The sequence below is a fragment of the Biomphalaria glabrata genome, chromosome 2 (assembly GCF_947242115.1).
Source record: "Biomphalaria glabrata chromosome 2, xgBioGlab47.1, whole genome shotgun sequence".
Lineage (NCBI taxonomy): Eukaryota > Metazoa > Mollusca > Gastropoda > Planorbidae > Biomphalaria > Biomphalaria glabrata.
In genome coordinates, this window is record NC_074712.1 from 48,645,095 (window position 1) to 48,789,273 (window position 144,179).

Consider the following 144,179-nt stretch of genomic DNA (forward strand, 5'->3'; position numbering starts at 1 on the left):
AAAGATATTTCTCGAAAACAGATTTGTGTTGGTTTTGCGTCCTCTTGCACAATAGATTGTTTTAGAAATAATTGAAGTTTTAGCTACAGAAACTAATTCCATTAAGTTCTTACACAATAGAACGTTTTAGAAATAATGGAAGTTTTAGCTACAGGAACTAATTCCATTAAGTTCTTACACAGTAGAACGTTTTAGAAATAATTGAAGTTTTAGCTACAGGAACTAATTCCATTAAGTTCTTACACAGTAGAACGTTTTAGAAATAATTGAAGTTTTAGCTACAGGAACTAATTCCATTAAGTTCTTACACAGTAGAACGTTTTAGAAATAATTGAAGTTTTAGCTACAGGAACTAATTCCATTAAGTTCTTACACAGTAGAACGTTTTAGAAATAATTGAAGTTTTAGCTACAGGAACTAATTCCATTAAGTTCTTACACAATAGAACGTTTTAGAAATAATTGAAGTTTTAACTAGAAGAACTATTTCCATTAAGTTTTTATTGCTTTGAAGAAGAGAGAGAATAGATCTATATATGACAGAATTTCTGCACCATTCATCATAAGCTGTGGCTTGAAAGAAATTTAAATTTAAATGTTTTCGAAAAGTTCTGTTCATTTTGACCACAAAGTATATTTATTTGTAGACTTATTTGAATCTAATTAGACCCAGGGCACCATCTTTACATTTTTGTAACCTTTATGCACTTAATTCATATTTCAAACTTATTTCTGAAAATGTTTCATTGCCTTATATCAGACTCTCTACCTTTTAACTTTTACACAAAGGTTCTCATGTTTTTAGTACGTAAAATAGATTTCTATATTAAACGAAAAGGTTACTACTCTTCCAAAGAATAATAGCAACATTCTGTGCATGTATTTTGTTTTTAAACAAGAAGGTTGGGGCTCATAGGAAGAGATCACAGTAAAACAAAAAAAAAGGAATACAAGTGAATGATTGTGAAACAAACTTTCCCAATGATTTGAGTTTTTTATTGGTGAAGAAATACACCCTTGTATTTATATATTTAGTAGTACTTTTTAGTTCCCCTTACTGACCTTGTGGTCATCTGTTTTTTGTGGCCAACGGTTAACGAGGGTGTCATGTGGCCAACACAACGAACAAACGCCTTTACTTCACATTCTTGTGTGACATGCGCAGTTGTAAGCCATGTTTCTATTATGCTAATAAAGCTTTGTGACATTTTTATCTGCTCAAAATTAACTCCAAGGAAAAGAAAATTCAAGAAAAATTGAGTACCGTGTAAAATTGTGTAGATTTACAACGTTTTGAATATTTGTGACTTCCATTACAAAAATGCATTTTTTTTCTTAGAAAAAAACAACAACAAACTACTAAAAATGGAATGAAAAGAAAGGAAACTATTTAATTCGAGCTTTCAATGAACTTAGACAGTGTTTCTGAAACTGTGTTCAGGGGAACCATAGTGTTCCGCGAGGCTTGAATAAGTGTTCCACGAGCTACAATAATAATTAACTAGAGTAGGCCACCACGCGAATCAATCTCTGTAATAAAAAATAAGCGTTTCGCTAATTACCCTGATTGTGCGAAGTGTTCCATGAAGGAAAAAGTTTGGGAAACACTGAACTATATTAACTATTTAAAGTCTTTATAATTGACATACTGGAACTATGTGACGTCTGAACACGTCAACGTGTGTGTATGTGTGTGTGGGGGGAATTTCACCAGCCTTATGCCGAGGCAAAACGTAGATTCTATGACAAAGTCGCTAAATAATAGAAACTTGTAGCATAACATACCAGAAGCTAAAAGGTTTTTTTTTTAGCTTCCTTCATGGTGTGTAAGTGAAACACACAGTAATAGAATTATAAAGTAAATATTGAAATAGATATTGCAATATGTAGGCCAAGTCTTTTTATATTTGTCCACTAGTTGGCACCAGACATCGATCTCAGTACATCACGATTGAAAATGTTATTATACGTGAACTGGAAATAAACACTACATCTATAGAACAAGTGAAGGCATATAAATATCTAGGCGTTATCATCAACAACAAGCATTCATGGGAAGACCACCTTGGAACTCTTGACAAAGAAAACAGCCCAGCGACTATTTTTTACTATACAAACTCAATAGCTTTAAACTAAACACTCAATCTCGGATCAAATTGAAATTTTGCACAATTATTTCTTGTACCTGACAAAACAAAAATCAATTTAAAAAAAAATTAGTAAATTAACTATTTGTAATTCATTACTTTATTTTGTATCGAACAAGAAAAACTACGTCATACTTGACAGATGTAGTGATATAAGTTGAATTAGTTCCCTTGCGGAGGCTTAAGACCCGTGTGAACACGTTTGGAAAAGCGATCAGGGTGACATTTACTCAGATAATCACGTGACTGATCCAAACTAATTGACACAACTACACTTTATATAATTTAGTGTGTGTGTAATGTTTTGTATGTCTTTCTAGTTATTTAATAAGACTAAAAAAGTGTACAAATAAAATATATGAATTGTATATGGTAAACAAAAGTGAGGAGCGCAGAGCTCGGAATTGAATGTTTTGAAAATAGCAATAATGAGATCAACCCTAAAAGGTATACAATCCTCTTGATTTACGTAAGTCTCTACCTATTGAGATATATTGAACCTATTAGGCCTACATTGTTTGATGCATCCCCTTTGTATTCTGGATCTTCGCATTAAAAGTTGATCACACTTACCTGCTCTTAGTTCATACTTTGAGTTCTACATTCTCGTTGAAGTTCTTTAAGCAAATAACATTTAGTAAGAGATAAAACAAAATAGGAGAAAGCGCTCTGAAGAAATATGGTGGCGATACTCTGGACTCTGAAGAAATATGGTGGCGATACTCTGGACTCTGAAGAAATATGGTGGCGATACTCTGGATTCTGAAGAAATATGGTGGCGATACTCTGGACTCTGAAGAAATATGGTGGCGATACTCTGGATTCTGAAGAAATATGGTGGCGATACTCTGGACTCTGAAGAAATATGGTGGCGATACTCTGGACTCTGAATGGACATGTAAGAACAAGGAAAGACGACGTTTGATAGAGATTAAGAAATAATTAGAAATAATAAACAATGTCCTATTGAAAGATTCTAGTTGCCCCCCCCCCCCCAAAAAAAAAAAAATTACCCTTTGGCTACAAGAATTAAGCTTCTAAATGATTCTACAATGCTCTTTCTTCCCTAACGCTACTCCAGTGTGGAATGGGTTGCCTGAGTCACCCAGGAAAACCAATGACCTGGCAGAGTTTAAGTCATTGATTAATATGGATTGACCTAGGGACAAGTGTAGGACGTAATCATCTTCTTTTCTGAAGTAACGTCTGTATTTGATAAGATATGATAAATAGGGAATTTTTTTAAATTGATTAAAATACTTCGCCTTTCAATACTTCCGTATTCTCAACACCGGAGACACCAAAGAGCTTTCTATTTATAGATTTGTCTCCTTTTAAGAAATTATCCATTTACTGTATCAAAATTTTGAACTTTAATTCCAACGTTCAATCTTCAAATGTAGACACTCTTTAAAGCTTGTTTCACTTTAAACAGGATGTTAAAAGAAGAGTTCATCTATTTGATGACATCAGCAGACGTGAAGCAGACAATATAGATTGTAAAAGGAATTTCCGGAAAACATGCCGGGTTTTTTGAAGGGAATTTTCTGTTGCCTAATAGTAAAACATAAACACGAAAATGTAGGCCTAAGTAGGGGAACGTATAGGGGAGGGTGTTAGGGACACTTGGTAATCTACATTAGAGAGGCCATGAAAATAGAAATTGTAAAAATAAAATTTAAAAAAAATTCTTTTAAAAAATAAGGCAAGATCTCCTTTTAGGCCTAAAAAAAAAAACAAAAAAAAAAGCCTATTACTTTGCTCTTAATAACTAATAAATGTTAGATTTCACAAATTGGGATATATTTTAGTCCTCTATCCAAATTAAAATTATTTTTTTCTAACTATGAAACATGATAGTAGCGAATCTAGAGTTTCCAAGTGTGGCCAGTTATCTAGTAATTATTTTCCCAACGGTATTTATCAACTGTTAAATTTCTAGAAGCAGCAGCTTGCATTTGTCTAGTTGTCTTGTTTCTTTCACATTTTGATAGACAATTCTTTTACGTCTGGCAATACTGTCATTGGTGAGACATGTCCGCTTGGAGCGTGATCGCCTAATATTTAAATACAACTCAGGATTATTTTCAAGACACTATGAAAAACAAAATGTTTGATTTAAAAAAGTTCATTTTGGAAAAATAAAGTTCTTACTAAAAAAAGGTTTATATTTTTAAAAATTCATATATAAAATATAGTAAGCTACTATATATAAGTATTATTATTAAACGGGGGACTTTTAGGAACGGTTTCAAACAAGTGTACGGAGCCTTCCCAAAAATCTTGCTCCGGGACCTCCACTTTCTTGCATCCGACCCTGGGACAAAATTAAAAATTTTGTTAAAGATAAATAATTTCAATCAATAGTTTATTGGATTGATATTGTTGAAATCTGCAACTCATATGTTTGATGAGAAAAGGTTATGGTTAGGGTTTCAATATTTTAAGCACGGATTTCAGAACTATATGTACAAACTTTCAACAAATTACAATCATACTGCTACCGTACAAAGTAGACTGTGCGGGACAAAAGTGTTACATCTGTTATTGTATGTTTGGCCAGCTGATGTTGCTATTTTTAGATTGACATTGTTAATATTCAAAAGTATCCAACGAACAGATTGTAATGAAGATAGGGTCCACTAAGAGCTTGGTCAAATTGGTTTCATTAAATAATCAACTTATCGTTGGTTGACCTATAGGAGAATGGGTTGGTTAATTGCCAATCTCTCTCATTTCCAAACCAACGAGCAGACATATAACAAAAAACAACTAATAGAACAAACAGATCACATAGAAAAGAAAAGATAAATAAAACAACTAATAGCGACTTTTCCTCTTTTGGGGATGCTAACAAAAACCTTAAAGATGGTAGTTAAAATGAATTGAAACATCCCTTAGCATGAGGAAACAGTAAGCAATAAAAACAATCAATCAAAACATTGACCTAAACCTAGCTTTTAACATTTTAACGCTAACTTTTATTCATATTTATTGCAATAACTCTGATTTTACCTTTTTAGAGCTCATATGTATGTAGATTTTCCAACACTCCAAAATGAAACAGTATAACCCCAAGCTTTGCTGTGACTTCATGTCATTAAGATTACATGGATATGTTTTTAAGCAGTCCGTTGTTATACTTTATGACCTGACGTTGCTACAGTTTATGACCCAACATTGTTATAGTTTATGATCTGATGTGAGTCTTAAATACTGTGAATTCTTTTTTTAAGTCTTGTAGTTTAGATACTAGTGCTATTAGAGCATGGAATGGGTTGCCTGAGCCAGCCAGGAAAACCAGTGTATGGCAGAATTTAAGTCATTGGTTAACATGCATATCTGAATGCATGACGCGTAGGACGTAATCATCTTCTTTTTTGACGTGACGTCTGTATTATATAAGATGGCATGACTAGCAATCTCGCCATTTCTTTCTGCTTTAGTCTTCAAGGAATTTCTCTTTTGTTTTTTCCGTGCAGTTTTCTATGTATCTGTCTCTGTCTCTCTCTCTCTATCTCTCAGTTTTCTAGGTATCTGTCTCTGTCTCTCTCTCTATCTCTCAGTTTTCTAGGTATCTGTCTCTGTCTATCTGTATCTCTCAGTTTTCTAGGTATCTGTCTCTGTCTATCTCTATCTCTCAGTTTTCTATGTATCTGTCTCTGTCTCTCTCTATCTCTCAGTTTTCTATGTATCTGTCTCTGTCTCTCTATCTCTCAGTTTTCTATGTATCTGTCTCTGTCTCTCTCTATCTCTCAGTTTTCTATGTATCTGTCTCTGTCTCTCTCTATCTCTCAGTTTTCTAGGTATCTGTCTCTGTCTCTCTCTATCTCTCAGTTTTCTATGTATCTGTCTCTGTCTCTCTCTATCTCTCAGTTTTCTAGGTATCTGTCTCTGTCTCTCTCTCTCAGTTTTCTAGGTATATGTCTTTCTCTATCTCCCAGTTTTCTAGGTATCTGTCTCTGTCTCTCTCTCTATCTCTCAGTTTTCTAGGTATCTGTCTCTGTCTCTCTCTCTATCTCTCAGTTTTCTAGGTATCTGTCTCTGTCTCTCTCTATCTCTCAGTTTTCAAGGTATCTGTCTCTGTCTCTCTCTCTATGTCTCAGTTTTCTAGGTATATGTCTCTGTCTCTCTCTATCTCTCAGTTTTCTAGGTATCTGTCTCTGTCTCTATCTCTCAGTTTTCTAGGTATCTGTCTCTGTCTATCTCTCAGTTTTCTATGTATCTGTCTCACTCTATCTCTCAGTTTTCTAGGTATCTGTCTCTGTCTCTCTCTCTATCTCTCAGTTTTCTAGGTATCTGTCTCTGTCTCTCTCTCTATATCTCAGTTTTCTAGGTATATGTCTCTGTCTATCTCTCAGTTTTCTATGTATCTGTCTCACTCTATCTCTCAGTTTTCTAGGTATCTGTCTCTGTCTCTCTCTATCTCTCAGTTTTCTAGGTATCTGTCTCTGTCTCTCTCTCTATCTCTCAGTTTTCTACGTATCTGTCTCTATCTTGAAGTAATACTATCTACCAAATACAAACAGCTACTAAATATTGTTATTATTGGTGAGTGTAAGTGTGATGCTTCTGTACATTTTCTTTTTAATACATATAACTTAACAAGCAAGAATTGGTAACCTATACACTAGGTCTTGAATAGGCTTATATTCAAAGCGGAGGTAATAACTAAGCCAACTAACAGCTGAACACAGGCGAAAGCCAACAATGAAATGAGACAAGCAAAAGCGATGTCTATTCATAAATATTATTTAAAGAAAAATACATAACTATATAAAATATTCAAGTATTCAATTAAATATTATAACAAAAGGAATTCGTGAAGCTTCCATGAAGAGACAGGGGAGCTCAACCGGACTCGCGTAGTCTACAACGGAGAAAGATAAAGTATTGCCTTTATTTTTCAAATCATTTTAGCGGATAAATAGCAACTTAACAAGACTAGAAAACTTGTATAGTGTTTGTTTCTTTTTTTTTAATCCAGACTCTAAAGAAATTCAGTCTTCTAATGTCATCTGTGGTTCCTTCTGGAGCATGGGCCACCAAGCAGCTAATTCTAGGCATCTCGGTTATGGTGAGTTGAGTGGTTAAGTGCTTGGCTTCCGAACCTGGAGTCTTGGGTTCGAATCTCGGTGAAGTCTGGGATTTTTAAAAGTCCACCCAACTCTACCTGTCTTTAGTTGGGGAAAGTAAAGGCGGTTGGTCGTTGTGCTGGCCACATGACACCCTGCTCGTTAACCGTTGGCCCTAAAATCATCTGTTCCTCAGATCGTCAGGTCTGAAATGGGAAACGTTACTTTTTTTTTTCAAACTTACAGTTCTGGGCCAGTTTGTCCAACAATCTCCACGTCATGTCCATCTTCAATGCAATCTTCACTTTTAGATCAGCTGGTCTCCTTGTGAGAACCAATGTTTTGATATCTCAAATGTAGGTCTCCCGGAAGGAACATAACCTTGTGAGAACCGATGTTTTGATATCTCAAATGTAGGTCTCCCGGAAGGAACATAACCTTGTGAGAACCGATGTTTTGATATCTCAAATGTAGGTCTCCCGGAAGGAACATAACCTTGTGAGAACCAATGTTTTGATATCTCAAAAGTAGGTCAGACAGAACAGCCTTTACAGGTCTTCATTGCACTTCTAAAAATTTCAACTTTTCGGAAACTTTCCCAATCATGGAAATTCCAGACCGCAAAAATGAACAGAATCTTCAGTCATCGAATTTCTACAATGTCATCTGTCTGTAATGTCTATCATGTTACAGACATAACAGAGATCATCTCTCGTACCTTTCTGGGCACTGGGTTTTCCGAACTTCCCCTTTAGCAGAACACAATTATACTGATAGGTAATGCTTTCTTTCACTAACCTTCATCACGTGTCAACTAGTCTCAGGTAACTAACGGGCAACAAATGTTTACCATCATAATTGTTCATGGAAACAAATTACATTTTACATTTTAAAATGCTATAATTAATTATTTTTTTAGGGGGAGGGGGAGGGAATGAATTAATTTTTTCTTCCTCTGGCACTGCCAGGGTCGAGCTTCGTTAAAGGGAAACAGAATTCATTGTCGTCCTTTGAACAGGGTCCACTGAGACATTTTCTGATGATGTGGCAGGTCTGCACCAGTACTGCACTTTGACAGGTAATAAGGATTCTCTTAGGAATGCTTAGGACTTCAAATGTGTCATAGTTATCATTGTTCCTTCCGGTTGATTTTAAAACGGGGTGTCTTATCTAATTTTATAAAGTACAGACTTCAAACTTCAATATAAGAAGTTGATTACGTTCTACATGTGTCCCTAGGTCATTGTATTCTCCATTCTCCTGTCCATTGTCCTATGCATTGTCCTTCCAGTGTCCTGTCCATTGTCCTATTCATTGTCCTCCCCATTTTTCTTTTCATTGTCCTGTCCATTATCCTATCCATTGTTCTGTTCATTGTCCTCTCATTCTCATATTCATCGTCCTGTCACTGTCCTTTCCATTCTCCTATCCACGCCCCCATTCATTCTCCGCAGTCTATGTGTTGGAGTACCTTTAAGTTTCACATCGATTTATTGTTATCGAAGATTTTCAATCACGTTAGTCACTTAGAGAATAGTAGCTAGGCTCTTGACTGTGAAACAGAGTGTCTACAGTATGATTCCTGCTTTAGACAACATGTTAAAGTAGTGTTCTCAGGAGTACACTCAAATCTGCATGACAGGAAATAAAATGTGTTATTGTGCTGGACAAACAAATAGTCAACTAATAGACCACTATTTTCAAAATTCGTTTCATATTTATGTGCCTCTTTTGTTAATAAGAAATGAAAGGAAGTTGTCATCCATATTTATAAATTGTACACACCAGGAGCGCACGTATCTATGTACAAAATGGACAGTTTAACTTCCTTAACGGCCGAAGAGAGCAGTCAGATAGTAAACACTAGACACTGCAATCATTGGGCCTACATAACTTCGATTTCTCTTGGTATCTACTGTATTCTCAAAGGTAAGTTTTTATAATGTAATATTATGGTTGTTATTTTATTATTTATTATAATAAGCAAAATACTTTATTTACATAGTTCACCTTTTTTCTTTCTCTTATATGTTTCAAATGTTCCTTTAGCTTTGAAGATGATTAAATTGTAGCCTAAACGGCAGGAAATAGCAGCGGGTTTTAAACCCTAACCACCGAGACGATAGTCAATGGCGCATATCCCACGACCGTGTTGCTACTTGGTTTTATGCTAGATGTTGACGTTATTTTCTTTCAATAGAAATGTTTTGATTGTCTTTGTTATGAGTGTTTAAAAACAAATTAAAGCAGGAAGTAATATTAAGTGCAAGCCAGGGACCAACTTAAAGATCGTAAGGAAAAACTTACAGACTGTTACAAGCTACCGCTTTGAACATGAAGTCATAGATTAAAATATTGTGGGGGTAAAACCAATTAAAAAACTTTGGTACACATTAAATTCACCGAACATTGTGTTGACATCTTTGTGTCTTCAGGTATTTTTGTTTTCTCTTGGATTTCTAGCTGTAGACCACGCAAAATCAAACCTATTGAACAATGCAATGATTTGAAAATGTAATGTCTGCTTTCTACTTCAAGCTTTGTAGTTACATTTACTATTTTAAAAGGTGAGGTGACCAACCTTTTTGGTCCGTGCGCCAGTGGAAACGATCGTAAGAGGAAACGATTAGGCCAAATGGATAGCAAACACAGGTTTCCGGTGCGAGTGTCTAAGGGGTGCGAGAGAGTGTTCAAATTGCACATGCAGGGGGGGGGGTGTACAAGAGCTGCCACGATCATGCCAACGATCCACGCGCCGTTCTTCATGGTGCCATTAGCGGGGGGGTCAGGTGTGTGGTACATAGACACTGAGTTGAATCTCTTCCAAACCGAACAAACTGTTCCGTCAGGTGTGTGGTACATAGAAACTGAGTTGAATCTCTTCCAAACCGAACAAACTGTTCCGTCAGGTGTGTGGTACATAGAAACTGAGTTGAATCTCTTCCAAACCGAACAAACTGTTCCGTCAGGTGTGTGGTACATAGAAACTGAGTTGAATCTCTTCCAAACCGATCAAACTGTTCCGTCAGGTGTGTGGTACATAGACACTGAGTTGAATCTCTTCCAAACCGAACAAACTGTTCCGTCAGGTGTGTGGTACATAGACACTGAGTTGAATCTCTTCCAAACCGAACAAACTGTTCCGTCAGGTGTGTGGTACATAGAAACTGAGTTGAATCTCTTCCAAACCGAACAAACTGTTCCGTCAGGTGTGTGGTACATAGAAACTGAGTTGAATCTCTTCCAAACCGAACAAACTGTTCCGTCAGGTGTGTGGTACATAGAAACTGAGTTGAATCTCTTCCAAACCGAACAAACTGTTCCGTCAGGTGTGTGGTACATAGACACTGAGTTGAATCTCTTCCAAACCGAACAAACTGTTCCGTCAGGTGTGTGGTACATAGAAACTGAGTTGAATCTCTTCCAAACCGAACAAACTGTTCCGTCAGGTGTGTGGTACATAGACACTGAGTTGAATCTCTTCCAAACCGAACAAACTGTTCCGTCAGGTGTGTGGTACATAGAAACTGAGTTGAATCTCTTCCAAACCGAACAAACTTTTCCGTCAGGTGTGTGGTACATAGAAACTGAGTTGAATCTCTTCCAAACCGAACAAACTTTTCCGTCAGGTGTGTGGTACATAGAAACTGAGTTGAATCTCTTCCAAACCGAACAAACTGTTCCGTCAGTTGTGTGTTACATAGACACTGAGTTGAATCTCTTCCAAACCGAACAAACTGTTCCGTCAGGTGTGTGGTACATAGACACTGAGTTGAATCTCTTCCAAACCGAACAAACTGTTCCGTCAGGTGTGTGTTACATAGACACTGAGTTGAATCTCTTCCAAACCGAACAAACTGTTCCGTCAGGTGTGTGGTACATAGAAACTGAGTTGAATCTCTTCCAAACCGAACAAACTGTTCCGTCAGGTGTGTGGTACATAGACACTGAGTTGAATCTCTTCCAAACCGAACAAACTGTTCCGTCAGGTGTGTGGTACATAGACACTGAGTTGAATCTCTTCCAAACCGAACAAACTTTTCCGTCAGGTGTGTGGTACATAGACACTGAGTTGAATCTCTTCCAAACCGAACAAACTGTTCCGTCAGGTGTGTGGTACATAGACACTGAGTTGAATTTCTTCCAAACCGAACAAACTGTTCCGTCAGGTGTGTGGTACATAGACACTGAGTTGAATCTCTTCCAAACCGAACAAACTTTTCCGTCAGGTGTGTGGTACATAGACACTGAGTTGAATCTCTTCCAAACCGAACAAACTGTTCCGTCAGGTGTGTGGTACATAGACACTGAGTTGAATTTCTTCCAAACCGAACAAACTGTTCCGTCAGGTGTGTGGTACATAGACACTGAGTTGAATCTCTTCCAAACCGAACAAACTGTTCCGTCAGCTGTGTGGTACATAGACACTGAGTTGAATCTCTTCAAACAAAATAATCTGTTCAGTCAGTTCGGTGAAAGGAAGCTCATTGTTCCGGTCTAGAGTTTCAAGAGTCTTCAGTTCAATTCAGTTTCAAGTTTCAAATAGTCTTGGACCGAAACTATCTCCGGTCCCGGGCAATATCTTCTGAACATTATCGTCCACTCCAACAAAACTGACAGTCTGAGGCATCATTGTACTAAGAAGGGGTCTCAAAGCCCCTTCTTTAGCAACCGATATGGTTCAGGTGGAGTAGATTGAGCATACCTGTTGTGAAACGTCACTCTACTTTGAGATCAAAGATTGAAATTGCATTTATGGCTTTAATTAATTTTTTAAATTATTTAATTTTTACAAATGCATTCTTTTTCTTATCCAAACACTTTTATTCGTTAAATTTAATAAAGTTTTTTTTGTGTGAATGTAATACCTTGGCACTGCAGGTATTTAGGACCTAGTTTGGAGTAAATGATTGGCTTAAGAAATATTGGCCTTCATTGTCATCCGATAGCGCCCACATTCATCCTGCAAGAGTTTGAAGAAAATAATTTAAATTTATTCACTCAAAATATTATAACATATAGTTTCGTGTTTTAACATAAAACTTTTGCAATAAATACCAAATACTTACATTAGAATTATAATTTTATAACATTTGCAAAAGTACAGATTTTTTGCTCATGAACGAAAACTATTTTATTTTTGTTGGTCGTCGCCTAGTGGGGAATTGAAAAAAGAGTCGTGGATGTAAAAAGACTGAGAACCGCTGGTCTAGATCTCTTACAAATGTAATAACATGACTGATCCAAACCAATATAGACATCTACGCTAAAGCTTTTTTTTTTAAGTACTTTTTTTTTCTTATTAAGACTGGGATTACGCTCTATAAGCTATACGATTCAGTAACATAGAGAAAAGAAAGCGATATAGCGCAATGTGAGGGCAATATAATAAAAACCTTAACAATAACTGAAGAAAATAAAATGAGAAAGAATGACAAACACAGAAGTAGATACAATGGGTGATAGCGAGAATGTCGAATTGAAAGATCAATGTCGTCAACAAAACAGTTCAAGAGAAGCAACTCTACTGTTTAGTTGCCCTTAGTTTTGTCAAGTGTTTTAGTAGCGCCACTGTTACAGTGTGACCATCTAATGCTTCGAACAGAAACAGGTTCATTAAATGAATGCCTACATTAACCTTAATGTAAAGATATTGATCTAAAATGTTTTAGTGGATAAGTCCCTCACGTGACATGTACACGTTCGCGAAATAAATGACCACAAAAAACTTTTTTTTTTAAATAACAATACAAAACTCGAGGGCGCGGTGGCTGTGACTAATGTCTTCCTGGCTTCTGAACCTTGGGTCCTGGGTTCGAATCTCGGTGAAGACTGGATTTTTTATTTTTGGGATTTTTAGGGCGCTCCTGAGTCCATCTAATTCTTATGGGTACCTGTCTTTAGTTGCGGTTGATCGTTGTGCTGGCCCTCATGACGCATTGCTCGTTATCCGTTGGCAATGTCTGAAAGGGAGCTATATTTTATAGGTCACTTTCCTAAACTCGACATTCCCAAACCAAGTTATACGTTGACCTTGTCTGTAACCTTACTGGTATGTTTCTTATTGAAGAATAGCTGACTACAATTTAGGATATCAAATTCATTAACAAACTAGAAAATGTAAAAGGATGTATGTTTGGTGTAGATCTAGGCTATTTTTTAGGACAATAATTATAAGGCGCAATCTGTAAGTATGTTTTCCGACCCAAATAGACGGAACTTCAAAGCCCAGAGTTAGCTCCAATGTAGTTTAGTTTATTTTCAAAGCTTATATCAACTCACTATGTCTGTCAGTCTGGTATAAGCTGAATTAGTTCCCTTTGTAGGTCTTCGTCTGAGTCTTAGTGAACACAATAGGAAAGATAGGACGAGACTAAAGAAACAATAGACACAATCCACACATCCGCAGGCTCACCACTAGCCACTGGCGGATCCAGGGGGGGGCGGTAGGGGCGATCGCCCCCCCCCCCACTCGGCCGACCCCCCCCCCCCCCCGAAGGGGGGGGGCGGACGAATTTTAGTATAGAATTCACACAATTTGTATACGAATTTATTACTTATGTTAATAATATATACTAATTATTTATATTTCAACCTATTTTTAGATTATTTCGCCCCCTCCTTCTAGTAATTTGGCCGATTTGGTAGGGTTGGGAGGGGGCGATGGCATCAATCCGCCCCCCCCATAAACTTTCGAGTGGGGGGGGCGGTCCTATTTATTTGTAGAAATCACAGCTTGCTAACAGAATCAATTAAATATCTATATGATTAAAACTTGTTATTGGTATTTTAACCGGTCTTTATATTATGTCGTTCATCTTTGGCCGATTGGAAGGGGAGAAGCGAATACCTCTACTGCCCTTCCCATCTAAACCCTTTGAGTGGGGGGGGGGGGGGGGCGGTCCTACTTTTATGGAGAAATCATAGTATGTGAACAAAATTAGTCGAATATCTATATAATATAAACAGGTGGAAGTGCGATACATTCAATCACATTCCCCCCATCGGACAAACCAATACTTTTTCGTTTTTGTATTATAGTAAGAAATTACAAAATAAAAAAAAAATCTGTCACTAATATAATTTATATATGCTATAAAGTAAATTCTTATATCGAGTCGCCCAACCCCTATTCTTTAATGCAAAATGCAATCATTAGCAGAAATTATAAAAAGGAGCGAGGATTAATCGTTTTCATTTTACCGCCCTTCCCCTTTCCAGACAGAGTTTGTGTAATTTCACATGAGTTTATCATAATTATTTTAAGAAAGACTTTGCTTTGGAAAAGTTATAATTCAAACGAAATTTTTCAATATATCAGTCACGGTTGAGATGAGTTCAAAAGCCAGATAATCTTTTCCTAGTCGACTTTTTCCAACCTTTACTCTATCTCATATTTTTCTAGTTAAATAAATTTAGGACTATAACTCACAATTTATGCTTACATTTTATTGAATATTATTAATCGAATTTTTTTTTTTCGGCGGCGATCCTCAAAGCCTTAATCTAAATATGTTGGGTATCTTATCTTTTCAAAGAACAAATCGGTTGTATTTGCAATGTATTAAGGGACTATAAATTCATATTAGAATATTTGAATATTTTTCCATATTATTCAAAAGGCCCTTTATAATAGAATGAATAATGAGCTGTAGGTCAGGAGAATGCGTTACTGCAGTGAAGAATGCCAAAAAAACGCTTTTAGCGTTGAGGTTTCACCCCGAACCTCACTGATGAATAATAAGCTGTAGATGTCAGGAGAATGCGTTTCTGCCGTGAAAAATGCAAGAAAACGCTTTTGGAGTCGGGGCTTCGCCCCGAACCCCACTAATAAATAATGAGCTGTAGATGTCAGGAGAATGCGTTTCTGTAGTGAAAAATGCAAGAAAACGCTTTTTGCGTCGGGGCTTCGCCCCGAACCCCACTGATAAACAATTAGCTGTAGATGTCAGGAGAATGCGTTTCTGCCGTGAAAAATGCAAGAAAACGCTTTTTGCGTCGGGGCTTCGCCCCGAACCCCACTGATAAACAATAAGCTGTAGATGTCAGGAGAATGCGTTTCTGCAGTGAAAAATGCAAGAAAACGCTTTTGATTGTCGGGGCTTAGCCCCGAACCCCACTGAGGAAACTTACAGCGCTTTCCCAGACCCCCAAGCGTGCAAGAGAAAGGCCTCAACATGACTGTTTTTTTTTCCTGTTTTTTTTTTTCGCCGAAGATTGAGAAACAGTCTTATTTTATTCTCATATATCGAATATATATATATATATATATATATATATATATTGTTACGAATCTCACTATCCAGGCTCTCTGCAAACTGCACCATACACCACCAACTTAAAGAACTTGACAAGTCAGGGCTCCAAAATAACGTAATAGTTTAATGTCCATAAATAACAGCCAATACTGTACAATTGGCAGCACGTAGAACAGTACAAATAGCTCTGCGATAACAAATATCTCTCCGATAACACCGTTCCGCCGTATCAAGTCTTGCACTGGCCTCTCCGTCTCGTTCCGGGCTTGCACTGGGTTCAACAGTTCGGGACTGACTTCACACACTTGGGCTCGTTGTGTCGGACTCGATCACAGACCAAGATCAAGACGCCGTTCGTCTCAACTGTACTTGACAGTACTCCGCACTGAACCGTCGTAATGCTCCGTACAGAACCACACCGCTGAACTGTGCTGTAGTCGACCGTGTTCTGAACTCCTGTCGTGAACCTGCTTTCTGAACCGTCTTGACTGCGACACCTCCGCTCTTTATATAGGGTCCCTACTGGCCTTCTAGAACCGGACAGAACGCCGCTCGACGTTTCTAGGTGGTCAGATGACTACAATTCTTGGGACGCTAGTGAGCTCTGTTCACGACGTCGATTCTTCCCGAACCATCATGTTGATACTCGTCTCGGACGATCGTCGTAACTCGTCACGGTTGAACGCTCGTCTAGCGCTGGCCTGGGGCGATTTGCGTCGGCTGGCTACACACACACCACTACCCCCATCTGTGCCTCCACCAGGTTTATAACACTGCCCCCTCCTTAGATCTGTCCGTCCCGGGCAGATCCAGCTTCACCATAGTACTTGTTGAGTCTGTCGATGTGGACGACCTTCAGTTTGGACCTTGGGCTCTTCTGTATTCGATACACGACATCGTTGATTCTTTTTATCACGCGGTAGGGTCCTTCCCAGTCTGTTTGAAGCTTTGGGGACTTGCCTTTTCGTCTTTGTGGATTGTAAAGCCACACCAGATCGTTCTCCTGAAACCCAGCGGCATTTGCCCGTTTGTCGTACCTTGTCTTCATCTGGTCACTGTTGATCTTGATGTTTCTGCGGGCTAGAGCGTGAGTTTTCTCCATCCGTTTTCGGAGATGTGCGACATAGTCTGTTGAAGAGGCTGGCACATCTCCCGGAATCCCGAATAGCAAGTCACACGGTAGTTGCAGTTCTCGGCCGAACAACATCTTTGCTGGAGTGTAACCGGTGGTGCTGTGAATCGAATTTCTATATGCCATAAGGAACATTGGGATATAGGTGTCCCAGTCCTCTTGACGTTCATCGACGACTTTCGACAGATGCTGTTCCAGTGTTCGGTTAAATCGTTCCACCATTCCGTCTGACTGAGGGTGTAGAGGGGTTGTGCGTGTCTTTTCTATGCCCAGTACCTGGCACGTCTCTTGAAAGATCTTGGATTCGAAGTTTCGGCCTTGGTCGGAGTGTAACTCCCTGGGAGCACCGAATCGGCTAATCCAATTCTCCACAAGTGTTTCCGCTATGGTGGTGGCCTCTTGGTTTGGTATCGCGTACGCTTCAGGCCACTTAGTAAAATAGTCGATCGCCACTAGAACGTACTTGTTTCCTCTCTGGGACTCAGGGAATGGTCCGGCTACATCGATCGCTATTCTTTCGAAGGGATTACCGACGTTGTATTGCTGCATACGTCCCCTCGTTCTCCTGTGCGGGCCCTTTGCTGCTGAACATGCGTCGCATCTTCGGCACCATTCTTCTACATCATCCCGGTAGCCGAACCAGTAAAACCGCTGGCGTACTTTTTCAAAGGTCTTGTTGACACCTAAATGTGACCCACTGGAATTATTATGGATTTCTTGCAGCACCTCAGCAACTCTCACTTTAGGCAACAACAGCTGTAAGCGATTGCATGTCCCATCTGCCGTTTCCCAGACCCTCTTGAGAACTCCATTGTCGATTGTCAGTGAGTCCCATTGCGCCCAATATGCCTTGGTAGCAGCTCCTTTATCAGAAAGGTGATGCCATTCCAGTCTTTGTCCGTCTTCCTTCATAAGCAGAATGGGAGCCAGGTCTTCATCTTTTAACTGGTTTTCTCGGATTCTTTCGTCGGACCATGACCCGGAAGCTTGTACCCCAAGATGTCGACAATCAATGATAACTTCCTTTTCTTCAACCTTGCTGCAGTGTTTACATTCCATTCTGCAAGGTCGTCGAGACAGCGCGTCAGCATTCTGGTGAGTTTGTCCTTTTCGGTGCTGTGTCTCGAAGTCATAGGTTTGCAAACGTTCAATCCACCTGGCGACTTGTCCTTCCGGACTTTTAAATGACAACAGCCATTGTAGAGCAGCGTGATCTGTCCTAAGGACAAATTTTTGCCCATATAAGTATTTGTGGAAATGTTGTATGGCATCCACAACTGCCAGTAGCTCACGTCTTGTAACACAGTAGTTTCTCTCGGCTTTGGACAAGCTCCGACTAAAGTAAGCTATAACCCTCTCAGTTCCATCTACCTTTTGGGATAAGACAGCGCCTATTCCGGTGTTGCTCGCATCGGTGTCAAGTATGAACGTCTCGCCTGGTGTCGGGTAGGCCAGAATGGGTGATGAAACAAGAGCCTTTTTAAGTCTCTCAAAGGCCTCATGACATTCCGTTGTCCAAATAAACGGCCGCTTCGGTTCTGTCAATTGATGAAGGGCACTACAGAGGCTAGAGAAATTAGGCACAAAACGTCTGTAATACGTGCAGAGTCCAAGAAAGCTTCTTAACTCCTGGATATTAGCGGGGATCGGCCATCCATTTACGGCTTCAACTTTATCCGGGTCTGTGCTGACTCCCTCCTTTGACACGATGTGCCCAAGGTACTTGACGCTTCTTCTGAACAAGGAGCACTTCTTTGGATTCAATTTCATTCCAGCGTTTCTAATTCGTTCGAACACTTCCTTCAGGTTTGCAATATGTTCCTCGAAGGTTCTGCCTATGACGATAATGTCATCTAAGTAAACAAGACACGTCGTCCAGTTAAGTCCTCTTAGCACATGCTCCATTAGTCTTTCAAAGGTGGCTGGGGCGTTGCAGAGGCCAAAAGGCATCACGGTAAATTGCCAGAGACCATTACCAGCAGAGAAGGCTGTCTTATCTCTGTCCTCGGGGTGTAGTCCCACTTGCCAGTAACCGCTCTTCAGGTCAAGGGTGGAAAAGATCTGTGACCCAGCCAGTGTGTCCAATGTGTCGTCAATCCTAGGAAGCGGATAGCTGTCCTTGTGTGTGGCGTCATTTAATAATCTATAGTCGACACAAAATCGAGTGGATCCATCTTTCTTCTTTACCAAGACGATGGGTGAACACCATGGACTGTTGGATGGTTCAACAACCCCCTGCTGTCTCATTCGTTCTATCATGTCCATAGCTTCTTGGTGTTTTGCTAGCGGCAGGCGACGTGGCTGTTGTCGGATGGGCCTAGTGTTTCCTGTGTCTATTCGATGCTGGATCAGGTTTGTTCGCCCAAAGTCCATTTCATCAGATGGCAATATGTCGGAGAACTCTCTGAGGAATCGTTCTGCTTTGGTGTACTGTTCTTTTGACAATATCGTTTTGACTTCTGCCAGAAGTTTAGTAACCTGTGGTTCGCTGGGCTTGAGTGTTCCGTCGGGATTTTCACTGCTACAGTTTCTTATCATCTCTAAAGCATGGCAACCAGCGATGATGCTACCTTCCCGTAAATGTTTCTCTACTGTGCCGAGGTTCATAATTCTTACGGGTACCTTTTGGTCTTTCCCAATCGTGACTAGCGTCTTTCCTACTGCTATCCCGTTGTAGTTGGTGTCTAAGCTTTCCACCAGGGCCGTTCTTGTCGTGAGATAGTCATCCTCGATTTTTCCCCAAATGATCACTTCCGACTTAGCAGGCAATGTTGTATTTTCTACCAACTTAACCCTTCTGACTCGGCCATCTTCTTCATTCTCGTCGCCAATCAAGGGTACTTCGAGGTCTCCACATTGTAAAGTGCCTCCGCCGATATTCAAGGAAAAGCCATATTTCATCATGAAGTCGAGCCCTATTATGCAGTCATCTGTGACGTCAGCAATCAGGAATTCGTGTTTGAATGACTGATTCCCGATCTCGACTGTTATGTCGATCAGGCCTTTTATGGGCAATAGTTCTCCGCTGGCTGTTTTCAATGAGTAGGCTCTAACTGGCGTTTTCTTGCTATTGTCCACTTTATCCGTCCGGATGACTGATCGTGAGGCACCCGTATCTAGCAGGAAGTGATAATTTTGACATCCGATTTTTTCCGATGACTTTCAGACTCTTACTCTGTCCTAGCACGGCGACCGGGATGATGGTTGTAGGGGCTCTCATTCTCTGTGTCGCCGGGTTCCGCCCCTTGAAGCCGCCGCGTGCTAGTTTTCCCTGGTAGCCCCGGGAACTTGGTCGTGCATACCTTTCTGGTCTGTGATGGGTTCCGGTTTGTGGAAATCTTCTAGTACAGCTTCTTTGTATATGACCGAGTTCACCACAATTCCAGCATCGTACAGGAACCCTAGGTTGATTTTCTGGTATCTGGTTTGTTCGTCGTTCATCTAGTGCCTCTGTCACCCTTCTCACAAGTTGTGCGAATTCTTCCTCTTTGACTTCTAGCCTTCGGCCTTGATGAGTGCTCCCTGATGCGTCTTTGGCGGCTTCATATGAGAGAGCGTACACGAGGGCTTCACTGGCCTTACGTTTACCACTAACTCTGGTGGCTTTCTTTAACTCGGGGTCTCGAAGCGCGTCAATGAAAGCGTCTGTAATAATAACTTCCAGAAAATCTTGTGCGGCGGTTGGGTAGGCGAGATGTGCGAGGCGTTCGATGTCTGTCTCTAGCTCCTGTAGTGTTTCATCGGGGCGCTGTTGTCTGGTCTTCAGTTGCACTCGATAAACTTCTTGCAGATGTTCATCCCCGTATCGGAGTTCCATAACCTGTACCAGAGCGGCGAAGTCTTGCTGGTCCGGTAAGGACTGAAGCAATTCGGAGGCCTTTCCTCTTAGAGATAACACAAGGGCAGTTGCTTTCTCCTCCTCGCTGTTCCATTTGTTAACTTTAGCCGCTGCGTCAAATTGCTTCTTGTACACTGACCAGGACACGGAACCATCAAATACGGGGGGCTTCATTTTTCCGGAGCTTTCATGCACAAATGACGTCATACTTGTTTCCGGTGCATTAGTGTTCTTACAGTGAACTTGCGTTTTCATTTCTTCGATTGCCTTCTCCACTGCGTCGACCCTCTGATTCATCTGTTCGTCAATGGTGGTGATTCTCCCCTCCACAGCATGTAAGCGTTGGTTCATAGCCAATAACTCGGTTTTGATTCCTGAGGCCAGGACATCTATCTTGGCATCAACCTTGGTGTCCATGGCATCTATCTTGGAATTGGTGTTTCCTAGCATAGAGCTCAAGAGCTCCTCTATATCTGGTTCGACTTTAAAAAGATACGTGTCCGGATCTGCTTCATTCTCCACCAGGTCCTCCCGAAGGCGTGCTTCTAATGTTTCCTTATTTCCACTTGTCTTCAGCCCTCGATCACGTAGCTCTCGCTTCAGTTCATTCACTTCGAGTTCGTACAGCAGTTTCAGACGAGCCATAGTAGATCCGTTCCTATCCGATTCGATCCGATCCCACTTCTGACACCAGTGTTACGAATCTCACTATCCAGGCTCTCTGCAAACTGCACCATACACCACCAACTTAAAGAACTTGACAAGTCAGGGCTCCAAAATAACGTAATAGTTTAATGTCCATAAATAACAGCCAATACTGTACAATTGGCAGCACGTAGAACAGTACAAATAGCTCTGCGATAACAAATATCTCTCCGATAACACCGTTCCGCCGTATCAAGTCTTGCACTGGCCTCTCCGTCTCGTTCCGGGCTTGCACTGGGTTCAACAGTTCAGGACTGACTTCACACACTTGGGCTCGTTGTGTCGGACTCGATCACAGACCAAGATCAAGACGCCGTTCGTCTCAACTGTACTTGACAGTACTCCGCACTGAACTGTCGTAATGCTCCGTACAGAACCACACCGCTGAACTGTGCTGTAGTCGACCGTGTTCTGAACTCCTGTCGTGAACCTGCTTTCTGAACCGTCTTGACTGCGACACCTCCGCTCTTTATATAGGGTCCCTACTGGCCTTCTAGAACCGGACAGAACGCCGCTCGACGTTTCTAGGAGGTCAGATGACTACAATTCTCGGGACGCTAGTGAGCTCTGTTCACGACGTCGATTCTTCCCGAACCATCATGTTGATACTCGTCTCGGACGATCGTCGTAACTCGTCACGGTTGAACGCTCGTCTAGCGCTGGCCTGGGGCGATTTGCGTCGGCTGGCTACACACACACCACTACCCCCATCTGTGCCTCCACCAGGTTTATAACAATATATATATATATATGCTGTACGCACTTTTATGCATAGGGTTAGGGTTTACTGGGCGTTAGGGTTAGGGTTTACTGGGCGTTAGGGTTAGGGTTTGGAAAAAAATCGCCCCCCCCCACTCCAAAGTTCTGGATCCGCCAGTGCCACTAGCAGAGTGGTTATCGTGTTGGCTTGAGAAGCCTGAGAAGGCTTGAACCATGAGTTCGAATTCAGGTCGTTTCACCCTTTTTTATTTTTATGTATGCTTTTTATTGTTAGTCTAGAGTCTAGATCTATTACAAATTTAATTATATGCCTGATGCAAACTAATAGTCAGTGGCGTCACTAGGTGGTTTGAGGGGTGCGGTCCGCACCGGGTGATAACCTTTTGGGGGTGACACCCAAGTTGGAAAAATTATATCTTGGCATAAGCAGGCACATCGGAAAAGATAATGATAATACAATCTTTAGATATATTCCCAAACGAAGCAGGACGTTTTGGCGCCGCCGTTTTGGCGACGCCGTTTTGGCCCCGCCGTTTTGGCGCGAAGGTCGTTTTGGCGCCAGCCGTTTTGGCGACGGGACGTTTTGGCGCGATATACATTATGTACGTTTATTGTATTATTTCTTTTAAAAGAATTATTCATATCTATGTTTTGCATGAGTGTTTGTGTTAAGACATATTTTTCACGTACTAAATGTAAATGTGTGTTTGTGTAGAGGTAGACTTTGGGCCGCTCTCGGAATTAAAGATTAAGGATTATAAATTAGCACCTAGGGATGTCAAGTGGAGTGCTAGAAACAGATTATCGTCTTACGCGTGAGAGAGGGGAGGGGTGGAGGAAAGAGTATATACAAGGAGTGAAATGTGAGCAGAAGAGAGGGGGCGGGATAGGTGTCACATGTAATGACCATTCCCATGGAGATGATCGCCAGACGCATGACGCAAACAACCAGTGCTCGGTGCTGGTCTTGTCTTCATTTGTTTAACTCTACCTGCGTCAATGCGAGATGTGTCACCCAAATCACCCCTACCCAATTTCTCAAAATATATCTTTTCAAAGTATCTTAGTGTTGTGAATTTGTTTCTATCTATCTATCTATCTATCTATCTATCTATCTATCTATCTATCTATCTATCTATCTATCTATCTATCTATCTATCTATCTATCTATCTATCTATCTATAGTATTTGTTTACATTTGTGGATTCACGTTAGAGTTTGTACTGACCACATTCCAAGTCTTGATCTTTACTATGTGTGGAGTTATTGTCGTTATTCAGCCTAATAGAGCTTTAGATGTTAACATGGTTTTTGTTATATTAAAGTGTGACACTTAGCTAATTCGTATATTACACTAATGTCAAATAAAAAACAAAATCTTTTGGAAAGAAATCCAAAAATGTCATCCAGTGCGATTAGCATAACTCACATATAGCATATCATTACCATTCAGGAATCTGACCTATTATAGGCCTATATTCATGAAATAAGCAAAACCTTTATAATTAAAAAAAACAACTCGCTGAACGGTGTTAGAATTCATACTATACATACAATATTATGGTAGAGTGAAATAAACATTATTATAAAAGTTACGTGCTTATTAAATTATCGTCAAATGATATCTCGCGCCAAAACGTCCCGTCGCCAAAACGGCTAGCGCCAAAACGTCCCGTCGCCAAAACGGCGGGGCCAAAACGGCGTCGCCAAAACGGCGGCGCCAAAACGTCACGTACCGTTCCCAAATATGCCTAGACACGTCTAGATGGTAGTTTAAGTTTAAATGACACAACACAACGTTCTACTATTTCTGTCTCAAAGTATAACCAAGTAAACCTGTTCAGGTGATGTTAAGTCTGTTTCTAATTCTAATTAAATTTCATTGTAAAATTTGCAATAACAATGGAATAAATGTCATAAACAGTGGGATTGTATAACAGAATTGACACTCCTTTTACATTAGAGTAACAATCAATAAAAGTGGGTAAGGCAAAAAAAAAGAACTAACTAACAATAGTATTTATTGGAACATATTTGAAGAAAGTTGATAAGGGTGACACCCTGAGCTAACCGCACCATGTGACACCGACAAGAGTGACGCTGCCGCTAATACAATTACGTTTAATATAAGCTTTGTTGTTGTTGTTTTTTAAGTATTTTTTAAAATTCTTTTCTTGTTTTCTTTTTTGTTGACATTGGGTAAATGCAAACCATTTTCTCTTTGGACACATTTCTTTCTATTTCAGAAAGCTGGTGTGCTGGTATACAAAATGGCAGCTGAGGCTGCCTCGGTTGAGGAAATAAGGCTTCGCGAGATTTTGAATTGCCCAGCGCTTACGATAGTGAAGAATTCGTTGATGGACTCCAATTACCAACTAGATGTCGCCTTGCTCCAGTTACAAACGGCAGAGAAGAAAGAAAGTTGCATTGTGGACCTGAATAGCTATTGCTGTGTCAGCGAACTCATGGACTTGGTCAAAACGAGCATCGAAAAGCTAATTAAAATCGAAGAACTGACTTTGCGCCATGCAATCAAACATCCGATCCACTTACGAAGAAGAGGTAACAGAGTTAATGTTTGTGATACAACAAGAAAATAGAAGGCTACATTAACATGTATAAATAGAGTCGGCCATAATTGTGTCTGTTGACGTAAGATTGTTCAAATTTTTTGGACTGATAATAGTTACTATAGTCTTTGCGAAGGCCTCGAGTTCAAACCTTTCACGCCACCATCCCCCGAGGTAAAAATAAAACAAAAACATTGTCAACTGCTTGAGTACGCTACAGACCTTAATAAATTTACGAAATCTGTAAACCGGAAAATCGTTCTGGCTACAATTTGTTACTAAAACATAATAATAATAATATTTATTATTCATAATGAAATTAATCTTACAATTTGTGCATTACAAAAAAAACAACAACATTATAACTAAAACTAAAATATACATTCACACCAGACTCACTCATAATTTACAAGCGAAAAGTTTTTATCAGATAATGTAATGTTATTTAATGATTGGATTGTCAGGGGAACAAAAGAGTATTTGTGTCTGTTTGTCTTTGCTATTAGTGTCTTGTATCTCTTTTGTGGTGGTAAATTCACAAAATTCTAACCTAAAGGGTGATTTCGTATTTCTAAAATCTTTTTAGCTTTCTTATGAATGTTTGTCTCAAACGGCTGCCAAAATGGGGTTTGATTTTTGCCAATGACTTTACCAGCAGCATTTAGGATTCTATGAAGTTTATTTTTTTTTTAATGTTCTGATTGCCATACCAGGCAGTGATATTAAAACTTAAAGTCTTACGGATGTAAACGTGATAAAACATAGCCAAAGGTTTAAAATGTTCATGAATGGATTCTATTCAAACTCAGGGTCGCCTCGAGGATTGTGGCCACCTGCGTGCGAAATAAAAAAATGCCGCCCCCCCCCTTTTTTTTTCTATAAAAAAATGTATTACGACAGAGCTTGACCCTGTACCAAAAGCCGCAATGTAATTTAAATCCATGTTCGTAGACTATCTCTATTTTTCTTTCATATTCGCACTGTTGTTTCATTTCCAATTTTAAAGGGAAACTCCGATGGTTTTGACAATTTTTGATATAATATGTGTTTTGATTTACAGATAATGAATATATTATTATATTGTTTTTATTTGCAATAATAACTTAGTAATTTATATTTTTCTGACGTAATTTTCCTGTGCATCCAAAACGGTCAGACTTTCACCGGGTTTCTATGTGACATCACACATGCCTATTAATTTACTCTATTGACATATTGTATAACGGAAAACCATTACAGTAACATTTACATTCTCGTAAAAGAAATATATCTTCGTCTATGCAGTTAGATCTAGATCTTGTAAGCAAAGAAAAAAATGCGAGTTAAATGAGATCTCCATGCTTGACTAACCACAGCAGTGTGTATCTTCTCGCAAACCACTCAACACACAACAAACACTATCGCTTGGTTGTCTGGTCATGACTGACTACACGTAGTCTAGACTAGCCTTACACTGACCAGTCAGACCTGCGATCTATTTATTTCTTGGGACAGTTAGGGGCTTAGGTGAAAATGTTACTTTTTTTCTCGAGTTGGTTGTCCTAATGCTTTTAAATCTATCTATCTATATATAACTGTACCATAGCGCTTGACTAGGCCGTCACTAAAACTTACAGCCTAACAGCTACTGTAAGAATAAAGCGATACGATTGGTCAAATCTAGTTTCCCTTTCAGTATTGTTGAGGGAAGTGACGTGTGCCTAACCTAAAAAACAAACATATATATAAAACAAAATATCAATGAACCCCGTTGTTGTTTTATTTGAGATGTCAAGAATTTACTAATTTATTAAATATAATGGTGAAATGTTTACTATTACAACTTTTTACGCAGAATTTAAATATGTCAATAACTCAAATTTGAAAAACCATCGGAGTTTCCCTTTAACTTTGCATTGTTTTCTATTACGACGTTATAAAGTCCTTCTCCAGTTGTACCAGTCATTGGGCAAAACCCCAGAAAATGTTCATGTATCGTAACATATGAGATATATAAGAAAAAGAGGCAATAATAGTAGGCCTAGTGATTTGTTCGGCCTGAGACATATCTGGTGTACAATCTAATAGTTAGCCTAGTGATTTGTTCGGCCTGAGACATATCTGGTGTACAATCTAATAGTAGGCCTAGTGATTTGTTCGGCCTGAGACATATCTGGTGTAAAATCTAATAGTAGGCCTAGTGATTTGTTCGGTATGAGACATATCTGGTGTACAATCTAATAGTAGCCTAGTGATTTGTTCGGTATGAGACATATCTGGTGTACAATCTAATAGTAGGCCTAGTGATTTGTTCGGCCTGAGACATATCTGGTGTACAATCTAATAGTAGGCCTAGTGATTTGTTCAGTATGAGACATATCTGGTGTACAATCTAATAGTAGGCCTAGTGATTTGTTCGGTATGAGACATATCTGGTGTAAAATCTTATAGTAGGCCTAGTGATTTGTTCGGCCTGAGACATATCTGGTGTACAATCTAATAGTAGGCCTAGTGATTTGTTCGGTATGAGACATATCTGGTGTAAAATCTAATAGTAGGCCTAGTGATTTGTTCGGCCTGAGACATATCTGGTGTAAAATCTAATAGTAGGCCTAGTGATTTGTTCGGTATGAGACATATCTGGTGTACAATCTAACAGTAGGCCTAGTGATTTGTTCGGCCTGAGACATATCTGGTGTACAATCTAATAGTAGGCCTAGTGATTTGTTCGGCCTGAGACCTATCTGGTGTACAATCTAATAGTAGGCCTAGTGATTTGTTCGGCCTGAGACATATCTGGTGTACAATCTAATAGTAGGCCTAGTGATTTGTTCGGCCTGAGACATATCTGGTGTACAATCTAATAGTAGACCTAGTGATTTGTTCGGCCTGAGACATATCTGGTGTACAATCTAATTGTAGACCTAGTGATTTGTTCGGCCTGAGACATATCTGGTGTACAATCTAATAGTAGGCCTAGTGATTTGTTCGGCCTGAGACATATCTGGTGTACAATCTAATAGTAGACCTAGTGATTTGTTCGGCCTGAGACATATCTGGTGTACAATCTAATAGTAGACCTAGTGATTTGTTCGGCCTGAGACCTATCTGGTGTACAATCTAATAGTAGGCCTAGTGATTTCCGGCCTGAGACATATCTGGTGTACAATCTAATAGTAGGCCTAGTGATTTGTTCAGTATGAGACATATCTGGTGTACAATCTAATAGTAGGCCTAGTGATTTGTTCGGTATGAGACATATCTGGTGTAAAATCTTATAGTAGGCCTAGTGATTTGTTCGGCCTGAGACATATCTGGTGTACAATCTAATAGTAGGCCTAGTGATTTGTTCGGTATGAGACATATCTGGTGTACAATCTAATAGTAGGCCTAGTGATTTGTTCGGCCTGAGACATATCTGGTGTAAAATCTAATAGTAGGCCTAGTGATTTGTTCGGTATGAGACATATCTGGTGTACAATCTAATAGTAGGCCTAGTGATTTGTTCGGCCTGAGACATATCTGGTGTACAATCTAATAGTAGGCCTAGTGATTTGTTCGGCCTGAGACCTATCTGGTGTACAATCTAATAGTAGGCCTAGTGATTTGTTCGGCCTGAGACATATCTGGTGTACAATCTAATAGTAGGCCTAGTGATTTCCGGCCTGAGACATATCTGGTGTACAATCTAATAGTAGGCCTAGTGATTTGTTCGGCCTGAGACATATCTGGTGTACAATCTAATAGTAGGCCTAGTGATTTGTTCGGCCTGAGACATATCTGGTGTAAAATCTAATAGTAGGCCTAGTGATTTGTTCGGCCTGAGACATATCTGATGTAAAATCTAATAGTAGGCCTAGTGATTTGTTCGGTATGAGACATATCTGGTGTACAATCTAATAGTAGGCCTAGTGATTTGTTCGGTATGAGACATATCTGGTGTACAATCTAATAGTAGGCCTAGTGATTTCCGGCCTGAGACATATCTGGTGTACAATCTAATAGTAGGCCTAGTGATTTGTTCGGCCTGAGACATATCTGGTGTACAATCTAATAGTAGGCCTAGTGATTTGTTCGGTATGAGACATATCTGATGTAAAATCTAATAGTAGGCCTAGTGATTTGTTCGGTATGAGACATATCTGGTGTACAATCTAATAGTAGGCCTAGTGATTTGTTCGGTATGAGACATATCTGGTGTACAATCTAATAGTAGGCCTAGTGATTTGTTCGGTATGAGACATATCTGATGTAAAATCTAATAGTTAGCCTAGTGATTTGTTCGGTATGAGACATATCTGGTGTACAATCTAATAGTAGGCCTAGTGATTTGTTCGGTATGAGACATATCTGGTGTACAATCTAATAGTAGGCCTAGTGATTTGTTCGGCCTGAGACATATCTGGTGTACAATCTAATAGTAGGCCTAGTGATTTGTACAGTATGAGACAAATCTGGTGTACAATCTAATGTTTTGTGAAAGTATTTATGTGCTTATACAATTTCAAGGATTTTATTTTCTATTTCATTCAAATTTCGAAATTGCCTTTATTAATTGATACAAATACCCTTTTTGTGTGTGTGTGTCAAATTAACTACTTGTGAATCCTTTAAAAGCGAGACATTGCCAATAATAATTCCTTCTATCAAGGATTGCCAAGACTGCTTTTCAAAATCATACATACAGTAATGCGTTGCATCTATTGTTTTTTTGAAGAGCATTTAAAAAAAATCTTTCTGTATTATAGTCGTGTCTTTTCAGAATGAATATAACCCTAGTCCTTTACTCCTTTTGTAGCCTGTAATGTCGCCTTTATTGATTTATTCCTAAAAAAAAAACCCGACATGCATTCTCTGCCGAATAAAGTGACTCGAAATACCAAAGCCATTGACGGTGAAACTTTTTCAACGTTCAGTAAACTTTGATTATGTTTATCACGCTTGTATTTTGGAGAGATGTGCATTGTGTCCGCAATCATCTGACATACGCGGATTTGGAGGTGCCTACACATTTATCCAACACACCATGACGACAAAATGAAGCAACTCAGCGCTGAGTATTTTTCTTGAATTGATTTAAAATAAATAATCCAAAGTAAAAATCACAAAGTTACTTGAAATAAAACACATTAAGGCAGTGTTTGTCGGACATTTCCGGATGGCGAGCCCCCTATATGACGAAATTTTCAATTGAGCTCGGATCCCCCTTTTTAGAACCTGGGGACCTTTGATTGCGATGTAAAACAATTCCGTTTTCTTTTTTTTTTTTAAATAATAATAATTTCTAAGCGTTGTATAAAGTTCTTTCTGAAGAAAGAATTCAGCATTCGGCGGGTTTCCGCTCAAGTCGGCAAGGGGTCTGATTTGGGGGCCGGGCCCCGGCGCTGAGCGTATTCTGGCGTTATCTGCTTCAGAAATTCTTTCTCCTATCATTTACACCTTTTTCTATGAATAAAAAGTAAAAAAAAAGTAAAGTTCCCCTTTCAGACCGTGTGGTCTATAGGGTAGATGATGTAAAGGTCATCTGATTCTGTGGCCTACGGTTAACGAGGGTGTCATGTGGCCAGCACAACGACCAACCGCCTTTACTTTTTCCCCAACTAATGTCAGGTACCCATTAGAGCTGGGTGGACTTAGAGAATAAGACTCATAAGAATAGAGAATACAAAAAAGGCCAGCATTAATGAACTTTCTTTTAGAACGCACTAGTCATCCAAGTAAGAAACAAATCAAGTAATAAAGAGGCAGCACTGGTCAATAGTATTTATTCTAGGTAAATATAGCACAAGTACTTCTGTAATGGGCGTGATCTTTTTTAAAGATCATCTTCGTGCTAAGTAAGACGTCTCTGTCGCAGACCTTTTTCACACAAAAATCGTCACTATAATAAAGTAGGCCTACAATAGTCGGAAGAAATTCGACCAATCTCCGATAAGAAAATCTAGAAGAATCACACTAACGGAGACGTTTTGAAATATTTTCTTCAAAAAGTTACAGCCCTTATTGTTGCATGCGCCTCTCGCGAAAACGGTCTACATTTGACAAGGTCTTATTAAAAGATGAAACGACGTCTCTTACTTAAGATATTTTCACTTGTGAACATTGGTCATATTCAGACGCGGATTAATAACTACAATGAAAATAAAACATTTTTTCGCCGCCCCCCCCCCCTTGTTGTAAGTCGGTCGTTGGCTTGTTGCTCCAAACAGCTAGTAGCCTACAACTTAGTGTAGATCTATATCTATGATGACCCAAGAATATTCTACGCTTCTTATGTACGAATATCGTGTTTTTTTTTTAAATAGTTTTAAAAGGATAATGAAATAACATTTATATAAAATATTTGATTATTTTTTTATGAAACTAAAAATATATTAAAAAAAGACAACCTTGGAATAATGATTTGGCCGCCCCCTACATTCGGCCGCCTGCGTGCGATGCACACATTGCACAATAAGTAGTGATATGATATTAAAATTATTTAAATTTTTTTAAATGTCATGAAGAAAAAGAATCTAATTATGTAACTATTGTTACGATCTCTCTCTCCTAATCAGGCCTTCTGTAAACACTGCTAAGACTCAACACAACACATCAACACATCAAGAACTTGACAACAAGAGCTCCACAATATCGGGTACTTTAATAATGAGTGAATAAGTAGATAACAGCCAATACTAGACAATTGGCATCAAACACATCAACAACTAAAATGTCACTCTGTACATCACCGTACAAAACTCTACTTTCTCTCTTTCTGGACTTGTACATCAACACATGAGGACTCGACCAGGACCGACTTCATAGCCGACTAACAGTCCCGGTCTCGACGCTCTCCGGTCTTGAACTGCAGCTTTCCTACACACTGTGTCCTCGTACACGCAGGCTTTCGATCACATGACCATAACATTGGTCATATTTGCGTGTAATCGTCTAATCGTAGTACTGTCCCTTGTCCATGGCCCCGCTGACCTGAGTGATTCAGGTGTGTGTCAGCTGAGCATGGGCGTAGCCAGAATTTTTTTTCGGGGGGGGTTTTGGGGGGGTGAATTTTTTTCTCCCCCCCCCCCACCGACCTCCCTCCCCCGCGAAAAAAAAATTGTATGTATTTATGTGTGTGTGTGTGTGTGTACATAATCTTTATTACAGTCTGACCCTTCATTCTTTTGGAATACGTTTATTGTGCCCTAGAATAGGTTCTTCCATGAGTTAGTGAAAAAATTGTAGATTCCCCGACATTACTAGCAAAGGGGTCTGGGAAAGCACTAGGAGCTCCCCCAGCGCGGGGCGAAGCCCCGCCGCCAAGCACTATTTCTGATATTGAAAACCAACAAAATGCATATTCTGAGGTATCTACAGTGCATTTTCCTGCTATTAAAAAGTTCTATTTCAAAAATCTAATGTGCTATTCTTACTGACTTAGACCCTCCCTCGTCGTTCGGCGCATTTGCCATCCAACTGTTTCCATGAAATTGTAGACTCCCCGCCATTACTAGCAAGGGGGTCTGGGGGAGCGCCAGGAGCTCCCCAGCGCGGGGCGAAGCCCCGCCGCAAAGCACTATTTCTGGTATGGAAAGCCAACAAAATGCATATTCTGAGGTATCTACAGTCCCTTTTAATGCTATTAAAAAGTTTTATTTTAAAAACCTAATGTGCTATTCTTACTGACTTAGACCCTCCCACGCCGTTCGGAGCATTTGACGTCAAGCAGTTTCCATAAAAATCTGTCACTGGTAATGTCTGAAGCCTCTTCCCACCTACCATGAGGACTTCCATGAATGAGTGGCGTCAAGTTGTACTAGGATATCATTGCAACTCTTCTTATGTGTAATTCATTTTGTCGGAGAACATGTCCCGCAAACCTCATGCGTCGTTCTCTCACAATCTTACTAAGGGGTCGACCCCCAGTTCGGCACAGGATTTCCTTGATTTAGATCCGATCTCTATAACTGACTGCTGAAATCTGTCTTAGCCATCTTTGTTGAGCTATATTTAGTGTTTTTCGATTTCGGTAGATGACTATTCACTGCAGTTTATTAATGGAGCCCTGCCACTGGTAAAAATGTGTAACCTCTCTTGAATACGCTCTTGGAATTAAGTGACTTTAGTTTGCTTTAGATTTTATATCGAAAAGAGAAGTTTTATCGTCAAAATCTTCTGTTGGGGGTTTTCCACCTCAAAATGCTCTGTAGGGGGATCTTAGACTCAAAACCATCTGGAGGGGTTTTAAACTTTAAAAAAAAAAAAGACATCTGTAGAAGAAACTCAAAACCCCCGATTGGCTTGGCTACGCTCAAATAATTTTAGTGTGTAATTTGCTTTTTCTTTATATTGAAGATGTATTTTTAGCACCAAACCCCTCTGAATGGGGGTTTAAACTCAAAACCCCTTTCGGCAACGCTCATAGCATTTTGAGTGCGTAATTTGCTTTTTTTCTTACACTGAAGATGGCCGGGGGGGGGGTTAAACTCAAAACCCCTTTGACTACGCTCATAGATTTTAGAGTGAGTAATTTTCTTTTATTTATATTGAAGAGGTACTTTTTAGCTTCAAACTCCACTGGAGGGGAGTTTAAACTCAAAACCCCATAGACTACACTCATAACATTTTTAGTGTATAATTTGCTTTTTTTTATTATTAAAAAGAGGTAAAACCCATTTATCTACGCTCATCACATTTTGAGTGCGTAATTAACTTTTTTTTATATTAAAGAGGGGGTTTATCGTAAATTTTAGACGGGGTTTTAAAATCAAAATCTTCCTTAACTGTGCTCTTGGAATTAGGGGATTTTCGTTTGCATTTTTTTTGTTTTGTTTTATAGAAGAGGGGGAGTTAACTGCAAAAACCCCAGATAGGGGGTTTAAAACTCAAAACCCCTGGTAGGGGGTTTTAAACTCAAAACCCCTAGTAGGGGTTTCTAAACTCGAATCGCTCTGGTAGGGGTTTTAAACTCGAACCCCCCTGGTAGGGGTTTTTAAACTCGAACCCCCCTGGTAGGGGTTTTTAAACTCGAACCCCCCTGGTAGGGGGTTTTAAACTTAAAACCCCTTTGGTTTTGCTAGGGCAAGTGATGGTTTAGTATTAAAATCTCAACTAAAATAAACAAAATCAAAGCAAAAAATCAGTCACTAAATTCCGACTCCCCCCCCCAAGGGGGGGGGGATTTCATTTCGGGGGGGGGGGGTTTGAACCCCAAGAACCCCCCCCCCTGGCTACGCCCATGCAGCTGAGCCTATAGTTAACCCTTTTGCGCCGCCAATAGGGTCGTAACACTGCCCCCTTCTCAGATTTGTCCGTCCCGGACAAAATCTATCACACGACATGGGCAGTGGAGGTGAATTGATGCAGGAGGAGGTCTATCGGTGGGGGCGACAATAGGCTTATATTGCCATCTCGATGGAGCCATCTGCGTTGTATACTGCGTATGTCTCTTTCTCCTTCTGCTCCAGCTGACCTTCACCTGGTTGCACCGACGTCGTGGTCGCATCTCCAGCAAACGTTTCCCTCTTCTTTCATCCACTACTGAATGCAGCCAGCCAGCACATGGGGAGGGATAGGATGTCAGGACTGGGGTCACCAAGATCGTTGGCCTATCAGGTTGTTTCATAGGGCTTTCAAGAGACGGGTTTTGGGTATGGGTATCAGGTCCACAGGAGGGGAAATAGTGGCACACATCTTCAGGAGTGTCCGGAGGGCAAACTAGTGGAGCAAGTTGGCAGCACTCCACTTGCGAAGGACCCTCATCTTCAGCATCAGGCTCCAGTTCACTTACTTGACCATCATCAGGGCTTCTCACTGTGGTCTCGTCAGCAGGACAAACGTCTGTTGGGTGCAGACCTTGCCGATGGGTTCCTTGGAGATTGCGTTCTCCCTGCAAAGCTCGACACACAAAGTTCTTGCCAAACATCTGGGTGCAGCCATCAGGATTTGAGTTCCTCTCAACAGCACTGACAGATTGACAGATGTCTTTAATGTCCTCAGCTACAGGCATGAGGTAAGACACGACGTTGTCTTGTTCTATCTGGCTGATGGAGGCACTCACGTCATGGACGTCTGTAGCAAAAGCGTTGGTTGAACTATTGGTCTCGGTCTCTTCTCTTGTTTCTTCACCTGTTTCTTTCTGCGAGTCACCCTTGATCACATTCTGAAAGCCAGCCAACATCTGCTCTTGAAAGGTGATCAAGAGCTCTACAACATCGGGTTTGAGTTCAAAGAGGTACGTGTTCGGATCTTCCTCTTCATCTACTAGGGCTTGCCGGAGACGTTCTTTAAGAGTTTCGTTGTTCCTTTCGTAGTACTTCAGTCCTCGCCATTTCAGCTCTTGTTTCAGTTCTTTCAGATTCAGTTCATCTAGCAGTTTTACAGAAGCCATAGGAAATCCCACTTCAAGACACCAGTGTTACGATCTCTCTCTCCTAATCAGGCCTTCTGTAAACACTGCTAAAACTCAACACAACACATCAACACATCAAGAATTTGACAACAAGAGCTCCACAATATCGGGTACTTTAATAATGAGTGAATAAGTAGATAACAGCCAATACTAGACAATTGGCATCAAACACATCAACAACTAAAATGTCACTCTGTACATCACCGTACAAAACTCTACTTTCTCTCTTTCTGGACTTGTACATCAACACATGAGGACTCGACCAGGACCGACTTCATAGCCGACTAACAGTCCCGGTCTCGACGCTCTCCGGTCTTGAACTGCAGCTTTCCTACACACTGTGTCCTCGTACACGCAGGCTTTCGATCACATGACCATAACATTGGTCATATTTGCGTGTAATCGTCTAATCGTAGTACTGTCCCTTGTCCATGGCCCCGCTGACCTGAGTGATTCAGGTGTGTGTCAGCTGAGCATGGGCGTAGCCAGAATTTTTTTTCGGGGGGGGTTTTGGGGGGGTGAATTTTTTTCTCCCCCCCCCACCGACCTCCCTCCCCCGCGAAAAAAAAATTGTATGTATTTATGTGTGTGTGTGTGTGTGTACATAATCTTTATTACAGTCTGACCCTTCATTCTTTTGGAATACGTTTATTGTGCCCTAGAATAGGTTCTTCCATGAGTTAGTGAAAAAATTGTAGATTCCCCGACATTACTAGCAAAGGGGTCTGGGAAAGCACTAGGAGCTCCCCCAGCGCGGGGCGAAGCCCCGCCGCCAAGCACTATTTCTGATATTGAAAACCAACAAAATGCATATTCTGAGGTATCTACAGTGCATTTTCCTGCTATTAAAAAGTTCTATTTCAAAAATCTAATGTGCTATTCTTACTGACTTAGACCCTCCCTCGTCGTTCGGCGCATTTACCATCCAACTGTTTCCATGAAATTGTAGACTCCCCGCCATTACTAGCAAGGGGGTCTGGGGGAGCGCCAGGAGCTCCCCAGCGCGGGGCGAAGCCCCGCCGCAAAGCACTATTTCTGGTATGGAAAGCCAACAAAATGCATATTCTGAGGTATCTACAGTCCCTTTTAATGCTATTAAAAAGTTTTATTTTAAAAACCTAATGTGCTATTCTTACTGACTTAGACCCTCCCACGCCGTTCGGAGCATTTGACGTCAAGCAGTTTCCATAAAAATCTGTCACTGGTAATGTCTGAAGCCTCTTCCCACCTACCATGAGGACTTCCATGAATGAGTGGCGTCAAGTTGTACTAGGATATCATTGCAACTCTTCTTATGTGTAATTCATTTTGTCGGAGAACATGTCCCGCAAACCTCATGCGTCGTTCTCTCACAATCTTACTAAGGGGTCGACCCCCAGTTCGGCACAGGATTTCCTTGATTTAGATCCGATCTCTATAACTGACTGCTGAAATCTGTCTTAGCCATCTTTGTTGAGCTATATTTAGTGTTTTTCGATTTCGGTAGATGACTATTCACTGCAGTTTATTAATGGAGCCCTGCCACTGGTAAAAATGTGTAACCTCTCTTGAATACGCTCTTGGAATTAAGTGACTTTAGTTTGCTTTAGATTTTATATCGAAAAGAGAAGTTTTATCGTCAAAATCTTCTGTTGGGGGTTTTCCACCTCAAAATGCTCTGTAGGGGGATCTTAGACTCAAAACCATCTGGAGGGGTTTTAAACTTTAAAAAAAAAAAAGACATCTGTAGAAGAAACTCAAAACCCCCGATTGGCTTGGCTACGCTCAAATAATTTTAGTGTGTAATTTGCTTTTTCTTTATATTGAAGATGTATTTTTAGCACCAAACCCCTCTGAATGGGGGTTTAAACTCAAAACCCCTTTCGGCAACGCTCATAGCATTTTGAGTGCGTAATTTGCTTTTTTTCTTACACTGAAGATGGCCGGGGGGGGGGGTTAAACTCAAAACCCCTTTGACTACGCTCATAGATTTTAGAGTGAGTAATTTTCTTTTATTTATATTGAAGAGGTACTTTTTAGCTTCAAACTCCACTGGAGGGGAGTTTAAACTCAAAACCCCATAGACTACACTCATAACATTTTTAGTGTATAATTTGCTTTTTTTTATTATTAAAAAGAGGTAAAACCCATTTATCTACGCTCATCACATTTTGAGTGCGTAATTAACTTTTTTTTATATTAAAGAGGGGGTTTATCGTAAATTTTAGACGGGGTTTTAAAATCAAAATCTTCCTTAACTGTGCTCTTGGAATTAGGGGATTTTCGTTTGCATTTTTTTTGTTTTGTTTTATAGAAGAGGGGGAGTTAACTGCAAAAACCCCAGATAGGGGGTTTAAAACTCAAAACCCCTGGTAGGGGGTTTTAAACTCAAAACCCCTAGTAGGGGTTTCTAAACTCGAATCGCTCTGGTAGGGGTTTTAAACTCGAACCCCCCTGGTAGGGGTTTTTAAACTCGAACCCCCCTGGTAGGGGTTTTTAAACTCGAACCCCCCTGGTAGGGGGTTTTAAACTTAAAACCCCTTTGGTTTTGCTAGGGCAAGTGATGGTTTAGTATTAAAATCTCAACTAAAATAAACAAAATCAAAGCAAAAAATCAGTCACTAAATTCCGACTCCCCCCCCCAAGGGGGGGGGGGATTTCATTTCGGGGGGGGGGGGTTTGAACCCCAAGAACCCCCCCCCCTGGCTACGCCCATGCAGCTGAGCCTATAGTTAACCCTTTTGCGCCGCCAATAGGGTCGTAACACTGCCCCCTTCTCAGATTTGTCCGTCCCGGACAAAATCTATCACACGACATGGGCAGTGGAGGTGAATTGATGCAGGAGGAGGTCTATCGGTGGGGGCGACAATAGGCTTATATTGCCATCTCGATGGAGCCATCTGCGTTGTATACTGCGTATGTCTCTTTCTCCTTCTGCTCCAGCTGACCTTCACCTGGTTGCACCGACGTCGTGGTCGCATCTCCAGCAAACGTTTCCCTCTTCTTTCATCCACTACTGAATGCAGCCAGCCAGCACATGGGGAGGGATAGGATGTCAGGACTGGGGTCACCAAGATCGTTGGCCTATCAGGTTGTTTCATAGGGCTTTCAAGAGACGGGTTTTGGGTATGGGTATCAGGTCCACAGGAGGGGAAATAGTGGCACACATCTTCAGGAGTGTCCGGAGGGCAAACTAGTGGAGCAAGTTGGCAGCACTCCACTTGCGAAGGACCCTCATCTTCAGCATCAGGCTCCAGTTCACTTACTTGACCATCATCAGGGCTTCTCACTGTGGTCTCGTCAGCAGGACAAACGTCTGTTGGGTGCAGACCTTGCCGATGGGTTCCTTGGAGATTGCGTTCTCCCTGCAAAGCTCGACACACAAAGTTCTTGCCAAACATCTGGGTGCAGCCATCAGGATTTGAGTTCCTCTCAACAGCACTGACAGATTGACAGATGTCTTTAATGTCCTCAGCTACAGGCATGAGGTAAGACACGACGTTGTCTTGTTCTATCTGGCTGATGGAGGCACTCACGTCATGGACGTCTGTAGCAAAAGCGTTGGTTGAACTATTGGTCTCGGTCTCTTCTCTTGTTTCTTCACCTGTTTCTTTCTGCGAGTCACCCTTGATCACATTCTGAAAGCCAGCCAACATCTGCTCTTGAAAGGTGATCAAGAGCTCTACAACATCGGGTTTGAGTTCAAAGAGGTACGTGTTCGGATCTTCCTCTTCATCTACTAGGGCTTGCCGGAGACGTTCTTTAAGAGTTTCGTTGTTCCTTTCGTAGTACTTCAGTCCTCGCCATTTCAGCTCTTGTTTCAGTTCTTTCAGATTCAGTTCATCTAGCAGTTTTACAGAAGCCATAGGAAATCCCACTTCAAGACACCAGTGTTACGATCTCTCTCTCCTAATCAGGCCTTCTGTAAACACTGCTAAAACTCAACACAACACATCAACACATCAAGAATTTGACAACAAGAGCTCCACAATATCGGGTACTTTAATAATGAGTGAATAAGTAGATAACAGCCAATACTAGACAATTGGCATCAAACACATCAACAACTAAAATGTCACTCTGTACATCACCGTACAAAACTCTACTTTCTCTCTTTCTGGACTTGTACATCAACACATGAGGACTCGACCAGGACCGACTTCATAGCCGACTAACAGTCCCGGTCTCGACGCTCTCCGGTCTTGAACTGCAGCTTTCCTACACACTGTGTCCTCGTACACGCAGGCTTTCGATCACATGACCATAACATTGGTCATATTTGCGTGTAATCGTCTAATCGTAGTACTGTCCCTTGTCCATGGCCCCGCTGACCTGAGTGATTCAGGTGTGTGTCAGCTGAGCCTATAGTTAACCCTTTTGCGCCGCCAATAGGGTCGTAACACTATATTGTGGTCTACTCCGTTAACTTCCGGAAATCTAAGTCTCGCATTTCGTTAACGCGTTTACCATTAGACTTCAAACATAATTCTAAGATGATAAACTTGTTGGACAGATCTTACAAATAAATGAAAGTGAAATTACACTCGTTTGAAGCGTGCTACTGTGTGTTCCAAGTGTGTCGCTTTGAATCGCGAATTTCTCTTAGAAACGTGTGTCCGTTTGATATTGATTGCAGACTAGTTCAACTATTCACCTATCTGGTCCACTGTAGTTGTCATAAGAAGGAACCTCAATGCAGGCATGGGAAAACTGGTGACGCACTAGAACGAACTTAACCTTATGTATTAACTATGTATACAGTTATATTGCTGTACCACGGTATATTTTGTCATATCATTATTGAGTTTTGTAACACTTATGATAGTTTCAACGATTCCTCCTATTACAAACTCTTTATGGGTGGACGGACATTTAGTACATAAAGATTTCAAAAACGGCTCCAACGATTTCCCTAGAAATTGGACAGTTTATGAGAATCTTTGGAAAATATGGCACTCACTTGATTCAACTGTTTCTTCGTATTGAGTAAAGAGGCGAAGAAATGAAGACATGAACAGTATCGACTTTTCGAACAAGACATTTCGGGACGTCTCCGAGAACGGGATTTTTCTCTTATTTAACAAAATGATCTTATGACGATGACGTCCAGTACTAACGAAATTACTGACGTCCTTGCCGAGAGAAAGTGCGTTGTAAGCGTCAAGATAAGGAAAGAAGCTCAAGCTCTGACCCGGACATCTGACCCGGACATCTGACCCGGACATCATTGGTAGAGTGTACAGCTCCCTTACCCCATTGAGGAGTAACCCGCTGCCTTTCTAATACAATCACTATAAAGAACTTTTTCTAGTAGGCTGTAGAACACTTTCTAATCATCTACGAAATTTTTTTTAGAAAGAAAAATACTAAAAGGACTAAAAGGACTAAAGCTTTACTGAGCATTTACCTTCTTCTCTACTCTATACAATTCTTGGCCCTGATGACATCACTAATTGTCGCGATAAAATACGACAATGTTACTTGTTATTACTTTCCGGGTACATAGAACAAATAAGCCTTTGACAAGATCGAACTCGCAGCGGCAAAAACGATTTTTCTTTACAATTTCGACACACTATTTTCGAAAGCCAACAATTAGATGTGTAATCATGTGTAATCATGTGTAATCATGTGTAATCATGTGTAATGTACAAAACTAGAATTCCTTCCGCTTCAAGCACTTCTTAACACTACTTGTGGTGTGTAACTTTCGTTCCAGTAGTGGGCGGGTCCGAAAGGGGAATAGACGCAATTAGGTTTGTGTGGTCTGTCCGTCCATTCTGTTTAAATCACTGAAAATAGAAAATATATTGAAAATACGATATCATGATATTCTATACTGTGGAAGTTCTGATGCAGCTGCTTCTGTTTTCTTTTCTAAAAGCAGATAATGTAATTTTGTAAAAGTAAATATGCAAGCAGTTTTTTCATAAAATACACAATTTTTATAACTATTCACTAATAATAGTACAAACGGCAGACTACATAACTAATGCCAACTCCAGACCAAAATATTCATTAATCATTTATTCAAAGATTTTGTTATTTTCTCAAAAAAACAAAAATTTAAAATAACTAAAAAATAAATTAAGTGTATACTATTATATAAGCTTTTCTTTTAAAAGGGAAAGAATGTATTTAGTATGTATATAAATCGAATGTAATTTAAAACATCACTTAATAAGCATTAAGTGCAGAGCACTAGTCTCATATGCATAAGCAATTAAATATTTATGAAAAGGGACACGTTTTGTCCTTGACCCCTTGCATGAGAAGTTCGCCCTTTAATAAACAGATCAAGTAGATAATCATTCCAAAACATCAGATGCGCTAGATTCACGTTGAACCATAATTCCTTAATCATCCGTTCATTGAATACTTATGAATATTAAAAAATTAATAATAATAACAAGATGAATATACGCTCGTATCATGTGGTATTATGTTGTCAGTCGGTCTAACAATATTGTAACGTCGGTAAAACCATCGATATGTGCACGTGACCTGTTTTTGTAGTGTCGGAGATAGGGTTGGGCTTGGTGGTAGGTTTTAGTTCATTGCTTCTGATGTTCTGGCTGAAAATATTGAAAGCTGCCTTTTTTATTTGCCTGAGTGGACCACTTGGTGGGCCGATGGTGAGTTTGTGTTTCCACTCGAACTATCTTTGTAACCTTGTTTCATTGTTTTTGCTTCTACACAGACCTAGATCTAGATAATTGTATTTATCTTCTTTTTTAAAGAAACGTTTTTAATTTATAAAAAGATATAATAAGCCACTGCTGCATAAAATCTTTGCAGAGGGTTTTCTTATCAAAGGCCGAATATGCTCCGTGGGTTGTAGGTTGGGCTACACTAGTCAACATATAAAACGAAACGGTTTTTTGATGCTTTAGTTTTCAGAACAAAGTTATGTGGCAATATATAGATATGTGTATATAGCGTTGTGACACGGTCACTATGTGTGGTCAACCGTGACACACGGTCAAGTGTTGGGTACCTGGGAGTTAAGGGACTTGCGGGAAGTGACGAGTGTGTTGTAAACAAGAAGAAGGAAGTCAACTAGTGGAGTTGTTCTGTAGATAATGTTAGCCTTGTATATATGTTAGGTTGAAATGCATCACAATTAAAGGGTACTTTAAACTTAAAGGGACTTGTTTCTTCACACACACATATATATATTTATTTATTTATGATGGTACTGTCATCTATACAATACTCCTTCTTCCCTAGTGCTATTAGAGCATGGAATGGGTTGCCTGAGCTAGCCAGGAAAACCAGTGACTTGGCAGACTTTAAGTCATTGGTTAATATGCATGACTAAAAGCATGACGCATATGACGTAATCATCTTCTTTTTTGAAGTAACGTCTGTATTAAATAAGAAGATAAGATACAAACATAAATTATACTTGATAACAAAAGACCGTCTTGATTTTGTATTTTACAAAAAGTGCTATACTTAAACTAACTTTGCCAAGGACAGATGTGATCTTTAAAAAGAAAGGGTTTCATATAACAAACCAAACAACTAATATTAATTCATATCCTTACAGATGTAGACAGTGGATTCTGTGCATCTACGGAAGTTCCTGAAGTTACTGGCCTGAATAGAGACAGTAAGTTTATTTGATTGTTTCAGATTAAGACCCTTGTTGTTTAATTGTAGGGCCACTGACCAATGAAAATGAGTTAGCTGGATGGTTGCAATACGAGAGTACTTTGAAATAGAGTCACTAAACTCTTCAGAACTAAACTCTTCAGAACTAACTCTTCAGAACTAAACTCTTCAGAACTAAACTCTTCAGAACTAAACTCTTCAGAACTAAACTCTTCAGAACTAAACTCTTCAGAACTAAACTTTTCAGAACTAAACTCTTCAGAACTAAACTCTTCAGAACTAAACTCTTCAGAACTAAACTCTTCAGAACTAAACTCTTCAGAACTAAACTTACAATTTCATTGATCAAACACGTATTACTATTAGAATAAGTATTTTATTTCTTGGATGAAGCGACTTTATCCATAGTTTCTTCTGCCCATGAACCTACGCGTGAAACATGTCCTTATCTTACTTGGCCAGAAGAGTCTCAATGAGCCAATGGACAGTCCATGTCTATCTTCTGTCCACCATGTCACCAATGGGCTGAAAAATTATAAAAAAAAGTTCAAAAGAAAAAAAAAAAAATCCTGACGGATGTCAACCACTTTTAACAACCTTGAATATATGACGTCAAAGGGGATGAAGAAAGTTGTCCAAAAATAAAAAAGGTCCTCTCTCTATCTGCTTATGATTTCAAGTCATTGAAACAAGTGAACATTCTATTTCTTTAGATATTGTACGCATGATAACGCATCATTTATAAGTGTGGGTTTAAAATAGAAGATCTAAAGACTTGACTTGGATAGCTGGATCATTTCACTAAATAAAGCGAAAACCGGACATGTTTGCACTTAAGACCAATGCCTGTGGAACGGGACACATGACCTCGTAAAGAAGACGTCTACTTTCAAACAAAGCAAAAAGGCAAATGTTCAGAGTGTCAGGGTGAAGGTCATTGGCTGGAATACTTTGTAAAACCACAGGTTGTAATTGTTTATATTTAGGACTGCTTAGAATGTACCTGCTTTATAGGTTGTTATTATTGCGAAATAAAAGTTATAATACAATACGTCATAGACATTAATCTTTTCAAGATTTAATTATGATTATCATCTCTCTCTCTTTCTCTCTTTCTCCCTCTCTCTCTTTCTCTCTCTCTCTCTACCCTCCCTCTTTTTCTCTTTCTATTTTGTACTCCTTATGGCTCTCGCTGCTTATATATAAACTGTGTGTTTTGTGACGATACGCACCGATACGGTGTACCGTCACCTTTTTTAATATATAGAAAAGTTATTACTTTTCTTTCATTTTAAAGTTTATTATTAATTTATTAATAGTTAAAAATTAGACAATCCTTCTCTGAGTACCGGCACCTATTTTTTACAAAAAAAAAAAAAAAAACACTGTATATATGTATGTATGTGTGTGTGTGTGTGTATGTGTATGTGTGTGATTTGTGTTTTTTTTTATTGTGTGTGTGTGTTAATGTGTGTGTAAAATACTTATTTTCACTATTTTTATTCCCTATTCTAGGTGGGATTGCAGAAAGGCAAGAGGTAAGTAGTTCACAAAGTTAAAACAAGTCAGAACCATCTCCATGTTCTGCGTCTGCCTAATTATGTGTGAAAGTATGTGTGAATATATATGTATATGTAGGTGTGTGTATATGTATGTCTATGTATGCGTGTATGAGGTGTACATGTATATGCGTATGTTTACATTTCTATTTGCTTAATGGTGTTAATAATTTAGTAGAATGTTGTAAATAGCTTGGCTTTCAAATCATGAGGCTTGGGTTTTAACTTTGCTGTACAGGTGTTATAGATATTGTGATTTGTACAATAAAATATTCTTTCTTCGGGTTTGTGGTTAGATCTGATGACTGCCGGGCCGTGTGGTTAGAATGTAGATCTGATGACTGCCGGGCCGTGTGGTTAGAACGTAGATATAATGACTGCCTGGCCGTGTGATTAGATCTAATGACTGCCTGGCGGTGTGGTTAGATCTAATGACTGCCTGGTCGTGTGATTAGATCTAATGACTGCATGGTCGTGTGATTAGATCTAATGACTGCCTGGTCGTGTGGTTAGATCTAATGACTGCCTGGTCGTGTGGTTAGATCTAATGACTGCCTGGCGGTGTGGTTAGATCTAATGACTGCCTGGTCGTGTGGTTAGATCTAATGACTGCCTGGTCGTGTGATTAGATCTAATGACTGCCTGGTCGTGTGGTTAGATCTAATGACTGCCTGGTCGTGTGGTTAGATCTAATGACTGCCTGGTCGTGTGGTTAGATCTAATAACTGCCTGGTGGTGTGATTAGATCTAATGACAGCCTGGCCGTGTGATTAGATCTAATGACTGCCTGGCTGTGTGGTTAGATCTAATAACTGCCTGGCTGTGTGATTAGATCTAATAACTGCCTGGCTGTGTGATTAGATCTAATAACTGCCTGGCTGTGTGGTTAGATCTAATGACTGCCTGGCCGTGTGGTTAGATCTAATAACTGCCTGGCCGTGTGGTTAGATCTAATAACTGCCTGGCGGTGTGATTAGATCTAATAACTGCCTGGCGGTGTGATTAGATCTAATAACTGCCTGGCGGTGTGGTTAGAATGTAGATATAATGACTGCCTGGTGGTGTGGTTAGAATGTAGATCTAATAACTGCCTGGCCGTGTGATTAGATCTAATAACTGCCTGGCGGTGTGGTTAGAATGTAGATATAATGACTGCCTGGCGGTGTGGTTAGAATGTAGATATAATGACTGCCTGGCCGTGTGATTAGATCTAATAACTGCCTGGCGGTGTGGTTAGAATGTAGATCTAATGACTGCCTGGCGGTGTGATTAGATCTAATGACTGCCTGGTCGTGTGATTAGATCTAATGACTGCCTGGCCGTGTGGTTAGATCTAATGACTGCCTGGCGGTGTGGTTAGATCTAATGACTGCCTGGCTGTGTGGTTAGATCTAATGACTGCCTGGTCGTGTGATTAGATCTTATGACTGCCTGGCGGTGTGGTTAGATCTAATGACTGCCTGGCTGTGTGGTTAGTTTAATGACTGCCTGGCGGTGTGGTTAGATCTAATGACTGCCTGGCTGTGTGGTTAGTTTAATGACTGCCTGGCGGTGTGGTTAGATCTAATGACTGCCTGGCTGTGTGGTTAGATCTAATGACTGCCTGGCGGTGTGGTTAGATCTAATGACTGCCTGGCCGTGTGATTAGATCTAATGACTGCCTGGCCGTGTGGTTAGATCTAATGACTGCCTGGCCGTGTGGTTAGATCTAATGACTGCCTGGCCGTGTGGTTAGATCTAATGACTGCCTGGCGGTGTGGTTAGATCTAATGACTGCCTGGCGGTGTGGTTAGATCTAATGACTGCCTGGCGGTGTGGTTAGATCTAATGACTGCCTGGCGGTGTGGTTAGATCTAATGACTGCCTGGCTGTGTGGTTAGTTTAATGACTGCCTGGCGGTGTGATTAGATCTAATGACTGCCTGGCCGTGTGGTTAGATCTAATGACTGCCTGGCGGTGTGGTTAGATCTAATGACTGCCTGGCTGTGTGGTTAGATCTAATGACTGCCTGGCTGTGTGGTTAGATCTAATGACTGCCTGGCTGTGTGGTTAGATCTAATGACTGCCTGGCCGTGTGATTAGATCTAATGACTGCCTGGCCGTGTGGTTAGAATGTAGATATAATGACTGCCTGGCGGTGTGGTTAGAATGTAGATATAATGACTGCCTGGCCGTGTGGTTAGATCTAATAACTGCCTGGCGGTGTGATTAGATCTAATGACTGCCTGGCGGTGTGATTAGATCTAATGACTGCCTGGCCGTGTGGTTAGATCTAATAACTGCCTGGCGGTGTGATTAGATCTAATAACTGCCTGGCGGTGTGATTAGATCTAATAACTGCCTGGCGGTGTGGTTAGAATGTAGATATAATGACTGCCTGGTGGTGTGGTTAGAATGTAGATCTAATAACTGCCTGGCCGTGTGATTAGATCTAATAACTGCCTGGCGGTGTGGTTAGAATGTAGATATAATGACTGCCTGGCGGTGTGGTTAGAATGTAGATATAATGACTGCCTGGCCGTGTGGTTAGATCTAATGACTGCCTGGTCGTGTGGTTAGATCTAATAACTGCCTGGTGGTGTGATTAGATCTAATGACAGCCTGGCCGTGTGATTAGATCTAAAGACTGCCTGGCTGTGTGGTTAGATCTAATAACTGCCTGGCTGTGTGATTAGATCTAATAACTGCCTGGCTGTGTGATTAGATCTAATAACTGCCTGGCTGTGTGGTTAGATCTAATGACTGCCTGGCCGTGTGGTTAGATCTAATGACTGCCTGGCCGTGTGGTTAGAATGTAGATATAATGACTGCCTGGCGGTGTGGTTAGAATGTAGATATAATGACTGCCTGGCCGTGTGGTTAGATCTAATAACTGCCTGGCGGTGTGATTAGATCTAATGACTGCCTGGCGGTGTGATTAGATCTAATGACTGCCTGGCCGTGTGGTTAGATCTAATAACTGCCTGGCGGTGTGATTAGATCTAATAACTGCCTGGCGGTGTGATTAGATCTAATAACTGCCTGGCGGTGTGGTTAGAATGTAGATATAATGACTGCCTGGTGGTGTGGTTAGAATGTAGATCTAATAACTGCCTGGCCGTGTGATTAGATCTAATAACTGCCTGGCGGTGTGGTTAGAATGTAGATATAATGACTGCCTGGCGGTGTGGTTAGAATGTAGATATAATGACTGCCTGGCCGTGTGGTTAGATCTAATGACTGCCTGGTCGTGTGGTTAGATCTAATAACTGCCTGGTGGTGTGATTAGATCTAATAACTGCCTGGCTGTGTGGTTAGATCTAATGACTGCCTGGCCGTGTGGTTAGATCTAATAACTGCCTGGCCGTGTGGTTAGATCTAATAACTGCCTGGCGGTGTGATTAGATCTAATAACTGCCTGGCGGTGTGATTAGATCTAATAACTGCCTGGCGGTGTGGTTAGAATGTAGATATAATGACTGCCTGGTGGTGTGGTTAGAATGTAGATCTAATAACTGCCTGGCCGTGTGATTAGATCTAATAACTGCCTGGCGGTGTGGTTAGAATGTAGATATAATGACTGCCTGGCGGTGTGGTTAGAATGTAGATATAATGACTGCCTGGCCGTAAGATTAGATCTAATAACTGCCTGGCGGTGTGGTTAGAATGTAGATCTAATGACTGCCTGGCGGTGTGATTAGATCTAATGACTGCCTGGTCGTGTGATTAGATCTAATGACTGCCTGGCCGTGTGGTTAGATCTAATGACTGCCTGGCGGTGTGGTTAGATCTAATGACTGCCTGGCTGTGTGGTTAGATCTAATGACTGCCTGGTCGTGTGATTAGATCTAATGACTGCCTGGCGGTGTGGTTAGATCTAATGACTGCCTGGCTGTGTGGTTAGTTTAATGACTGCCTGGCGGTGTGGTTAGATCTAATGACTGCCTGGCTGTGTGGTTAGTTTAATGACTGCCTGGCGGTGTGGTTAGATCTAATGACTGCCTGGCTGTGTGGTTAGATCTAATGACTGCCTGGCGGTGTGGTTAGATCTAATGACTGCCTGGCCGTGTGATTAGATCTAATGACTGCCTGGCCGTGTGGTTAGATCTAATGACTGCCTGGCCGTGTGGTTAGATCTAATGACTGCCTGGCCGTGTGGTTAGATCTAATAACTGCCTGGCGGTGTGGTTAGATCTAATGACTGCCTGGCGGTGTGGTTAGATCTAATGACTGCCTGGCGGTGTGGTTAGATCTAATGACTGCCTGGCGGTGTGGTTAGATCTAATGACTGCCTGGCCGTGTGATTAGATCTAATGACTGCCTGGCCGTGTGATTAGATCTAATGACTGCCTGGCTGTGTGGTTAGTTTAATGACTGCCTGGCGGTGTGATTAGATCTAATGACTGCCTGGCCGTGTGGTTAGATCTAATGACTGCCTGGCGGTGTGGTTAGATCTAATGACTGCCTAGCTGTGTGGTTAGATCTAATGACTGCCTGGCTGTGTGGTTAGATCTAATGACTGCCTGGCTGTGTGGTTAGATCTAATGACTGCCTGGCCGTGTGATTAGATCTAATGACTGCCTGGCCGTGTGGTTAGAATGTAGATATAATGACTGCCTGGCGGTGTGGTTAGAATGTAGATATAATGACTGCCTGGCCGTGTGGTTAGATCTAATAACTGCCTGGCGGTGTGATTAGATCTAATGACTGCCTGGCGGTGTGATTAGATCTAATGACTGCCTGGCCGTGTGGTTAGATCTAATAACTGCCTGGCGGTGTGATTAGATCTAATAACTGCCTGGCGGTGTGATTAGATCTAATAACTGCCTGGCGGTGTGGTTAGAATGTAGATATAATGACTGCCTGGTGGTGTGGTTAGAATGTAGATCTAATAACTGCCTGGCCGTGTGATTAGATCTAATAACTGCCTGGCGGTGTGGTTAGAATGTAGATATAATGACTGCCTGGCGGTGTGGTTAGAATGTAGATATAATGACTGCCTGGCCGTGTGATTAGATCTAATAACTGCCTGGCGGTGTGGTTAGAATGTAGATATAATGACTGCCTGGCGGTGTGGTTAGAATGTAGATATAATGACTGCCTGGCTGTGTGGTTAGATCTAATGACTGCCTGGCCGTGTGGTTAGATCTAATAACTGCCTGGCGGTGTGGTTAGAATGTAGATATAATTACTGCCTGGCGGTGTGGTTAGAATGTAGATATAATGACTGCCTGGCGGTGTGGTTAGAATGTAGATATAATAACTGCCTGGCCGTGTGATTAGATCTAATAACTGCCTGGCGGTGTGGTTAGAATGTAGATATAATGACTGCCTGGCGGTGTGGTTAGAATGTAGATATAATGACTGCCTGGCGGTGTGGTTAGAATGTAGATATAATGACTGCCTGGCGGTGTGGTTAGAATGTATATATAATGACTGCCTGGCCGTGTGGTTAGATCTAATAACTGCCTGGCGGTGTGGTTAGAATGTAGATATAATGACTGCCTGGCGGTGTGGTTAGAATGTAGATATAATGACTGCCTGGCTGTGTGGTTAGATCTAATGACTGCCTGGCCGTGTGGTTAGATCTAATAACTGCCTGGCGGTGTGGTTAGAATGTAGATATAATTACTGCCTGGCGGTGTGGTTAGAATGTAGATATAATGACTGCCTGGCGGTGTGGTTAGAATGTAGATATAATAACTGCCTGGCCGTGTGATTAGATCTAATAACTGCCTGGCGGTGTGGTTAGAATGTAGATATAATGACTGCCTGGCGGTGTGGTTAGAATGTAGATATAATGACTGCCTGACGGTGTGGTTAGAATGTAGATATAATGACTGCCTGGCGGTGTGGTTAGAATGTATATATAATGACTGCCTGGCCGTGTGGTTAGATCTAATAACTGCCTGGCGGTGTGGTTAGAATGTAGATCTAATGACTGCCTGGCGGTGTGATTAGATCTAATGACTGCCTGGTCGTGTGATTAGATCTAATGACTTCCTGGCCGTGTGGTTAGATCTAATGACTGCCTGGCGGTGTGGTTAGATCTAATGACTGCCTGGCTGTGTGGTTAGATCTAATGACTGCCTGGTCGTGTGATTAGATCTAATGACTGCCTGGCGGTGTGGTTAGATCTAATGACTGCCTGGCTGTGTGGTTAGTTTAATGACTGCCTGGCGGTGTGGTTAGATCTAATGACTGCCTGGCTGTGTGGTTAGTTTAATGACTGCCTGGCGGTGTGGTTAGATCTAATGACTGCCTGGCTGTGTGGTTAGATCTAATGACTGCCTGGCGGTGTGGTTAGATCTAATGACTGCCTGGCCGTGTGATTAGATCTAATGACTGCCTGGCCGTGTGGTTAGATCTAATGACTGCCTGGCCGTGTGGTTAGATCTAATGACTGCCTGGCCGTGTGGTTAGATCTAATGACTGCCTGGCGGTGTGGTTAGATCTAATGACTGCCTGGCGGTGTGGTTAGATCTAATGACTGCCTGGCGGTGTGGTTAGATCTAATGACTGCCTGGCGGTGTGGTTAGATCTAATGACTGCCTGGCCGTGTGATTAGATCTAATGACTGCCTGGCCGTGTGATTAGATCTAATGACTGCCTGGCTGTGTGGTTAGTTTAATGACTGCCTGGCGGTGTGATTAGATCTAATGACTGCCTGGCCGTGTGGTTAGATCTAATGACTGCCTGGCCGTGTGGTTAGATCTAATGACTGCCTGGCGGTGTGATTAGATCTAATGACTGCCTGGCCGTGTGGTTAGATCTAATGACTGCCTGGCGGTGTGGTTAGATCTAATGACTGCCTGGCTGTGTGGTTAGATCTAATGACTGCCTGGCCGTGTGATTAGATCTAATGACTGCCTGGCCGTGTGATTAGATCTAATGACTGCCTGGCTGTGTGGTTAGATCTAATGACTGCCTGGCGGTGTGGTTAGATCTAATGACTGCCTGGCTGTGTGGTTAGATCTAATGACTGCCTGGCGGTGTGATTAGATCTAATGACTGCCTGGCCGTGTGGTTAGATCTAATGACTGCCTGGCGGTGTGGTTAGATCTAATGACTGCCTGGCTGTGTGGTTAGATCTAATGACTGCCTGGCTGTGTGGTTAGATCTAATGACTTCCTGGCTGTGTGGTTAGATCTAATGACTGCCTGGCCGTGTGATTAGATCTAATGACTGCCTGGCCGTGTGGTTAGAATGTAGATATAATGACTGCCTGGCGGTGTGGTTAGAATGTAGATATAATGACTGCCTGGCCGTGTGGTTAGATCTAATAACTGCCTGGCGGTGTGATTAGATCTAATGACTGCCTGGCGGTGTGATTAGATCTAATGACTGCCTGGCGGTGTGATTAGATCTAATGACTGCCTGGCGGTGTGATTAGATCTAATGACTGCCTGGCGGTGTGATTAGATCTAATGACTGCCTGGCGGTGTGATTAGATCTAATGACTGCCTGGCGGTGTGATTAGATCTAATGACTGCCTGGCGGTGTGATTAGATCTAATGACTGCCTGGCGGTGTGATTAGATCTAATGACTGCCTGGCGGTGTGATTAGATCTAATGACTGCCTGGCGGTGTGATTAGATCTAATGACTGCCTGGCGGTGTGGTTAGATCTAATGACTGCCTGGCGGTGTGATTAGATCTAATGACTGCCTGGCGGTGTGATTAGATCTAATGACTGCCTGGCCGTGTGGTTAGATCTAATGACTGCCTGGCGGTGTGGTTAGATCTAATGACTGCCTGGCGGTGTGGTTAGATCTAATGACTGCCTGGCTGTGTGGTTAGATATAATGACTGCCTGGCCGTGTGGTTAGATATAATGACTGCCTGGCCGTGTGGTTAGATCTAATGACTGCCTGGCCGTGTGGTTAGAATGTAGATATAATGACTGCCTGGCGGTGTGGTTAGAATGTAGATATAATGACTGCCTGGCCGTGTGGTTAGATCTAATAACTACCTGGCGGTGTGGTTAGAATGTAGATCTAATGACTGCCTGGCGGTGTGATTAGATCTAATGACAGCCTGGCGGTGTGATTAGATCTAATGACTGCCTGGCGGTGTGATTAGATCTAATGACTGCCTGGCGGTGTGATTAGATCTAATGACTGCCTGGCGGTGTGATTAGATCTAATGACTGCCTGGCGGTGTGATTAGATCTAATGACTGCCTGGCGGTGTGATTAGATCTAATGACTGCCTGGCGGTGTGATTAGATCTAATGACTGCCTGGCGGTGTGATTAGATCTAATGACTGCCTGGCCGTGTGATTAGATCTAATGACTGCCTGGCCGTGTGATTAGATCTAATGACTGCCTGGCCGTGTGGTTAGATCTAATGACTGCCTGGCTGTGTGGTTAGATCTAATGACTGCCTGGCTGTGTGGTTAGATCTAATGACTGCCTGGCGGTGTGGTTAGATCTAATGACTGCCTGGCTGTGTGGTTAGATCTAATGACTGCCTGGCTGTGTGGTTAGATCTAATGACTGCCTGGCTGTGTGGTTAGATCTAATGACTGCCTGGCTGTGTGGTTAGATCTAATGACTGCCTGGCTGTGTGGTTAGATCTAATGACTGCCTGGCCGTGTGATTAGATCTAATGACTGCCTGGCCGTGTGGTTAGAATGTAGATATAATGACTGCCTGGCTGTGTGGTTAGATCTAATGACTGCCTGGCCGTGTGATTAGATCTAATGACTGCCTGGTCGTGTTGTTGGCGATTCGGATTGTCGTCACGATGATTCCATGCCTTGAACCCACTTCCGCCGTTGTCTCATCCCTTCCTTCAGGTCGTTTGGGTTTGAATCCAATATTCTTCATTCCTGAATGGAACGTCTGACATTTTAAACTTCAAGTAAAATTTGTGTGGGTCAATAGTTATATTGCACACATATCAAGTTACTCAAGTTCTCTCATTGTGTGGATCAATAGTTGTGTTGGACACACCTCAAGTCAAATTTGTGTGGGTTAATGGTTGCGTTGGACACACCTCAAGTCAAATTTGTGTGGGTCAATAGTTGTGTTGGACACACCTCACCCTAGTGTCGTTAGCTATCGCAACACATAGGAATGTTTCCTTCGTAATAACTTTCACTTCACTGCTCTAGGCCTAATCCTATTCCTAACCTTTTTTGTTTACAAAATTATACGCCGTATAGAGTGTATTAAACATGATTTGAAGAGACATACATATAGGGACGATTAAAGTTGCGATAACCTGGAAGCCAAAACGAGGAAAGCGCAAACAGGGACGTCCTCGTATTACCTGGCGACACACCTTCATGGAGGACCTCAGAACAGTGGACACCAGATGGGAGGAGGCTCCAGACATTGCCAGTGACAGATCATTATGGAGACAGCTTGCCGCCCAATGCGCCGAACGGCGCGGGAGGACCTAACTAAGTAAGTAAGTAAAGTATGTTAATTCCTTCTAAATGGTCTCCAGTTTTTATCAATTGAACTGTAATTAAAATATAGGTTTCAGCCTATTTAGCGATTTCTTGTTACATGGTTTTATAGTTCAGTTTTAGATTTTACAAGTAGCTCTAGTGTTGGATGAAATATAATTATATCAAAAAGTTTCTATATTTGTAGGCACACTAGGTAGAATAGAATTATTAATGTACGAACTAGGGTTCAAAATTAAATATAGCTTATTATCGTCATACAGGGAAAATCCGATGAATGTCTTAGTATGGTTAACCACGAAGTGTAATAAACTATTTGTACTATAAATAGAGTACAGTGTTTCCTAGAAATAACTATAGAAATAACTAAAGGAAATGACTCATGAAAAAACGACCGTTGTGCGCTTAGATTCCTGGGAACACCTGGGAAATAACTAGAACGGTGTGATGTAATATTGGTTCGGAATCTAAAGTTAAAGTTGATCGAGAAATAAAAACAAATGGCGAAAACAAAACTATGGCTGCCTGGTGGTGCGGTATGCGTGCTGGGCTGTCGTTCGGTTGTCTCAATGATCGATGGTTCTCAGTTCATTGACACTGTTTCCATTACACTCTAGCTTTTCTTCAGCTATCTGCTTACGCTTCAAATATTTTCCCCATTATCTAATGGTTTGGTTATTAGATGGACCGCTGACCAACTATTTAACTAGCACGAATGACCACTGTAGATATAACGTAACAATGAATCATGAAATGTGCAAGATTAATAACCAAATGGATGTCGGTGTGTTAAAAGTTTGGCCTGCTTACTGGAATAGTGTCATGAACGCCGTCGTTGAATGGCTTGAGAGACAGAGAAAGTATCGACGTTGCTTAAGCTTGAAAAAAAAAATTAAAATTTGATATTCATGCGCCAACTATATTTCTATCACAGAACTGTTATTCATAATTGTTGTTTTGCCAAGCTGCGTCAACACTAGCCATAGAATAGTTCGTAATAGACAAATATCAAACAGTAGTGAGGGGCCAGTCGGTTATTATTCCAATTATCCGATCGGATTGGACTGGCATTTAGAGAAGAGGTTATTTAAAATGTATTCAATTTTCATCTTTCTATGGACCCCCTACGGTCATTTCGCCCACCCCCTGAGAGTCCAAGGACTTCCGTTTTAGAACCACTGTTTTACACTACCCTCTCTCACTCTCTTAGTAATCTTCTCCCTCACTCTGCGTCTTGTTTTCACCCTCTCACTCTGCTTATATCACTCACATTCTCTTCCTTTATCTCCATGTTTTAATCTCTGTGATACTCACGCACTTGTTCATTCTCTCTCAAACAATCTCTCATTTCTTGTCTCCCTTACTCTCTTTCATACTGTCCTCTTGCTCTTTTTCTCTCTCCCTCTCTTGATATCGATTCTCCTCTCTCACTCGCTAATAATTAAGTCAAACGATAATGTATCTCTTAGCAACACTTTCAACAAATATCTCCATCCTTTATTTCAGTATCCTCTTGACGCCAATGAGTTCAACGCTCTAATTATAGGACCGCAACCAGAAAAACGTGATGAGACGAACACTTTTAGTAACTGCTAGTCTCGGCCGAATAGCTTCAGGCTTATTTTAGTGCTGACAGCATTTTTCTATCAATGACACAGACTCTTGAAGAGGAGGGTAAAGTCTCAAAGTTTAATAGATATTGAGGACAAAAAATTAAAGCACCAAAAAGATTTAATAAATCGGTAACTGCTTTAAAGTTTTTTAGCCACATTAACAGAAGAGTGACGGGTCAACTCATCTGTCCTTGACATTATGTCAATTGTTCACGTGACTATGTTGGCAGGAATGTTCTTTCAAAGAGACAATTTGAAGCTTCTATCTGGTTTGTTTTTTAAGTGTTTGTATTAGATAAAGTGATTCATTCTAAATGATCTTCAATTTATTGATTCGTATTATAAGATCTTCTGTATTATTTTATTTACATCTTCAGTTTATTCATTTCTTGTATAAGATCTACAGTTTATTAATTCATTTATATTAATTCATTTATATGATTTTTCAGTTTGATTGATTTTACAGTTTATGTATATGTTCTAAAGATTATCTTTTTTTTTCTATTAAATCTATCAAGTAAGGCTTAATTTACGTTAACTGGGATCTGTTTCTTTTAATTCAATATAATCTTACGTTGTTGTTGTTTTCCTATAATATTATTAAGTGTAGAGTATTGGAGCGACACTGTAATTTGATATTTATTTATTTTGACCTAAAATGGATAGATCTTAACATGAAGACTTTAAGAAAAGTATATACATATAAATAATTGGAACAATACAAAATATTGAAACAGAAATCTGGATTTAACGTCAATAATTAACAAACTATAAAGCATGGCTCCTAACATATCTTAGTTTCATACAACATTTAAAAGTTTTAAATCTCGCTTTTACCTACTCTTCATTAGCGGAGCTATATGGTAACCAGCTCAGCGATGCTACATTACCTGGTATTATGTTATCCAGCCCAATTAGGCTACGTTACCTGGTATCATTTTATCCAGCCCAATTAGGCTACGTTACCTGGTATCATTTTATCCATCCCAATTAGGCTACGTTACCTGGTATCCTTTTATCCAGCCCAATTAGGCTACGTTACCTGGTATCATGGTATCCAGCTCAACCATGCTAAGTTACCTGGAGTTGTAAGATGGCTCGCTAAGAAAAGCATCTTTTTAAGGGCAAAGTTTTAGTCGCTTAAAATAAATTGTATACCATACAATACTTTTTGTACTCAATAATTGTTTGATGTTTTATATATGTCTTTAAATCTCAAAAACATATAATGTATTACCTTACTGATAAGGTGATATTGTTGATATGTTATATAACATGAAAGCTGTATATATTTGTAATAGATGTAATTTTTTAAAAAGTCGACCTCTGTATGTGCTTCTATTTGAAACACATTGTTGACACATCTCAGTCCCATGATACTGTTGTTGGGAACGTATTCTTATCTTACACATTACACATGTTCCTTGAAAAACAACTTACAGATTTAGCTTTTTTTTTTCAGCCTCACTAGTTTGGAAACACTCGGACGTGAACACAACAATGAATATTTCTGAGGCCAAATATAATTTATGTTTGCATGATAAACCATAGACTGTATATGTATAGTATAGTCTATGGATAAACTTTGCTTTCGGTGAAATGTAATAATAATAATAGCTTTTATATAGCGCTACTTTCATGCATATAGCAGGCTCAGAGCGCTATGGTCCAATCTCATTCGTGGATCAGTGGAGGGAGGGGGTATCTGGGAGAAGGTTTTCCGTGCTGCCTTTAGGCGCTCAGTAAAGACAACTCTGCTCGAGTCGGGTGTCGAACCTCGAGCACCCTTCATAGGTAGCCAAGACAAGCCAAGTTCAAGTGTACTTAGCCTCTCGACCGCATTTTCCCACGTATACTAGTAAACTACCCTTAATTCTATTTGTTTTCAATTGTAACCAATTAATGAATGAATAGTTTTGGCGTCTGTGTATAAGTGTGGCTAGTGTCTGGTGTAACTTTTTGAAGGATTGATGCAGATGAGGAGATAAAAGAGGCCCGAGAGACGGGACCACGTGACATTATTGTTTGTTGGAAGCGGATGTTTTGGAGGCTAGTTGACGTCTGTTGTTTGACATCCTGCAATTTGATGTTTTGTATTTCTACATATTTCTACATTGATATTGGAGGTTGTTGATTTTTGTGAATAAAGGTTAAGTTTACTTACAAAAAGAATCTTTTATACTTTATGAAATATTGTTGATTTAGATATGGATGCAGGAAGTTATTTTAATTTATTTTCGGTCTTAATTTTATATTTTTCTATTTCATTTGGGGCCACACTATTCACTTCTACAATTACCTAAGGCCGGCCCTGTCTCTCTCACCTTTAGGAAACTTTTTCCTCAACGGACACGCGTGGACCGTGCATAAGGTTCACCATGCCCTGGGTTACACACGCAATTAAAAAACAAACAACTTAGACACTGACTTAAACTAGTCTGTGACGACGAATTGCATGGAAACACCCTGACTAGAGGAGAACATCATTCGATATTTGTTCAGCTATGTTATAAGTAATATTATATAACATGTGTATACATTTTAAGATTTGTATTAAGCAGGGCCGGCCTTAGACATAGGAAAACTAGGTAGCTGCTTAAAGCCTCTAATTGGTGGGGGCCTCACAGAAGGACTCACGGATCGAATCTCAAAAGTTTCAGAACGCTGCGGCTCTATGTCATACTAGCCTAGCTTTAAGTCTCTACTATGACCTAAGACCGGCCCCGCTTAAGTGACAATCCAACGTTGAGCCCAACAGTGACTAGTCCTATGCGCAACGGTGTGGAATCTTATACTATTATAGAAAGACGTGCATACAGGAGCAGGGAGAGGAATGGGAAAGGGGAGAATCACTTTGGTAGCAAGTTTGTCACCTTCCACACTCAAAGGCACACACACATGCGTTCTAAAATATTTTTGTCTGATTTAGTTTTTAATATCACTTCATAATTCATTGAATTTTAAGAGTAATTTTAAATATTATATTAGATACAGAATACAAAGATGTCAATAAGGTATTACTTGGCCTATTGTCAAGTCTCTTGAATATTGTTTAGGCTCTTGTGGCGTTACAATAACAGTGTTTTGAGAGTTACATTTATTACCTTGTATTGTCTTTACCTTTGAAGACTTTTCGATTAGTTACTTTGGACCTTTTTTGTAAGAAAAAAAATATTTTAAAAAGTTATAAGCCTTTCTCCATATTTAAATACAAAAAGATTTCAACGTACTCCATTCATAAGCTAACATTTCTAAAACAATATCAAAGAGATGGAATTAATGTCACGTCTTAAAGGGTAGACTTATCGATTAAACAATTTACTTCTTGCATATCAATAGAGGCTCAATTTGGAATCATTCCTTTGATATTTCTTGAACGCTGCAACTTTTGGTGCAAGTACTTTCAGATTTCATGACGTTCTTTTTGCGCATTAAGGTCTCCTAAAAAAGGAAGTTAAATAGATGTCTGGATTCCTTTTCTTCACACTTTGTAGATATATGACGTGTTAATTTAACTTTGATTCGTGTAAGTCTATTTAATAACATGAACCAGGTAACTCAATAGTTGAATAAATTTATTTATTGTCCGCCTATAATAATTTCAAGGAAGTAAAATTCTTCATGGGTAGCCAAACATTGTCTTCAAAAACTATTTTTAAGTGTGCTGAAATAATCTACACAGTTATTCATATTGGAAATAAGAAAATTGATTTTTTTTTCTTTGAGACCCTTTAACTTTTTTATTCTAGTAAACCACTGTAGTAGGTCAAGAGAATAGTCTTCAACTCTGAACACAACACTGCATGTTGTCTTGAGAATCAGGTTAATTGCTATCGGAATACTCAACCAAAGATCTCCAATAATTAGTGCCTTATCCGCTTGCACTATCCGAAATACTCAGAAGCAGTGGCGTAGAAACCATAGAACAAAATAGGGCCCCCACATGACCATTGCCAGATATTCTTTTATTAATTGAAATAAGATTTACATGTATTGATCATTAAGACGCTAGTAGCCTACTCATGAAATCGTAACTGAAATAAGTGTAATGACGCTATTACTATTAAGAAATAGTTAATAAATAAGTGTAATGACACTATTACTAATAAACAAAAGTTAATAATAAAATAAAACAAAACAAAATAATAACAAAATAAAACAAAATAATTATAATGACACTATTACTTATAAGAAATACTTACTGATATAAGTATAATGAGTCTCGGAGTCTCGAGATTTGAAGCAAATAGAGTGGCCAGGGTCAAAGAGCGCAGAACCAACAAAAAGCTGAGAGAAGAAGTAGGCCTATCTGCAACTGACCAAACCCACACATGCCACGTATGCGGCCGGCTTTTTAAAGCAAGGATTGGATTTTACAGTCATTTTTAAGTCCATAAGAAATGAGAAATGTGCTTCGATCATGAAGGAGGAGCGATATAATGACACTAATACTTATAAGATATTGGTACTGAAATATGTGTAATGAGGCTATTGCTTGTTAAAAATGACTCTTACAACGCCTTGGTTAGGCCAATAATAGAATATGTATCCTCCGTTTGGGACCCCTCAACTCAAGAAAACATTAAGAAACTGGAACAGACACAAAATAGAGCAGTGAGATTCATAACAAACGAATGTTCACCTTTAGTAAAATCACTAAATTTAGAAAGCCTTCAGGACAGAAGACTCAAAAGTAAAGTAGCAATTATACATAGAACACTGGACCATAATCTTCAAATACAAAAACAGAATTTAATAAAATACTCTGAAAGACACAAAGGTAAAGGCATACTTCTCATCCCATATGCTAGGACAAATTTGTACAAATACTCCTTCTTCCCTAGTGCTATTAGAGCATGTAATGGGTTGCCTGAGCTAGCCAGGAAAACCAGTGACTTGGCAGAATTTAAGTCATTGGTTGATATGCATGACTAGGCATGACGCCTAGGACGTAATCATCTTCTTTTTTGAAGTAACGTCTGTATTATATAAGATAAGAAGAAGATAAGAGGCTTTTCTTTGTAAATGTGCTGAGACATTCAGGATGACTCAATCTGTTGTTTTGTTTTTATCATACTCAACTTTCTTGTTTCTTTAGAAGATATTGTTACAGTATCATTTTGTGTCAATGGTCATGTGTGGCCCTGTTGGCAACCATTGTGTGCTATAGTTGAGACGTTACTGCTTCAGAGTATTAGAGTATGGAATGGGGTGCCTGAGTCAGCCAGGAAAACCAATGACTTGGCAGAATATAAGTGATTGATTAACATGCTTGACTAGATTGACCTAGGAACACATGTAGGACGTAATCATCTTTCTTTTTTTGAACTAACGTCTGTACTTCATGAGATAAGATAAGAACCTGGGTACACGTGTACCTAGATGCGCTATAGCTCTAGACTCCTAGAGTCTAGACGGTGAATAGAATTCTTTCTTACAGTGGCTCGGAACAATCGCACCTTTCATTGCATGATTAATCAGACGTGTCGAGAACATAACTTGTTAACCTGTGACCTATGTTAGTTCTAAAGGTTGACATTTGTTGTTAGATGTCTGTGAAAAAATGCCAATGGGCACCAGAAAAATTTGAACTTTTTGACAAAGTTGATATTTACATTATGACATCAAATGGCTATCTTTAATGTCGACCTTTATATTTAAAATTATTTGGATTTTTAAAACTTTATATCTTTAAACTTAAAATATGATAATTAAGTAACGTTTTCTTTCGGAAATTCCATTATTATTTTCAGCAGCATATAATATATATGTTACCAGCGAAATCCACGCATTCAATAAATTGATCTTCTTCAAAGTAAAAAGTGTCTTTTTCAGAAACATATTTACAAATAAAATAAAAATAAATTTAAGAAGTTCATCTGTTTTTGTGGCCTACGGTTAACGAGGGTGTCATGTAGCCAGCACAACGACCAACCGCCTTTACTTTTCCCCAACTAATGTCGGGTACCCATTGGAGCTGGGTGGACTCGGAGGCGCCCAAGGATTCCGAAGTTGTTAATCCCAGTCTTCACCAGGATTCGAACTCGGGACCCTCGGTTCGGAAGCTAGGCGCTTTACCGGGCCTCTCCTGGTCTTTACATAATGTAATTGTTTTGAAAAGGCCTAATCTTCTATTCGAATCTTATAAGATGGTTCGTTATTACAAAATTTAAGATAATAAAGTTTATAAGATTACTATTCGTTTTAAATTAGGTCTAACTTATAATGCATACTAATTAGCTTTTTCTCTTTAAAAAACTGCTTGCATAACTGATTTTAAAAATTAGATTTTTCGCTTTCAGGAAAAAAAAGTAGCCGTTGCATCAGAACTTTGAATGGTCTAAAATATTGTGATGTCGGATTTTCAATATCTTTTCTAGTTTACGAGATCTAAACGGGACAGACGGACAGACGGACACACATTTCGCACAAAACTAATAGCGTCTTTTCCCCTTTCGGGGGGCGCTAAAAATACGTAAAATACAAAACAGGATATCTTAAGATTTAAAAATACATTCGTATGCCTCTACATAAAGTCCAGTTTTAAGATTATAAAAAAAAAATTCTTTAAAGATATGAATCGTGTTTTTAAATGATAAAATACATTTGTATACAAAATACGTTTTTTCTTTACATGTAACAGCAATAAAAGTGAATTCCTCTAGGTAGTAGGCTAATTATCATTTAAAAATATTCGCGTTAGTTGCTATTAAAGACAAATACAACATTATACAAAGAGAAAGAAAGTTTGCGTGGAAACACACACTCAAATTTGGCCCACTAAAAAAAACACATTTTCCCTTTACTTTGGTGTTTGTCTAGAATTTTGTAATATCCAGCTTCTAAAACTGTTTGCATAAATGTGTTAAAAATATTGTTGTAACCCTATTGTAACCCAATAGGGTTAACTGTGTGTAATCAGCTGACACATGTGACACAGGCCAGTAATACAGTTTAGCGTATTCTATCGAAGGGCAAGGGACAGTACTGGCATGATCTTTGCACGTGAATAGGACCCGGGTAATGGTCATCTGATCATAAGCCTGCGTGGACCAGAGACACAGTGTGTGTAAGGCAGTGCAGTTCAAGACACGACAGCCATGAAGTCGGTCCTGGTGGAGTCCTGAAGTGAAGATACGAGTGCAGGAAGAGATAGAGACAGTAGAGTTTATTAGTTTAGTACGGGGATGTACAGTATATCATTTTTAGTGTTGATGTATTGCCGATTGTGTCATATTGGCTGTTTGATTTGACCCTTTTTAAAGTACCAGATTATTGTGAGGCTCTTGTTGTCAAATTCTTGATGTGTTGTGTTGTGTGTTTAGCAGTGTTTACAGAAGGCCTGATTAGGAGAGAACGTTACAATATGCTAAATAGTCCCCTCTCTAACTAAATAGCCTCCCGTGTTTTTTTTTTACTATATATAGTGAATAGTTGTTAAAATGTCTTTCGTCTTTCTCAATTCCTCTCTGTCCTTTGCCTTTGACTGTTCATTCCTTGATGCTGTCTTCCCATCGCTTTCTCTGTCTTTTTCACCTTCTTTCTGGTACTGTTCCCAGAAGGAAGGTCTTTGCGAGTCCTGAGGACCTTGTGATGTGGCCATAGAGTTTCAGTTTAACTTTTTGATTGACAGTGGTTAGCAGGTCATCGTGGGGTCCGATTGCTATATTAATCCTGTTTCATTCAGTTGTAGTTATATATATATATATATATTCATAACTATCAGTTCGTTAAATAAATATGAATATTAACAATGTAATAATAACAACATTAATAAATCTCTGTACCCTGTGGTATCAAGTTGTTACATATATATATATATGAGAATAAAAAAAGCAGCATTTCTCAACCTTCGGCGAAAAACAAAACAATTGGGCAGCGCTATAAGGTTCCCATAGTGGGGTTCGGGGCAAAGCCCCGACGACAAAAGCGTTTTCTTGTTTTTTTCACTGCTGAAACGCATTCTCCTGACAAGTACAGGTCATTATTCATCAGTGGAGTTCGGGGCGACGCCCCGACGCCAAAAGCGTTTTCTTGCATTCTTCACTGCAGAAACGCATTTTCCTGACAAGTACAGCTAATTATTTATCATGAAGTTCGGGGCGAAGCCCGACGCCAAAAGCGTTTTCTTGCATTCTTTATTGCAGAAACGCATTCTCCTGACATATACAGCTCATTATTCATCAATGGAGTTCGGGGCAAAGCCCCAACGCCAAAAGCGTTTTATTGCATTCTTCATTGCAGAAACGCATTCTCCTGGCCTAAAGCTCATTATTCATACAATTAAAAAAGGACCTTTTGAATAATGTTGTACTTGAAAAATATTCTAATATGAATTTATAGGCCCTAAATACATTGCAAATAAAACCGATTTGTTTCTTGAAAAGATAAGATACCCCACATATTTAGAGTTTGGCTTTGAGGATCGCAGCCGAAAAAAAAATTGTGAGTTATAGTCCCAAATTTATTCAACTAGAAAAATATCAGATTGAGTAAAGTTTGGGAAAAGGCGACTATGAAAACATTATTTGAGTTTAGAACTCATCTCAATCATGACTCTTGTACTGAAAAATTTCGTTTGAATTCTAACTTTTCCAATGCAAAGTCTTTCTTAAAATAATTATGATAAATTCATGGGAAATTACATAAACTCTGTCTGGAAATGGGAGGGGCGGTAGAGTGAAAACGATTAATCCTCGCTCCTTTAATAATTTCTGCTAAAGATTGCATTTAGCATTAAAGAATAGGGGTGGGGCGACTCGATATAAGAATTTAATATATAGTATATATAAATTATATTAGTGACAGATTTTTTAAATTTTTTAATTTCTTAACTATAATACAAAAACAAAAAGTATTGATTTATCCAATGGGGGAAATGCGATTGCATGTATCTCCCCTCCCACCTGGTACAACCCTTTTTCATTTAAATTTACTAATGATACAATCTGAGATTAGAGTGTGGTACGACATAATATACAATGGGTCACATTTCAATACGTAGTTTATATATGGCTCCTTTTGTCTCGAAAGGCAATGGATGCGCCCAAATGAGTCACTGGTTTTGGCTTAATCTTGAGACGGGGCAGAATCTGGTGTGGCTAATCAAGCCAATTCTAGAACGGCAGACTTTGCCACAATTCGTACATGTGTATGCCTCTGATTTAGGGCTAGCAGACAGGGCAGCTTTCTTTTTATCCCTCTTGATTAAAGCCGCTTCAATTCTTTTGTTCTCAGCAAGGGTTGTCCCAGCACGCACAGTCTGTCTCCATGCACTCCGGTCTTTGGCTATGTTTTCCCACTTACTTTCGCTGATGCCTGAGGCTCTCATGTCTCGCTTGCAGACATCTCTATATGTTAGTCTTGGGCGGCCCTTGGGTCTGACTCCTTCCACAAGCTCAGCATATAAGATATCTTTCGGGATTCTGCCATCTGGCATGCGGGTGACATGTCCGAGCCAGCGTATTCTTCTTTGTGTCAGGAGAGCATACATGCTGTTCATATTGGCCAATCTTAAAACTTCCTGATTGGAGACATGGTCCCTCCAAGAGATGCCCATTATGCGTCTCAGGCAGCGCAAGTGGAAACTATTCAATCTGTGCTCTTGGTACATGTATGTTGACCAGCTCTCACTGCCATAAAGGAGAGTGCTCACAACACAGGCGTTGTAGACTAGGATTTTGGTCGCTGTGGTCAATTTACCATTTTCCCAGACGCGCTTGGAGAGTTTTGCCAATGCTGTGGTAGCTTTTCCTATCCTTTTTGTCAGCTCGATGTCTAAGTCTAGGTTACTGACAATTGTTGAACCCAAGTAGGTAAATTCCTGCACCACTGAAAGGGTGTGGTTCCCAATTTGTATTATAGGTATTTCTGCGACGTCTTGTGCCAGGATTTCGGTCTTGGAGAGACTTATAGTAAGGCTAAACTCTTGACAAGCAGCTGCTAAGGCGTTCACTAGCTTCTGTAGACCTCCTTGTGAGGGAGATACGAGTGCCGCGTCATCGGCAAACAGCAGCTCCCTTATCAAGATACGACGCCTTTTCGTTTTGGCTTTAAGACGTGCCAGGTTAAAGAGCCTTCCATCGGATCTGCTACGGATGTATATTCCGTCTTCCAGGGATTTAAAAGCACTGGATAGTACGACTGAGAAGAAGATGCCAAATAGTGTAGGGGCCAGTACACATCCTTGTTTGACACCGCTCTTAATGGAGAATTGCCTGGAGGAAGAACTTTCAAACTGAACGGTGCCCTGCATATTTTCGTGAAAAGCTGACACTAGTTTTCTTAACTTATTTGGGCAGCCGATTCTCTCTAGTACAGCAAACAGACCGCTTCTGCTAACAAGGTCAAAGGCCTTGTTCAAATCAATAAATGCTATGAAAAGGGGCTGCTTTTGTTCTCTGCTCTTCTCCTGTAGCTGCCGAAGAGAGAACATCATATCTGTTGTAGATCTACCTGCCCTAAAGCCACACTGCGACTCTGGATAAACACGATCTGCCAGGATCTGTAATCGCTTTAGTAATACTCTAGCAAAAGCCTTTCCGACTATGCTAAGCAGTGAGATGCCTCTGTAATTGTTACAATCAGAGCGGTCGCCTTTATTTTTATAAATTGTAACAATGTTGGAGTCTTTCAATTCCTGGGGGACCATTCCTTGTTCCCAGCACAAGCTTAGCAGTTCATGGAGTGGTTTGATTAGGGCATGTTTTCCAGCCTGAATTACTTCAGCAGGAATGCCATCTCCTCCGAGTGTTTTCCCATGTGCAAGCATGTCAATGGCAATGCTCAGCTCCTTTACTGAGGGCGTTTCGTCTAATTCCGTCAAAACTGGAAGTGATGGGAAGTTGGAAACAGCATTTGGTGAGATGGCGTTTTCAATCTGGTAGAGTTCTGCATAGTGTTCAACCCATCGTTCCATTTGCAGCGCACGATCGCTGATGATTGAGCCATCTTTTGACTTGAGCGGAGCACACTTGCTGGTGTGAGGTCCAAAGGCTTTTTTCATGCCCTCATATAGTCCTCTTATGTTACCACAGTCGGCACAAGATTGAATATCTTCGCATAGCTCCTGCCAGTATTTGTTAGCACATTGTCTCGCTACTCTTTGGGCATTGTTACGTGCAGCTCTGAGCCTTTTTAAGTTGCTTGGGGTGGGATCCTTCTTGTAGATTATCATGGCTGCTCTCTTGTTCGTAGTGGCAGTTTCCATTTCTGGTAGACTAGCTTCAAACCAGTCTTCGCTTTTCTTGGTTTTGTTTCCAAAGACCAGTGATGATGTTTGGTAGATTGTATCACGCATAAACGTCCAGCTTTTTTCTACCTCAGTCACAGAGAAGTTTTTAAAAGCTTCCTCTAATTTGTTCTCAAATTCGGTGCAAAGATCAGGATTTTTTGTGCTAGTAGTATTCAGGCGTGATTTTCTTTTTCCCTGTGATGTGTGGATCTTAGTTGGCAGCAGTCTTGTCCGGCAGGACACTAAAAGTATGATCAGTATCACAATCCGCGCTTTGGTAGCTACGTGTCAGCAGTATATTTCCAATGTCCTTTTTTCGTGTCAGTATCATATCCAGCTGGTGCCAGAGCCCAGACCTAGGGTGCCTCCATGAGACACAGTGCTGTGGTTTTGTTCTGAAGTATGTGTTGGTAATGCAGAGCTTATGGTATGTGCAAAATTCAAGCAGTCTTTGTCCGTTCTCATTCATCTTTCCGATTCCAAAAAGCCCAAGACAGTCTGGCCAGGTAGTGTGATCTGATCCTACTCTGGCATTGAAGTCACCTAGAAGGATCATATGTTCTTTTTGAGGAATGTTTGCAATGGCTTCTTTAAGGTCTTCATAGAACTTGTCTTTGTCCTCCTGAAGCGAGCTTAGTGTGGGGGCATAGGCACTAATTAGAGTGACTTTTCCAGATGATGTCATCATACTTATGCTTAGTAGCCGTTCCAAGCCACCAACTGGAGGGACTATCATGGGAAGAAGACTGTTCTTGACAGCAAAGCCCACACCATGTATTCGAGTCTCATCCTGTGCTTTCCCTTTCCAAAAGAAATGTAGTCAGTCTCGCGGAGCATGCCGTTTTCGGCCAGTCGGGTTTCTTGCAGGGCTGCAATGTCGATATGTAGCCTTTTTAGCTCGTTGTTTATAACTGCCGTCTTCCTTGCATCGTCGATCTGCCTTAGATCATCAGTGAGACCAGGACACATTGTTCTGACATTCCAAGTGGCCAGTCGCATGACAGGGATTTTCTTTTTCAGTTTAATTTTTCTTCTTTTGTTGCTTGGTGCAAGTTTCCAGCCTACTTGTCGTTTTAAACTAAGCTCTAAGCACCCATTATAGCAGGCAGGCTGTGGCGGATCAGCACCTAACTGACTGGGGGCTGCCCAGGTTGAGGCGGGCGGTAGCTGATCAGTGAGGCGCGAAGACCTCTCCCACCGTCAGAGACAACCCGTGGCGTCCATACATTACGCCAATCAAATTGGACTTATAACCCGTAACTGTTGTCTCCCGTGTTGTTTTAGCCGCTTTGCAGCAGCACCAGAGTTTCCTCTCCAGGGCGCATTCCTGGGCCTTGGATAAAGGGGTCATGGGTGGCCCATGCGTCACGATCCCTCTCTCGACCTTGCTAATGTGATCCAAAGGAACGCATCGCATTACATTTGGCACCAACTCGGTTGCAGAAGCTGCCGGAGGGAATTTCGCAGCTGATACTCTCAACGCCTAAGGGGCTTCACTCCTGATTTCTCCTCGAGGTTGTCATGGCCAGGGGTGTCAATGGGGTTAAGCTCCCATTGTCTATAAAATACTCCTAATGGCATGCGTCTCAAATAGCCTCTGACAACTAAGTCCAGCACCTGGCCTGCTCGTGTGGCTTATATATTAAGCCCGGCGAAACTGCTCTTACTAACAGGTGAAGGGGTGAAGGCGGATACCTGGCGCCACAAAACCGGGAGCTCGTCAGCCTAGTAAGGCAGTTCATCTAGGAGAGGGGTACTCTGACTTCAAACCCCCGCTGGCTTGCGGTACTAAGGCTTCAGGAGACAACCTCGAGGAGAAATCAGGAGTGTAGTTTATATATATATATATATATATATATATATATATATATATTGAACTAATTTTGTTCACAAACTATGATTCTCCACAAAAGTAAGACCGCCCCCCAGCACTCAGAGAGCTAGAGAACATGCAGTACATGCAATCGCTCTCCCCCCAAGCCCCAACCCCACCGAATCGGCCAAAATACCAGAAAGGGAGCGACATAATATAAACTTTATATATTAATTCAACTAATTTTGTTCACAAACTATGATTTCTCCATAAAAACGGACCGCCCCCCCCCACTCAAAGGGACTAGTTGGGAAGGGCAGTAGAGGCATTCGCCCCCCCCCCCCCAGCAATCGGCAAAACAGGGAACGGCATTATATAAAGATCGGTTAAAATATCAATAACAAGTTTCAGCTATATGGATATTTAATTGATTCTGTTAGCAAGCTGTGATTTCTACAAATAAATTGGACCGCCCCCCCCACTCGAAAGTGTTTGGGGGGGGCGGCAATGATACCATCGCCCTCTCCCGACCCCACCAAATCGGCCAACATACTAGAGGGGGGGCGAAATAATCTAAAAATAGGTTGAAATATAAATAATTAGTATATATTTTTAACATAAGTAATAAATTCGTATACAAATTGTGTGAATTCTATAATAAAATTCGCCCTTCGATCGCCCCTACCTCCCCCACCCCCTGGATCCGCCAGTGAGTTACTAACCATACAACAGTATCGGCAACACTTTCAACTCGAGTACGCTTCTTCTTTTTGTATAGAGCACTATTGATCGTGATAGTTTGTAGTTGTTGATAGGGTTGTAGTTGTTGATAGGGTTGTAGTTGTTGATAGGGTTGTAGTTGTTGATAGTTTGTAGTGCATAGTTTCTGATATTCTTTCTGAAACTATTCAAACCTGCCTTTTTACCTGCCTGAGTGGACTACTGCCGGGGCCCATTTTGAGTTTGTGATTCCACGCAAACTTCCTTTGTAACTTTGTTTAGTTTTTTAAATCCTTTTTTTAACTTTATAACCTGCCAATTTAGGCCTATGTACGTCTTGAAGACAGCGGGACTTAATACATTCAACAGACATTGGTAGAGTTGAAGATTTGAAACGTTCAATTTTAGGAAATCAAATCCATTTGTCATACCATGGGAGGAAACTCTTTAATTCAAAATTTAAAGTTAGCTTTTTACGAGTTACATTCCTTTTCGTTTCCACTAGTTTCTCCTTGTTTTTATTGAAGGGCACTCACCCAATCTTCAACAGGATGTTACAGTGACGTAGTCAGGATTGCACTCGTCAATCAAAGTTTCTTGAAAATACACCTGGAAGGAGAGGACGTTACCATAATCACGTGAGAGTTTGTTTCTGACGTACAATCAAGGAATGACGGGTAATTCTCAATTATAGAAAGAGGTTCTCAAATAATAATAATATAACCAGCACAAATACCCTGTTCATCATCCAACTCCATTTGAGTGAGAACTTGAGAAGCTCAAATCTTTTCAAACAAGAAGCCTGGACATTGCGGTTACTGGATTTTGTATTGGATATTCCTTCCAAATGGATTAATCTCTAAAATATCACTGGACCAGTTTTACATTTTTTTTTCTTAATCTACATCAACGTTGTAAAAAAAAAATGATTCCGATATTAAGTTTGATGTCACTGTCAGGAATTGAAGAAAAAAAGTGTCCACTGAAAGTATTTAGAACCTAGAATAAAATAAAGTTCAAGCAGTTATACTACCAACGTAGCATTTCTAACTTTAAAGAGGAAAATAAATAGGTCGTGCTTGCTGACGAAAATAAACCGTCATTTAGTCTTTTTATTTTATTTCATTCAATATTGAACATGACTTCATTGGTCTAAAAATGTTATTTAGCTCAAGCGTGGGTGTAGGTGGAAATCAAGGCGTGACTTTCTCAAAGATGAAAACTTTCTCTCTTTAGTTTCTAGTACTCAAAGAGAATAGAAAAATTAAATAAAAAAAAACCCACGCATCAGGTGGACACAAGACTGAAATGACTGTGAAGTGCACTGTTTGCTAGGTATCCCAACCCAACACTTGACACAAACGGATAAACTCAGATCATTCGTTGATTTCCTACCTTCGTTTGAATGTTTCAAAGTTTGTTAGTTTCGTGTTTGCTTTGAGCCCCGCCCCTGCCACGGTCATGGACTCAAGTCTGATAGGTTACTTTATTCGTCTGTTTGGATCTGAGTGTCTGCTAATCAGAAGATATAGAGCTTCTATAAGATCAGCTTATAACTGGTTTCCAAAGTCTATAGGATTTTTTTTCTTCCTAATATTATTATTTCAACAAAGTTTCTTTAGAGACCTTAATGTCCATTCTGTTTTTGAATATTCTCTTCCCCCATATTGGAGCTAAGGCTTTAATCTGTTGTACCTAGACCATGGTTAGTTATGTAGCTATTGCCGGAAGTGTTAATAGATATAAGCATTCCACTGCCTACAAAATGCTTCTAATGGCATGTGTATCAAATGGCCTCTGACAAGCCCAAACATAGCCTGTGGCTCAGATATTGGGTCAAGCAGAAGTATTAACCCTGACAGGAGAAAGGACAAAGGCGAGTATTTTGCGCCTAAACCAAAACGCTTTAGGCTTGAGAGACTCGTTAGCTTTGATTGGCTACCCACCTAGGAGAAAAACTCAATCCAAACTCCGGCTGCCTTGCAGCTAAAAGAAACACAGGATAAGCTTCGGAAGCCAACCCAGAGAAAAAAAACAGGAGCTGGTGACTCTTAAACAGCTTGTAACAAGATGTGTTCACTCTAACAGACTCTGCAACCCCTCACTGTGTTGGCTATTGCCAGTTAGTTTGAACCCAAAAGCTTCGTGGAGGGAGGGTGGACTGCTAATTTAGCGACAACTTTTCGACAATAGCCTCTCATCTCGTCATTCCCAAGATGAGCCAAAAAGTCTCATGATTAGATGAAACCAATGCAGCAAGACTTTAATTACACAACAAGAAAAAAAAAGTTCGCATCATGACAAGATTAAAACAAGGTTACAAAGACAGTTTGTGTGGAAACACAAACTCAAAATCGGCCCCCGAAGTGGTCCACCCAGGAAGGAAAAAATGCAGGTTTCAATATTTTCAGAAGAACATTGGTATTAAATTCTATTAGAAGTGGTCCACCCAGGCAAGTAAAAAAGGCAGGTTTAAATATTTTCAGAAAGAATATCAAAATGAAATTCTATCAAAGGCAAATGACATAGAAGAATGGAGAAAGAAGGTTGGCAGATCATGTGTGGTGCCTCAAAGGTCCAGCTGACCAAGGGATAGGTGAAAGTGTAAATGTAGTTACTTGTGAAACTGTCCTAACTGATGTCTTATAATGAGTATCTAATTGTTTTGTAAAGGGTCAATCTTGTATTCACAGCTTCAAGAAAAAAACATCGTAAAAAAAAAATCCTTTAGTTTTGTGTTCCATGGTAACCTCTATCTAATGCAGTTCACGAGATAATATGAAAAACTACTTATTAATTGTTGTTTTTAATTCTGTCCAACTTATTTGCATAATAAATAGATTGTTCTTCTTTTTAAAACGAAATCAATATATCTCTCTTACTAAAAAGCCTCCAGTGTTTGTTACTATTAATAGTGAATAGTTGTAAAAATTGTATATTTTTATGAAAAAAACGGCTTGCATAATTGATTTAAAAAATTAGATTTTTCGCTTACAGAAAAGAAAAAAGTAGCCGATTCATTAGATATTTGAATGATCTAAATTATCATGATGTCCGATTTTCATTTTCTCTTCTAGTTTCTGAGATCTAAACGGGACGGACGGACGAACGGACAGACGGACGGACAGGCCACACAAAACTAATAGCGTCTTTTTCCCTTTCGGGGGCCGCTAAAAAAATATTACATTCCTCTTCTTTGCCACTAGACTGAGAATTATTTGGTCATAGTGAAGGTTTAAGACTCAACTATTTCACAACTCTACACTACAATACTCTCGAAAGAAACATTTTTCCTTCTAAAATTGTAAGAGGATTTTCTCTTCAGATACAGTTTTAAACAAGTAATAGAAAAAAAGAAAGAATACTTTAAAAAAAAAACGCTTATCTAAGGAAGGAATCTAAGTGAAGGAATTCCAGTTATCTGGAAATTACGGGGTTTAACTCCCTTTCAGCTATATAAAACGAAATTTATTATCTCATTAAGTAGCATTTATTCCTCTTATTTCGAAATCAAACAAAAAAATCAATCGCCAATAATAATTAACTAACGACAGACAGACAGACAGACAGAGTGAGTTGATATAAGCTTTTTAAAAAAAAAAACATCAAAATAAAATGCATATTTACGAGGCTAGAAATGGGTGCAACTTCAGATATAAGCTCAATCGTTATTAATAAAATAAAAAGTGATACAACCGGATGGGAATGAATTTGTAAACAAGGTATATTGTATTTCTTTTGTATGTTCATAAGTAAAATAGTGTGTATTATAATTTTAATTAATGATTTTAAATTTTAATAAATTCTCAAGAAATATATAAGAAAAAAACACAAACAATAATTAGATAATAAATACAATAATTTATTTTGCATCTCATAATTTTACAAATAAATGAAACAAAAAAAAAATCACATTCCCCACCAAGATTTACCTATTTGATTGATGGATTGCGAACATATGGTTCTATGGTAACTAACATTAACAATATGTCTGTCTATATTTTTTGTTTGTTTAAGAAAGTTTCAACGTTTTATTGTTAGTTGTTTAAAAAGCTTTCTCTCACGAATATAAATCCTAGTAACACATGCAAACACAAAGAGCGATGTGTTGGTAGAGTCAGGAGGCTGTGAAATAAACGGATGAGATTTGTTACCTCTGTAAGATCCATTGAGGAAATCACATCCAGGCATGGCCGTCTAGCTTGTGGATATCTATATTTAGTTTCAAATTTAAAGGCTTGAATGGCTTGATTCAATTCAGCGCAATCATTAATGTCATTTCTGAAAGGTGAGTGAGAGGGGTGCTGATTAAGTGACATGCGTAAATGTCAGTCCACGCTTTTTGTCATCTTTGATAAAGCTGTAACTTGGCTGTCATAGCTCCATGGCCTACTTCTGATGACGTCACGTTCTGGAGGCTCCGTCTAGTAGTCCCATACAAGCGGCATGATGCCGCGCTCTCAGTCTCAAGCTCTCGACGCTTGAAGATAAAATTGTGTCTTTGCCGCTTGGCGTTGGTAGAGGCAAGCGCAATGGCGTATCCTGCCTCAGGGGATACCTCATCAGAATGTCGTGCAGTTGAGACGGGCTATAATAAGACGTCCACGGGGAGAAGGGCGCCATGTGAGGGGTAAGCGACCCCGACAAGAGGCTGCCCGGATGTGCCGTGGTCAGTGAAAACGTGGGCGGCAGTGACGACGGAAGCGACAGCTGGGCCGACGACAGGTGAGAAGGCAGCGACGCCGAGAGGGGAAACGGCAGGTGAGACGACGACACTGGGGCACCCCCTGGCTTGTGTGACGAGACTGTAGGTGAGGGAATATCTTTGGTTAAAGAAGCGCTGCTATTCAGGCCAAGCTGATGTCCAAGTCCAGGATGCAAATGATAGGGGAGGTAACTGCCAGGACCAGTGAAACGATAGTCAGGGGCTGCAAGAAATACAAAGTAAAAACTTGTTAGACTTGTTTGGACTTGTCAGTAGTGCCATGAAAAAAACATTAGTACATTTTAGTAACAATGAGTCAATCAGATTTTTACCATAATATAATGAGCTACATTGGAGGGCTTTATTTAAGAAATTATCTCTTTAAATGATAAACTGTGTAACAGTTCTTACTGAAATGGAGTCAATCTTATCTTCTTATCATATATAATTAAGACTTTCTTTTAAAAACAAAATAATTACGTTCTACTCTAATGTTAAGTAGAATCTTATACTCTGCAAAATAACTGATTCAGGCGATCCGCACCATGGTCTATCGAAGAAGCAAGCCTGCTTTAAATGATAATCCCATACTTCTGACATTATAAAGAGCTCTACTATCACGGTTTCTCCTGTCAGATAAATGTCTATTGTTCAGATGATGTAAAAGTTTCTGCGGCCCGTCGGTTAACGAGGGTGTCTAGTGGCCAGCATAAGGACCAACCGCTTATACTTTCTTTACCCTAATTAATTTCAGTTACCAATTACATGATTAGATTTGGGTGGAATCAAAGCTTCCCAAAAGATATCAAAATTAAAAATCCAAGTCTTCACCAGGATTCCGGAAACCAAGTTCTTTACCACTGAGTCTCCGTGACTCACTCTGCTATCACAATGACACACACATATATGACTTACCAGAAAGAGGGGAGGAGATGGTGGACCTGCTCTCCGATGCCTGCTCAGGGAATGCTGAAGCCCTGTGAGGCGATGAAGTATTCTGGGATTGAGATTTAATGTCGTCCTGCTCACGACCTCGTGACACTACCAAAAAAAAAAAAAAAAGCTTATGAATATGATTGAAATATGAGAATGAAATATCTACACTTTATTGCGTTCCTTTTAGAAACAAATTAGCATTGTTTATATACTTGTATAGTTCAATGACTAGCCTTCAATTGTAGCTCAGATATTGGGTGCGGCGGTACCATTACCACTGAAAGGAGAGTGTACAATGACCCGAAACCGGCACCTAAGCCAGTCAGCTTCGGGTGCCTCGGAGAAGAAAATCTGAATCGAAACCTCTGCTGCCTTGCGGCTATAGCCAAACATGGACAAGGCTTTGGGAGTCAAATCAGAGGAAAACTGTCAAGGCACCTGCCGTTCCATAAGACACATCAGCTACGAGGAAGCGGTGTGTGTGTGTGTGTGGGGGGGGGACTGCTGTATGGGCGACATCATTCCTACCATAGCTTCCATTTTTATTAGATGATCTATAGCCGCTTCAAAACGGAAGGAGACCATAGAATATCTTTATAACTAAAATATGGCTAAACTAATAAATCTATTTTTTCTCATTTTCTTTATATAGTGAAAAAAACTTGTAATCTCTACCTGGGGTTGAACTTTTACGTTCGTCGGCTAGACTTTTGAATTCATCTTTATCACACAATGACGTCACTTCCACATCCGGTGACTCGTCGTCCACGTCTGGGCACTCACTGTCCGCGTCGTTCTCGTCCTCGCTGTGAGAAAACGAACTGTCCCTGCAAGAGTCTTCCTTCCCAGCATCCTCTGAGGCCCTGTTGTCAAGGCGGCCATTTTGCTTCCCTATTTTGCCGCTTGCCGACGCGTCTCCGTCTTGAGACTTGGGACGAGCTCCGCGTTGCTTCTTACGGTATTTGGCTCGCCTGTTCTTGAACCAAACCTGAGAAAATGAAAAGGAGATATTCGTCTAATGACTTGATCTGTGAAACTAATGGGGGAAAGAAACACTATGTCAGCTGTTGATGGTCTATTTTGTTGATGAGCATATATGTTAATGGTGCATGCGAGTCCATATGACACAACAACACAATGAATAAATAATATACTTGATAACGCAGGCTGATAACTTCAACAATTTAATAAACAATAAAAAAGGCACAGTCCTATGTCGTCGCTAGCCTAGCGTCGTCCTCTCTGGCGTCTTGCCCGTTACTCTTCTTGTTCCGTTCTCCTACTTTTTAATTACTCGTCATGTCACAATGGAAAAACCCGATTAACCTCAACTTCTACGCATCTTGTGTCATTACATAGCTTTAGGACAACTCTGTGGTCGAGTGTTGTGTTATTGTAGTGAGTTATTGAAGTTATTTATTTTACCTCGTATCAACTTGATTTTGTGAGTATTTTAATAAAAAGTGATATTTAGTTTTGTTCACAAAAGAACTTTTTCAATTTTTGCAAGTTTTATTAGTGAAGATATTATACGCCTACAGCGGTTTTGTTGTGCGTCAACAACTTTCTTGTTGACTTACTTGTATCCTGGCCTCTGGGAGGTTGGTAATCATTGCCAGTCTTTCTCTCATGACTACATCCGGGTAATGAGTTTTAGCAAAAGTCTTTTCTAAGGCGCCTAGCTGTTGATTGGTGAAAGCCGTCCTGCTGCGTCTCTGTTTCCGGTGGGACCCATAGCGAGCATCAAATAGAATATCTGCAAAAGAATTAACAGAATATTCAAACTCTAAGGATATGCCTTGTTTTCAGTTAATCAGCTAACTATTTGTATTACAAACACGGGAAAAAAACTTAAATAACTAGCTAGTTGGTGTATCCCTCATAAAGAATAATTGAAGTTTGAACAAATGACGTAAAATACAAGATTTGCAACAATGTTTTTGCACTTTTTAGCCTGTATTCTAATTTACTAAACTCTAATATTTGAAGTTTATTTATTTTTTTACTTGGTAACATTGAGATTTTATTTAGCATCCTTGACATTGTTATGGTAAAACTCACCCAGACAGACAGAGTTTTGAAAAACACTTACCAGGATACTGTCCGAAGAAAAATGGCGAGGCCAGCTGTAAGTGGTGTGTTGGGGGTGGAAGACCTAGGAAAGGATGGTGTGCCTGAAGCTGCAGGCCAAAAGCACTGTAACCTTGCATGCTGTGGACAGATGAAACACTTTGAATATTGATTGAACTTTTTTTTTCAATGCAATAACCCTGCAGTGCAGTGGGTCTATGGCTGCGCACCAACGTACTAGACAGAACACTAGTTGAATGGATAATGAAAGGGGAAGAGAACTGTGTGTTATTATGGTTGGTTGGTGTTACTCGCCTTGTTCTGCAATCTACTTATTCAATGTATAGTGTCAATGTTCCCTTGGTGCTGAGTTGCTTCCATTAGGTTAGCGCAGTAAGAATAAATATTTCACTTCAAACTTGATGTGTACAATACTGACACAATGAACAAGTCTCGACGAACGAAATGAGGATGGTTAAGAACATAAATAAACTATTGAAAACATAACAGGATTATTGAATTGATGATGAAATGAAGGAATTCCAACGTCAATCATTTTCTCTTACACTTGAAACTTTACTTTGTACAAAAGGTAAAAGATAATTGAAACAAATGTGCATGTTTTCCCATTGAGAGCCATCTTTCATTATGTCGCCAACGTTGAACTTCCTACACGACACATTGTGTCAGACGTCGTTAAAAACTAGTTTTCTACGTAGTGTATAAAGTCTATCTCAATGTTCAACCCTAACCCTTGTGTTCATTAGACTGGTTTGTAAATGATGTTAACAAAGCTTTTATGAAATCACCTTGTCTTGGTGTCTGTCTGTTACAATTTTTGTACATGTTCTTTCTCTCACACCCATTTTCGGATCAAGTTCAAATTTTTCATAATTCTACAATATATGAATCAATGACAAAAATTAACTAATTAGTTAATCGGTTAGTGATAATTAAAAAATTGTGTTTTAATAAAAGAAAAGAGCTTATTCGTGCAGTATTGAACTATGTGGCAGGAATTGTACCGTTATTCTGTTTAGACAAGGTTTGTTTTTAATTTTTTTCCATTTTGCTTGCTTTTAATCTTTGGTTGATTTCAGTTTTTCTATGTACACGTAAAACATATGTCTTCTTATCTTATCTTATATAATACAGACGTTACTTCAAAAAAGAAGATGATTACGTCCTACGCATTATGCATTTAGTCATGCATATTAACCAATGACTTAAATTCTGCCAAGTCACAGGTTTTCCTGGCTAGCTCAGGCAACCCATTCCATGCTCTAATAGCACTAGGGAAGAAGGAGTATTTGTACAAATTTGTCCTAGCATATGGGACGAGGAATGTGCCTTTATGTCTTGGTTGAGAGGATGGATGTTGAGAGTTTCTTTGCATTTTTACTCAGACTGACAGACAATTTAAGCTCTGTATACAAGTTTTGCTAGCTCTGGGTGATATTTAAGATCAACTCCTATTACATGTGAAAAAAAAATGACGTGATTGTGTGTGTCAGATGATTTAGAGAAAACGTCTGTGTTTCTTATGTTTACCTATTGCCTTCACTAAGAGCAGCCGTGATGGATTTACATAAAGGCAACACAAGCTATAGCATAGGATTCCACTGGACTGGTGCCCATCAATAATTGTTTAAAAAAAAAATTCAAAGGCATAAATTGTATCATGTAGATTTCAAGGGGCCACATGTTTCAAATAGCTTAGGGTCTAAATCCGGTCCTGAGAACAGCATTGCAATTTTATAGAATAATGGGAATACAAATTAATAAATAGTTAAAGTTCCTGAACTATTCAGGACTACCTAAACGACTTATCATGTCTTCTAGACTTAACGAACGCCAATTGTATCGATAAACTATATTCGCTATTTGAATCTGCTATAGATCAGAGCAGTGCTGCTCATTTCAGTTGTCGTTCTGAAAGATGTGTTCCTCTTCAATAGTCTGGGGCTGGGCGTATTCGGCCCTGAATTTGTATCAATTAATAGCGTCTATGTAATGGGATGTGATTGTGTGATGACTTTATGATGACCTAATTGCATGCAGCTATGTCAACGTGAGCGTGAGGACCAACCAGTTATCCAATTACTGACCTCCAAATGAAGTTAATGTTAAACTTTATAATTTCTTTATTTTTTACGCAAACGCAGAAGGATAAACGTCAATCCATCTTCTTATTTCTAATTGTAAAATTCATTTTATAAATTCATAATTTATCTTTTCTTCAATATCGTCTCTTGTTATCTCCCCTCTCATTTAGTCACTCGGTTATTGCCTCTTTTCTCGTCCAATTATTAAGACCCTAAAGTGTTTTATTTCAACTATGCTCTCTTTCAATACTCCCCCCGCCCCTCCCCTTCCCTCCCAACATGTAACATCCAATCCTAACCACCAGCTCAGAGGTGTCGTATTTTTAATTTTTTTTTGTTTCCCTCTACTCCCCTTTTTTGATCATAAAATAACAAAAGATATATTTGGAAGAAATTAGGAAAGTTTTTTTCTTTCATTAATCTTGCATATATAAATATTATTTATTTTGTTATTTATAGCTAAATGTCGTTTATATTTATGTAATGATAGCTGGAATTAACTTTCATGTAATTATGTTTATTTCTTAGGGATTGCATAAATAGTATTTAATTCTGTCTTCATAATTAGTAAACAGTGTACATGTATATCATTCATAACAAGACTATAGTTTGTCGTTAATATGGATGTGTATGAACTTGTAAATGTATAGAAGAATTCTTTTTTAATAATCAATTTTATTTATGACGAAAACATTTAAATCGTGTAAGTCGCAACAGTGCCCCCCCCCTTTTTTTCTTTTTTCACAATTTAGGAAAACACACACACACACACACACACACACAGACAGAGAATTGAATGTTTCCCAAAAATACACTAAATGAGTCACAGATATCTGTCTCTGCGCCTCCGTCGTATTGTCAGAACGACACACGGAACAAGTAAAGCAAAAATCTAATTTATTGAATTGTTAATGTATTGACTAAAATACACAATGATACTATTTCATTCTTTCTTAATGTTTGGTCAAAAGTTTTGTTTAAAATTATGTCTATTGTTTTGTTCGTTTGTTTGTTTTATTCAGATGTTGCTCGTTAATAAATGAAAGATATAAAATATTGCAAATGAGTTTACACTTAAAAACATTCCTTTTCTTCTTCTTCCTATTATTATTGTTGTTATTATTGTTTTCATTGCTATTAATATTAATGTTTCAACTACAGAAACTAAATACCCAAACACCTAAAAACACAACGTTAAACATAGGTGTAATAATAAGGTATATAAGTTGTACAATATTTAACATTGTGTTTCCCATTGAACTGTCGAGTAGTTATAGAGTACTATAGAGTGTAGAGTAATGAAAGAACCAGTCCTGGCGAGAGATGTACATTCGTGATTTCAGACCGTAACTGGTGCAACTCAGTTCACATTGTCTCAACTGGACTAAAAGTAAAACATGCAAAATACAACAAATTTTTTTTATTTTTTTTAAAATCTTATCTAAGGGGAAGAACCTTCACTGATATATATATATATCTCAATAGGGCTAAAATAATATCCCTTTTTCTACTTAGAAACAAATTTATCAATTACCACTAAGTAATTGGTGGGGGCGCGCTGGCTGAGCGCTAAAGCTCTTGGCTTCCGAAATCATGTTCCTGGATTCGAATCCTGGTGACGTCTGGGTCCACCAAGTTCCAATGGGTACCTGACATTAGTTGGGGAAAGGTAAAGCGGTCTGTTGTTGTGCTGGCCACATGATACCCTCGTGAACCGTAGGCCACAGAAACAATGACCCATCATGTGCCCTATATACCACAAGGTCTGACAGGGAAACCTTTTTTAAAGTAATTGATATATTTTTGGATTGATTCGTGTATTGATATCAACTCTGAATAATTATGCAAAATTTCAGCTTGATCCAATAATGGGAGGGGCGAGAAAGAACGTCAAAAAAAATGTAATTAGCGGAATAACACCATAAATACAGCGACATCTCTTAATAAATAACATTTCTTTCCCTTATTCGATACAAAAGAAAATAATTAATTATCAATAATTAATTAACTGATTGTTTTTTTTTTTGTTAAGACAATAATTGTTAGGTACAATAAATAATTGTGTACAGTATCAACTTAATGATGACTTGATCAGAGAATGGATGTGGGAGAAATAACTTGTTCAAAACATTCTACCAGACAGACAGTGAATTGATATAAGCTTTTTAAGAAGATAGATTAGTGCTGGACACTTAGCACACTAGTGAACTGTGACCAAAAATAGGATGAATGTAGCCCATCAAAATCTTTAATAAAACTATAACGAAATATTTATAACATTAGTTATGTTTGAAGAAAAAAGTTGTTGTTTTTTTTTCTAATTTCTGAAAATGTTTTTTTTTTATTGTTTATTAGAGTTAGTACGTTATCAAGGAGTAGTCCCACTACAAACATTCAATTAAAAAGTAGTCCCACTACAAACATTCAATTAAAAAGTAGTCCCACTACAAACATTCAATCAAAAAGTAGTCCCACTACAAACATTCAATTAAAAAGTAGTCCCACTACAAACATTCAATCAAAAAGTAATCCCACTACAAACATTCAATTAAAAAGTAGTCCCACTACAAACATTCAATTAAAAAGTAGTCCCACTACAAACATTCAATTAAAAAGTAGTCCCACTACAAACATTCAATTAAAAAGTAGTCCCTCTACAAACATTCAATTAAAAAGTAGTCCCACTACAAACATTCAATTAAAAAGTAGTCCCACCACAAACATTCAATCAAAAAGTAGTCCCACTAGAAACATTCAATCATAAATTATAATATCTCTATCTTTTCTGGCAGCTATTGTTATTTGTATTTTTAAAAAGGCAGCTAGTATAATATGTAATTATGTTCATCATATTCTATATTAGAATGTATTTCATCTGCTCTCTATCTCGGTCACAGCTGGGTTTTCGTAAAACAGCTTCATAACTTTCAAAGCCATTACGTTACTATTAAAGTCTCTGTGTCAATTTTGGAATCTAACTTTAGTTAATAACAGTCTTAAATCTTTTTTTAAAAAAAATAATAAATCCTCTGCTCCTTATGAGATGAAGACATTACGTTTCTTGTAATTGCAACTTTTAATTGAAAAAAAAATATTCTAATGATTTCTTAGGATTATGGGTTCATGGAAAATAGAAATTAAAAGATTAATGACTAACTTATATAGCTACGATATAGAGAAATGGATTACAAAGGCTTTAATAAATTGTTATTAATGACAAAATGAAATCAATGATTGATTAGTGCATAGTCAGATCTATGAGGAACTGGTGAATAAGTCCATAAATGAGTACAGTGTAGTCCATAAAGTGTCAGAGTGTCGTGTCGCCAACACAGTGTGATCGTGTTTCACTGACATGCTGAGAATTACTTCTAAACAAAAAGTCCTTCACCAAAAATTTTTACTCATGGCCTGAACGTCCCTGGCAGGTCAAAGCGAACTCTTCCTTTAATATGCTATTGTATAATTCAAAACGATGTAGTTGAAACACGACAACATTGAACAATGTGAAGAGATCTTCAGATGTATGGCAAGAGGGTGGAGGCACTAGAGACTGTCGTTATCGTTACTTTCATCTCCTGTTGTTCTACGCCAGGTTTGAACCCATCTCTTTCAACCCCTGTTGTTGTACGCGAGGTTTGAACCCATCTCTTTCAACCCCTGCTGTTCTACGCGAGGTTTGCGCTAGCCCCGCTAGAGATTAATCATTTCTTACGGAACGTCCGAAGCTAATAAAAACAAAACAAAAATGTTCTGTAATGACTTAAAGACCTAGATAAGTAATTAATTAATTAACAGTGCTGAAAAATGGTGTTAACATCACTAGGAATAGAAACTAGTCAACAAGGGTAAACCAACCTGAAGTAATGGAGTCAAGTAGCAGATTCTATAGTCAATGTAATATATCCTCACTGATACTATGACAGTAGCTGAATGAAATAAATCAGTTTTGAAACGCGCCCCCTTTTAACCCCCTCTTTTTTATTTCTAAAGCATACACTATCTTTTTTTTTTTATAACTATAACCCCAGTCACATGACTTGGATCGACGTCGACCAATAGGATGATAGCAAACAGTTATCGTCTGCAGCAGGACTGGCGGGCAATGAATGATGTTTCGCTGACCACTTGACGCGAGTGCTCCGCCCCTTGTTGACACTGTGTTGTCAAGACAAATTTCCAAGAACCATAACTGAGATTGTTTTTTTTTTTCTTCTTCCCGCATTAGAAGTATAGTTGAATAGAGGACGCAAGTGAAACATGGGACTGTGAAAAACTGGGGGACAATGATTGACTGAAAATTAACCTTTTGCCTCTAAAGGGAAGACGCCAGAGTTTTGAAACTAATGAACTTATGAAAGGGGGGGGGGGGCTATTTTAAAAAACGAGAGAAGGGGGGAGGAGTTGCGGTTTTGGAGTGGGGTGGGGTTTCATATTTTGTTGGAAAAGAAAGAGAAAAGTTGATATTTGGGTAAAGAAAGAAAAAGTTGATATTCCTGGAAAGAAAAAAAAAGTTGATACTTGGGTGTAGAAAGAAAAAAGTTGATATTTGGATAGACTTTGTTTAATCATCAAAAGTACAAAAATGTGCCAAGCATGCAAACAGACACGTGACATTGACTGATTCCTTTCCCAAACTTTTGTTTAAAAAAAAAGAAACGATGTTTTTACGTTCCCTAAATATATTATGTGTCAAAGTCACTCCATGTCAACTTACTTATATGTATTTATTTTTACATTCCTTCTGTTAACTTGCTAACTCTTTATGGAAACTGGATGAACACTACACACACACACACACACATATATATATATATATATATATATATATATATATATATATATATATATATATATATATATATATATATATATATATATATATATATATATATATATATTTTAAAGTTTACAAAATGGAATGAACTCTGCACGTACAACTATGTCTCTTAATAATGTAGAAGTTATATCCCTTATTTGATGTCAAAGAATCTAATTAAAATCCAATAATTAGTAATTATTTTTTTTTATTTATTCTTGTTTTGTTAGCTACAATATTTTTTTAAGGTTTCAACTGGATCTGAGAATGGATGTGGGAGAAATAACTTTATCTAAGTGGGGGGGGGGACCCTACATATTTAGCCATATCTAAAGGATTAATTTCCCTTGTTAGTATCAAACGAAATCATTAGTTACCAATGATTAATAGACAATTGATATTGATTCATGTCTTGTCTATGCCAATGAAAGTTTCAACTTGATCCGAGAATGGGTGTGTGAGAAAGAATGTACAAACTTTATACCAGACAGACAGACAGACAGACAGATTAAGTTGATACAAGCTTAGTAAAAAAAATAAATTATCATTTCTGATTCTATTGGATAATGCGGCATTTGGGGGGAAAACCGAAAATAAAATACAATAGAAAGTTTGAGGTTTTTCGCTAATGGTAGTGGTCAGGTTAAAACCTTGTCTTAGCAAGCACCTACAACACAGAAGGAACCAGAGTACGACATCTTTCGGCAATACGTTTGATAACTTACGAGATCTGTTGATACATAAGTCAGTCAGTGGTATTGGACAAATATTATATACAGATTCTTTAGAGTCTCTACTTTATTCTATTTGAATGCCGAACTAAATGTGTGCATTTTTCCACTCAACCCATAGATCCGAACTAGGAAACAAATATTTAAAAATCAACTACCATGATATATTCAGTCTCCCCGACACGCGGTACGAAGGAGCTCAGCCGTGAACAGTGCTAATACAAACGCCTTTTCAGCGTCTGTCAGACTGGCTCAACTTTGGACCTACACGCAGTGGGGGAAAGGACCGATGACATTTGATACGTTATCCGCCAAGTGTCAAAAGGTGCAACAATCTCCCCGCTCTTAAGAACCCGTGTTTGTACATGATTTTAATTGGCTGTACGCAAACTCCACGCGATTCCTTGCTAAAAATTTTTCCTGGGATTTTGGCGGGTTCGTTAATAAAATAAATATATATCTATTACTTGTTCTGTTTGTGACAAGAGTGATGTCCCCTGGATGTGGTTGTAAGCCCTAACAATAAGGCCTCTACTAGCGATGGAGATCTCTTGGGCTAGGTGGGGAAAAAAAACCAACGCAGTATGGCTTCTTATCTCCCCAGTTCTTTTGCCTATTTTTTCCCCCCAATTTCTATCCCAGCGTTCCGTGAACCCATCCCCCTTATGTTTGCGGAAAGTGATGCTATCGATGTCAGGTAGGTTTTAGTGACAAGTTGTCCACAGACGAACGCTCTCTGACCAACCTGTCACGGACACCCGCTGTTACCGTTTCCTACAAGAGATTAAGAAAAGTGACCATCCCTTTCTACAAAGCTGATTGGTCGACTTAAGGATTACGCAAACACATAAGAGAGAGAGACAGAGAGAGGGAAGAGAGAAATGGAGAGAAAAAAGAGAGAAAAGGAGAGAGACAGAGAAAGAGTAAAGGGAGAATGTGAGAGAGAGAGAGAGACAGAGTGATAGAAAGAGAGAGAGAGAGAAGGTGAAAACGGACTAAAAAGAAATGTGTTTCTCATAGCACGTGACTTAATGGCCCATGATGCACTCACAACTAGTGACAATCTACTTTATATTTAGGGAGTATTGAGATGGTGTTTTATGTGTTCGCATCACTGGCGGATCCGGAGGGGGGCGGTAGGGGCGATAGCCACCCCACTCGGCCGACCTCCCCCCCCCCTCCGAAGGGGGTGGCGGACGAATTTTAGTAAAGAAATCACACAATTAATATACGATTTTTTTAGTTATGTTAATAATATATACTAATTATTTATATTTAAACCTATTTCAAGATTATTTCGCCCCCCCCCCACTAGTATTTTGGAAGATTTGGTGGGATGGGGAGGTGGCAATGGCATCAATCCCGCCATAAACTTTCGAGGGGGGGCGTTCCAATTTATTGGTAGAAATAACAGCTTGTTAACAGAATGAATTAAATATCTATATAATTAAAACTTGTATTTTAACCGATCTTTTTATTATTTCCTTCCCCTGTTAGCCTATTGGGAGGGGGGGGGGCGAATACATCTACTGCCCTTCTCACCTAACACCTAAACCCTTTGAGTGTGAGTGAGAGAAATATATAGTTTGTGAACAAAATTAGCTGAATTACTATATATTTTAAATTATATCGCTACAATTCTGGTATCTTAGCCGATTAGGTGAGGGTCGGGGGCGATTGCTTCTACTGCCCTCCCCACTCTAGCTCTCTGAGTTGGGGGGGGGGCGGTCCTATTTTTATGGAGAAATCATAGTTTGTGAACAAAATTAGTTGAATATCTATATAATATAAGCTAGTGTTGATATGTGAACTCATTTGTATATTATGTCGCACCACACTCTAATCTCAAATTGTATCATTAGTAAATATAAAATGAAAAAGGGTTGTACCAGGTGGGAGGGGCGATACATGCAATCGCTTTTCGCCCATCGGACAAACCAATACTTTTTCTTTTTGTATTATTATTAAGAAATTACAAATAAATAAAAAATCTGTCACAAATATAATTTGTATATGCTATAAATAAATTCTTATCATGAGTCGCCCCACCTCTGTTCTTTAATGCCAAATGCAATCATTAGCAGAAATTATAAAAAGGAGCGAGGATTAATTTTTTCACTCTACCGCCCTCTCCCCCTTTCTAGACGAAAACATGATGTTTTAAAACAGAATAGTCAAATATGGCGACAGAAGTTATACACACGAATTTATCTTGGTTATTTTAAGAAAGACTTTGTTTTGTAAAAGTTAGAATTCATACAAATTTTCATTATAAGAGTAACAATTGAGATGAGTTCTAAACTCATACATAATTTACCCAGACACTTTTTTCTAACCTTTACTCATACTGAAATTTTTCTATTGTATAAAAAAAATTTGGGACTATAACTCACAATATATACTTGAATCCTAAAAATGCAAAAAAAATCCAGTTAATTTCTCCTCACACTTCGGAAATTTTTTGTTTAGAGCTTTGAATTATAGTTTTGTAACAAAACAAAGTTACAAAGATGCCTATTGAACTAAATGTATCACTTACAGATGAGATTTTTAAAAAACTCTTATGAATATATGATGAATAATGAGCTGTAGATGTCAGTAAAATGCGTTTCTGCAGTGAAGAATGCAAGAAAACACTTTTGGCGTCGGGGCTTTGCCCCGGACCACTTTGGGGGAGCCTACAGCGCTCTCCCAGACCTCCTATCTATCAAGAGAAAGGCCTCAACATGGCAGTTTTTTTTAAATATTATTTTTTCGAATAATTTTTTTTTTCAGCGGTGATCCTCAAAGCCTTAATCAAAATATGTGTGGTATCTTATCTTTTCAAGGAACTAATCGGTTGTATTTCTAGAATATTTGTAGAATATTTTTCAAGTAAAACGTTTTTCAAAAGGTCCTTTTTAAATAAAATGAATATTTCTAGAATATTTGTAGAATATTATTCAAGTAAAACGTTTTTCAAAAGGTCCTTTTTAAATAAAATGAATAATGAGCTGTAGATGTCAGGAGAATGCGTTTCTGCAGTGAAGAATGCAAGAAAACTCTTTTGGGGTCGGGGATTTTTTTCGCCGAAACACTTTCAGACCATGCGGTCTATATGGCAGATGATGTTAAGATAATCTCTTTCTTTGGCCAGCTAACATCTGTTCTTGAAAGGTGATCAAGAGCTCTACAACATCGGGTTCTAACTCGAACAGGTAGGTGTCCGGATCTTCACCATCTTCAGTTAGTTTTTCTCTAAGGCGTGCTTGCAAGGTTTCCTTGTTTCTGATTGCCTTCAGCCCTCGATCACGGAGTTCTCGCCTCAGTTCTTTCGATTCAAGTTCGTACAGCAGTTTCAGCCATAGTAGATCCGATGCCACTTCTGACACCAGTTGTAACTATCCAGACTCTCTTCCAACTGCACCACACGATACAACGAACTTAAAGAACCCGAAGCAGGACGTTTTGGCGACGCCGTTTAGGCCCCGCCGTTTTGGCGCGAAGGTCGTTTTGGCGCCAGCCGTTTTGGCGACGGGACGTTTTGGCGCGATATACATTATGTACGTTTATTGTATTAATTCTTTTAAAAGAATTATTCATATCTATGTTTTGCATGAGTGTTTGTGTTACGTGTTTTCACGTACTAAATGTAATGTTTACATTGGTGGATTCACGTTAGATTTTGTACTGACCACATTCCGTGTCTTGATCTTTACTATGTGTGGAGTTATTGTCATCATTCAGCGTAATAGAGCTTTAGATGTTAACATGGTTTTTGTTATATTTAAGTGTGACACTTAGCTAATTCGTATATTACACTAATGTCAAATAAAAAACTAATTCTTTTGGAAAGAAATCCAAAAATGTCATCCAGTGCGATTAGCAGAACTCACATATAGCATGTCATTACCATTCAGGAATCTGACTTATTATAGGCCTATATTCATGAAATAAGCAAAACCTTTAAAATTAAAAAAAAATAAAATTCGCTGAACGGTGCGAGAATTTATACTATACATACAATATTATGGTAGAGTGAAATAAACATTATTATAAAATTTACGTGCTTATTAAATTATCGTCAAATGATATCTCGCGCCAAAACGTCCCGTCGCCAAAACGGCTCGCGCCAAAACGTCCCGTCGCCAAAACGGCGGGGCCAAAACGGCGTCGCCAAAACGGCGGCGCCAAAACGTCACGTACCGTAAAGAACCTCACAACTCAGGGCTCCAAAGTAACAGTAACAGTTTAATTTCTGAAAGGTGAGATTTACTTTTACAACACTGCAAGGTCAAATTTCTAAACTAAATTGATTTTAGCACAAATTAATTTCTTCGCTAGTTGTTAACAGTTAACATTCACAATCACGTCCTTGTTTACTATGTCTATTTGAAACAACAACTTCCCAATGATCTACAGTTATAGGCTGACAATGGTACATTTGCGCAATTGGAAATATCTTCATTCATTATTTTTGCTCAGCGCAACTGTCATGCTTATAGCCTGCACAGTTGCATCCTAGTTCAACTGGATCAATCAGTTGGTGGGTGTGTGTGGGGATGGGTGGGCGGGGGAGTGTTGGGGAGAAAGTTTTAGGTGAGATTTTAATACTAAACCATCATTTGCCACAACACAGCCAAAAATGGGGGGGGGAGGTTTTGAGTTTAAAACACCCTACCAGGGGGTTTAGCAGTTTTGCAGTTAAATCCCCCTCTTCTAAAAAGCAAAACAAAAAAAAAAAGGCAAACAACAATCCCCCAACTCCTAGAGCACAGCTAAGGAAGATTTTGATTTTAAAACACCCTCCGAAATTTAGGATAAAACCCTCTCTTCAATATAAAAAAGCAAATTACACACTCAAAATTCTATAAGCATAACCAAAGGGCTTTGAGTTTAAACCCCCCTTTAGCTGGTTTGAAGCTTAATAATACTTCTTCAATATAAAAAAAAATCAAATTACGCACTCTAATTGCTATGAGCGAAGCCAAATGGATTTTGAGTTTAAACCCCCTTTCAGCGGGGTTTGAAGCTAAAAATACCTTTTCAATATAAAAAAAAAAAAAGCAAACTACACACTCAAAATTCTGTGAGTGTAGCCAAAGGGGGTTTTGAGTTTAAACCCCCCTCCAGTGGGGTTTGAAGCTAAAAAAAAATACCTCTTCAATATAAAAAAAAAAAAAAGCAACTTACACACTAAAATTCTTTGAGCCTAGCCAAGCCAATGAGGGGGGGGGGTGTTGAGTTTAAACCTTCTCCAGATGGCTTTTTTTTTTAAAGTTTAAAACCCCTCCAGATGGTTTTGAGTTTAAAATTCCCTACATAGAGTTTTAAGGTTGAAAACCTCTCTCTTCAATATTATTCAAAAGCAAACTACAGTCACCTAATTCTATGAGCGTCACTAAATGGGGTTGTGAATTTAAAAAAAAAACAACTCCAGAGAGTTTTTTTTAGTTCAAAACCCCCAACATATGATTTTGACGATAAGACTTCCCTATTCGATATAAAATCTAAAGAAAACTACACTCACCTAATTCCAATAGCGTAGTCAAGAGAGGTTACACATTTCTCCGGTGGCTGGGCTCCATTAATAAAGTGCAGTGAATAGTTATCTGCTGAAATAGAAAAACACTAGATGTAGCTCAACAAAGATGGCTAAGACGGATTTAGTGTGTGTAGTCGCTGAATGAACTCTTTATGTTGTCTGTTGTATTTATGTGTATTTTTCTGTTGTGTTGTCTTTATATGAGAAACGAGTCCTTGTAATCACAACAAATTTCCGTAAGGATCAATAAAGCAGTCTTAGTCTTAGTCTTTAAGGAGTCAGTTATAGAGATCTAGTCTTAATCAAGGAAATCCTATGCAGAACTGGGAGTCGACCCTTTAGTAAGGTTGTAACAGAGCGTCGCATGAAGTTTGCGGGACATATTCTCCGACAAAATGCATAATAAGAGTTGCGATGACATCCTAGTACAACTTGGCGCCACACTATCATGGAGGTCCTCAGAGCAGGTGGGAAGAGGCTTCAGACATTGCCAGTGACAGATTTTTGTGGAAACAGCTTGACGGCAAATCGCCGAACGCGTGGGAGGATCCAAATCAGTAAGTATAGCAGATTAGGTTTTTGAAATAAAACTTTTTAATAGCAAGCTAATGCACTGTAGATACCTCAGAATATATATATACATATAGTGCTTTTTTTTGTGACGGTGCGCACCGGTATGTTTGTTATTAATGTATTTGTAGTTAAAGAGTTAGGCAATTCATCCCTGAGTACCGGCACCTATTGGTTTACAAAAAAAAAAAAAGCACTGTATATATAAAAATATATATCATTAAACTCATACACATGAAATATTATATGTCTATGATTAAACTATGATCTTCAGTTTTGAAAAGTACAAAATTACCATATTCCCAATATTTTGCTTCCGTCTCGTAATCATAGACATGGGGACATATGTATAATATGATGTGGTCCGATTGTGAAGTTTACGCCACAGTTGCAATTTAAACATATTTATAATCTTAAAACAGACTCAGAACATGTTTGACAAAGAAAAGCAAAAAAAGAAACAGATAGAGATTCAACGTTTGAAATGTCGTTTACAAGAAGTCCTAAACAAGGTCCGTGCCTTCTTTCTATTCCATTCTACGTTACAGGCATCGGTAACATCCTATAAATAGACACACAAGACATAATTTATCTTCTTGCGGTATGAAAGTTGTCTGCCCTTGTTTATCGTCTTCAAAAGAATAAAGAGTTCTCTCCCATTTAATGCTCTCTTAAAGCAACATTAAAACGGATTAACCAGACAGTCTTTTCCAATCACTAATAGATATTAATATATTAATCACTCGATACTCCCTATCTTATCTGCTATACCCTAATCCCTACGAAAATAAAAAATCGCTTCTATAGACCTCGACACGCGGAGGGGGGATCTTGAATCAGACGAGACTCCCCCCGATGTGTAGAAAAAAAAAAACACATTTATTTCCACGAATAGACTCGAAGACGCTAGACTGCATTAAGCCGCCTCCGTGGTTTGTCAGATATCTGTGGTGTCTGATTGGATAAGGTGCACACCTTTTGTGTGTACGTGGAAACTTAATGATTAGCTCAAGAATAGATGTGTTGATACTGAGGGCTTAGACTGAGCAGTTTGAGGAACATGAAGATTGATAGACGATCCCATGAATGGAGAGAGTTAGATTGATAGAAATATGATGTGTTTAGCAGTACGACGGACGGTCTGACAGACAGACGGGCGGAAAATCAGAAAGATGGCGAGATAAAAAAGAGATCGAGAGACATACACACAGATGGTAAGACTTACGGAGTGATAAATAGAAGGTATTGCTGATGAGACAGGCAAAGGGCTAGACAGATGGACGAACATTCTGAAACACAGACTAACGGAAACAGACAGAACAGACGGGAAGACAGACGCGAGTTTCAAATGAAGAAACATACAAACAGAGGAACAGACAGTTGCAGACAGAAGGAGAATTCCAGGCAGCCAGACAGACTGGATCTATCTATCTATCTATCTATCTATCTATCTATCTATCTATCTATCTATCTATCTATCTATCTATCTATCTATCTGTTTATGTCTGTCTGTCTGTAACTTATATTACAAAAAAAAAAATACATAATACATATACTAAAGAAATAAAAGGAAGAGGACACGCATCGTTTTCCTGTAAGAAACATTTGAAGAACATCCCAGAAATATTCTCTATGTTTAGGACTTTAAGTTCTGAATAGTGTTCAGGTGTTGTCCTCAACAGTTCTCTGAACATAATATCCAAAGTTTGTTTTACCAATACAACTCAAATAGAATGTTAAGTCTATGTATTCAAGGACCTACAGAGGACAGACCCGGGGAGTAGAAGGCTACACAATTAATAATGGGAATCCAACAATCATAATTTTGCAGACCACACAGTAGAAATATTGAAAGTATTTAACATTTAATCTAAAAGAGAACAAAACAATGTTACAAAGACAAATTGTGTGGCAACACAAACACCAAATCGGCCCCCGAAGTGGTCCACCCAGGCAGCTAAAAAGGCAGGTTTCAATATTTTCAGAAAGAACATCAGAATGAAACTCTATCAAAGAGAAATGACAGAGAAGAATGGAGAAAGAAGGTTGACAGATCTTGTATGGAACCCCAGCGGTCCAGCAGACCAAAGGATAGGTAAAAGTGAATGTAAAACTAGATGTGAACCTGGCCTAATTGATGTCTTATAATGAATATCTAATTGATCTAATTGTTTTGTAAAGGGTCAATCTCTTATTCAAATCCTCAAGAAAAAAAATTATCTAGATTATTCTTCATTAGTGTTAACAATTACAGTTCACGCGATAATATGAACAACTACTTATTAATTGCTGTTTTAAATTATGTCCAACTTATATGTATACTAAATAGATTTTTTCTCTTTAAAAAAAATAAACTTTTTTTTTGTGTGTAAATGTAGTAGTTAGTATGACAGAACTTACTTAGCTTAAATTACAAATGTAAAAAAAAATGTTGACAAAAAATCTAAAACCGTTTGCATAAATGTGTTTAAAATATGGTACGCCACTGTTTCCCCTACTAAAGAAGTACCGTATTTGTTACTATTAATAGTGAATAAATGTACAAGAGGTGTAGTTTTTATGAAAATACTACTGGCATAAGTGATTTAAAAAAATTAGATTTTTCGCTTTTAGAAAAGAAAAAAGTAGCCGTAGCATCAGAACTTTGAATGGTCTAAAATATTATGATGTCGGATTTTCACTTTCTTTTCTAGTTTACGAGATCTAAACGGGACGGATGGACGGACGGACGGACAGACATTCCACACAAAACAAATAGCGTCTTTTCCCCTTTCGGGGGCCGCTAAAAATCTGTGAGAAAATTATTACTAAATGTATTAAGTGCCAACTCTATTTGATTAACTAACAATTGGGCCACGGCTGAAGTCTTAATAGTGTTTCCTTGAATCTATGCCGTGATCTATTTTATTGTGGTGAGCATTACGTACACAACTGATGATCAGGGGCGAGCGCCCATGGCCCGCGTTTGAGGGGACATCGCGATACGAAGATTCTTTTGTAACCGTCAGCCCTTCATACAGTCATTCTGGCCCTCTTTCAGGCATTCTAATGTACCACTACGACTTTAAACTGAAGTGTAGTATTCTTTTGACCTCGACAGCATTTTTACTAGATTCTAATTACCACGAAAGCTCTTAACATGACGTTCAGAAGATTAGGTCCAGCATGAGACAATCGACCAGAGTCTTGCTTACTGCTAAGTCGCTCTCTGTCTAAATTGTTGTTTTTAAAACAGGCGATGTTTTTTTCTCTCTTGAATTTGTCTACTTTTTCTGTATAGAAATGCTAATATCTTAAACTAAATTTTTAAAAAATAACTAAAACCAATATTTCCGAGTGGCTCTGTATTTAGCTTACATATGAAATAAAAAAAATTCCTAAAAATAGAGACAGTCTGTGTGTTTGTGTGTGCTTGTGAGCATGTGTGTGTGTGTGTTTACTATCTGGATAAATATGTTTGCAGTTTTGACAACAAAGAAAAAGAGATTCGTTTGATGATGACAGCATGTCAGGGATGAATGAGCTGGAGACTCCGGCATGGAAGACTTTGATCCAGGAGCCATTGAAGTTTGATCTCCTCATTCTGTTGTTTCACTTCATTCTCAGTGGTAAAAGACATTAGATAAATATGCTATCTGCAGTTTGTTCAATGATCTACTGTGTTGGCCAATCCCGGTATGAAACAAGGAGGGGGGGGGGCGATCGCTTTAACCTTTGGAAGGGTGTGGGCCTGGTAACGTCGTGTAGAGACTATATTATTAAAAAGAAAAAATTCTTTTATGAATCTTCTCGATCTCTTATTGATCAATTACTTATTAGAAGTAACGGGACGTTTCTGAAATAGGAGAAGTCTTTAGTACTGAATGAACACTCTGATTTACTTATGGGCACTGGATGAGTGAGAACAGACAAGGGCCCGCTTTGACGTTGAGTTGTACGTCGCAGGATTAAAACCTCCGTGACCTTTTTTATGTTGACGAACACGACGATAACCACCGCCTGTGTACCCTTCCCCTCTCTTCCTCGTCTGGTCACACCAGAGACAACACGAGATCGGGGCGCTTCTTAGAATCAGGGGCGTTTCCCTGACGTGACCAAGTCTTACCTGAACGGATCAGGAGGGGATTGGCAGAACGACTAATCTTCTAGACAAAGCTTGGATAATAACGCCCCGGAAACATCATCTCCCTTCAAAGTGACCTTGACTGAAGGACGTCCACGTGGGAACCATTAGGCGCCCTGCTAAGCCGTGGGACTGGCGGCTGGACACACTCTGGATGGAACATGGACATGCTCATGTCCAGGTCTCAAGAACGAGTTTAATAGCTAACCACAAAGAGGTCAATGGGGCCGATGTCAGAAACAAAAATCTGGCTGTATGATATTATTAAAGAACTTGACAAACGCCTAAGGAATGTTTTCTAGAAAATTTAATGACTTGATAATACTATTTGTAATCTCCGAAATACATATTAATATCTTTTAATCAAAACGTATTTATCTCGCTTAATGACCAATATTGAAAATGTAAATTTGTAAACATGTTTTGACACAGTCTATAGTCCATACGGGGTCATTGTGGCTGATTGGTTAAGGTTACCGAGAGGCTTGGATTTTAAACTTCTAGATGTTAAGGACGCCCCTAAGTGTACCCAACTCTTATAGGTACCTGAGATTAGTTGGCGAAAAGTAAAGGCTTTTGGTCGTTGTGCTGGTCACATGACACCTCCATAACCATTGGCCAAATAAACGGATGATTTTTACATCCAATGCCTTATAGATCGCAGGGTCTGAAAAAGGAAACTTCACTTTACTTTTATAGTCTAGACCTGTGGTGCTCAACCTGTTTCGCATTTAGGGCCGCGTGCCACCGGCCACAACATTGAAAAAACGTAGAGTCAACTGGATCTCCGGGCTATTATACCTGTAAAAGGAGGGGGCGGGGATATAAGGACCAGAAATGGCTCGATGGCCGTAGTTCAGTATCTAGTAAGCACTTAATCAAGCAGAAATACTTTCTCTTGATAAGACCTCGTCCTGGGACAATCAAATAATACATCCTCAACATCTGAACATGGATTCTCAAATTATTGTCTTTTTTTTTGTTTGTTAATGGTAACAAAGTTCTTATTATTAAAAATAATTTTTTGTTCGATTTTCTTAAAAGAAAGACTAGGCTTATATGAAATATTTTTGTTTGACTCCAATGATTTACGAAAGCTTTATTTCTATTATAAGTTTGGGCTCTGTAATATCTTGACTTTAAAAAACAAACTCATGCCTTAACTGAGCAGCGAGAGGCATTGCCACTGGACCAGTTAGAACTTTTAATATTTTTTTTAATCCGATGAATAGGGCGCCCAGAGCACAAGCAGTAACCTTTGTAGTTATTATTAAATGTTTACAGTTACATAGGTAAATCCTTCACTTTCATTGTTTGCTCTGAAGAGTGAAGGTGTTTTTACAATAACTCTATTCAAGTCATACATTCGGAGTGGGCAAAACCTGGGCGAACCCTAAAACCTCATAGGGTGGACACGTTTCTCGAATACGGCTCTAACGATTTCCCTAGAAATTTGACAGCTGATGTATATGATTGGGAGAAGAATGACTAGCTCGTTGGTCACACTGGGAAACCTTTAGTCTGACCGTAGTAGTTTTTCAAAGTAGACACAAATTAAATGAAATTTGGCAGGAGGCCACTAAGCTCAATGTTGGTTTGTTATTTATTACTTTGGCAACAGTCAAGATTATATTAGCGACATTGTTTAATATGTCGTGACATTGTCCGATATTTTAAATATTTAAAGTATTTTTTTCTGTCCTGTTTCTATTGATAAGGCATATACTGACTTATACATATTAACCAAAACACAGTAGAAACAATAGTATAATTCCAGGTCGATACAATTATTTTTTTTTGGGGGGGGGGGGGGGATTACGTCAAAGAATACATCAGCAGATAGCAAGTGGAAGCTTAAGCAGAACCAATTCGGCAAACTGTAGTTGTTGTGTTTTTTTTTCTATTTTTATTCCCCCCCCCCCTTCCCCACATTTGTAAATCGCAGAAGGGAGCCGTGTTGACAGTGTGCTTACGGTAACGCGATATGGTGGATGTCTAAATAATGAAACGATTTGTTCAGCCGTTGAGCAAATGCACACTGGGATCAAGGGAATTACAGTTGGGTCTGTGTCCCGATTCAACCGAGAACCACTCTGCTCGTCCCGAGGACCAAATCCTCTCAAACCAGAACAAGTCGCATACATTTCAATAGGGGGGAGGATCAGGGTTAAAGTTAGGGTAAATCTTGAAGAGATAGGACTTAAACGGAACCGTCGGCGACGATGGGGTAAACAATTATTTTTTTTTTGGCATCTTCCTTGCTCTGTAAACGCCACTGAACGACACCCGATACTGTGGGCGACGCTCCTGTTCGCCGTGCAACGTGTGTTTGGCGCTAATTCTTGTCTCAGCCGGATCACAATGAGCGTGTATTTGATTCGATTTGTTTTTTGTTCGAATGACGGATCAACTAAATCGCCTCTTTAGTTTTGGATTAGCAGCTATTCTTCGTGTCCTAGACTGTTCAGCAGGAGGCGGTGCATCCTCTTTGATGCTCAGATCTGCTTTGTTAACCACGCGTGATCTGGTCAGTGTGTTTCTCTGGTCACGTCTGGACACTTAGCAGACATTTTAGGTCCACCGATGACTGGACAAATAAGAGATCATGATTACTTTGTTTTATCTCTCCCTCCTTCGCTCTGTCTCTCACTCCTTCTCTCCTTCTCTCTCTGTCTCTCTTTCCTTCTCTCTGTCTCTCTTTCCTTATGTCACTGTATCTCTTTCCTTATGTCACTGTATCTCTTTCCTTCTCTCTCTGTCTCTCTTTCCTTCTCTCTCTGTCTCTCTTTCCTTCTCTCTCTGTCTCTCTTTCCTTCTCTCTCTGTCTCTCTTTCCTTCTCTCTCTGTCTCTCTTTCCTTCTCTCTCTGTCTCTCTTTCCTTCTCTCTCTGTCTCTCTCTCCTTTTCTCTCTTCTTCTCTCTCTCTTTCCTTCTCTCTCAGCATCTCTCCTTCTCTCTCAGCATCTCTCCTTCTCTCTGTCTCTCTCTTCTTCTCTATCTGTCTCTCTCTCCTTCTCTATCTGTCTCTCTCTCCTTCTCTCTCCTTCTCTCTCTGTCTCTCTTTCCTTCTCTCTCTGTCTCTCTCTCCTTCTCTCTCTTCTTCTCACTCTCTTTCCTTCTCTATCAGTCTCTCTCTCCTTCTCTCTGTCTCTCTCTCCTTCTCTCTCTTCTTCTCTCTCTTCTTCTCTCTCTCTTTCCTTCCTTCTCTGTCTCTCTCTCCTTCTCTATCTGTCTCTCTCTCCTTCTCTCACTGTCTCTCTTTCCTACTCTCTCTTCTTCTCTCTCTCTTTCCTTCTCTCTCAGTCTCTCTCTCCTTCTCTCTGTCTCTCTCTCCTTCTCTCTCTTCTTCTCTCTCTCTTTCCTTCTCTCTGGGTCTCTCTCTCCTTCTCTCTCTCCTTCTCTCTCTTCTTCTCTCTCTCTTTCCTTCTCTCTCTGTCTCTCTCTCCTTCTCTCACTGTCTCTCTCTCCTTCTCTCACTGTCTCTCTTTCCTTCTCTCTCTTCTTCTCTCTCTCTTTCCTTCTCTCTCAGTCTCTCTCTCCTTCTCTCTGTCTCTCTCTCCTTCTCTATCTTCTTCTCTCTCTCTTTCCTTCTCTCTGGGTCTCTCTCTCCTTCTCTCTGTCTCTCTCTCCTTCTCTCTCTTCTTCTCTCTCTCTTTCCTTCTCTCTCTGTCTCTCTCTCCTTCTCTATCTGTCTCTCTTTCCTTCTCTCTCTTCTTCTCTCTCTCTTTCCTTCTCTCTCAGTCTCTCTCTCCCTCTCTCTGTCTCTCTCTCATTTTCTCTCTTCTCTCTCTCTTTCCTTCTCTCTCAGTCTCTCTCTCCTTATCTCTGTCTCTCTTTCCTTCTCTTTCTGTCTCTCTCCTTCTCTCTCTTTCTGTCTCTCTCCTTCTCTCTCTTTCCTTCTCTCTCTGTCTCTCTCTCCTTCTCTCTCTCCTTCTCTCTCTCCTTCTCTCTCTCCTTCTCTCTCTGTCTCTCTTTCCTTCTCTCTCTGTCTCTCTCCTTCTCTCTCTGTCTCTCTCTCCTTCTCTCTCTCCTTCTCTCTCTCTCTTTCCTTCTCTGTCTCTCTCCTTCTCTCTCTCTCTCTCTCTCTTTCTCTCTCTCCTTCTCTCTCTCCTTTTCTCTCTGTCTCTCTTTCCTTCTCTCTCTGTCTCTCTTTCCTTCTCTCTCTGTCTCTCTCTCTCCTTCTCTCTTTCTCATTCTCTCTCTCTTTCTCTCTCTGTCTCTTTTTTTCTCTTTCTGTCTTCTTTCTCTCCTTATCTCTTTTTTCTTTCTTTCTCCTCTTTATTTCCGCCCCCCTCCTTCTCTCTCCCCTTCTTCTCTCTATATCTCTATGTCCATGTCTTATCTTCTCCTCTTTCTTCCTTAACTGCTGACAGTTGTTCTTACTGTTCTGTACTTGTGTGATCTAACTATCAATGGACATATATTTGAAATATACTAACAATAGCTCTAGTTTTGTTCTATACAGTTCACAGACTCTGAAATAGTCCTACATGTATTTGTTTTCCCTGTACTATTTATTACAGTGTCTCTCTGGTTGTCACAAATTGTTTGTATATTTAATAGAAATATATATATATATACTATCATATACTATCATATACTATACATATATATATATATACTATCAGGGCCGGTCCTACAGGTTGCGGGGCCCTATGTGAAATGGATCGCGCGGGGCCTAATTTGGGTTGTGATAAGGATAATAAGTGAAAATTAAGATTTTGTATTAGAAAATACATTCGTCTTTGCATTTTATTTATACTTTACTGAGTACAAAATCACTGTCAAATGAACTTTACGAGCCATCTACAGTAGATTGTAGTTTTCCAACAAAAGTCGATAAACATTCAGATCTACCTTTTAGATTTACTATCGACTAGCAAAATATCACTTTTGTTTTTTCTAAGAAGTCGAGATAGATTTAGATCTATATTTGTATGCCAGTGACTATTGAAGTAAATTAAACATTTGAACTTCTTGTTTTGGTTAAAATTCGGCTTATTATTACATTTTTATTGAATGAAAGCTGACAATGCCTTTTTTGTTTAAATTGCGAGTAGGATTGGCGTTTTCCATGTTGAATGACACCCAGAAATGACAACTTTGTTTATTTTAAGATTTGCATGAGTTTTCAGAAGATTTTTAATAATTTCAGATTTTCATGACTTCTCCTTATATTTCATAATTTTAGGAGAATTCCAGGAACCCTTTAATGATAAGTTAAAATGGTTTAATTTTATAATTATCACCTAGAATTTGCATCGCGCAAGGCCCACTGCGGCCGCATAGGTTGCAGTGGCCTAAGACCGGCCCTGCATACTATAATATGACTGTGACTGTTTATTAGAAAATTATTATACTCATTAATAAATTTTAGTTTTAAATTTTTAGTATTAGTTGTTAGTACTTTACAAGTACATGCTAGAGGTGCAACAGACAAGTACATGCTAGAGGTGCAACAGACAAGTATATGCTAGAGATGCAACAGACAAGTACATGCTAGAGGTGCAAGAGACAAGTACATGCTAGAGATGCAACAGGCAAGTACATGCTAGAGATGCAACAGACAAGTACATGCTAGAGATGCAACAGACAAGTACATGCTAGAGATGCAACAGGCAAGTACATGCTAGAGATGCAACAGACAAGTACATGCTAGAGATGCAACAGGCAAGTACATGCTAGAGATGCAACAGGCAAGTACATGCTAGAGGTGCAACAGACAAGTACATGCTAGAGATGGAACAGACAAGTACATGCTAGAGATGCAACAGACAAGTACATGCTAGAGATGCAACAGGCAAGTACATGCTAGAGGTGCAACAGACAAGTACATGCTAGAGATGCAACAGGCAAGTACATGCTAGAGGTGCAACAGGCAAGTACATGCTAGAGGTGCAACAGGCAAGTACATGCTAGAGGAGCAACAGACAAGTACATGCTAGAGGTGCAACAGACAAGTACATGCTAGAGGTGCAACAGACAAGTACATGCTAGAGATGCAACAGGCAAGTACATGCTAGAGGTGCAACAGGCAAGTACATGCTAGAGATGGAACAGACAAGTACATGCTAGAGGTGCAACAGGCAAGTACATGCTAGAGGTGCAACAGACAAGTACATGCTAGAGGTGCAACAGGCAAGTACATGCTAGAGGTGCAACAGACAAGTACATGCTAGAGATGGAACAGGCAAGTACATGCTAGAGATGCAACAGACAAGTACATTCTAGAGATGGAACAGACAAGTACATGCTAGAAATGCAACAGGCAAGTACATGCTAGAGGTGCAACAGACAAGTACATGCTAGAGATGGAACAGACAAGTACATGCTAGAGATGCAACAGACAAGAACATGCTAGAGATGGAACAGACAAGTACATGCTAGAGGTGCAACAGGCAAGTACATGCTAGAGGTGCAACAGACAAGTACATGCTAGAGATGCAACAGGCAAGTACATGCTAGAGATGCAACAGACAAATACATGCTAGAGGTGCGACAGGCAAGTACATGCTAGAGGTGCGACAGACAAGTACATGCTAGAGATGCAACAGACAAGTACATGCTAGAGGTGCAACAGACAAGTACATGCTAGAGGTGCGACAGACAAGTACATGCTAGAGGTGCGACAGACAAGTACATGCTAGAGGTGCAACAGGCAAGTACATGCTAGAGGTGCAACAGGCAAGTACATGCTAGAGTGCAACAGGCAAGTACATGCTAGAGGTGCAACAGGCAAGTACATGCTAGAGGTGCAACAGGCAAGTACATGCTAGAGATGCAACAGACAAGTACATGCTAGAGGTGCAACAGGCAAGTACATGCTAGAGGTGCAACAGACAAGTACATGCTAGAGATGCAACAGACAAGTACATGCTAGAGGTGCAAGAGACAAGTACATGCTAGAGATGCAACAGGCAAGTACATGCTAGAGATGCAACAGACAAGTACATGCTAGAGATGCAACAGACAAGTACATGCTAGAGATGCAACAGGCAAGTACATGCTAGAGATGCAACAGACAAGTACATGCTAGAGATGCAACAGGCAAGTACATGCTAGAGATGCAACAGGCAAGTACATGCTAGAGGTGCAACAGACAAGTACATGCTAGAGATGGAACAGACAAGTACATGCTAGAGATGCAACAGACAAGTACATGCTAGAGATGCAACAGGCAAGTACATGCTAGAGGTGCAACAGACAAGTACATGCTAGAGATGCAACAGGCAAGTACATGCTAGAGGTGCAACAGGCAAGTACATGCTAGAGGTGCAACAGGCAAGTACATGCTAGAGGAGCAACAGACAAGTACATGCTAGAGGTGCAACAGACAAGTACATGCTAGAGGTGCAACAGACAAGTACATGCTAGAGATGCAACAGGCAAGTACATGCTAGAGGTGCAACAGGCAAGTACATGCTAGAGATGGAACAGACAAGTACATGCTAGAGGTGCAACAGGCAAGTACATGCTAGAGGTGCAACAGACAAGTACATGCTAGAGGTGCAAAAGGCAAGTACATGCTAGAGGTGCAACAGACAAGTACATGCTAGAGATGGAACAGGCAAGTACATGCTAGAGATGCAACAGACAAGAACATGCTAGAGATGGAACAGACAAGTACATGCTAGAGGTGCAACAGGCAAGTACATGCTAGAGGTGCAACAGACAAGTACATGCTAGAGATGCAACAGGCAAGTACATGCTAGAGATGCAACAGACAAGTACATGCTAGAGGTGCGACAGGCAAGTACATGCTAGAGGTGCGACAGACAAGTACATGCTAGAGATGCAACAGACAAGTGCATGCTAGAGGTGCAACAGACAAGTACATGCTAGAGGTGCGACAGACAAGTACATGCTAGAGGTGCGACAGACAAGTACATGCTAGAGGTGCAACAGGCAAGTACATGCTAGAGGTGCAACAGGCAAGTACATGCTAGAGTGCAACAGGCAAGTACATGCTAGAGGTGCAACAGGCAAGTACATGCTAGAGGTGCAACAGGCAAGTACATGCTAGAGATGCAACAGACAAGTACATGCTAGAGGTGCAACAGGCAAGTACATGCTAGAGGTGCAACAGACAAGTACATGCTAGAGATGCAACAGGCAAGTACATGCTAGAGATGCAACAGACAAGTACATGCTAGAGGTGCGACAGGCAAGTACATGCTAGAGATGCAACAGACAAGTACATGCTAGAGATGCAACAGACAAGTACATGCTAGAGGTGCGACAGACAAGTACATGCTAGAGGTGCAACAGACAAGTATATGCTAGAGATGCAACAGACAAGTACATGCTAGAGGTGCAACAGGCAAGTACATGCTAGAGGTGCGACAGACAAGTACATGCTAGAGATGCAACAGACAAGTACATGCTAGAGGTGCGACAGACAAGTACATGCTAGAGATGCGACAGACAAGTACATGCTAGAGGTGCAACAGACAAGTACATGCTAGAGGTGCGACAGACAAGTACATGCTAGAGATGCGACAGACAAGTACATGCTAGAGATGGAACAGACAAGTACATGCTAGAGATGCAACAGGCAAGTACATGCTAGAGATGGAACAGACAAGTACATGCTAGAGGTGCAACAGGCAAGTACATGCTAGAGATGCAACAGACAAGTACATGCTAGAGGTGCAACAGGCAAGTACATGCTAGAGGTGCAACAGGCAAGTACATGCTAGAGATGCAACAGACAAGTACATGCTAGAGGTGCAACAGGCAAGTACATGCTAGAGGTGCAACAGGCAAGTACATGCTAGAGTGCAACAGGCAAGTACATGCTAGAGGTGCAACAGGCAAGTACATGCTAGAGTGCAACAGGCAAGTACATGCTAGAGGTGCAACAGGCAAGTACATGCTAGAGGTGCAACAGGCAAGTACATGCTAGAGGTGCAACAGGCAAGTACATGCTAGAGATGCAACAGACAAGTACATGCTAGAGGTGCAACAGGCAAGTACATGCTAGAGGTGCAACAAGCAAGTACATGCTAGAGTGCAACAGGCAAGTACATGCTAGAGGTGCAACAGGCAAGTACATGCTAGAGGTGCAACAGGCAAGTACATGCTAGAGTGCAACAGACAAGTACATGCTAGAGGTGCAACAGGCAAGTACATGCTAGAGGTGCAACAGGCAAGTACATGCTAGAGATGCAACAGACAAGTACATGCTAGAGGTGCAACAGGCAAGTACATGCTAGAGGTGCAACAGACAAGTACATGCTAGAGATGCAACAGGCAAGTACATGCTAGAGATGCAACAGACAAGTACATGCTAGAGGAGCGACAGGCAAGTACATGCTAGAGGTGCGACAGACAAGTACATGCTAGAGATGCAACAGACAAGTACATGCTAGAGGTGCAACAGACAAGTACATGCTAGAGGTGCGACAGACAAGTACATGCTAGAGATGCGACAGACAAGTACATGCTAGAGGTGCAACAGACAAGTACATGCTAGAGGTGCGACAGACAAGTACATGCTAGAGATGCGACAGACAAGTACATGCTAGAGATGCAACAGACAAGTACATGCTAGAGGTGCAACAGACAAGTACATGCTAGAGATGGAACAGACAAGTACATGCTAGAGATGCGACAGACAAGTACATGGTAGAGGTGCAACACGGGACAAGTGCATACTTGATGGAGACCAAATGACATATATAATCTGTTTCCTGCAACAAATATGCTGATGGACTGTCCACCTAACCCGCTTCTAATCGACATAAATAACATTTTCAAATGTTGTGTCTCTAGGAAGATAATCCTTACAGTGAATGTAGCATTTCTTCACGCAATCCGGAAATAAACCAACTAAAATGTACATACATACTTAAAGTGATCTCTTGAATGATATCTATTACAGCAAAGATGCATTCGAAATAAAAGTGTTTTGTTATACATTGTGACATTGTCACTGTAACGTTTAACGTAGTTTGCAGAGTAAGAACCTGTCTCTAGTACCAAAGTGGCTCTTGTCTATATCAAAGAAACACAACTGTTATGTTGCGCTACCAATACGACTGACAGTTCCTGTTTTCTAATATTTATAAATAGACTTAATGTAAAATCTGTATACACCTTTTCACTAGTAACCTAAACAATTTTCTTTCCTTCATTGATATTTGCACTTAAACCAGATTTCGTTTGGCGTAAACATAGCGTAGAGGCCCATTAATGGGACAACCCAAGTGACTTTTTCTCTTTTGATTAGATTCGCCCACTCACTCATACACAAGGGGATTAACCGGAATCAATAGGCGACTTAACAGAGAAATAGTGTTTATTTCAAATTGGCCCCATTTGTAAAGGCGGTCGGAAAATTAGCCAAACATCATTTTACCCAATTTGGACGAGTTTTAGTCGCCTAATGATTCGGGTAATTCTGATTTCAGGATAACTCTGACATCTGTGCTAGATTTTTTTTTAAGTAGTATTTTTAGTTGGTTTGATTAAAAATATGTGATCTTGTGTATATGTGGTTTATTAAAATTGTAAATGTTTATTTATGTGTATACGCTGTTTATTTTAAGTGCGTATTAGATGTTTTTATATGTATCTGTGTTATATGTTTATGTATATTTATATATATATATATATATATATATATATATATATATATATATATATATTATAAATATATATTATATTATACTATTTTATGCGTATATGTGGTATGTTTTATTTGTTTATGTTTGTGGATATGTCATGTATGTGTCCATATATGTTAATTACCATTGCAAAGGTTATATCAACTCTGTCTGGTAAAAAGTCAGCATACATTACTCCAAAATTGATTATCGGGTCATATTGAAACTTTTCACAATTATTCAGTGGCGTAGAAGATACACGAATGAGTAAAATAAATAATCAATGTCAAATAATTACTGATAAGTTATTGTTTATATCAACAAGAGAAATTAATCCTTGAGTATTCACATATGGTTAAATGTGTCGGGTTTTGTCCCCTTAAAAAAATTGTGCCACGTAACAGGTACCTACAACGAGCTATTGGTCTAAACTGCCCACAGATTACGACGTTACTGGTCAGTGCTCGGTTAGTGAGGTCTGAGCATTAGTTTATTGTGATTAGTACTGGCTGAACTTATTAAAGACACAACTATTTTATTTTAACTTTTTGGAATAATTAATCAATAAATACAAATACAAAAGCAATACATATATCCAATACATATATCCAAGTCCAATAGACCTTTTAGGTAAGCGTTTTGGGTGAAGAGCTTGCTTATATTTCTACACATTTTTATACTCATGTTTTATATACTCACACATTTTACATACTCACACATTTTATATAATCACACATTTTACATACTCACACATTTTATATACTCAATCATTTAGAAAGTCATACACTTATATAGTAGTCAAAGGTTTTGATTAATTATTTTGAAGAGTATAAAATTAATCTTCAATTACGTGTGTCAGTTAATTTGGTTAATTTGGTAATCTACTACTGGTGATCTTCTATTCGTAATCTTCTATTTTTAATCTTCTATCGGTAATCTTCTATAGGTATGTCTGGATATATTGCGTAGAAGTTTTGTTTGAATGGAACTTTAAGTCGCAAGAAATTAAAGATTTTCTTTGAGTAACGGAAGAGTTTCCCCTCTCCTTGCTGATGCGTCTGTGTAGACTTGCTTCATAGTTTAAGATTCTTCTGCAGTAGTAGCTAAGTCTATCATTCTCTCTAGCTTGTCTGTCCTAGGGGAAAAATAAAACGTTTCTTTGCATGACACACACACAAATTTGTGTGTCAAGACACAGCTGCTATTAAAACATCAGTTACTACAAGTAATTATTATTCCAAAACATTCACAAACATTGCCTGTTAGGCTACACTTCGGGACTTGCAGAATTATCAAGTAAAAAGAAAACAAAATAGAGCAGTGCGATTCATAACAAACGAATATTCACATTTGACTAGAGTAACATCTTTAGTAAAATCACTAAATTTAGAAAGACTCAAAAGTAAAGTAGCAATCATACATAAAACACTGAACCATAATCTTCAAATACAAAAACAAAATTTAATAAAATACTCCGAAAGACACAAAGATTAAGGTACACTTCTCGTTCCATATGCTAGGACAAATTTGTACAAATGCTCCTTCTCCCCTAGTGCTATTAGAGCATGGAATGGGTTGCCTGAGCTAGGCAGGAAAACCAGTGACTTGGCAGAATTTAGGTCATTGGTTAATATGCATGATTGAGTGCATGACGCGTATGACGTAATCATCTTCTTTTTGAAGAAACGTCTGTATTATAGAAGATAAGATAATATAAGATAATCATTCTTTAATACACACACATATTGTAATTAAAATTATACTTTATTTAAATATCTAATAATTCTAAACACCCAATAATACATAATTAAAGCCCTGACAGTCCTCTTCAAGTCAAAGCATTGGTTTAGATTTCTGTCAATCTTGGACACGCAATGGTCACGCAAATTCACACACACACACACATATAACTAAACATGCTAAGACACACCAACAGTGCCCAATTGCAAGTCCAACTAATCCTGCAGTTTGTCCACATGAGTTCAACTAGTGCGCCAACGTTGACATACAGCACGCGGTGCGTGATCAAGAACTGTACAGAATAGACATTTACCACAGCCACTGTTGACTTATCGGCTGATCGCAGACATGGGGGCCCTTAAAGCCGCCTATCTTTTATTTGACTATTTGATTCGACATTGAAAGAACTTTTTATATTTTTAACTTACACCACCTTACAGACTAATATGTGTTTTTGCTAATGGACAATCTTAATGGAGTCTTGATTGATAAGAAATATGAAACCGTGATTACGGCCCAAAAATAAATAGGTTTAGAAGGTGGGAAGACTTTTGAAAACTTAAAAAAAAAACAAGCTCTTTTTAACGATAAATTAGTGGACATCGATGTTGACTCCTGGGAACTGATGACCTACAGAGAGAGTTATTGATAAGGAAAATTCTGGTCAGCGATGATCTCCACAGCAAAAAAAAAATATAATAATAATAATTAGGCCTAATGTCTGTTCTAACACCCCAAGAAATCCTCCTGTGAGATTCGTAGGCAGAAATATTTCTCCAGAATGCAGGTACCAAAAGAATTACTTTGTTAGAAAAAAACAAAATCGTTCTTCGACTGAAGCGATCAACAAAATAACAGTATATATGTACTTGATGTTTCACTCCACTCCATACAGTATTAGGATAAAAAATCAAAATAGGCCTGTACAATGTCTTATTAAAGCCAAGACACGAAATCGATCATCTGTTGGATCTCATAAAGAACTACTGTGTGTCTTCAAAGAAAAAATCATTCGATACAATCTTGTCATTCACATTATTTTCCGAAGATCGTCCTGCGAGTGACATTGCCATGAACACGGAAGCTAAAGGTCAAAAACGGATGAGTCGAAGGTCAAAACCTGCAGGAAGACAAGTTAACAAAATAAATGGACATTCCTTAGAATTGCGGCGACAAAGTGAAGGGAAAGATCTAGTTGAGGTCCCAAAAGTGAAATGAAAGGATCTAGTTGAGGCCCCAAAAGTAAAATGAAAGGATCTAGTTGAGGCCCCAAAAGTGAAATGAAAGGATCTAGTTGAGGCCCCAAAAGTAAAATGAAAGGATCTAGTTGAGGCCCCAAAAGTGAAATGAAAGGATCTAGTTGAGGCCCCAAAAGTGAAATGAAAGGATCTAGTTGAGGCCCCAAAAGTGAAATGAAAGGATCTAGTTGAGGCCCCAAAAGTGAAATGAAAGGATCTAGTTGAAGCCACAAAGTGAAATGAAAGGATCTAGTTGAGGCCCCAAAAGTGAAATGAAAGGATCTAGTTGAGGCCGAATAGATCTTGTTGTAGAGAAAGTGAATCTTCGCTTAAAAGCTAGAAACTACAATATCAAATGTTTAGTATGAAAGTTGTATGCTGGTGTAATTTAAATTTAATCAACTTCAGATGGTGTCAGAAATCCTGCCATTACTGACAATTCAATGAAGTGTAAAGGTCAGTGCTGAATTTACCAATAGGCGACATAAGCTATAGTTTAGAGCCTCCATTTGTTTTGGGGCCTCCATAAAATGGTTCCAATATTTTCTATCATTTTAAAGAAAATCAAATGAAAAATCGCCTTACTTTAATTAAAAGGGGCTCCAAATCTCGAAAAAGCTTAGGGCCTTATGAAGTCTAAATCTGGTGCTGGCAAAGGTTAGTGACATCCGATTCAGTAATGCATTCATTAGATGGGTTTTGAAAATCCGTTTCACCTTTTCTGGAATTCGCATTAGTATGACTATTTTAATTATCTTATAGTTCAATTTCAAGCAGTTTGAATATTTTAACTAGCATAGTGTCAAAAAAAAAAGCTTATATTAATCGTAGTTATATCAATTAGTTTGGATAGTCATGTTATTTAATTTGTTATAGATCTAGAATAAGTATAATAAATCCGTGCGATTAGAAATATTTTTTTTTACCAATTGTTTTTGTTTAGCGCAATTTCATGCTTTCAGCTTTCTCAATACACTATGATCCTATCACTTGTCTGGACCGGTTAAAAGGGGGTGGGGCGGGGGGAAAGAGGAGGGTTGTGAATATTACTGTGATCGCTTTTTAAATACATTTATTGAAAAAAATTGAAAAACATGAATTTGAATTCGAGATCTCAAGCCTCCTCCAGCCTCCTCCAATAGATATAATAATCCCTGTGTCAGGGAAGTGCTTATGGAAATAGAAAGTTTTCTAGTTATCTCTTGTTAGTTTGAAGCGACGACTTTACAGAGTTTAAAGGGGACTAATTCAACTTATACCACCACATCAATCAAGTACAATTTCTTTCCCTTGTTCGGTATCAAACAAAATAATTAATTATCAATAGTAAATTAAATACATACATGTTGATTTTTAACTGAATCTTGTTTAGCAAGGTACAAGAAATAAGTGTGCACAATGTCAGCTTGATCTGAGATTGGGTGTGGGAGAAATAAGGTGCACCAACATTTTGCCAGACAGAGTGAGCTAAAGTAAGCTTTGTAAAAAGTAGAGCTATTTAAATTAGCACATAGTCATAGAAGTATTACAATTTTAATTAGCATATTCACATAGAAGTATTACTATTTTAATTAGCATATACACATAGAAGTATTACTATTTTAATTAGCATATACACATAGAAGTATTACTATTTTAATTAGCATATACACATAGAAGTATTACTATTTTAATTAGCATATTCACATAGAAGTATTACTATTTCAATTAGCATATACACATAGAAGTATTACTATTTTAATTAGCATATTCACATAGAAGTATTACTATTTTAATTAGCATATACACATAGAAGTATTACTATTTTAATTAGCATATACACATAGAAGTATTACTATTTTAATTAGCATATACACATAGAAGTATTACTATTTTAATTAGCATATACACATAGAAGTATTACTATTTTAATTAGCATATACACATAGAAGTATTACTATTTTAATTAGCATATACACATAGAAGTATTACTATTTTAATCGACATATAAGCATAGAAGTATTGCTATTTAAATTAATATACATACATATCACTATTATACTTAGTATATAGACATAGAAGTATTACTATTTTAATTAGCATATATATGTATTTCTATTTTAATTATCATATATGTGTCTTACTATTTTAATTAGCCTATATAAGTATTACTATTTTAATTAGCAGATATGTGTATTACTATTTTCATTGGCACACACTATTAACAATATTACTATTTTAATTAGCATATAGTCGAAGCTGTAAGACTTTTCCAGCCAACACTCTTACATGTTTCTCTTCATGTCCTGAGTGACTCACACAAGTTAATAAGATATGGTAGACATTCAGGGCACAAACGTCCTGACCACCCTACTCTACATTTAAACGCCCGGCGGGTGCAGACAAATATTGTTAGAGCGCCACCGGCACCTGCCCCCCCCCCTCCCAAATCGATGCCACCCCGACACACAAAAAAAAGAATCTCAAGAGAACAAAAAGGCGATCATCTCTCATTTTACAAGTCTATTTGACTTTAGTGTTTCCTTCGTGTATCTCTCACTCTTTCTCTCTCTCTTTCTCTCTCTCTCTCCTTTCTTGCTTTATTTCCCCTGCAAAAACTAGACGCTTAATGCCTCGCATATGAAAACTACTGTCAATACGCTACCAAATACTCGAGCGTGTTCCTATGGCAGTCATTCGTACTAATTAAGCCGCCTAAGGGTGCAAATATTTCCACTCGACTTCCCCATACCCTGGTGTCACTGGCTACTCCCGGGCCTCGGCACCGCCTCGGTTCATCGCGGCTCCATTCTTCGGCACGTCCACGGGAAATCGAAGCCGAGCCTTCACCTCGTTACCTGCCCCACCCTCTCTTCCTTGTTTTGTTTTTCTTTCTATTTTGTTTTTTTTTTGTCAGTCTTCTATCCTAAATGTATTTACTGAAATTGAAGGTGTACTTACACCCACTTACGTGTGTGGGGGTCATGGGATTCAATTTTTCTAAGCGATTTAAAACCGTATAAAGTCTTGTTTCTGTCAGCTCTGGCCTCTTGTCTCGGCGTGTCAACCACTTGCCATCATCAAATCCATTGTACTGTCCGTCACTAAGTCCACAAAGATGGCGACGTGGCCGTGCATGTTTTCCAGGATCATCGTAGGAGCTCTCCGCCCCAGAGTCCAAGCTCGACTGGGGTGGTGAAGAGATGATCGCTTTACCGCCCTCGACTCTGGGCTCCATTGTCAGGCGCACGATCCGGTGTTGATTTTACAACCTTAAATTTCATGCACAGTTCAGATTTTTTCTTTTCTTTTTATTTTGCAATCTCGTCCCAGTTGTCCCCCTTAGTGTTGATCTTGAATTGAGTGATCTCCCCTGTCATTCACTTACATCTAGTCGTATTAACTTCCCTCCCATGAGGAAAGGGGGGAGTATTCACGTAAGTTTATTATCATTTGTTAACATATATTTGATATTCGCGAGTCAACGCTAAAACGAGCGCCTGGACCAAGGGAACTAACAATGCATTTCAAGTGCCATTTCTATTTTGTTGAGCCTGACACGCTAGGTGGTATTAGCTTAGTCTTTCTATTGACTCTCACACTGCAGGCCATTTTAGCCTTATCTCGTCATCTCTAGGAGAACACGTTGGCGCCACCAGTTCTCGCGACAATTAGTTGATTTCTTTTAATTGTCGCCACCAGTTCTCGCGAGAATTAGCTGATTTCTTTTAATTGTTTTCGTTGTTCATTCCTTACCCGACAATGCTTCTTTGTTTTCATTGGTGGACTAAATAATCAATTACATTTGCTTAGAAAGTATTGACTATAAAAAATAAAAAAATAAAAAAATCAACATCAAATTGAAACTTTAGAAATCATGCATTTCTGACGTACAAAGTGACAGACACAAAAACTTTATGCAATGTCCATGAGTCATATCTGAAGTGTGAATCGTAAAATTTATGAAATCCTCTAACTGACCCAATCTTTCAACGTAAACTTTAAAACAAACAAACAAAAAAAAGACTTTTAAAATTTACGAATATAATTTTTTTTTCCTTACAATCCCTGCAATATACTCCTGCTTCGATATTACTCAGAAAAATATATTTATCTCTATATCTATGTCTTCCTTTTGTTCTGTCTCTCTCTCTCTCTCTCTTTCTTTCTATCTGTCTGTCTCTCTCGCTCTCCCTCTATCAATCCTATAAAGTAACTATGCCAGGTATATATTTATATAAAAACTTGTTAAAAAAGGATTTTTCCTGTGCATGTGTAAAAAGTGTGAATCCAAATATTTCTATTCAGAGTCATGTATCCGTAGGAATGATTATCTTGAAAATGAGAAAATTCGACTCCTCACTTGAAAGTACAAGTCATGTCTGCATCTCTGGGAAGGTACTTTAGTGAAATCGTTTAATCTGCTAATTGGAACTTTAAATACTGTTCTTTTGTATAAGAATTATCAGATCCTCTTAGAGAACATCCCAGCTTCTACCCGTCTTTCTTTCTTCAGAAATATCTAACAACAGTCACAATTCCTCGTTCTATTGACGTCGTTGGTTCCACTTCTCTCAAAGAAAATGATGTGTTGCAGAAGCAAAGAAAAGAAATTTTTTAAGGTCTGAATTTATCAAAAATGTCCCCGCTCGGAGAACATTCTGCTACCCCCATGACCTCCCTCGAGGATGCACTGTAAAATGTATTTGTCTAGGGGGTGTCAATAGTAAAAGTGTGTGAAGCACTGGTTTTGTATATAGTGAGTAGTTTATAATGTGCGTTGTGTTCTTGTTTGGTATAGTATAAATATAATAAGATGCAGCCCATTTCAATTAAGTTAAATAGCAGCAATCAACTATTACCTTTTTTCTTGGCTAAGGGTCGATTCCTTAAACTTAATTATTTTGTAAAAGCTAGTACAAGGTTAAAAGTTGTTACAACCATTATACAAAGAAACAAGGTTACAAAGACAGTTTGTGTGGAACTTTTTGTTTCCACACTAACTAAAAAATCGGCCCCGATGTGGTTCACCCAGGCAGGTAAAAAGGCAGGTTTCAATATTTTCAGAAAGAATATCAGAATGAAATTCTAACAAAGACAAATGACAGAGAAGAATGGAGAAAGAAGGTTGACAGATCTTGTTTGGTACCCCCAGCGGTCCAGCAGACCATAGGATTGGTGAAAGTGAAGTTGGATGTGAACGTGGCCTAATTGATATCTTGTAATGAATATCTAATTGATCTAATTGTTTTGTAAAGGGTCAATCTCTTCTTCAAATCCTAAAAAAAAAACATTTCCGCAAAGAATAATTATTGCAGTGGAGCGTTTCAGTTTAAGCTATAATATGAACAACTACTTATTAATTGTTGTTTTAAATTATGTCCAACTTATATGCATACTAAATAGATTTTTTCTCTATGTAAATGTAGTAGTTAGAATGACTGAACTTACATAACTTAGCAATACAAATGGAATAAAAATATTTTTTGACAAAAAATTAAACCATTTGCATCAATATGATAGAAATATGGTAATTGGGCTTCTCCCCTTCTAAATAGCCCCCTGTGTTTGTTACTATTAATAGTGAATAGTTCTAAAAGTGGTGTATTTTTATGAAAAAAACTGCTTCCATAAGTGATTTTAAAAAATTTATTTTATTATTTATTCTAATAGCTATTAGAAAAGAAAAAGGTAGCCGTTGCATCAGAACTTTGAATGGTCTAAAATATTATAGTGTCAGATTTTCACAATCTTTTCTAGTTTACCAGATCCAACCGGGACGGACGGACAGACGGTCTGACATTCCACACAAAACTTTTGGGGGCCGCTAAAAAGAATGCTTTTTCAGAAGTAGTATTGGTGAAAGGTAGAGTTTAGTTTGCTTAAGAACTGGAAACCATTCAATTTGGCAGTTGAAATGTAAAAGTAGTGTAATGATCATAAACTATTTCTATATTTTTAATGTATATTTAATTATATCAATGCTTCAAACTTCTGGTCTAGACGAGTAGACTATTTAGTTACCGATAAGGTCCCTGTCTGGAACTCAAAGTAGCCTCGTAAATTAAAAGTGTTACACACTAGTCACTAGGAAAAAAAACAACACATAAAGATAAACTAGTGGAGTCGATTTATTCCCCCTCTTCCCGAGCCTCACCTAAACCACGGAGACATTCCAGTCCCTCAGAGAGTCACCGTAAGCCCAATCCGGCCTCCAAACAAACACATTTTTGTCTCCCCTTAATCCAGTAGCAGAAGTTTCAATCCAATCTTCTCTCAGACTGTATCGAGTTTTTCTTGACATCTTTGGAAATGATTAATTTCTTGTGTAACACCCCTCTCCCCCCAACAACACATACACACACTCATTTTAACCTGTCCTTCGCTTTATTTTCACTATGTCTGAATCACTCAATCTGTAAACCCCCCTTTCCCCACCAGCTCCATCAGGCCCTAACGAAGCAAGCTAACCTTTTATCCAATCCTAGCCCAGCCCTGGCCTCTCTCTCTCTCTCTCTCGGCTACGTCTGGGGGTCCTGAATGTTATCAGTTAACTCCAACACTAAACATGATTAATCCAGGGAATTAAGAGAATCGAGGCGATTAAAAATCTCACCAGTCGCGCTCCCCGTCCACCGGCACCCCCTCCCCCCCCCCCCCAACTTTTCCATTCGATAGTAAATAAACACAGATTTAAAAAAAAAATACCTGGTTGCAAATGTAAAGGAAGGAAAGAAAAAAAAAAAAAGAAAATTTCCCTTCTTGATAATAATAAAGAAAAAGTAGTTACTATCTAGAATTGAAAAAAAAAAAAAAGAGTTAACCCTAATGGACGTTTGGTATCCGGTGTTATTCCCCTTTGTTTGACTGTAGCAGGTTTGCATGAAAAACTTGTTATGATTTTTATAGTCGCTCTTGCCTAAACACAGGATTAGGACTATTGTTGGTTAGTTTAAGTGATAAATCCATTAGGATCGCTCGGCTTAATGGAATATGGCGGTGGGGGTATGGGGTGTGTGGCGGAGTATCAGCGAATATAGTTTTGATATCACTCCGCGTATGTTACAACTCCAAAACGTTTTTTTTTTTCGTCACCATTCACCGAAGATGTCAATCTTAGAGGTATAGAAAACTGAAGTAGAAATAGGGAATATTTACATAGGGACAAAGGTGGCTGAGGGGTTGGCTTCCATACAAGAGGGTCTCGAGTTCGAAACGCCGTGATTTTTAGGACGCCACTCGCTACCCCGACATACGTTTGGTCACTTGATATCCTCGTTAATAGTTGGCCATAAAAACATTTGTACCCATAAATCGTAATGTCTCAAATGGGAAGTTTTTTTTTAAATTTCTTAAAATAAAGGAACATAATTTGAACAGAAGAAATTACAATGTACACACACTCACACACATTTTTTACTAATACAACTTAAAAAAAAAAAAGAATTACAGCTTACGTTGAGCGCAGAGAAGCTTATAAGAGAAGCATCAAGACATCACCATACACAACATATTAAGACATCACAACATACAACAAATCAAGACATGACAACACACAACATATCATGACATCACCACACACAACATATTAAAGCATCACAACACACAACATATTAAAGCATCACATAACACAACATATTAAGACCACAACACACAACAGATCACGATATCACCAAATATCGACATCAATAAAATATTAAGGATCACAACATATCATTATTATGATCAGGATTAGTAGGCCTACTAGTGGGTAATAGCCTATGCTGTTGGCATGGGAAACCTGTTAAGTTGTGCAGGCTCGTTTTTTTTTTTTATTTCTTACTACGTCTACTCTAATATATTAATCGAAATTGTTGGGAAGAAGTAGGTATCTTGGAGCAGTGGCGTCAGTAGAAGGAGGTGCGAGGGGTGCGGTCTGCACCGGTTGATACCATTTTGGGGTTGAGAAACAAGTTGGAAAAATTATAACGTAGCAAAAGCAGACACATTGGAAAAGATAATTATAAAATTTCGAGATATATCATGGATCAGTGCCGTCACTTGGGGGAGGGGGTGCGAGGGGTGCTTTAAGCACCAGTCTACACCATTTTGGGGGTGACTACCAAGTTGGAAAAATTATAACTTGGTAAAAGCAGACATATATGAAAAGATAATAATAAAATCTCTAGATATATGCCCAAATATGCCTTGACACATCTAGATGGTAGTTATAGTGTAAATGATACAGCACAACGTTATACCATTTAAAGTATAACAAAATAAACCTGTTCATATTGTTAAGACTTTGGAGTAGACTAAAGAAAGTTAACTCACCGATTGTCAGGTCGCCGATATCCTTCTGGTTGCAGAAGCACAATCCACTACGAAGAGTCAATAATCCAAGTAATAGAAATAATTTCACAGTTCTCCTAATCAAATGTACATACAACTATTCACAAAAACCGATTCAAGAAAAACAATCCTCCGTTGAAAAATCCGCGATCATAACTCCAGTTACTTTACACATCAACACACTCGCTCAGGTCAGTTTCGCCTCCAAACATAAACAAAATTCAAAAAGTTCTCACGTGGGAAAAAATGGTCAGTCGGGGGGAACAAGTTTACAACAATATGATGTTAAGTCTGTTTATAATTTTAATTACATATTATTTTAAAATTCGCAATTACATTTGAATAAATATAATAAACATTGGGATTTTACATTTGAGTAAAAATCAACAAAAGTAGGTAATCAGCTCTCTGTATTGGTTCACCAAAAAGTAAAAATAACTAGCAATAGTGTTCATTGGAACATGTTTCAAGAAAGTTGATGGGGAGTGGTGATATCCTGAGCAACCGCACTAGGTGCCACCGACACTGTATCGGGAGGTTTCCATGCTGATCTTAGGTGATCACTTAACGCTACTCTACTTATTCCAGAAGATTTAGAAGCGTCTTATCAAAGACGATGTGTTGCACTGTTTACTTTTATGTGAAAAATAACACCAAATTTTTTACATTTCTTTAAACGATCAAACAAGAATATGGCTTGAATATATTTCTCGTCCATTGGTGAATTTGATGGGGGCCGCCTCTGAGTTTGTGCGATAACACAAACTCTCTTTGTAATCTTGTTCATTATTCCAATAGTTCGTGCAACACCTTGTTATGAAGTGTGTGTGTGTGTGTGTGTTTATGGTGACGGTGGGAAGAGGATAGCGATTGGTTGTGAATGATGCGACATAGGTAGCATTGTCATAACCTGGTCTTAGCTAGGAAAGACGACTCCAGAACGTGAGACTGAAAGGCTGTGTTATTGAGTGCGTTAGATTTTGTTTAAAGATATTATTACTAAATAACATTTATTTCATTTGATCACAAGTGGGTCTTGTCTATGTTATAAAAAAAAGTTGGAGGCTCGATGTCTGAGTGGTAAAGCGCTTGGCTTCCGAACCGGGGGTCCCGGGATCGAATCCTGGTGAAGACTGTGAATTTTACTTTTGGGATCTTCAGTCCATCCAGTGCCTGACATTAGTTGGGGAAAAGTAAAGGCGGTTGGTGGTCATGCTGGCGACATGACACCCTCGTTAACCGCGGACCACAGAAACAGATGACCTTTACATCAACTGCCCCATAGATCACAAGGTCACTTGTTACTTTCCTTATAAATACAGTTCTATTTAGTTTTGTTCACAAAAGGAATCTTTTCAAGTTTGGTTTTATTAGTTAAGAAATACTACGCCTATAACGGTTGAGATGTCTATCAGCAGTTTGATGCTACAAGTCAACGACCGGTAACAACACACCTCTACACGCCTCGCAGATCACTGATGTAAGATAGTAGGTAGGACATTAATCTAGCTGACGGTCTTCACTTGGGCTTTACACAATTGATTTCACTCATAAACATAGCATTACGGAAACGATGGCTATACTGGTGTGTCTTTATACCTCCTGTAGTTGGCTGTGTGGTTGTGAAATGTACATTGGAAAGCTTTATAAACATCTCATTATAAACCTCAAGAAAATAAATAGTACCGATGCGGTAGAGAATCTTTAATGTACCATGATAGGCAACAACTTTATGTACCCGCAGTTTACGGCATGTCACGCTTTGAACATGCGGGTATTTAAAGGTGCGGGTTATATATATATATATATATATATATATATATATATATATTAATTTGTGAGGGGTATACGCGTGTTCGGGTTAAACGCGGATGCGGGGTATATGCGCGACTATACGGTAAATCTCTATTCCCTCCTTTCTGTTGCTGGACATGTGAGCTCCACAGCTCCGCCCTGAAACTATCCAAACATTACTGATGTGCATGCAAGCAGATTGTAAGGGGCGATAATAAAGTTTGAGGAAGTAGAACATTAGAGTATATTGCCTCCCCTCTTTTAAAAAGTGACATTCAGATTCAAAAGCTCTTCCAATGTGTCCGTCATAGAGTATGACGTACAGGAGTTAATGGGGGGGGGGGTAGGGCTTATTACGACTAAGGGACAGGGGGGAGATTTGAAAGAGGTAGAAAAGACAAGAAAGATTTATTGATCTTCATAGAATGCTTGACAAAAAGTAATAGAAGTGGATCGGATCGATACTTAATGCAATGGAAAAATATGTTGACTCCTATTACTTTGATGTATACTGGCGTAGTGGCGTCTCTAGAAGAGGGATGCGGGGTGAAGACCGCACCCTTCAGTGGGTAACGCCCAATTAAAAAAAATTGGTTCTCAAAAGCAGATTACTTTAAAAAAAATAAATGACATTTGCTTGATACTCTGAGATGCTTATGAAAGTTTTATGTATGTATTGTATGTATGTATGTATGTATGTATGTATGTATGTATGTATTGTATGTATTGTATGTATGTATGTATGTATGTGTGTGTGTATGTATGTATGTATGTATGTATCAATCAATCAATCTATCTATCTATCTATCTATCTATCTATCTATCTATCTATCTATCTATCTATCTATCTATCTATCTATCTATCTATCTATCTATCTATCTATCTATCTATCTATCTATCTATCTATCTATCTATCCATCCATCTATCTATCTATCTATCTATCTATTATAAAGCTACAAATAATTTTGGTTGAAATTTCTTTAAAATTTCCAAAACGTTACATGCTGACAAAGGGAGGCCCCAAATCGAGTCTATATTTGAGTATTAATCAAGTAATATCGAGCTGCGTTAGGAACAAAGTAAATTCAAAGATTCTTTTAAACAAGATATTTTGGTACAACTTTGGCTGTGCGATTCTAGGGTCTACCATCTTCACACTTTCGAAGGGACAAATTTCTCTAGTAACGTTCCAGCTCTCTGTAGACGATACATGAACAGAAGGGACCAGCTACAGGATTTATTGTTCAACACGGTGATTAAGAACATGACACTTCACTATTGGCCCATTCCACACCATCTTATATCATTTTTATATGACATGTGATTTTTTTACTACGCAAAATAATGCGTTGAAGACACCCGGAGAATGAATTTCTAAAGCGCAGAAATACAGGAAAGTTCCTAGAGTCCAGGGCTCTTGTGTCCCCTAGCTGACTAAATGGGTTGCAAAAAGAAAAAATGTATGGTCTAAGCCAGTCTAAGGCAACGCTGCCCAAATATGACGCGGTGCTCTGCGGCCATTGAAATGTCTGACCACAGTGGACAACGAAGCTGAAGAAGACAGGTTCCATCACTCGTGCTCCGACCCAAGACAAATGAAAGGGAAATGTATGCAAGACCCAATTAAAAAAAAACGTTTTTAGCACCACAGGGAGGACGTCCCTACTAAAAGTTTGAGAAACACTGTCAAAATATAGACCCTTCTCCTTTAAGTCTCAAAGTCTTTAAAGTCTATCAAAATAATTATTCTCATTATTGATTTTAAAAAAATCTCTTTCTAATTCTAATACTCTTACATCTTAATCAGGGCCGGCCTTAGGTAATTGAAGGATTTCGGTGAAGTGAATAGGCTGGCCCTAAATGAAATAGAAAAAAAAAAAAAATCTAGATGGACAAGAGAATTCATGAAGTGCCAGTTAGCTGTTAGTTGAAATGAAGGAAAGACTGATCAGGAGTACATAGGATGCTAGAAAAGGGAAGTGATTAGTGAATAAAGTTTTGTGCGTTCTTAGGATAGAGCGATTTTCGTGATTTCACAAAAGTTACAGCCAGACTCGAGGACGACAGGGGTGAGAAACTAGTCTGCATTCATGGGAGTAGCCAGGAGGGGGGAATCTAGTAAACTTTTTTTTTTTTTTTTTTTGCTTTAATTTTTTTTTATAGGAAGGAAGATTGTAATTGTGCCAAGGAGGGTCTAAAGTTAAAAACCTCCTTTTCAATGAAAACGGTCACCAAAATCCAAGAGCGTAGCCAAGAGGGTTTTAGCTAAATACCTACTAAAGAACACAAGGTTTAAGACGTATTGAGTTCAACCTTTCAATATTTTAGAACAATGAAGGGGAAACATTCCACTGTAAACAATCAACAACTTTGACTAAAGCACAGGCTCAAGCATCTACTCTCCGTTCTGTCTTATTCCTAGCCATTTTTGTTTTTTATTCTACAGTCTCGCCACAAAATTAATTCCCGATTATCACTAACTTCTACGCGCCAGCCTATTGAATCTATACAGTCAATGGTAACTTCATTTCTTTGTTCATGAATTGCCGAAATAAATATATATTTTAGGACTAAACACATTATTTAAAACATTGATTAATATATTGATTCAAGAGAAAGAAGAAGTGTGTGGGTGTCTTGAGTGTGTGTTTAAGAGGCTCCCCTTCTCTGCCGTCAAGTTCGGAATATGATTTTTAATACCTTCATAGCGTTGATATTATCGGCCAGTGTTAGGGGATTGCGCCTCCAGAAACATCGCCGTCCGATTGTCGAATTCCTATTGTCTTAACGTGCTTGCCCTGTTTGTCTGTGTGTCCTAAGGGTGGGCAAGTCAATATGGCTTTCTCATTGCCCAACTTAGTGACAAGGCGTTACGGGCGCTGTGCAAATTTATCCATCATGGCGGGATGCTAGCAAAGACCGGCTGACTTGGGTCTGGTCTGGGCCTCAGTGGCAGGCTTCTGCCAAATGTCTCCTTGCCAGTTTGGCTCGATGACATGAAGGATGTTTAACCTGCAGGTTTACCCTGCACATTTTCCCTGGCCAATTCAGTGAACAAAAGTCATTTGTTGGCCAAGCGCTGACAGGCTGGAGAAAGGTGTTCCTTAGTTCCACGCCCAAAAATCTGTGATCTGTGAGATTTCAATTGTTACCTGGACAAGGAGGGCACGGTGTCGGGGCTTTAGAAAGTCACTATGGCAGTGCTGTCCACAAATATGACATCCTAAGTGACATGGCAGTGACTTTGTCTCTCTGTGTGGAGCCAAACATGACATTCCCCGCCCAGTGTCAATTTGAATCTTGTTATCCAGTATTTAAAGTTAGTGGCGTGTTTCCAAGGGGCCGTTGCACAATTCATTTTGTAGGAATGTTGATTCTGACAAGGACAAGAACAGAATAAACTATTTCTACTTTTAGTTAAAGGAATTCTAAGCGCTCATTGTTTCCACGGAATAAATTCGTTGTATTTCTTCTAAGGAGATAACAAATGTTGAAAAATTGATTCACATGACAGTAACATCTTGATATTAAGAAAGTAAATACAAAAAACAACAACATTAAAGCGTCTTTGTCAAACATTGGAATGAAATTGTATGTCTATTAACATTAAATTGGAAGGCGCGGTGGCTGTGTGATTAAGCGCTTGGCTTCCAAACCTGGGGTTCTGGGTTCGAGTCTCGGTGAATACTGGGATTTTGAATTTTGGGATTTTTAGGGCGCCCCTGAGTCCATCCAACTCTTACGAGTAATGGGGAAAGTAAAGGCGGTTGGTCGTTGTGCTGGCCACATGACACTCTGCTCGTTAACAGTTGGCTACAGAAACAGATGACCTATAGATCGAAAAGTCTGAAAGAGAAACTCTTACTTGTACTTAATGTATACAAGTTGTTTTTTTTTTTTTTGAAGTTTTAATTGACTCACTCCGTCCGTCTGTCTGGGTGGAATCTTTAACACGTTATTTCGCCAATTCCGATTTTCAGATCAAGTTGAAAGGGCAGCACGAAAACCTTCTGCCAGATACCCCCCCCCCTCACCACGATTCACAAAAGTGATTGGACCATACCGCACTGAGCATGCTATAAGCATGAAAGTAGCGCAAAACAAAACAAAAAGTTAATAAAATATTTTCAATCGCACAAATTTATTATTGTTTGGCTAAATCTATTCAAAAATTAATGACATGTTTGATTCAAAGTAATCGATGCAATTCCACCCATGCTTTGTTAATTAATTTTTGTTTATATAGTTGGCAACATTTATCTTTCACTAGAGTGTCCTTGACATTGTTAAGTATTTAAAGGTCTATTAACCACATTTCTCTATATACCTTTCTCTTCTTTTCCCCTGTTATTATGTATTGGTTGAGTGTGCAGTCTGGATAGATGTGAAAGAAATCTTTTCTATACTTCTACCTAATAATCTAAGTTTAGGTGTTTATTTACTTGAATAATTGATTGAAGTTTTGTTCTATTTGTAATAGCTTTACAATTCTCCAAGCCTACGTATAATCTGAACCATGGAATTCAAGTCTAAGTTTCTCAATTCATTGCCTTTATTTACAGACCGCTTCTCAGTTCATTGCCTTCAGTTACAGCCTGTTTCTCCGTTTATTGCCTTCAGTTACAGACCGCTTCTCAGTTCATTGCCTTCAGTTACAGACCGCTTCTCAGTTCATTGCCTTCAGTTACAGACCGCTTCTCAGTTCATTGCCTTCAGTTACAGACCACTTCTCAGTTCATTGCCTTCAGTTACAGACCGCTTCTCAGTTCATTGCCTTCAGTTACAGACCGCTTCTCAGTTCATTGCCTTCAGTTACAGACCGCTTCTCAGTTCATTGCCTTCAGTTACAGACTGTTTCTCAGTTCATTGCCTTCAGTTACAGACCGCTTCTCAGTTCATTGCCTTCAGTTACAGCTTGTTTCTCAGTTTATTGCCTTCAGTTACAGACCGCTTCTCAGTTCATTGCCTTCAGTTACAGCCTGTTTCTCAGTTTATTGCCTTCAGTTACAGACCGCTTCTCAGTTCATTGCCTTCAGTTACAGCTTGTTTCTCAGTTTATTGCCTTCAGTTACAGACCGCTTCTCAGTTCATTGCCTTCAGTTACAGCCTGTTTCTCAGTTTATTGCCTTCAGTTACAGACCGCTTCTCAGTTCATTGCCTTCAGTTACAGACCGCTTCTCAGTTCATTGCCTTCAGTTACAGACCGCTTCTCAGTTCATTGCCTTCAGTTACAGACCGCTTCTCAGTTCATTGCCTTCAGTTACAGCTTGTTTCTCAGTTCATTGCCTTCAGTTACAGACCGCTTCTCAGTTCATTGCCTTCAGTTACAGCTTGTTTCTCAGTTCATTGCCTTCAGTTACAGACCGCTTCTCAGTTCATTGCCTTCAGTTACAGACCGCTTCTCAGTTCATTGCCTTCAGTTACAGACCGCTTCTCAGTTCATTGCCTTCAGTTACAGACCGCTTCTCAGTTCATTGCCTTCAGTTACAGACCGCTTCTCAGTTCATTGCCTTCAGTTACAGCTTGTTTCTCAGTTCATTGCCTTCAGTTACAGACCGCTTCTCAGTTCATTGCCTTCAGTTACAGCTTGTTTCTCAGTTCATTGCCTTCAGTTACAGACCGCTTCTCAGTTCATTGCCTTCAGTTACAGCTTGTTTCTCAGTTCATTGCCTTCAGTTACAGACCGCTTCTCAGTTCATTGCCTTCAGTTACAGCTTGTTTCTCAGTTCATTGCCTTCAGTTACAGACCGCTTCTCAGTTCATTGCCTTCAGTTACAGCTTGTTTCTCAGTTCATTGCCTTCAGTTACAGACCGCTTCTCAGCTCATTGCCTTCAGTTACAGCTTGTTTCTCAGTTCATTGCCTTCAGTTACAGACCGCTTCTCAGTTCATTGCCTTCAGTTACAGCTTGTTTCTCAGTTCATTGCCTTCAGTTACAGACCGCTTCTCAGTTCATTGCCTTCAGTTACAGCTTGTTTCTCAGTTCATTGACTTCAGTTACAGACTGTTTCTCAGTTCATTGCCTTCTTTTAAAGCTTGTTTCTCAGTTCATTGCCTTCAGTTACAGACTGTTTCTCAGTTCATTGCTTTCATTTACAGCCTGTTTGCTAATAAGATAATGAATGAGAAGATATGTCCAGCGTGCCGTTTATTGTTTGAAGGTCACTTTAGTGACGAAGAATTGTGAGTGAGCTAAAAAGAGTTGGGGGAGGGGTGCTGTCAGCCAGTTCAGGATTAGAACATAATCTCCAGCTAACGTTTTCCTGGGTCACATGGACACAGACGTCAGATGTGTAGGTTCACCACTCTTGCTGTATCAATATTTGGTCTTTTTAAAAGAGTGGAGGGGTCAAAAAAAATTGGGGACAAATCGTTAGTTTGGTACCTACAATGACCTAACCCTCGACTTAGGTTTCGTGCCACGCGACCAAGGATCTACCTGACTTGACACATATACTATCAAGAGTGACCGACAGACGTGAGAGGCAGATTTGTTTCCCTTTGTATTTTTTAAGGACACTTTGTGTGTGTGTGCGCTAAGTCTATGTTTGTAAACAAAGTCAATCGCGTGTCCGGCAGAGGACATTGGGGAAGACCAGTGGCCACATAGATCAAGTAAGTCTATACTTACATCCGGGTCGTTTTTAAAAACACGTTGACCGGATGAGGACACTCGAAGCACATACAGGCATAGACATACACTTACATTCATACTAACACACACACACAGACACACATAAACACATACCACTACACCTATCTCTGTGTTTGTCTAACGAAACTCTACCAGTCCCAGTTGACTTCACAGAACGTGACTTTTTCCATGGGGCGCCATCACCTCCCTCTACTCAGCGCCTCTTTTCTCCCCTTTTCTCTCCATGTTTTTTCAAACGTTAAAAACAACTTTTCTTAATGCTTAACGAGATGTGTCGGGTTTAAGTCCGCAATGGATCCTGGGATTACGAGTGGGAAGTCTAAGGTAGTCACAAACTGTTGCGTGTAGGAAACCCCCATCGTGGACACGCCCGCAAACAGCGCGGGCTGGAAAGTTTGTTTGTTGTTCATGGTTCATGTTGTGGAGGAGAGGAAGAGAGATGACCAGCACTGCGTGTCTCTTGACCAGACGACGAAGCCTGGAAGTTTGAACATTTTTTATTATTTTTACTGGTTAACAGTAGAATGCTTGTCTAGATTGCTGGCGAAAACATGGCCCTTGAATGTCTTAAGTGACACTTGGTCAATAAGCCAGGACCAGGAACAATTATGGAAATTCCCTTTTTCACGTGTTTGTTTTTCTTTGTTTCATTGGGTGAGGGAATCGGTGGTGGAAACAGGTGAAGATCAGGGTGACCTCACGAGCTGTGGACAGTAGCTTTCTTAGTGTATGAAGGGGAGGATTGGCTGGCTGTATTAACCATTCTTTAACCAATGACCCATAGTCTCCAGGTCATCTATTTAGATTACCATTTTTACATACTTACTCCTACATAACGTTTACTAAAATCTTCCTGAAAGGTTTGCAGAGTTACATTTCTGTTTCATTGAATGGTCTTATCTCGACTTTTGCTGTCATCTTTTAGTTCGTATCAAAATAATACAATTGTTATTTATTTGTATTATATCTCGATTACTAGATCTACTACTAGATAACAATTTCGTCAAAGTCTCAAAAAATTAAAAAGTAAAAAATGAATTGTTTGCAATTTTAATTTTGACATTTTTAAAAAATCATATCCAGCTGAAAGTTCGCACATAAACTAGCGCTTTGGGATAACACATTTTATTCAATTTTTTGAAAGCTTACCTGATTCATTTTTGAATATATTGAAATAATGTATTTTTTTTTGTACGCTGTGCGGCGGAAAAGAGAATCATGCGATAACAATTTTTTTTTTAAAATATAAATCTAATTGGAAATTTTCGAATTTTTTCAAAATGGTGCATTGTAATTCATGCCTTCTGGCTGCATTTATGTTTAGATCATAGACATATATACTACTCTAGACTGGACAAGGAAATTTTTTAGCACTAAAAAAAATGTCGTGAAAAGTTTTTAGAAAGTATGATCAAGGCGTTGTTTTGTAAAGTAGTTAAAAGAAGTAAAGATGTTGTTTTTTTCAACACTAACCTATGTAACATATAATTTAATTTTTAGATCTAGTAATTGAACATAAAAAAATAAGAGTATTCTTGTCTCATAATTATTATTTTGCAAATTTTAGATACACAATCTAGAAAGATCTAGGTAATCAATCTATTTAAATGTACATAAGATAATTTAAATCAACATGAATTATTTCGATCTAGGATTTTTGAAACAATATCTCAATGGAAACAAACAGGAAATGTTGTTTTTTTTTTTATATTTTGCATGAATATCCGAGAAATGATTTTGCATTATTTCTAAACTTTGAAAACTAAAGATCATTACTATTCTAAGACAGAAAAGATTGACTGGGGCGACTCCCCTTAGAGCCTGAAAAAAGAGTTTACGTACATAAAGATCTATATATGTATAGGTCTGTGAATCCATCCATCACGGATAAAAATTTATTTCCGGTTTTCAGTTTAGTATAATATATAAGTCTACGGTTTAGATTTAGATTTTTATTGGAAACAGGAAGCACAATAAAGTAGACCCCCTCCCCCCCCCCCAAAAAAAAAAAGGTGTATAAACTGAAATAAATGAAAGTAGAAAATGTTCTCTCACTTCTGGCTCATCTCTGAATGCGAAATTTTGTTTTAAGTTCTTACGGAGATAATAAATGGCTTGGTTGATTGTATTGTCAGATCCCGGCAAATACTGAAATATTAAACATCGGAATATTTGGGACCTTTCTGAGTTTGAGTCTACCAGAAAAAAAAAAGCCTGCTTTTTCTTGCTGAAGGAAAGTAAGTTTGGGCGCAAAGTCAAGTATGTGACGATACGAAACTTGCATGCACAAGTTCATTTGAGTCTTTCCCAGCAAACCGTGAGAAACTTTAATTTTTAACTTAAACAATTATTTTCTTGTCCACCCATAACTAATTTCTTGTAGGATTTATCCCCCCCTCGCACGTTTCTCACGGGACGAATCTCGACATAAAACATTAACTAGCTTCTCCAGGGCTAACTTTTAATTATTGACCGCTGGACAGGTGACCAGCACACAACAAGTCGCTCCGCGGTCTAATAACTTTTCACACCTATCCCCCCCCCCCCCCCCCCCCCCCCCCCCCCCCCCCCCCCCCCCCCCCCCCCCAGGATACGCATCGCTCTAAGAATAGCATTGCACTCGGGCTGGACAGATACATAATCGCTTAAGACTTTACTCTCACGGTAGGCAACGAATATTGACCATAAATCTGACCTGACGCCTGACATCTCCGGTACATCGATACATGTGAGAAAATCAGCTAGCTTTCTTCCCCACCCGTTAAACGAAAAGTCCCATCTATATATAGAGAGAGACCAAAGCATTCCAAATTAGGCCCGCTAGGATTCATACAGTCTCCTCTGTTAGGAAGTTTAGTTGTGAGATTTCATTAGGGACAAACGGGTAAGTGTAAACCTTTTACTATACTCATTTTTATCTTATAGGGATGTGTGAGTACACATTAGTACACAACCACGTTCCCCGTCATTACATTATGACTTAATTATGTATATACATTGTACTATATCTTCATATAGTATTACTAATGTCGCTATGGTTGTCTATATTTGAAACCATAGTTATTATATTTGATTTTGTTATGTTTCTCCATTCCTGTATTTTAGTGATGGATGTAAACAATAAGCTTTCGTGAATCTAAGTACTGTCTAAGAACTTAGATCACAGTGCTCTAAACTTACAGAGCCCATGTGAAATTAGTTATTTCACATTTCTGGTGTATATCCCTCATACATGTTATTATGTCTCCCACCCTTGTGAACTTATAGTTCCTTGGATGAATGTAATTTTGATTAACTATATCAAACCCTTATTACTGTAGCCATATCCCTAATATTTTATTTTCATCTTATCCTTCAGTATATAATATGCTCATTCCCCATTTTACTGTAACTTATTACTTATCGTCGTAATCAAATTTAATGGATGAATCTTGACTAGTATCATCCTACATTGTACAATAGCACATTTATTGTGGTTATCTTACTTATATCCTCTTGTTATTGAGTTATATGCGCATGCTTTAAGATCTTATAACTAATTGTCTTAAATGCCTTATTGGGATTGATACCAATGCCTACATCTGATTGATTGCAAGGCATATGGGAATCCCCACTCAATGCCTTTAGGAGGTTCCTAATTGTCTATCTTATCCCCAGCCTGGTTGCTACCCCTGATTGCTACCCCTGATTGCTACCCCTGATTGCTACGCACGATTGCTACAACTACCAGATCTCCATAGAAAGCTGTAACCGAGGCAGACCACACCAGATACACCCCCCCCCCATTACATACTTGTTAGCAAGAAGGCATTGCCTACTGTCCTTGGCCTTAACATATTGCCCAGTGTCCACAGTGCCCTATACTGCCCAGTATCATCTGCCCAGTACCCGGCCCAAACTGTCCACTGCCCAATAGTTATTGCCTAATGCCGACAGACTAGAGCACCCTTCGCAGCAGAAGATTAACTGGTGTTGAGTTAGCACGGCTCTCTACGAGCTAGAGATCACAGCTGAGAGATCGTCCCACTACAACTTAGTCTGCAGCACCAACCATCTCTATTGCTAAACAGGCAGCGGCCTCACCCTAGAGCCAGCTTGCCTACCGCATAGAGAACATCCCGAGCCGACGTCCTAAGACAGAGCCGGATGACTCATCCTTCTGAGTGCCAGTCCTACGACCGCCAGAAGACGACCCAAGGGCTAGCAGCTAAGAAAAATAAGTAGCAGACATAGGAACATTCTTCTCCTTCAATCACTCAATAATTAGCAATCCATGATGAGCAGTTATATTAGATATTAGCACCTTCATTTCATTCCTTAATTATAATTTTATTTCATCATTTTCCTTTGTAAACTTTCATTTATTAAATTATATTTATTTATAAACGTATAATATTGGTCTGTTCTTACTGTTAGTTGCGGTGTGCCTGTACAAAATCTTATATGTGAGCGGGATAAAATTAATAAATTTTCCCCTAGACTCAAATAAACTTGCCAAATATTAACTAATTAACATCTCGTCACAAAGTATAAGATTTACTTTAAGAGAATTAGTAAGGAGAACCGTACTATGGAGTAGGCTGGTTGAATGACTTGTGAAGCACAATACTTTTGAAAGTTAAGTCTTCATTGTTTCATGCTATGAGAACTCCCCCCCCCCATCCCCCGTTAAAGCCAGCACTTGTCTCACCATAACGTCAAGTGATGGACTGACACATGCCGGGGGCGCCCAGACCAGTTGTTGAGGTACGGGGGGCCCAGACCAGTTTTTGAGGTACTTTCTCAGACAAATCCTAGGATAAGTTTCCTGCGATTCCTGTTTATGATCCGATTAAGTCGTCCGATCTCTTGCGGCAATCGGATGCGACTGCCCTGTAGAGCTCCATCGGTCAACACTATTAGCCGGGTTTAGTGGCTCGGAGCTGGTCACTTGGTCTGGCACCTGATACATACATATTCCTCACTGATTCTCTCTCTCTCTCTCTCTGTCTTCCCTTCCGTTTTATCTCTCATTCTACCTTTCTCTAGCCTCCACTACTTTATGTTGATACTTTCACCAAAGAATAAAACTGAAGTAAGATAAAAAAAAAAGGCAGAGAAAGAGGAGAGAGGTTAAAAATAATTAGAGGATTTCTAACGAGCCGCAGGTCAAAGTCCTCCTCCCTTCCCACACCTACACAGTCTATTCACACACTCCCACTAATAACAAAGACTATCCCACATTCCAACTTCTCTTATGGTCTAAACAAAAAAAAAAAAGAGAGATCTTTTTCTCCAATGAAAATTTGATAGCCCGAAAAAAGAAAAAGATTTTCACTCTATAAGAAAGTTAGAGTTATTCATCGAGTTCGAAGGCATGCTTTAAAATGTTAAGGAAAAATATATTTATTACATTGTTTTAATTTTGTTTTGGCGTTGTATAAATGTTAGTCTAAAAAAACAACAAATAGATAGACAACGTTTCAATCAGCTATCAACCATATCGGCTCGCTGTGTATGGCTTGAGATGGATTCCTTTCTTCTGTGGCAAGGGAGGTTATCCGGGGAGTGATGCTTATTTTCTTAGATACCCAGGAGTTCTTCAGCTGATGGAAAGCTGCTCGAGCTTTACCAATGCTGGTTCTGACATCTGCATCTGTTCCTCAAATTTATTTAGGATACTACGAAGATAGATGAAGCTGTCCACCTCTTTCAGCTCCTCGCCTTTGACTAATGGATGTATTATTGGTCGCCTTTATCTTGAACACATGGCTATTCCCTCTGTCTATGGTAAAACCCATTTTAGATGAATTGATGCTAATCTTTTCCTGCATCTGCTGCTGTTTGTGGGAGAGAAGAGCCAGGTTATTTGCAAAGTGAAGGCCATCTAGCTGTTTACACAGTGTCCTCTGCATACCGTTCCTCTTCTGCTCTGTTGCTGTCCTCATGACCAAATCTATGGCTAGTAGAAACAAGAATGGAGAGAGAAAACAGCCTTGTCTCACTCCTGTTTGTATTTCAAATGCGTCTCTCAGTTGTCTGCCATGCACTAGTCTACAAGTCATCCCCTCATATGGCTTCCTGATAATATTTGTTTGTTTTTTTCAGGCATTCCATGGTGTCTCACTAGTCTCTAGAAGGTCTATCTGTCCATGCAGTCAAACGCCTTCTCATAATCTATAAAACTGAGAGATGGGAGTTCCATTCAGGGACTGTTCCATTCAGGGACTGTTCCAAAATGCTGCATTGCATGATCTCTCCTTTTAAAAATCAGCTTATTGGTCACGGAGATGTGGATCTTTCATTCGCTTCAGCTCAATGCGGGGTGAAACACATTTCCTGGAGCGGACAGCAGTTTTATGCCTCGAAAGTTGGAGCAGGAGTTTGATGAGGTAGCCCTTCTTCCACTCTGGTCTCACTTAGAGAGAAATGAATACTGCAAATTCTAAGAAATGAATACTTTAAATTTTAACAGTACCCCTTCCTTCACAGAACGCAGATCAATCTGAAATAAGATTTCTTCGTAGCATAGATAATCTATCCTCTCACGCTGCTAGCTAAACCTCTGCCCTAACCTACCAATTCTAAAACTGAAGAGATATTTGTAAGTATGTATATTTAAGTTTATATCAATTTTCCATATACTCCATTCTACTATCTGAATAATTTATCAACTGTTCATTATGTTTTTATTAGGTCAACTGTTAACATATTTTTTTGTTTTGTTGTTGTTTAAGTTTGGTGTCAAATATTATTTTAAACACATTGTTGTTGTTTTTTTTGTTTTGTTTTTGGCATTTAAAACAATTCACGCTGAAAGCAAAAACAACTCAAAGTTATACAAAAGAGAAATTATTAAAGATTAAATTGTAAGCAGTTAAAACACATTTCGGGATGAAAGACAATGTAAATAAATGAGTTTCAAAGCATCAAACATTGAAGTGTATATTAGACTGAAAAACCATTTCTAAACGCTGTGTTCGTCGTACCGGAGAGAAAGTTTTCAGTAAATTTTTCACAGAAGCCCAAAAGCGATAACATTTAAGACCTTCTTATAGTTATAGAATCTGTTCAGTAGATTAAAAAGACAAGACCATGAATAACTGAACATCTTTACTGAACATCTTTACTTCTTTTTCATTTTTCTTTTGTTCTTTCGTTTTATTCAATCCATTAAAAGGTATCAAAATATATGATATTTATCAACAATTGTAATTTTTTTAATCAACCTACAAATTGTCTATATCAGCACTAGACCCTTTACATTTGAGTAATGTATTTCAAATTATCTTTATAGTAGAACTGGCTCTCTGACTTCTGACTTCAATTCAGTTCAAGGCTTCAGATTATCCAAACATGTAAAAAACAAAACAATGGAAAGCATATATTAGTCTACTATCTAAAGCATGGAAGTGGAGACAGCTCAAGAGGAGAGAACTACACCAATATGAGAACAAAACAAAAGGAACAAGAAAGAAACCTAAACAGTTTCTTCCCATCCTGTGATAGCTGGAACTGGGTAGTGGTGGGATCATCCTGTTCTGACGTCTCTTTTAATTAGAGAAGATTGGAGAGAGAGAGAGAAAGAGAGAGAGAGAGAGAGAGAGAGAGAACGAAACAGACTTTAGCTCTCATTATTTTTTTCTGTATTGCAAAGCTTGTATCCACTCACTCTGTCTGTCTGGGTTGAATTGTGTACACGTTATTTCTCCCACTTACCATCTTTGGAGCAAGTACACAATTATTGTTGTTGACAACACAGGAATCAATTTGTAAACATTCATGGAGGCTCGAGACCTTGAGTTGAAATGCAGACTCGAACAACTTTCTTCTTGTTTTAAATGATTGTACGTCTGGTACAATGATTGTACACCTTACTTCTCCCACGTCTGGTACAATGATTGTACACCTTACTTCTCCCACGTCTGGTACAATGATTGTACACCTTACTTCTCCCACGTCTGGTACAATGATTGTACACCTTACTTCTCCCACGTCTGGTACAATGATTGTACACCTTACTTCTCCCACGTGTGGTACAATGATTGTACACCTTACTTCTCCCACGTCTGGTACAATGATTGTACACCTCACTTCTCCCACGTCTGGTACAATGATTGTACACCTTACTTCTCCCACTTCTGGTACAATGATTGTACACCTTACTTCTCCCACGTGTGGTACAATGATTGTACACCTTACTTCTCCCACGTGTGGTACAATGATTGTACACCTTACTTCTCCCACGTCTGGTACAATGATTGTACACCTCACTTCTCCCACGTCTGGTACAATGATTGTACACCTCACTTCTCCCACGTCTGGTACAATGATTGTACACCTTACTTCTCCCACGTGTGGTACAATGATTGTACACCTTACTTCTCCCACGTGTGGTACAATGATTGTACACCTTACTTCTCCCACGTCTGGTACAATGATTGTACACCTTACTTCTCCCACGTCTGGTACAATGATTGTACACCTTACTTCTCCCACGTCTGGTACAATGATTGTACACCTTACTTCTCCCACTTTCCATTCTCGAATTAAGTTCAGTCATAATTGTCCATAATTAAACATAATCAAATAATTTATGGTATCTAATTAATTATTGTCTTATACAGAAAAAATGGAACAAATCCAACATTATTAAGAGATATGGATGCAATTGTGCAGTTCTTTACCTTTCTTTGTTTTTGTTTTTTCTGTCTGTTTATTTTTTTACTTCATGTTAATTTCTTTACAAATGTCAAACAGAATTGACATTGGGATTCAAAGAAAACTGACCACACGTATTATTACTATGTGTTCTCGCTCTGGGCTACTCTCAAGACAGACAGAACAAGAGTATCTGAAATAGGTTTTTTTTTGGCTTCTTGCCTCCCTCATTCCGTTTTGTTTAGTGGACATCTACCACCGATATAAGTGGGCAATAGTTTGTCGCCTACTGATGTTGTTTTCACTGCCTTTTTAGAGTTTATGAACAATTACAATCTTTGATGTAATATACCCACCGAATCTCATTATTACCAATTAACTCTTTGTATGTACTAAAGTTAATAATGACATATGTACATAAATTTGGTATAAAAAGGCTTGGATTTTTTTAAACACAAAAAACTTTTAAGTCTAAAATCGAGTATAACTTCTAGGCAAAATTAAATTCTTTTCCCCCTCTCAGATAATAACACAATACAAGTGAAATAACATCTTACAGACTGAACCGGCGATGGGCCGGCATCACTGTCTCCTCCGTTTTATCACAACCCGTGCAGCTTTAACACCCCGACAGCAGGAATATAATTATAAACCGGTCTTCTTCAGGGGCGCACTGGGGGAGCTAATCCGCGATTAAACCTTGCGCCGTTCCACCCTCTCCAGCCAGGCTTATCCCTCATGGTGATCGCATTGAGAGGGAATCAGATCTCTGGCTCAACCAGCTAAGTGGAAAATCTCTGACATTCAATGTGCGCACGAGGGGCTAAGGCCGGGAGGCGATTATTTTCAGAATCGACGCAGCGCCCCCGACTCTTGGTGACCTAATGCCGGCCACAATGACAATTAGCAATATGGTAATCGAATTTGTGTTTAAAGAAAACATTAAGCTGTTAAAAATATATATACGAACACTTTACACGAGAATGAAAAACATACACTGCTAGAAGATGGTACACGTCTGAAATACAAATTGATATATATATATGGATAACGAGGATGTCAAGTGGTAAGCACAAACACCAGCCGCCCTTAATACCCCAACGTATGTAAGGTACGCATAAAGCTAGGTGGGACTTGGGTGCGTGCTCAATGGCACATTGTTTGTTTTCAATGCGATTCGAAATTGAAACCTCCACGGCTCTTTGCCAAGCGCTATATAGACATATAAGATTTATTTACATAATAATGAACATAAACTATACAGGTAACATAATTACTATGATTAATTAGAGTATGTATTGGCTGACATAAATGAATTAAAATAACAAAAAGTTCCCCTTTCAGTTCCTTGTTCAGTTCCCATTTCAGTCCATGTCATGTGGACAGCACAACGACAAAGCAGCTTTACTTTCCCTAACTTAAGTCGGGTACCCATTAGAGATGGATGGACTCAGAGGCGCCCTAAAGTTCCAGATATTCCAAATTCCAGTCTACACTGAGATTCGAACCCAGGATCTCAGGTTCAGAAGCCAAGCGCTAAACAACTCAACCACCCCCCCCCCCCCCAATTAAAATTAAAAAGAGACAAACAAACGATAGATAAATCATTGTTGAAGAGTTTAAAGAAGTCTTAATTTTATATTGACTTTCTAATATGTATGCATTTCATTGTTTATAAAATATACCAAATATGGAAAAGAAAATAGTGATGTATAATTAATACTAAACTGTATATATATATATATATATATATATTTTACCTGATTAAAAAAACACATCTGAAGATAGAATTAACAGAGAAAAATTCAGAAAGACATTGAGTTCTATATGAAATTCCAGTCATAATCTTCTCCCTTTATGAATGACTAATAGTCTGCCGATACCATTATGTCTATATACCATTATGTCTAAATGTCTATATAAATAATGGACCTTACATTTATAGTATCAGATTAGTGTAGAGTGCAAATCCTTGACTACAAGACATGTACAACGTACTAATACTATGGTCCAGTGCTAATTGAAGATAGTTTCTTTATTATCTAATAATAAAAAGGTAGACAGAGATACATAAACTGGTCAACGGGAGAATTTGTAAGTCGCTTTTTTTTAAAGTAATCTATTTAGACAAAGAAAAAGACAACTCCTTTAAGAATCTTTTGAGTTTCCCCGTCACCCAACTGAAAAACTTGTGATTATCTGTTTAAAACAAATTAAATCCAATTTTAAACTTCTTGTTCATCCATACATTGGAAAGATCTCTAGGCCTACATTCCCAGACATAATGTTGTTTCTGCTCATCATTTCCGGGTGAAGTGTCAAATGTAGCTTGGTCATGGTTTGGTGGTCTAATATTTTGTTATGGAATTGGTAGTGGACTGTCTATACAGTGAAATGTTCTCTTTATTTCTATTTTTTTAATCAATTCAAATCAAAGTATTCAAGTCAATGTTTCGTTTTGGATCCGAACTAAATATTGGTTTATCTTAAGGACTCTTTCTCTTGCCATATCGGTTCAACCCTCTCTAACAGAAACTAATTTGTATTACATTTTTTAGCGGCTTGTCCTGTAAATGAAGTGACAAGAGACGTCCCCCCTTCCCCCTCCCCCATTGTCAGACCTTCTTTAGTCTTTAGTTCTACAATGTACCAAACTCCTGTCCATATATAAAACTGTGTGTGAACATCTTTGTGAAAAACAGCGCTTGGAATGACAACCAATACACGCCACACAGGGGGCGCCAGTTTCACTTCAAGTATTCCCATCTCTTAATGTCCGTCATAGCCTGATTATGCATGGAAGGAAAAGCACTTGAGCCAGCGTGCAAGTCCTTTTCATGGCCAGCCGCTGCCGCGGGTCCTCTCGGCGTGTTTCCAAATCTGATTGGAACATGAATCGCTTCCGGTCGCGATCACGTGATCAGTATCCAATAAAAACAAACCCCCGGCCGCACGCGCGCCCGATCCGCTACAAGCCGAGTCAACAGCTTAAATCAGACTTTGTAAAGGCACAAGTGTTGGTTTTAGATTTCTTCATAAGCGGCGCAATCTCCGTTTCCATACTGGCAGGACAACTGCTTGCCAGCTTCATTCCATAGGCGGAATATTATTCAAACTGCGAGTTGGGACGTACGTTTATGTACTCGCCCAGCGTCACGTGATCAGAGTGGTTATTAAAAGATGGCCGAATGGACAATGTCGGCACACACACACACACACACATCCACACTGTGAAACATTGCAAAGAAAAGAAATTCTGGTTGTAATGGATGTATCATGTCTAGAGTTAAGTTTCCAATGGTAATTGATGTCACGCTATTTCAACAAGTTTGTTTGACCCTGTGTATTTGAAATACTTTGACTTGACATGCTACTTCAACTCAGTTTCTTGGACACTCAGACTACTGTCCAGTAGTTCCACAGACATTACTCTGACTGTATTTCCAAACGGTACCAACTCTAACGGGTATATATGACTTTATGTTGGGGAATAAGCAAGGCGGTCATTTGTTGTGTTGGTACATGACACCATCTTTAATCGCTGGACATGAAAAACAGATGACCTTTACATCATCTGCTCCCTAGATCGCATAATTTGAAAGGGTGACCAAACAAATTATCTTCGGTCAAAGTTAACTTACAAAGATTTTTGTTATTACAAAGCTTACTCTGTCGGTCTGTTTGTCTGTCTGTCTGGTAGAATTTTTTGTACGCGTTATTTCTAACACTATCCATTCTCGAGTCAAGTTGAAACTTTACACAATCATTCATTGTCCCAAAAGAAACATTAACCAACAAAAAAATTAACTAATTAATTAGTGGTAATTAATTTATTATTTTAACATTGATTAAGGGAAATTCATCTTACTGCATTGATAGAAATATATATAAATATATATAAATGTACAGTTCTTCCCTTAGATAAGCTTTGTTCTTTTTTCTAATTTTAAAAAATTTTTAAAATACTTTGCTTGTTTGTTATGATATGACTCATATTTAATTATCCCAGTAGCTGCTTGATAATAACCATATATATTTCTCCAACACTTTCCATTATAAAAATAGTTGACTAGTGTCACTACATAGGTAGGGTGAAAGTGGCCGAGTATATTTACTGTCACAGATGAATGTGTGTGAGTATAATCTATTATTACAGATAAATGCCAGTTGGAACGTATGCGCGAATGACCGGAAGTGTGCTAGTTTTCAGACAAGAGAGAGACCAGCGTGTGATATGTGCCATGAAGTAGAATCAAGTTTCTGTGTTTTCATCGAGTTAATTGTTTGATGTAATTACAGCTGAACCCAGGGACACCTAGACTTGGAGAGAAACTAAGGAAGTTTCTAGAGAGCTAGTGACATAGAGATGTAGCAGAAAGCTTTAACATTTATCAACGATCTTCTCCCTAGTCTCTACAGCAAAACAATTTGTCCTAAACAAAACGATATGGTTCTAGAGTAACACCCAATACATTTATGTGTAGGCTGGGAGTTTCTTAAATTCTTGATAATAAACAGCACATCTATTTGACAACTACTCCACATCTATTTGACAACTACTCCACATCTATTTGACAACTACATCTATTTGACAACTACATCTATTTGACAACTACTCCACATCTATTTGACAACTACTCCACATCTATTTGACAACTACTCCACATCTATTTGACAACTACTCCACATCTATTTGACAACTACTCTACATCTATTTGACAACTACTCCACATCTATTTGACAACTACTCCACATCTGTTTGACAACTACTCTATAACTATTTGACAACTACATCTATTTGACAACTACTCCACATCTGTTTGACAACTACTCTACATCTATTTGACAACTACATCTATTTGACAACTACTCCATATCTATTTGACAACTACATCTATTTGACAACTACTCCACATCTATTTGACAACTACTCCACATCTATTTGACAACTACTCCACATCTATTTGACAACTACATCTATTTGACAACTACTCCACATCTATTTGACAACTACTCCACATCTATTTGACAACTACTCCACATCTATTTGACAACTACTCCACATCTATTTGACAACTACTCCACATCTATTTGACAACTACTCCACATCTATTTGACAACTACATCTATTTGACAACTACATCTATTTGACAACTACTCCACATCTATTTGACAACTACTCCACATCTATTTGACAACTACTCCACATCTATTTGACAACTACATCTATTTGACAACTACTCCACATCTATTTGACAGCTACTCCACATCTATTTGACAACTACTCCACATCTATTTGACAACTACATCTATTTGACAACTACATCTATTTGACAACTACTCCACATCTATTTGACAACTACTCCACATCTATTTGACAGCTACATCTATTTGACAACTACATCTATTTGACAACTACATCTATTTGACAACTACTCCACATCTATTTGACAACTACATCTATTTGACAACTACTCCACATCTATTTGACAACTACTCCACATCTATTTGACAACTACTCCACATCTATTTGACAACTACATCTATTTGACAACTACTCCACATCTATTTGACAACTACTCCACATCTATTTGACAACTACTCCACATCTATTTGACAGCTACTCCACATCTATTTGACAACTACATCTATTTGACAACTACATCTATTTGACAACTACTCCACATCTATTTGACAGCTACTCCACATCTATTTGACAACTACATCTATTTGACAACTACTCCACATCTATTTGACAACTACTCCACATCTATTTGACAGCTACTCCACATCTATTTGACAACTACTCCACATCTATTTGACAACTACTCCACATCTATTTGACAACTACTCCATATCTATTTGACAACTACTCCACATCTATTTGACAACTACTCCACATCTATTTGACAACTACTCCACATCTATTTGACAACTACTCCACATCTATTTGACAACTACTCCACATCTATTTGACAACTACTCCACATCTATTTGACAACTACTCTACATCTATTTGACAGCTACTCCACATCTATTTGACAACTACTTCACATCTATTTGACAACTACTCCACATCTATTTGACAACTACTCCACATCTATTTGACAGCTACTCCACATCTATTTGACAACTACTCCACATCTATTTGACAACTACATCTATTTGACAACTACTCCACATCTATTTGACAACTACTCCACATCTATTTGACAGCTACTCTACATCTATTTGACAACTACATCTATTTGACAACTACATCTATTTGACAGCTACTCCACATCTATTTGACAACTACATCTATTTGACAACTACTCTATTTGACAACTACATCTATTTGACAACTACTCTATTTGACAACTACTCCACATCTATTTGACAGCTACTCCACATCTATTTGACAACTACATCTATTTGACAACTACTCTATTTGACAACTACATCTATTTGACAACTACATCTATTTGACAGCTACTCCACATCTATTTGACAACTACTCCACATCTATTTGACAGCTACTCCACATCTATTTGACAACTACTCCACATCTATTTGACAACTACTCCACATCTATTTGACAACTACTCCACATCTATTTGACAACTACTCCACATCTATTTGACAACTACTCCACATCTATTTGACAACTACATCTATTTGACAACTACTCCACATCTATTTGACAACTACTCCACATCTATTTGACAACTACTCCACATCTATTTGACAACTACATCTATTTGACAACTACTCCACATCTATTTGACAACTACATCTATTTGACAACTACTCCACATCTATTTGACAACTACATCTATTTGACAACTACTCCACATCTATTTGACAACTACTCCACATCTATTTGACAACTACTCCACATCTATTTGACAACTACATCTATTTGACAACTACTCCACATCTATTTGACAACTACTCCACATCTATTTGACAACTACTCCACATCTATTTGACAACTACTCCACATCTATTTGACAGCTACTCCACATCTATTTGACAACTACTCCACATCTATTTGACAGCTACTCCACATCTATTTGACAACTACTCCACATCTATTTGACAGCTACTCCACATCTATTTGACAACTACATCTATTTGACAACTACTCTACATCTATTTGACAACTACTCCACATCTATTTGACAACTACTCCACATCTATTTGACAACTACTCCACATCTATTTGACAACTACATCTATTTGACAACTACATCTATTTGACAACTACTCCACATCTATTTGACAACTACTCCACATCTATTTGACAACTACTCCACATCTATTTGACAACTACTCCACATCTATTTGACAGCTACTCCACATCTATTTGACAACTACTCCATATCTATTTGACAGCTACTCCACATCTATTTGACAACTACTCCACATCTATTTGACAGCTACTCCACATCTATTTGACAACTACTCCACATCTATTTGACAGCTACTCCACATCTATTTGACAACTACTCCACATCTATTTGACAACTACTCCACATCTATTTGACAACTACTCCACATCTATTTGACAGCTACTCCACATCTATTTGACAACTACTCCACATCTATTTGACAACTACTCCACATCTATTTGACAACTACTCCACATCTATTTGACAACTACTCTACATCTATTTGACAACTACTCCACATCTATTTGACAACTACTCCACATCTATTTGACAACTACTCTACATCTATTTGACAACTACTCCACATCTATTTGACAACTACTCCACATCTATTTGACAGCTACTCCACATCTATTTGACAACTACTCCACATCTATTTGACAACTACTCCACATCTATTTGACAGCTACTCCACATCTATTTGACAACTACTCCACATCTATTTGACAACTACTCCACATCTATTTGACAACTACTCTACATCTATTTGACAACTACTCCACATCTATTTGACAACTACTCCACATCTATTTGACAACTACTCAACATCTATTTGACAGCTACTCCACATCTATTTGACAACTACTCCACATCTATTTGACAGCTACTCCACATCTATTTGACAACTACTCCACATCTATTTGACAACTACTCCACATCTATTTGACAACTACATCTATTTGACAACTACTCCACATCTATTTGACAACTACTCCACATCTATTTGACAACTACTCCACATCTATTTCACAACTACTCCACATCTATTTGACAACTACATCTATTTGACAACTACTCCACATCTATTTGACAGCTTCTCCACATCTATTTGACAACTACTCCACATCTATTTGACAACTACTCCACATCTATTTGACAACTACATCTATTTGACAACTACTCCACATCTATTTGACAGCTACTCCACATCTATTTGACAACTACTCCACATCTATTTGACAGCTACTCCACATCTATTTGACAACTACTCCACATCTATTTGACAACTACTCCACATCTATTTGACAGCTACTCCACATCTATTTGACAACTACTCCACATCTATTTGACAACTACTCCACATCTATTTGACAACTACTCCACATCTATTTGACAACTACTCTACATCTATTTGACAACTACTCCACATCTATTTGACAACTACTCCACATCTATTTGACAACTACTCTACATCTATTTGACAACTACTCCACATCTATTTTACAACTACTCCACATCTATTTGACAGCTACTCCACATCTATTTGACAACTACTCCACATCTATTTGACAACTACTCCACATCTATTTGACAGCTACTCCACATCTATTTGACAACTACTCCACATCTATTTGACAGCTACTCCACATCTATTTGACAACTACTCCACATCTATTTGACAACTACTCCACATCTATTTGACAACTACTCCACATCTATTTGACAACTACTCCACATCTATTTGACAACTACTCCACATCTATTTGACAACTACATCTATTTGACAACTACTCCACATCTATTTGACAGCTACTCCACATCTATTTGACAACTACTCCACATCTATTTGACAACTACTCCACATCTATTTGACAACTACATCTATTTGACAACTACATCTATTTGACAACTACTCCACATCTATTTGACAACTACTCCACATCTATTTGACAGCTACTCCACATCTATTTGACAACTACTCCACATCTATTTGACAGCTACTCCACATCTATTTGACAACTACTCCACATCTATTTGACAGCTACTCCACATCTATTTGACAACTACTCCACATCTATTTGACAGCTACTCCACATCTATTTGACAACTACTCCACATCTATTTGACAACTACTCCACATCTATTTGACAACTACTCCACATCTATTTGACAGCTACTCCACATCTATTTGACAACTACTCCACATCTATTTGACAACTACTCCACATCTATTTGACAACTACTCCACATCTATTTGACAACTACTCTACATCTATTTGACAACTACTCCACATCTATTTGACAACTACTCCACATCTATTTGACAACTACTCTACATCTATTTGACAACTACTCCACATCTATTTGACAACTACTCCACATCTATTTGACAGCTACTCCACATCTATTTGACAACTACTCCACATCTATTTGACAACTACTCCACATCTATTTGACAACTACTCCACATCTATTTGACAACTACTCCACATCTATTTGACAACTACTCCACATCTATTTGACAACTACTCCACATCTATTTGACAACTACTCCACATCTATTTGACAACTACTTCACATCTATTTGACAACTACTCCACATCTATTTGACAACTACTCCACATCTATTCGACAGCTACTCCACATCTATTTGACAACTACTCCACATCTATTTGACAGCTACTCCACATCTATTTGACAACTACTCCACATCTATTTGACAACTACTCTACATCTATTTGACAACTACTCCACATCTATTTGACAACTACTCCACATCTATTTGACAACTACTCAACATCTATTTGACAGCTACTCCACATCTATTTGACAACTACTCCACATCTATTTGACAGCTACTCCACATCTATTTGACAACTACTCCACATCTATTTGACAACTACTCCACATCTATTTGACAACTACATCTATTTGACAACTACTCCACATCTATTTGACAACTACTCCACATCTATTTGACAACTACTCCACATCTATTTGACAACTACTCCACATCTATTTGACAACTACATCTATTTGACAACTACTCCACATCTATTTGACAGCTACTCCACATCTATTTGACAACTACTCCACATCTATTTGACAACTACTCCACATCTATTTGACAACTACTCCACATCTATTTGACAACTACTCAACATCTATTTGACAGCTACTCCACATCTATTTGACAACTACTCCACATCTATTTGACAGCTACTCCACATCTATTTGACAACTACTCCACATCTATTTGACAACTACTCCACATCTATTTGACAACTACATCTATTTGACAACTACTCCACATCTATTTGACAACTACTCCACATCTATTTGACAACTACTCCACATCTATTTGACAACTACTCCACATCTATTTGACAACTACATCTATTTGACAACTACTCCACATCTATTTGACAGCTACTCCACATCTATTTGACAACTACTCCACATCTATTTGACAACTACTCCACATCTATTTGACAACTACATCTATTTGACAACTACTCCACATCTATTTGACAGCTACTCCACATCTATTTGACAACTACTCCACATCTATTTGACAGCTACTCCACATCTATTTGACAACTACTCCACATCTATTTGACAACTACTCCACATCTATTTGACAGCTACTCCACATCTATTTGACAACTACTCCACATCTATTTGACAACTACTCCACATCTATTTGACAACTA

At 39.0% G+C, this 144,179-nt stretch overlaps 3 protein-coding genes and 1 long non-coding RNA gene across 7 annotated transcripts in view; 2 read left to right on the forward strand and 2 right to left on the reverse strand.

Annotated features, from left to right (window-relative positions):
• Window positions 1–20, forward strand: part of LOC106071108 (uncharacterized) — a 10,423-nt gene extending 10,403 nt beyond the window's left edge. For both annotated transcript variants that reach the window (XM_056021054.1, XM_056021055.1), the window contains exon 6: window positions 1–20. This exon is cut by the window's left edge and continues 2,536 nt beyond it. The gene's annotated coding sequence lies outside the window, so the exon portion shown is untranslated.
• Window positions 21–8,827: 8,807 nt separating this feature from the next.
• Window positions 8,828–56,438, forward strand: LOC106072814 (uncharacterized). 3 transcript variants are annotated; one of them, XM_056021056.1, is made up of 5 exons: window positions 8,828–9,150; window positions 24,121–24,436; window positions 42,348–42,410; window positions 43,928–43,950; window positions 54,873–56,438. In XM_056021056.1, exons 2-5 carry the CDS (start codon window positions 24,145–24,147, stop codon window positions 54,960–54,962), a joined length of 468 nt encoding a protein of 155 aa, XP_055877031.1. In that variant the 5' UTR covers window positions 8,828–9,150; window positions 24,121–24,144; the 3' UTR covers window positions 54,963–56,438. The 3 variants fall into 3 exon arrangements, with proteins under 3 accessions (XP_055877031.1, XP_055877033.1, XP_055877032.1); XM_056021058.1 differs by lacking the exon at window positions 8,828–9,150 and adding an exon at window positions 9,546–9,656; XM_056021057.1 differs by lacking the exon at window positions 8,828–9,150 and adding an exon at window positions 9,590–9,735.
• A 16,153-nt stretch (window positions 56,439–72,591) lies between these two features.
• LOC106072815 (diencephalon/mesencephalon homeobox protein 1-A-like) lies at window positions 72,592–82,551 on the reverse strand. Its single transcript, XM_013233260.2, has 6 exons — window positions 82,420–82,551; window positions 76,479–76,597; window positions 75,967–76,142; window positions 75,062–75,374; window positions 74,366–74,491; window positions 72,592–73,673 (listed from the first exon to the last, which is right to left on the reverse strand). Exons 2-6 carry the CDS (start codon window positions 76,594–76,596, stop codon window positions 73,150–73,152), a joined length of 1,257 nt encoding a protein of 418 aa, XP_013088714.2. The 5' UTR covers window position 76,597; window positions 82,420–82,551; the 3' UTR covers window positions 72,592–73,149.
• A 23,861-nt stretch (window positions 82,552–106,412) lies between these two features.
• On the reverse strand, window positions 106,413–116,476 carry LOC129924827 (uncharacterized). Its single transcript, XR_008776760.1, has 3 exons — window positions 116,205–116,476; window positions 108,498–108,633; window positions 106,413–106,623 (listed from the first exon to the last, which is right to left on the reverse strand). It is a non-coding gene; the product is annotated as an uncharacterized LOC129924827 (long non-coding RNA).
• Between the last annotated feature and the right edge of the window lie 27,703 nt (window positions 116,477–144,179).

Coding starts and splice junctions, on each gene's coding strand:
- LOC106072814 (XM_056021056.1), top strand. CDS start 24,145: ATGGCAGCTGAGGCTGCCTCGGTTGAGGAAATAAGGCTTCGCGAGATT. Junction 42,411..43,927: donor TACTGGCCTGAATAGAGACA/GTAAGTTTATTT, acceptor TCCCTATTCTAG/GTGGGATTGCAGAAAGGCAA. Junction 43,951..54,872: donor GGATTGCAGAAAGGCAAGAG/GTAAGTAGTTCA, acceptor CCTTTATTTCAG/TATCCTCTTGACGCCAATGA.
- LOC106072815 (XM_013233260.2), bottom strand. CDS start 76,596: ATGCAAGGTTACAGTGCTTTTGGCCTGCAGCTTCAGGCACACCATCCT. Junction 76,143..76,478: donor TTTCTTCGGACAGTATCCTG/GTAAGTGTTTTT, acceptor ATTCTTTTGCAG/ATATTCTATTTGATGCTCGC. Junction 75,375..75,966: donor TCCCAGAGGCCAGGATACAA/GTAAGTCAACAA, acceptor TCATTTTCTCAG/GTTTGGTTCAAGAACAGGCG.